This window comes from Cryptomeria japonica, chromosome 3 (assembly GCF_030272615.1).
Source record: "Cryptomeria japonica chromosome 3, Sugi_1.0, whole genome shotgun sequence".
NCBI classification, from domain to species: Eukaryota; Viridiplantae; Streptophyta; class Pinopsida; order Cupressales; family Cupressaceae; genus Cryptomeria; species Cryptomeria japonica.
In genome coordinates, this window is record NC_081407.1 from 236,173,974 (window position 1) to 236,318,152 (window position 144,179).

At 36.4% G+C, this 144,179-nt stretch overlaps 2 protein-coding genes across 3 annotated transcripts in view; both read left to right on the forward strand.

Annotated features, from left to right (window-relative positions):
* Window positions 1-15,166: 15,166 nt before the first annotated feature.
* Window positions 15,167-71,166, forward strand: LOC131074395 (ABC transporter B family member 19). Of its 2 annotated transcripts, XM_059218201.1 has the most exons (12): window positions 15,167-16,192; window positions 16,356-16,410; window positions 16,693-16,868; window positions 18,032-18,232; window positions 18,329-18,588; window positions 18,682-19,007; window positions 19,964-20,187; window positions 20,306-20,685; window positions 20,852-21,261; window positions 48,118-48,359; window positions 49,618-50,372; window positions 70,156-71,166. In XM_059218201.1, exons 1-12 carry the CDS (start codon window positions 15,944-15,946, stop codon window positions 70,604-70,606), a joined length of 3,729 nt encoding a protein of 1,242 aa, XP_059074184.1. In that variant the 5' UTR covers window positions 15,167-15,943; the 3' UTR covers window positions 70,607-71,166. The 2 variants fall into 2 exon arrangements, with proteins under 2 accessions (XP_059074184.1, XP_057867002.2); XM_058011019.2 differs by lacking the exons at window positions 15,167-16,192; window positions 16,356-16,410; window positions 16,693-16,868 and adding an exon at window positions 17,001-17,754.
* A 69,725-nt stretch (window positions 71,167-140,891) lies between these two features.
* Window positions 140,892-144,179, forward strand: part of LOC131074394 (probable E3 ubiquitin-protein ligase BAH1-like 1) — a 3,888-nt gene continuing 600 nt past the window's right edge. The window contains exons 1-5 of the mRNA XM_058011017.2: window positions 140,892-141,208; window positions 142,230-142,474; window positions 142,584-142,841; window positions 142,955-143,092; window positions 143,189-143,247. Coding sequence (XP_057867000.2) covers window positions 141,046-141,208; window positions 142,230-142,474; window positions 142,584-142,841; window positions 142,955-143,092; window positions 143,189-143,247 — 863 coding nt within the window. The 5' untranslated portion in view covers window positions 140,892-141,045. The remainder of the gene's footprint in view (window positions 141,209-142,229; window positions 142,475-142,583; window positions 142,842-142,954; window positions 143,093-143,188; window positions 143,248-144,179) is intronic.

Genomic DNA, 144,179 nt, shown 5'->3' on the forward strand with positions numbered 1-144,179 from the left:
CACATCTATAGAGCATTTGCATCATCAATTTTTTATCTACAATTATAGATCTGAGGTATATTTTCTAGCATTTACTTCAATATTTACATTCAATTCAAGGTTAATTCCTAAACTGAGGTTTTACCTAAGGAAAAACCATATCCACAACCCCTTTTCTCTCTTTTTGTGTGCAAGAAATTGGTTTAGGAACCATTATCAAAGATTCCAACAAAATATACAACAACGAATACGTTTAGATTTTGAAGGAGCAAAAAGCGATAGACCAGGGTGACCTACCACTATGGTCTTGAGAATTTTTCCCAATCTTCCAATAGTGGATCCTGTGCATCTCCTTGATCCAAAAAAGATCCCATTTTATAGTTAGAAATTTATAGGTCCATGGCAACCTACCACTCTGGTCTTGACAATTCAACCCGAATTTCCAACAACAGGTTTTAATATTCTTTTGCTCGGATCTTTGTCTAATAACTGTAGCACTTTGTTATTGTTGTATCACTTCAATTATAAATTTCTTTACCCTAATCCTTACAATTCACATCCAATTTCAACTCAAAAAGGGGATACAAACAAACAAGTGAATCTAATCAGTATTTTAGTCCCTTTTCCTAATTGAATTATGGCTAGATCTATTAGATTCCACCCCTTTTTCTATATATTGGTCTATTAGGTAAGATTAGTGGTTTTATTATCTTAATTTTTTAAACCCTAATTTTACCACCAATACAACTGGTTCCCATTATTTCCTCTTTTCATGCTATGAATCTTCCTATTGTTGCCTCCTTGCTAATTTCTCCCTTGGACCCTCTTGTTTCCAAACTTAGTGTTGTATTCTTGCAAAAAATGTTCACTTTCTAGAGAATATGTTATTTCTTGATAACATTTTCAAAAAATTCCTCCATGGTGAGGGGATTGTGCATGTCTACCTTCGCACCTATTTGGGGTTGCAAACCCAAAATAAACTTCCCAATTCTAAACCGTTCATCATTTTGGTACTGGGGAACATACTTCAATAAGTGCAATAACTTCTCCCAATATTGGGTTATTGACATTCCTCCTTGAGTCAAATTATGAAATTTAGTTATCTTCTTATTGGAGAAATGTTGGGGTAGCCATCGCTTCTTGAATAACTGAAGGAAGAGCTCCCAAGTCACTTCTCTAGGTATCAATCTCCTTTCAAATTTCTCATTGTTCCACTAGGTAGCTACTTCCCCAATGAGTTGATAAGCCCCCCAAATGGCCTTAGTCTCATTTTACAGGTTTCACAATTCAAAGTACTTCTCAATGGCTATTATCCAAGCCTCTATTCCATCTCCAGTGGTTCTCTCATCAAACTTTGAAGGTGCTTTTTAATATCCTTCCCTAACTCTTTAGAGATCCAATTTCTATTATGATCTATGTCCTCCCTATGTTTCTCCCATTCCTCCTTATCCCGTTCTTGTTCTCTTCACAATTCTTGCTCCATATTGTCCATTCTTTCTACATGCCTAGTCAAGAGTCGAAGAATCTGATCCAACTTCTCATTTGATTCATTATTAATTCCATGAGGAGATCCATCATTCATTGTGTTCACCATGTTTTCTAGAGTGAACCTACACCATTGATGCATAGGAAGGACTTATACAATAGACAAAATAAATGACAAGGCTACTTCAACTTCAACATGAGTTTGACACTTTGAGGCTTCCTTATAGACAATTATTTTTAATACACTCTAAGGCATTTGGACCCTATTGTCTTGAGCCTCCCCATATTATGAATAGTTCCTATAATGTGGTATAAAGGCAATGAACAATGACTATGTAAATTTTTTCAATCACCCACCAATCATAGACTTGTATCTATTGGTTTGTTGCAATTAGGAATGACAAGGTTGAAGTATTAGGCCAATTAAGAATAAACGGCTTCCAACACCCAACCAATAGTTTGGGGTCCAAGGTGGTTTCAAGGCTTATAATGTATAACAAAAAAAATTCACACTTGATTGGTCTCAATCTAAGGGTACAACGCCTCATATAGTCCTAATAGGATAGTCATACATATGGGTGTCTTTTTTACTTCAAAGGCCATGAAATCAAGGAAACAACCTGAGACACCATCATACACCATCCTCAATGCTTTTCCAATCTTGATAATCCCAAATCATTCCTCCATGCAATCCAATGCTCTCAAACAATCTTCAATCAACCTGACACATCATATATTAGACCTACTATCATATGAAGGCACATGAAAACTTGATAATCAAGCCCTGCAAGTCGAAAATATTATACAACATATGAAAACATGCTTATCCATAATTTTTTATCAATTTTCACTAGTGGAGGGCTGAGAAATTCATTTTTGTTTGTTACTGTTTACCCTAGGTAGGGTTTCAAGTAGTTTTTAGAAAAATGACAATAAATTTCTTTCTACTCAATGAAATTACACCAAACCAACTTCAAATGAAACATAATCCATCCCTCTATCAATCTAAATAAACCTCAATACTATACCAGACTGTACAGATCCATACAATGTAAGAGAGTAGCAAAAAACCTAGAAAAGTATAAAATATTGTATGTTTTTATTGCTCAAACTTAAAAAAGACACATTAAACACTTGGGTCATGTGTATGAGGCCTATTTGTGCCTATAAAAACCAATTAGATCCCCCAACTAACCCTTAACCAACATTTAACAACTTTTTGAAAAGTTATTACAAAATGAAAAGTTGCCAGACAACATTGACAACAAATGAGCAATTTTTACGTCTTTCAACCAAATGACTCAAAAAATCCACAAATGACACAAAATGACTTATAATGGTCCAAAATGACCTTATTTACATAAATAAACACAAAAAAAGACAAAAAAATCAAAATTTGACTCTTGGAGGCATGCCAGGACCCATGGGTGCTCCTGCACCATACTCCCAAGGAAAAGAAAAACTCAAGTTCCACTTGAGTACAGGTCTGTAACTAAGTATCCATGGTTGAAAACATCTTCTTTAGACATCCATGAAGCATCTTCTATGGGAAGGCCTCACCACTTGACCAAGTATTGCAAATAAGGTTGGTTCCTTATAGTCTTGAGTTCCTTTGTTGCAAATATGTACTTCAAATCCACATGCTTGCTGGGTGGAAGATCCTTCATCCATTCCTCATCTGAGAATGTTGATTAACCCACAACATCATCTACAACAAATTCCTTTTCATCCTAGCAATGAACTTCCTTCATATTCACACCAACTTTGTGCTTGGATTTGCCAATGTTCCTTTGTAGGTTATCCTTGACCTTTTCACCTATTCTTATCATCTTGTCCATCTATTGTTGTACCAATTTAGGTGCTTCTTGATCAGACATACTAAACTTTGGCATGAAATCAATTGAATCTCCAATGTCCACTTTTGAAGGCAAAGAGTTGACAATCTCTCCTACCATCATATCCATATACTCCTTATGCGAATCCTGGATCCTCAAAGTCCAATCAACAACCTTCACTTTTGTCATAACCTTACTAGGATTTGGATTGGCTATAAGGTCGTTGTCTTCATCTTCTCTTGTCTTTATGAAATCCTTCATACCCACCATAATTACATTTGATCCCATAGGTTGTCCTTTGGATTCATCCTTCAATGGTGTCAAGGTATAGGAGATCCCATCTTTCTCTATCTCATAAACTTTCCTCCTTCCACCATACTTGGCATATTTATCAAATTGTCATGGTATACCAAAGAGTACATGACAAATATCCATAAGGATGGCATGACACAATATTCTATCCTTATATCCCCTTACATGGAAAAATTTGTTAATTCACCAAAACTAAGAGATTTTGTATGGAGTGGGATGAGGCAATCTATTCAAATTTAACTTCTCTACCATTTCAACAGAAATCATATTGTCAGTACTACCAGAATCACTAATAACCTCGCAACATTTATCTTGGATTTTGCAAGTAGTCTTGAAGAGTGAATTTCTTTGTGGTGGTTCCTTTTCCATAGGCACTTTGATCAAGGTTCTTCTCATCAGCAAGGATTCTCCACTTTTTGGATCAACATTGTGTGATGGAGAGTTAATAATCTCATTATCCTTACCTTGTGTAATTTGATTTATTGTTTCAATTCCAAATAAAGTAGTAGATTGTCCTTCAGGTCATTGCCATGCTTGATGGCTTGCAAATTTATTGCATTTATATAACATTTCCCAGTGAATCCACTTGATCCTCCTCTATTCGCAAATCTACCTCCCAAATCTGATCTTATTCCTCTAAAACCGCCCCTTGAATCTAAGGTTTGTTATTGTGCATTAGTTGTCTCTCCTTAAAAATTTTGGGACTATCCTCTACCAAAAAAATTATCCTTCTTCTACCTCTACTATGCTTCTCTTGTCTCCTCTTCAACTTTTCCTCAACCTTTATTGCCAACTAATAGCATTATTCCACTATTCTTGGGCTTGTGAGACTCAGTTCATCCTGTAGGTTGTATCTCAGCCCATTAAGGTAACTTGCCACTTTGTCCACATCATCTTCCATGTTTCCTGATCTGATACTTAACTTGCAAAACTCTTCAGTGTCAGTCTTCACATCAATCTCTTTCTGTTTCAAATTTTGCAGCCTTCTATATAACTGAATGACATAGTCACTAGGTAGGAACTTACCCTTCAACTTTGCCACCATCTTGTCCCATGATGTAATCTTTTCCTTGCCTTTCCTCTTCCTTTCTTCTTGTACATAATCCCACCATAGGGATGCATGTCCCTTGAGTTTTGTCCTTTCCAACTCCACTCATGGCCCCTTAGGTATCTCTTCAAAATCAAAGTACTTATTCATTTCTCTTATCTAGTCTATGAGTTCTTCTCCATTCAGACTCCCTGAATACACTAGGAGATCCATCTTGACCTTAGAACCATAATTCTTAACAACCTTAAGAAATCTTTCAATTCTCAACTCCTCAACATCTCTTTTTGCTTCCTATTCTTCTTGCGGTGTGGTTTCTTCACCCACTTCTTCTTCTTCTTCTTGGTCACTCAAATCTCTTGTGACCACTCCTCATCTCTGGTTGGACTCAACTGATGTGCCTTGCATTAAGGATTTCCCTTATGTCTCTTAATTGTGGGCCAAGAGAGTCTTTCACCTCTCTAACTATTCTCTCCATACTCATTCTTGGAGGCATCTTGGGGTTCTAAATTCTCTTCTCTTGTTTCTGATTCTCTTCTCTTCACCAACGCATCTCTTCTATGCTCTGATACCAATTTGATACATAGGAAGGACTTATAGAGTAGACAAAACAAATGATAGGGCTACTTCAACTTCAACATGAGTTTAACTCTTTGAGGCTTCCTTCTAGACCCTTGTTTGGAATACACTCTGAGGCATTTGGACCCTATTGTCCTTGACTCTCCACATATTATGAGTAGTTCCTATAATTTAGTATAAAGGTAATGAATAATGACTATCTAAATTATTTCAGTCACCCACCAATCCTAGACTTGTATCTATTAGTTTGTGACAATTAGGAATGACAAGGTTGAAGTATTAGGCCTATTAAGAACAAATGGCTTCCAACACCCAACCATTTTTTTGGGGTCCTTACACCTTATATTCAAAGTTCTTCCAAGGTGGTTTCAAGGATTATGCATAACAAAACCAATTCACACTTGACAGGTCTCAGTTTGAGGGTACAATGCCTTATGCAGTCCTAATAGGACAATCATACATATGGGTGTCTTTTTTACTCCAAAGGCCACCAAATCAAGGAAACATGCCTGGGACACCATCATACACCATCCTCAATGCTTTTCCCATCATGACAATGCCAAATCATTCCTCCATGCAATCCAATGCTCTCAAACATTCTTCAATCAACCTGATACATCAATATATCAAACCTATTATCATATGAAGGCACGTGCAAACTTTATCTTTAGGCCCTGCAAGTTGGAAATATTGTACAACATATAAAAGCATGCCTCTCCACAAGTTTGTATCATTTTCATTAGTGGAGGGCTGAGAAATTTATTTTTATTTGTCACTGTTTACCATAGGTAGGTTTTAATGAGTTTTTAGAAAAATGACAATAACTTTATTTCTACTCAATGAAATTACACCAAACCAACTTCAAATGAAATTTAATTCATCCCTCTATCAATCCCAATCAACCTTAGGATTGTACCAGGCCGTACAAATATGTACAATGCAATAGAGAAGCAAAAAATGTGGAAAAGTGCAGAAAATTGTAGAAAATTGTGTGTTTTTATTGCTCAAACTTCAAAAACAAAACATTCAACCCTTGGGTCATGTTTATGAGGCCTATTTATGTCTATACAAAATAGTTAGAGCCTCCAGTCGATCCTTAACCAATATTTAACAACTTTTTGAAAATTTGTTATTACAAAATGAAAAGGTGTCATACAACATTGACAACAAATGAGCAATTTTTACATCTTTCAACCAAATGACTCAAAAAATTCACAAATGACACAAAAATGACTTATAATGGTCCAAAATGACCTTATTGACATAAAATAATACAAAAAAAGATAAAAACTCAAATATTGACTCTTGGAGGCATGACGGGACCCGTGGGTGTTCCTACACCAACCATAGAGTGCATTTAGCATGGTGACCAAAGGCCCTAGTGTTTAACCTCGCTCTGATACCAAGATGTAATGTCCTCACTTAATTTACCCATTTAATTAAACTAATATTGAAATAATTACTAATTTAAAATACAGTGAAGGAACAACTTGCTCAAAGATAAACATATTTAGAAAAGAAATAAATTAATGAAGATAATTTCTTTTACAATATATCCACATGTGCTTAATCTAGGATAACACTTATAATTACATTGAGGCTTATCATGTCAAAATTTACATTGTTTAATTTAACAACTGAAAATAAAATACAAGTATGTCTTCACATATCTCCATGATGCCAAGGGAATGAGGGCATGACTGAGGTGCTTTACCATCGAACAATGAAGCAACTTGCTTCCTCAAAGTTCTTCCTAGCTCGAAGAACCACTGACCCTGCACAAAAAGCCTAGCAACCTAGAAATACAACAATAGGGAGGAACACTCAGTGCAACCTGATATGTCATGTGCATACTACCATTAATCCATATAGGATGTGGTAAAGATTTAATAACATTTTGCTAGGCAAATTATGCATCTATTTTAATGTCATGGCTTTGGCCAAAGCACTTATAGTAGGATTTTCCTGTAAAGAGGATCATCCATCTCTATAGGTCCATATTCGACACAATGCTACTTAATACACTTAAAAACATAATGAAAATGTATATGATTATACTTCCTATATGGCTATTCCATTGCAAATTCAAATTCTCTTATTTATTTAATGCGCCTCTTTGCACATGAATGCAACTCTAGGTTCACAATGATTCCCTATATGACTTTTTATATATGCAATTTTATAATTATTTGCTAATGCTATGCATCATTTACACATGAATCTAAAAACTGGATTCTCATTGATTCATTATCTAGCTATAATAAATGTAGGTTTATTTATGAGTTTACACTATGTGTCATTTATATATGTGTAAGCAAATCTAGATTCATATCAATGCACTAGATGACTATTTACACATGCAAATTTGAAACAATGTTAATGCTAAGCTTCATAACATAAAAAAAACTTTTAGATTTCAATTAAATAGATAAGTAAAGAAGGTATATCATAGGATATGCATTGGTATGCTTGCATACTTAGTTTTCTAATATGTGTATACATTCTTTTAAAAAGAAAGAAGATGATTATGTCTTTACAAGAAGGTATGAAACATTATACACATATGTGTGTGTATGTATATGTATGTATATACATACATACATGCATACATACATACATACATACATACATACATATGTATGTATGTATGTATGTATGCATGTATGTATGTATACACACACACATATATACACACACATGTATATATAGATGTATACATATACATATACATATATACATATGTATATGTATATGTATATGTATATGTATATGTATATGTATATATACATGTGTATATATATATACATGTACATTCAATAAATGGAGCCAAAAATGATTATACATGGTTTATTTAATAATTAAAAGTAATGGGATGTTACAAATCCAAACCTCGAACTTAGCTCCTAATAATGCCTTAACCTCCAATCTCTCATAACTTCACTATATTTCATTCAATTTTTGAACCAAATAAAACTACAAGTATCGATTAAGCCCCTTTTCCAAATGATGCCTTGAATTTAACCAACTTCAAATCTAAAATTTCTCTTGAAGCAAATTACCAAAACCAACATAAACACACAAAAATTGAAGTTCTATATTAGAAAGAAAATTAAGATATTTTTTGTTGATAGTAGATCGCTTGTGGACACAAATGCTCCTACATTAGAGATGCTAGGTAGGTAAAAAATTGTGAGGATAGCTCACAAATTATAGTTTGATGGTCAAGCCACCCTTTTAGGTTCATAGAAAACTTGCAATAAACTTCATCATTGAAGCAAGTTATCGAAAACTTTCTTCCTTTACCTCTTCCAGCATTTGGCTAGCACAAATATCCTCCTCCTCCACTAGTCTATTCTTCATTCCTCTTTCTTTGAACTATGTTCACCACAACCCAATCGCCTCCTCCACTCAACACTCCTCATTTTGCACTCTACATTCTTTTCCTTCTTGTGAGATTTAACCCACTATAGCTTGACATCCTCCGAATTTTTTTTCCAACAAGCTCCTTTATGCTATCCTCCACACACTTGCATGCACATTTTTACTATCAACCATATAAATCAATTAATTTCATATTGTCCTTTGCACTCACCTTATTACAATACATTTTTTTTTTATGTCATAGCCAAAGCGGTACTTTTAGCTTTTCATTGGAGCTAAGAACTAGTCAAGTAGACTCAAACACAAGACCTCCCATGTAGAAGGCTCACAACTAACCATTGCATTGTGGGGTCATCCCCACCTTATTGCAACACATACCATCAACTGTAATATTTATTATTTTCTTGTCCTCTACTTCATCTTGTTTCACAACCAATCTCTTTTTTCTCTACTACTTTGCATTTTCCAACACCTTCATGTGTTTTAAAGGAGACTCAAAAAATTATGCTCTATCATTCTCTTCTTCAATTACTAGTGCAAAATTTTCTTCTCCACTTACATCTTCAACCACTAACACTTTCATGCATTCACTAAGACATGGGGCTACAACTCCACCATCTTCTTTATCCTTCTTTGCACACATACCTTCACTATCACACAAATATTTACTAGGAAAATAATAAGACTAATCCTTACCCATATTTTCCTTTGTGTTCCTCTTTTCTACCACCATTTTGATCTCCTTCATACCCTTGAACATCCTCTTCTTCTCATTAGTTCTAGCCTTGTACATTCTCTCTCCTACAAGAATTAAAATCCATAATATCCTTCCCATGGCTAAACTCGCTCTTCCTCTTGTTTGACATCTAACATTTACAACTTCACATTTTACAACGTTTGTAATTGACATGAACACACCTTCAAGCATATATTACTAAAAAAAATCAAATATTACACTCTCTATAGGTATAGGTTCCTCTGACACACAACTACCCTCTTCCCAATAGAAATCCTGGAAGATGAACCTCTCAAAGATTCATCAACCCACTCTCCATAATGGAGCACACATGCAACTTCTGCTTAGCTTCAATCTTTGTTGGACAATAATCAATATGGTCTCATCCCTTAAGATCTCTATAGTTACATGACTCCTTTACACCTAAAACAAAATCACGTGCAACCATAACCCTCACACATGCATTCTTAATGAAAGAATTCGTTCTAATACCATTTGATGTAGTTGTGACCAAGGAGCCTTTTTTTTTTTTTTGATGACACAGCCATAAAACAAATAACTTCAAGCCAAACAAAACTAAAAAATCTATTGGTTTTATTTAATCTACTTTAGGACATTAATACATTCATAATCAAATTCACATTACAAATATGACCTTTCTCTCCATTCCCCCCCCCCTCTCTCTCTATTGCCCATTCTCCATAGAAAACCCCTATAGGAGATTCTTGGAACCACCCCTCCAAATGAATTTGAGATCTACATGCTTAGAAAAATTGGATGGAGTAAACAACCACCCCATGACCCGATAAGAAAGAACATGTGTCAAGATTTCATTATGTCCTTGATCCACTATGTTGGTCATTTTAACTAGTTTTGGAAGGCATTTATCATTTCCTAGCACCTTTTACTGGGAGTCTTGAGCCCATTAAACCTAAAAAAAATCTATTTATTAGAGGTTCCTACCTCATTAAGAAATCTTGAAATGATATTTATCATATACTCTTTTGTGGATTTCGACCATTTATGAACCATGCACATGATCACGGGTTCTGACATCTCCAAGAACTCTTGAAACATATGAATTCTTTGTTTTGGGACTTGAAGGGGGTTCCTAGAGCTCCCAAAACTAATTGAGCATCTTACTCGACATGTTGTTAAAGCTTCCTACCTCATTGGAAACTTCTGAAATGATTAAGAACTTTGCATAATGAAGACTTGTTAGAGAAATCATAAGGAATATGAATGGTTGGGGGAACGAAGGGGAATATGAACTTGTTGATGGTTGTTGCAGTTCCTAGAATGACCCAAACCTCTAGTGTAGTTCCTAAGCACACCTTAACCTCTCATCACTCATAACTTCACCATTTTTTATTCAATTTTCATCAAATTAAAATCACAAGTACCCATCAATCTCCTCTACCAAATGATGCCTTGAATTTGACCAACTTTAAATCTACAATTCCTCCTGAATCAAATCAATGAAACTAATATAAACTTTCAGAAACTTAACCAAAATAGAAAGAAAACATGAGATATCTTTAGTTGATGTTGGATTGCTTGTGGATTCAGATACTCCTGCATCAAGTTGGTCAATAGGTGTAACTTTCTTTTACGACTCAATTATGCACATCTAACAATATTTAATATTTCTTATGCAAACTTTTGAAGGTCATAACATTTGATTCAATGAAAAGTATTTGAAGAGATCTACCCAACATACACCTCCATAGACAATACCAAACAATTAAGAATATTTATTTAAGCCAAAAATAATTTATAGCTTAAAATTGAGCTTTTCTATTTTACATCCAAAAATCACACTTTTTACACTCTTAACACTAAGAGCAAGGTTGAGACACATTTCCTAATAAAAGGGTGATGTACAAATGATAATCCATGGTAAATGAATACACATTGAATACCTTAAACACCAAGACATAACAACTAATCATGCAAAACATGTGCCAAGTCAACTCATGTTAGGAATGAAATAGATACGAATAGTCAAATTTTAAATTTGAACCTCTAAAATTTAAAAGTCAATACTATATAGTCATATCACAAGATTGACTTGAGACATGAAAGTGCTAATATCAAGATAGGGAAAAATGTAGGGATGGGTGTGCATACATGTTTACAATAAATAACTAAACATAGGGATATGTCTTGATATGTGTACAATCCTCTTCTAGGGGTTTGAGGCAGGGGGATCCCTTGTCTCCTTTCTTGTTCATTCTTCTAGCTGAAACGTTCAGTTGGGCTATAAGAGCCGCTAAGCTAGGAGGGCTTTGGAAGGGAATTAGGATTCATAATGTTCCACAAATCATTTCGCATTGCTTGTTTGCAGATGATACCTTGTTATTTGGTCAGGCCTCTTTGGGTGAGGCAAGAGTGATAAAGGGGATAATACAAAATTATGCATCCTTTTCTGGTCAGAGAGTCAATGTTGATAAGTCAAAGATTTTTTTCCTTCATGCTTCACAATTGGTTCAAGATAGATTGAAGATTTTTTGGGGATTTGCATCTGGAAATCTTCCTTGTTCTTATCTTGGTATACCTTTCTTCATTAAGAAGGATAGAGTTGAGTTTTGGGATAAGATCATTTCAGTTATCTCTAGAAGGATCATATCCTGGAATCATAGATGGTTATCTTTGGCTGGTAAGATTGTTCTTATTAAGTCTGTCCTAAATGTTGTTCCTATTTATCTCATGTTAGTATCCGAAAGCGGTTCTTATTAGTTTGCAAGATACTCTTAGGTCCTTCAGTATCCGAAAGTGGTTCTTGTTAGTTTGCAAGATACTCTTAGGTCCTTCCTTTGGAGTAATAATAAAGAACGTAAGAAGAAACTCCTTTTGGTAGCATGGGATAAAGTTTGTTTGCCTAAAAACCTTGGGGGCATAGGCATTAGGAGTCTGTAAAGTCAGAATTTAGCCTTAGGTGCTAAGTTGGTTTGGAAATTGTATGAGAGACCATTCTCCTTTTGGGCACAAATTATGTTTGCTAAATATTTAAATAACAGACCAAGAGAGTATGTTTTTCAAGTTTCTAATTTACCGTTTGGTTCAGCTATTTAGAATTTTCTATGTAAGTGTAGATCAGTGATTTTGCCTCATCTCTCATGGATTGTTCATAATGGTAGAAAGGTTAGGTTTTGGGAGGAAGTTTGGAATGGACATCCCCCTTTGGTGAACTCGAGGGATTGGTCTCCTTTAATTTCCACTCTTTCTTCCCTTTGGGGTGTCTTTGTGGCTGATTATTTTGAAATTGAGTATAGTGGGAATCTTAAGGTGGCAAAATGGAAATCAATTGAGTTTTTAGATATTGATCAAAATGTGAAATTGGAATATGAAAAGATGTTGGGGGAGAGAGTAATAATTCTTTTTGATGCCGATGATGAGCTTATCTGGACAAGGAATATCTCGGGTAAGTACACAGTTAAGGATGGCTATAATTCTCTCTTGGTTGCTAAAGATTTATCTACTTGGCCATACAAGTTGTTTTGGCCTATGGCTTGCCTCCCAAAGGTTGGTGGTTTTGCTTGGTTAGCAGTGCAGGACAGGGTCCTTACAGGAATGAGGTTGGACAGGTTGGGTATTATGACAGTATTTTCTTATGTCTTTTGTAATAAAAATTTAGAATCCTCTGAACACTTGTTTCTTCATTGTGATTTTGCCTATGCTTGCTGGTAGTGGTTGTTTGAAAAGCTTAATCTATCCTTTGTTATTGGTAAGGATCTCCTTTCCCACTTTAGAGCCTGGCCTCTCCTGTTTGCTTCATCTTTCTATGCATGTCTTTGGATTATTTCTCCATCTATTGTGATTTGGAATATTTGGTTAGAGCATAATAATAGGATTTTTAAATAAACAAGTTCTTCCTTGGCTGAGGTTTTATTGAGGATTGAATCTTCCATCTTTGAAGTTGCTTTGTCTTTTATCTATAAGAATTTGGAAACCCTTACCTCTTTTTCTCATTGGCATGGTAGGGTAACTCGAGTTTGGAGAATGTTATCAGTCTTACCTTCTCATGGATCTATTTTAATTAAGACTAATGATATAAGTAAGAGAAATTTTGCTTGCTGGAAACCTCTTCCGCAAGGGCACTTTAAATTGAATTTTGATGGTGCTTCTCGTGGGAACCCTGGCCTGGTAGGGGCAGGTATGGTAATTTATGATCATAAGGTAAGATTTGTTCAGGCTCGTTGTCATGTGATTGGTTTCAAGTCTAACAATTGTGCAGAATTTTTTGCTTTGTCCTTTGGTTTGGATATGACTATATCTTTGGGAATTAAGGACTTGATAATTGAGGGCAATTCTATGGTTATTATTCAAAGTGTCATGAAAAAAAAGTCAAATTGTTGGCAATTACAATATATGCTTGATCATATTTTGCAAAAATTAGATTTTTTTAATTCCTTTTTGATTTTCCACTGTTATAGGGAAGTGAATAAGATTGCAGATTTCTTGGCTAACTTAGCCATTGACAGTGAAGCTAATATGCGAGAGGTAAGTGTGGATGAGATCCCTTCCTCGGTTTTGGAATATTTGAAGTAAAGAAGGGCATAGTTGTAGTCTTCATCAACCTCCTTATTTGGTGTGGCTTTTCTTTGGTGTGGGTTCTGCTATGCTTGATCACAATGTTTATTTTGACAGGGTCTCTGATTATGGTTTCATTTCTGCTATGTGGTATCATTCTAACTAGTGGTTTGGAGAATTGTGTTTCATAGACAGGGGTGGTTCAGACTGGTGTTTTTTGGCAGCAATGGATATGCATCCTTCGGTGATCATACTTTAATCTTCCTTCTATATGCTTCTGTTGGTGGCGTCCTTTACATCTAATGCGGCTTATGTAATTGGGATGGGTTTTTTGATGTACTATGCCAATGGGCATTTGGTATTGGGTAGAATAGGCTTGTGTTACTTAAGCAATACTGAAGGGTTTTCTTACTGGTTCTTTCCTTTCAGTGCTTTTTGAACCAGACACTATAAAAAAACTTTTAAAATTTAATATAGTTCAGTGGTTCTATCCACTTTTATCAAAAAAAAAAAGAAGTTAAAATATACAAAAATGAATACAAATGAAAAGGAGCGGCAAATCAAATAATAGAACCAACTTTACATAAAGTGCATCATCTATAAAAAAATATAATTATATCAAACTATTATTTCTAATAAATCTAAAAGTAAATGAAAATTGACATAAATATATAAATTTCATCATTACGATACAAAATCTAAATTTTATTATTATAGAACTAGATTGATTGTCCTACCTCCTCAGCCTTATCCATACAACAATATAAACTAAGCCTAACAAGACTATTATTTGAATTTATTAATTAAATTAAAAATCAGAATACAATTATATTTTTATTTTTAATTTAATTAATTAATCCAAATAATAATAGTTTAATCAGATTGGTTTGTATTGCATAGGCAATTCTGTTTCCCTCCACAAATATAATTTAACCTATTTATGAATAGAACAAAACGTCACCGTAGCATCGGTAAATTTCAAAAAGTGAATATGTAAATTACGAGAGAACATAATCATACTTGGGTTTGAAGATAGCATGTATGTACAGTCAACTCCATTTTCAGTTTAACTATATTATTTTATTAAATGAAATGCAATGGGGAATCATTCTGTTCTGTACATCAAGCTGTGTTTTAATAATTTTCTTAAAGAAATCTCTCCACTGATTTTGAACGTCATCTTCTTACATCATTAAGCATAATAATAATAATAATACTAAATTAGGAATCTCTTAAAAAACTGAAAATAATTCCAATGTATTTGATAAGAGCAAGTGACCACGCAACAAAAACTCTGAGACAGACAGTGTGGTCAAAATGCAGGCAAAAAAATTAGATCTTTAACTTCGTCTAGGTTGTTACTTGTAGCCACTTTTCTTGTCTGATTCGGTACTGGAATTTGATAGAACGAAAAATCAGAATCTTACAAAAAGGTTTTTACTAAAATTTAATGTTTGGACAGCGAATAATTTGAAATGCCGGGTTACATATAGCTTACTGCTTATCCATTGGCAGTTTGGCTAAGAGAGGCTAGTCATTCATAGCAATTTAAAAGGCTTGTTTGGCTTAAGTTTTGTGGGATTGTTCTTCAATCAGAACTTGGCAAGTTAGTGAAAAGCGGTCTGTTATTAATTCAACCTGAGAGCTTGTGAGTCTATTCTCATACTTGTACGGGTTAGAATTGAACTTTGACATCTTATTCAAAGCAGGTTGCTCGTTTCTGCAATCTGATATTTTATGAATATTTTCTGAACCTTTCAGGAAAGTATTTGATGAGATGGTTAGCCAAACAAGATCATCATTTCTGTAATGAAAAAGTTTGTGAATTCAATCTTTATCTTTCATGAAGGCAAAGTCAAACGTTGGCAGCTTACCCAAAGGACGTGGATCATTGGTGTAACTTGAAAGTTTGTGAATTCAATCTCAACCTGAGTAGAACAGAATCAGAGCTTAGCAGCTTAGCCAAGGGAGGTGGATCATTCAGTGGGGCTGGAAAGCTTGTGGGTTTGTTTTCAACACAAAAATAAATTTGAAGTGCAATAGGAGGGGACAGGGGCAATGGAGAAAAAAGATAGAGAGGTGGTTGAGGAACATGGAACCGAAAGTTCAGAGATTCAAGGAATTTCATTCATAAAGCTTTTCTTTTTTGCAGATGCATATGACTATATGCTCATGATTATTGGAACTGTTGCATCGGTGGTTCATGGTATTGTTTGGCCAGCTTTCTTCGTCTTGTTGGGAGATATAGTCAATGCCTTTGGAACAAATCAGGAGGATTCTTCTGAGATGGCCAAGACGGTTCGCAAGGCAAGAAATGGACTCTCTTGAACGAGAATTTTAATTTAAGAAATTTCATTATTTTTAAATTTCGAAATTTCGTATATGCTCTGCTAGGTAGTCTTAATATCAACTATTCTTCACATTCAGATGAATTATAACGCCTTATGTTCTTTTGTCTGCACTGTTACAGTTCAGTGTATACCTTGTTGGTGTGGGAGCTGTATCTTTTATAACCTCGTGGGCAGGTAAGATTTTTGTTTTGAGGCTTATTAATGAAGACAAATAGATAATGATCAAAATAGGTAAATTGAACTGTAAATGTACAACTATCTTGGAGTAGACAAGAGGAACACTCAATGCAACTACATGAAGTATAAAAGAAAACGTAGAAGGTAGACAAATGTCAAATTGAGAATATGCAGCTAAAAGTATAGAAAGAGAAAGGGAATGACCTTTAATATTATTTAGACCAATTTGGTCTGTAGGATATAACAATGTTCATGTGATGGTAATATTGAAAATGGCAGAAGTAGGATGCTGGATGCATACTGGGGAGCGACAGGCCGCAAGGGCCAGGTACAAGTATTTAGAAGCCATATTGAGACGCGATGTGGCCTTCTATGATATGGATGTTAGATCTGGAAAAATAGTACATAGCATTTCTGAAGATACACTCCTCTTCCAAGAGGCCGTCAGTGAAAAGGTCAGTGTAATGCTCCTTTTCTTTTCCCCTTTTACTTTTATCCTTTCATATTAGGTTGAGAGGCCATCGGTGAGGTGGTCAGTGTTTTCTCTCATTCTACTGTCATTCCAAGGAGTATCTTTTCCACCAAAATCCCTGCAGAGTGTTAGGCTATCTTTATCCTTTTTGCTTAATGTCTACTCCAAAGGTTTCAGTGGTCCCAAGTATAGATCATCTATCCTGCCAAAATCACCTGGTGCACCTAGACCTCATACAGAATGGTGCAAATGTTTCCTAATATTTTAGAATGCAAGGTGCATCTATGCCTCAGCGTAGGTTCCTCCACAGGGTAGTAATTGTCTTGCTAAACTCAATAGTATACCATATGGGAGAAATTTATTCCCACAAGTTTCCAGTATTTCTGTATAACCCTGTTGAGAATTTCTTTTAAGCTCGGCTCTGTACTACTACCAAGTACTATTCTGTAGGACTTCTGCCAAAGTCTCTTTTCTGTCTCATTCTATTGGTGTGGTATCACTACGGATGGGTTTCGTGGGCACAAGCGTATGTGCTCTGCTAAAGTCTCTTCTTATCTCATCCTTCCGGTTTTGCATCATTATAAATGGGTTTTGTGGACATAATATGTATTCTGCTGAAGTTAAACCTTATGTCCTGCCAAAATCAACTGCCTCACCAGGATATTTATTTAGCCAAAGTCGTCTTCATTTGCATCATTCCTATCCCACTTCATCCCCTTTGCCTTAGCTACCTGTCTTGTTCAAGTCACATGATGGATTGGCAAGGCCCAGTTTATTTTCAAGCTTGGCTGAAAACTCAAGGGATTCACAAATACATAGGGTGGAAGTGAAAATCACTTTTGTTCCAGGCATCTCATACACCCGATGAGGTTTGCTGGCTAGGCTGTGAAAAAAAAATGACCTTTGATCTTTACTGTTGTTTTGTCAAGTTTGTAATACAGCACTCTTACTGCCCACATAAACAGACGCATTTATGAAGACTAGGATGCTAACTAGAAACGTGGTCAGGAAATAGTAATGCCCATGTTATTCCTGACCTAACTGTTGCTGAAATTGAGTGAGGCGGTGAAGAGCATGAAACTCTATTGAATTTATAAGTGAATCACCATAATAGCGTGTTCTGATTAGAAGTAGTGTTGCATGCAGGTTAGTGTGTTTATTCAGTTCTTGGCAACTTTTGTTGGAGCTTTTGTGGTTGGATTTTATTCAGTATGGAGAGTGGCTGCTGTGACCATTGCTGTGCTGCCACTCATGGTGCTTGCTGGAATAATGTATTCTTATTCTCTCCAAGGATTAACTTCCAAGAGTCAAAAAGCATATGAAGATGCAGGAGCCATTGCAGAAGAGGTACAAATCTTTAAGAATTTCATTATATAAGTTATTGAATAATATTTGGAGACTGAATTGTTTGAGAATGGTATGTATGCATATTATGTATTACAGGTGGTTGGACAGGTCAGAACGGTGTATTCATTTGTAGGTGAGAGGAGAGCCATTAATTCTTATTCCAAAGCCTTGGAGGCAGGTCTTAAATTTGGCTATAAAAGTGGGCTTGCAAAAGGAGTAGGCATGGGAGTGACCTATGGCGTTATGTTCTGTGCTTGGTCTCTGGTTCTCTGGTATGCAGGGGTACTAGTCAGAAACCACAAAGCCCATGGTGGGAAATGTGTCACTGCAATTTTTGCTGTTATGATGGGTGGAATGTAAGGTTTCTTGACTAGAAAACTGTTTTTTTTCTTTTAAATGCAGTAGTTAAGACACATATTAGCAAGGCTAATATAGTCGTTGATGTACAGTTCGTTGGGAAATTGCTTCTCCAACTTCAATACATTTAGCAAGGGGAAGGTGGCGGTGGCAAAAATTATTGATATGATTAATACCAGCAAAATATCAAAAAATTCCATTAATAGCTGCACTGATGGCTTGAAGCTTGCTGAAGTCAGAGGTGAGATCCAGATTCAGAATGTGGACTTCAGCTATCCTACCAGACCTAATGTAATGGTTCTCAAAAATTTCAGTCTCCAAATTCCTGTGGGTGAGACAGTAGCTCTGGTTGGTAGCAGTGGATCTGGTAAAAGTACCGTTGTCTCCCTCATAGAGCGTTTCTATGACCCTATAGAAGGTATTTCTCCTTTTGCCTTTAATTGGATTACAGTTCATGACTACTCAGAACCAAATGAATTATAAGACTGAAACATTCCATAAACTAAAGTACTAAAGTTTGTTCAACTTGCATAGCCATGAGGTCACTGCTAAACAGGCAGGTGTCATATTAACGACCTCTTCTATAATGCCTGCAAATGAAATTTGTATAGAATAATTAGGATAAGATCTCAAGGATATAAATACTTATACGTATTATTTGTATTATTGATAGTTTAAGGAGGTAAGAAGTTTCCTATAGAGCTTGAGAGCAGAAACAATTCTATAGGTTAAAATTAAGTTGCTTCTGGACAAATCTTATAACCTGTAACTTTTTCTTAGTCCAAAAAGATCCCATATAGTTCTCCAGCCTGTACTGGAGTAACCTTTTCCTCCAACAACTAGAAACAACATTAACAAACACAAATTGATTACACACAGCCTTTTATTCCATCAGCATTTATTATACCTAGTAAAAATAGAGGATTATCTCTCTTGCTTTCTTGCCCTGATAATGGATCATGGTGTTTGATCTAAAACGTTGGCAACTTCAAAATCTACAAGGATTATTATGGACTGTGGAAGTTTCATGAATTTAAATTAACCGTAAGACAGTTACAATCGCAGCTTGGGACCCAATTCTATTTAGAATTTTAGCATATCATTGATCAAGCGATGACAAATCAACCGAAACAATTTATACAATTATGACTCAAAGGCGATGAAGGTTAGTTTTATATAATAGATCTGTTCAACATAGCCAGAGACAGCTGCGGAGTTGCACATTTCTATTTTAAAAGCTTAATTTTATTATACTTTCTTGTAAACCTACTCCTTAAAGCGTTCTCCATAACTGTTATGCTGTTCCATTGAGTCATTTGGTCAGTAGGGAATATTCATTTTTATACCAAATTCAATTTCTTTGTTTGTGCTTAGGGAAAGTGCAACTAGATGGGCATGACTTGAAAACTCTTCACATAAAATGGCTACGAGATCAAATTGGGCTTGTCAGTCAGGAGCCTGTGCTCTTTGCTACAACCATACTTGACAACATTCTATATGGAAACAATTTGGCTACTCTAGAGCAGGTCATGGAGGCCGCCAAGGCTGCAAATGCACACAATTTTATTAGTGACCTGCCGGATGGTTACCATACTCAGGTAAGCTTTCTTAAAATCAGACTGGTAAAATTGACACTGTTTCACTATCTATGATTACTCTTTATTGTTTGATGGAATGGTTCCTATAACAAGAAATGTATGTATTTAAAATTCATAGACTGGTGAGAGAGGTATCCAGCTTTCTGGGGGTCAAAAGCAGAGAGTAGCCATTGCAAGAGCCATGCTGAAGAATCCAAAGATTCTTCTGTTGGATGAAGCCACAAGTGCATTGGACTCGTCTTCTGAGCACGTAGTGCAGGAGGCATTGGATTTTCTTATGCTGGGAAGGTCTACAATTGTAATAGCTCACCGCCTGTCCACTATCAGGAATGTAAATACAATAGCAGTTGTACAGCAAGGGAGGATAGTAGAAATGGGAAGTCATCAAGAATTGATTGCCAAAGGAGAGGCCGGTAACTATGCATCGCTTGTGAGATTGCAAGAAATAGCAATGGTTAAGGGTGGAACGATAGTCAGTCCAAAAGAAGACAAGTCAAGGTATTTCTCTATCCTGCTTTTGTGAATAACATACTAGTGCATACAGGACAGATAATGTATTCACTGTGTTTATTCTTTTATAGGAGTACCTATTGACATGTTTTACGGCGTGACCCTTTGTATAGCAATATGTACTGAACATTTTTCACTGAATAACCCAACGCAGAAGCTCAATATCCGATTCAGTAAAAGGTACTGAAAGGCTCAGCAATGTGTTTTCTAAAGAAAATACAACCAGAGATTTAGCTCCAGATGAGATGGGCCATCAATCTCAGGGATCAAATTTCTACAGGTTGTGGAAAATAAGCTTATCTGAATGGAAATATGCCATTCCTGGTTTTATGGGATCTGTGTTGTCTGGATTCCTTCTTCCAATCTTTTCCATGATGATCAGCCAAATTGCCAGATTATACTACTACTCCGATTATGATTTGATGGGAAGGAGAATCGCAATGTATGCCTTGATCTTTGCTGGCGTAGGGATAGCTTCATTTGGGATCCATATTCTGCAGCATTACTTCTTGGGAGTCATGGGAGAGAATCTAACAAAATGGGTCCGTATCCAAATGTTTCAAGGTTAGAATCTCTATAATTGGCAAGCTTGTATTTTTGTGTACTAATTTTTTTAATCAAGTTTAAACTTAATGATGTTCTCAGATCACCCTCTAGCATCATCAATGGGAAGAAAAATCAAAAGACAGAATCATAGATGCACAGGAAGATGATGCAGATCTATAAATTATTTTCTCTTGCACCTCCTCAAAATATTATCACCTATAGGACGAAGTTACACAATTGAAATTATAAAGACAGATGATGCAGATCTATTTTCTATGCACCTTAACTGCCATTTTCATTAATTAAATTGCTTCCAGGCCCTTATAAGCAATAATAGCTATACATGGGTACATAAGTTGGCTCTTAATTAAGTTGTAATTTCATTTGTATTTCAGAACCATTGACCATAACTGGCAATCACCTTTTGGCTTTGTGGGCCAAAAAAAGGTGGTACACCTTAAAACCCCACCATATTCAGCTCTTACTGGGTGAAAATGGGCCCCATGCCAACATTATAAGATTGGAAAATAAGCACAGAAACTTTGGTAGGACCGGCCAAATACTTGCTTTAAATTTGGTAGGATAGGGCCTGGTGCAGCAGTGACGTACAATACTGTACCCTGTATTGAAATGAGAAGATATATATCAACTTGGTTTTAGTCAACTTCCACATTACATGCAAGCTCATGCACAAGTATGGACACAATCTTCCAGCCAAACACTAAATGAAATGAAGTGTCTAATAGCTTTCAACAAATATTTTAAATAGAAAGTAAATTATGAAAAGTTAAAACTAAAACTCAGACCATAGGTCAGACCCACAAATATTATAGATTTTCTTATCTGTTACAAATATGATTCACACTGAGAGTGCCAAGATTTCCACTCTAAAATAAAGCCCCGATTCATCCAAAATCTCTCTCTCCTAAAGAACTGCCACACTTACAGACACTAGCAATGGACAAAATAAGAGTCCACTCAGTCTTTGGGGAAATGGCAGTTCTGTTAACTGAAGTGGCTGTGCCTGGAATCTCTGAATGACTGCTTACCCATTACTTAAATCTTTCAACAGAAATCTTAGCAAAAATGCAGATAAATGCTACCAGTTGCAGTCTATTGAGCTCTCCTGCATTAACCTTTATATTAGAGTCCTAAATTAGATTTGAAATCAGTATCTTCTCTCCTCCAAGTTTTCTCAAATCTGATTCTGATATCCATGTGCCTTCCTCCAATGTTTTCCCTTCTGCTTTAGCAAATGTTGTTTGTGTCTGGTATACCTGGTCTTAGTAACCTTTTCATCTAAGACTTACTTTATCTCTTCTGGTTTACTTTTGAATATTTGCATCTTCCAGAGCTTAGGTTCTTCACCTACATCTGTGACATCAACCTCGTATCCTTATTTATATTAGCATGCAACACTGAATATAGGAGATATGTCAACTCCTTAGACAAATTCAAGCTGATATAATTGTCCCCAAACTTCCTCAGGATAATACATGGTCCAACCTTCTTGAACTTCAATTTATTTAAAGCCCCTTTAGGAAACATTTTCTAATTCACACGATGACTAGGTCTCCTAATTTAAATTCCTTCTGCCTTTTATATCAATCAGTGTCTGTTTTATGCTTCAGATTACTCTGTTCCCAATGTCTTTTCACATTAACATGTAATTGCTGCATTTGTTATGCATATTCTTCAGCATCAACACTATTTATTCCTTATTTTGGTGGGTTTATCAAATCTGTAATTCCTTTGAAATTGTTTCTTGTATGCTACATGAAATGGTATAGACCATGGTGAATTGTTGCATGCAAACTCCGCCTGACGTAATCCATGGGTCCACTGTTTTGGCTTGTTTTCAGCTAGACATCTCAATAGGTTCTTATGTAACCTATAAATGACTTTTGTCTGTCCATCTGTTTGTGGGTGGCATGCAGAACTGAATGGCAACTATGTATCATAGTTGTATGGGTACTTGTACCCAGCCCCTGGGTACCCGTACCGGAGACTTGGATGCGTATCTTGCACTGGAAACTTTGTTGGAAACGTCTCCATAGAGAGGAGACTTCCTACTAATGTATCCACCCGTCTCCCACCGTCTCCAAGCCAAACAAAAAAAGGAAACCCTAAAATGTAAAAAACAAAACAAAACATAGTGTTGTGACGTATTCACACATTGCCCCATTGCAAATGGGGACCCTTGCTTTTTGCTTTCTAGGGTTTGTCTTTTTAGGTCTTTTAGGGTTTTGTCTGTTAGCCTTTGCATTTTGAGTGTCACCAAGGGGATCACCTGGATAGCAGGTTCTGCTTGAGTTAGGTCAAGTTGGTGAGTGATGAAGTCTGGAATGTCCTGAAATTTGGCTAAGTCTGGAATGTCCCAATCCTGAAATTTGGCTAAGTCTGGAATGTCCTAATCCTGAAATTTGACTAAGTCTGAAAACTGAAAATCCTCCAAAAACTAGATTTTGCAATATAGCTCCTGTAGGTCTGAAACCACTCTCAAACATCCTGAAAGTATATATGGAATATAACTTAAAGTATAAGTGACATTTCTCACTTATACTTAAATGTTAGATTCCATAAAATTATCTTGACAGAGAGTTCAAAAAGTCAAATTTTGCTCCTGACCCTTCCTGAGGGTCCAAAGCGAATTTCGCTCCTGACCCTCTCAGGAGGTCCAAAGCGAATCTCGCTCTTGACCCTTGCTGAGGGTCCAGAGCGAAATTCATTATAAACTTCATTTGCCACCTTGATTGAACTTGAAACCTTTTTCCTAGCCTTGAAAATGATCTTACCTTGCCTTGTGAAGTGATTTGAAACTTGAAGATTGAGCAGTTTAGCCTAGATTGTGAAATTCGCTCCTGACCCTCAGAGAGGGTCCAGAGCGAAAATTTTATTTGAGCCTATTTGTCACTAATTTTGGCTAAATTGTGATGTGCAGGGTACCTTGGAGGGAAGCTTGGACATTCTTATTGCCGTTGAAAGGTTGGAAAGCATTAAAGATGATGAATTTTGGGCAACAAAGGAAAAATCGCTTCTGACCCTCAGAGAGGGCCTAGGGCGAGATTTTGATTTCGTTCATTTTGCAATGGGAAGAGACCAAGCTTTGCGCATGAAGGGGAAATGAATGACTTTCTCCACCTACCTGAAGAAGTTTCAACTTGAAATAATGGAGGACCTTGTTGAAAATTGAAAAAATCGCTCCTGACCCTTAGAGAGGGCCCAGAGCAAAAAAATCTTATAGGGATCATTGCTAGCCTTATTTGGTCGATTTAAGATGTCAAAGGCATGGTGGAGGATGAAGTGAGCATGATAAAGTATCCAGACTTGATTGAAGATGATGGATTGAAGGAGTTTTGCCCAGGAAAGGTAAAATCGCTCCTAACCCTCAGAGAGGGTCCAGAGCAATTTTCTTTGTGTGCACAGTTTTGGACCTTTCTTGGACATGAATTTTTATTCATAGCATGCAACAAGATGAAATCTTCCTTAGCAAAGAAATTTTGAGATGAAAAGTGAAGCATTTTGGTCCAGGTAGCAAAAATCGCTCCTGACCCTCAGAGAGGGTCCAGAGCGAGATTTTCAAATATGCATTATTCTTGCAAGATCAAAGTGATTTTTATGATTGGAAGGGATGAAGGAAAGCATGTTCTATCCGTTGAATATAATTTGGATGATCAACAAAAGAAGAAATCAACCCAAAATGAAAAATCGCTCCTGACCCTCAGAGAGGGCCCAGGGCGAAAAACCTAATATGGGAACTTTTCATCCAAGTTTGAGGAAAGCCAAGGTTAGGCATTGGTTTGAAATAATGTTTAAATTGTCTTGAAGTGAAAAGAGATTGTTGAAAGTCAATATTTTGAAGGTTATTGCAAAAATCACTCCTGACCCTCAGAGAGGGCCCATAGCGATTTTCATGATTCTCTCCTTTGTTTGTGGAATTGAGACAAAATCTTGTGTGGATAGGAAGAGGATGTGATGTTTTGTGCCTTAGAGGAGATTTGGAATCCAAAAGATGAAGGAATATGCCTAGAATGAAAAAGTCACTCCTGACCCTTGCTGAGGGCCTAGGGCGAAAATCACAAAAAATGCATATTTTCTTCAAAATGGTGCTAAGGCAAGGTTAGGATAAAGCAAAGAGACCTCCAAAAGCATGATGAATATTGTTTTGCCTTTGAAACTTGATGATTTTGGTCACAAAATGAAAAATCGTTCCTGATCCTCAGAGAGGGCCCAGAGCGAAAATGTTGGAAATCCTCATTTTACCTTACAACAATGAAGCAAATTTGGATGAAGAGGATAAAGGAAGGACGTTGCTTAATGACGAATGAAGTTTCAATGAGAATGATGAAGAATTAAGCCTAAATTGCAAAAAATCGCTCCTGACCCTTGCTGAGGGTCCAGGGCAAAAAACTTGGAAAGAGGATTTTCTTGCTTAGTTTGGAGGCATAAACATGATCTTGCTTGGTGGAGAAGTTCTTAGATGAGGAAGTGAGGTTTTTTATTCAAAATTGCAAAAATCGCTCCTGACCCTTGCTGAGGGTCCAGGGCGAAAAACCTCAAAATCACACCTTTTCTCCAAAATTTGATAGAGCTAAGTTTGCAAGTCGTTAGTACTAGTCAGTTTCCGGATCTTGAGTCCATTTGGGATATAGAAGTCTCAGACAGTCAGACTAAATCACTGAAGTGAATTAGCAGTTAGTTTATAGGTATTTATAATTATACTACAATTCTTAAGTCATATTACAATTTCAATTTGCAAAATTGCAATACTGTAGTTGTCATTGATGATTTTTGATATTGTATTCCTTGAATTTGTCAATCAGAAGTAGAACGGATACTTATTTCATATTTTTAATTGTGAATTTGAATTATTACTAAACAATTGAATTATTAGTAAATTGGTATTTGCTTCCACATTATGTAACATGTTGAACATGAAATGCAACAAATTTGTGTCACAAGATCCATAAAATTATTCATATTGCATAACTGTTACTGCTAGAACCTTTCTACTGTTCTACATTAAATGCTTAAAATGATGTTCATGGCGATTACGGTTTTGTGTTTGTTTTTTGTCTTAGTTGGCTAGTAAACCAAAGTTGTCGTGTGTTGAAAATCTAAGTTGTCCTCTATTTATTTGTCCATGTCAACGTCAAGTGTGGTCAAACGGTTGGTCAGACATGTTTAATGGTTATCACTAGCTCGCAGGTCCTTTATCATCAAGTCAGTTTAAGTTGCGAGCTTGCGACTACTGGGAGTTTTTAGTTGTCGCTAGCTCGCAAGATGTTTTGCACTTGACCATTTTATGTTGCGAGGTTGCGATTGGGTGTGATTTTATGTTGTCACATGGTTGCGAGGTGTTCATGGTTAAGTCATTTTAATTTGCGATCATGCGATGTAGTTGGTATGAGGTATCGCAGCTTAGTTGGTTTCGTCGCTTGCTCGCAAGTTTTGAAGTTGTTTAGCATTTTAAGTTGTGATCTGGTGACAGGTAAGTTTTGGTCTAATTTTGTGATCATCACATGCTTGCAGGTTTGTAAGTCTTAAGTCAAAAAGTGTTGCGAGCATGCGAGGGCGGTTAAGTGCCTTGTTATTGCGGGATCACAAGGGTTTAAGTCAAGTTAAGTTTTGAGTTGTGAGCTTGCGATGAAATAAGTTATTTTGTTAGATCAATGGCTGTCGCTCACTCGCGAGATTCTATGAAGATTTGTAAAAGGGGTTGCGAGCTTGCGATTAAGCAGATTTGGTAGCATTGTCACTAACTCGCCGGTTCCTTTCCTGATTGTTATAACAGGTTGAGAGTGTGCGATTAAAGATGGGGATTGACACGTGGACTTGTTTGTCGGGTTCTGTAAAAGTTTTGACACGATCGAGCCGAGATTTAGATATTTGTACAATTGCATTAATGCATTCTATCAATTTAATTGAATTAATGCCACACTAGCTAGTTCATGCAAGTGTGGCAGTTAATGAGACTTGGTCACTTGAGAGAAGTGACGGCGCCCAAATACCATTTTATGTTGCGAGGTTGCGACTGGGTGTGATTTTATGTTATCGCAAGGTTGCGAGGTGTTCGCGGTTAAGTCATTTTAATTTGCGATCATGCGATGCGGTTAAGTCACTTGCTCGCAGGTTTTGAAGTTGTTTAGCATTTTAAGTTGCGATCTAGCGACAGGTAAGTTTTGGTCTGATTTTGTGGTCATCGCATGCTTGCGAGTTTGTAAGTCTTAAGTCAAAAAGTGTTGCGAGCATGCGAAGGCGGTTAAGTGTCTTGTTGTCGCGGGATTGCAAGGGTTTAAGTCAAGTTAAGTTTCTAGTTGCAAGCTTGCGATGAAATAAGTTGTTTTGTTAGATCAATAGCTGTCGCTCACTCACGAGATTATTTGAGGATTCGTAAAAGGGGTTGCGAGCTTGTGATTAAGAGGATTTGGTAGCATTGTTGCTAACTCGCTAACACGTGGACTTGTTTGCCGGGTTCTGTAAAAGTTTTGAATGCCAATCACCAATCAAATAGAAGGGCATGAATTCAAATTTCGCTCGAGTACTTCAGTTTGAAGTTTGAATTAATGTATATTATGCCACAGTAGCTACTAGCTAGTTCATGCAAGTGTGGCAATTAATGAGACTTGAGACTTGAGAGAAGTGACGGCACCCAAAATTCAAATAGTAAATACCATAAATTGCATGATCGAGCCAAGGTTTTGTATAATTGCATTAATGCATTCTATCTTCGAGGTAATCCAGTGAATTGAGCTCTGCAACAACGTTGGAGAATTCAAAGTGTTGGGTGTGAGAAAATTTCAGAAAATTGGTTAAGTTTTTCTCCTGCAGCTAAAATGAGCAAGGCGACCAGTGGTGCTAGAGGTTCCAAGCCCAAGCCCAAGCCCAAGCCCACGACAAGTGGAGTAGGTGGACCTGGAGGTTCCAAGGCCAGTGCCACTGAGGAAACGATGGTTAAGAAATACAAAGATGAATTTGTAGATTTGATGCTAGGGACTTCTGTTGCTTTGAATACAAATCATTTGGCATGGAGAGATTTATGGAGCCAATGCAGAAACCCTACCACGCTTAATATGACTGGTTCTGCTCTGTTTCATTATTTCTGGAAAAATAGGGTTAAGGGTGTCCCAATGTCAAACCCTTGGGATTTAAATATGGCAAAGTTAATTGTGCCAGATGTGTATGTTGATGTGGATTTGATCAAAGAGTTGGGCAAACGCTATTGCCCAGTATCTAGGGTAATCAAAAGAAAGAACCAGTTTGCCCTAGTTTCAATTAACAGAGCTAGCTTTGTTGAAGCTTTCCAGATTACTGGTGCTGCATGTACAGATATAGATTTGGAGTGGATTGCAGAGGACTATGACAAATACAAAGGTGTTATCAAGAAGCATGCAATGCCCAGATACATGCCTAGGGTGAATAAGAAGCCGGTTATAATTCCAGAGAGTATCGAACCACCATTTGAAATCACACCTTTCCACCATTATATGCATTGTACAATCTATGGATTATGCAGAGTTGAAATATCCCAGACCAATTTTTTTCAATTTTTCAATTACAAAGAGTAATGCAACACACATCCGTTAGGGTTAGCACTTAAACCAAAACGATGCGGAAAACAACTCTAACCAAGAATGTACACCAGGATCCCGGGTTGGGCAAGGCGTGAGCATATGGTCAGAGGGTCTTAAAGCATTCTGAAAGTAACTCTAACCAAGAATGTGCCCAAGATGGACTAACATATGGTCAGAGGATCTTGGTGCATGCTGAAAGCAACTCTAACCAAGAATGTGCCCAAGATGGACTAACATATGGTCAGAGGATCTTTACAATTACAACCGCTGAAAGGAAAACTCGACACCAAGCATGTGCTTTCAAACCCAGGGTGGGAATGGAGCTACCATATGGCGGAGATGCTAAGAACTTAGAAATGGAATTAAATGTAAATAACAAGCGTGAAATGAAAATGAGAAGAAATGCTGCCAGTACTACTGTTCAGCTTACAATATGATAGTAAATGCTTGCCAAGATCATAGGATTAAGACTATACAATGCTATAACAATATAGAAGGCTCTCCCGGGCTTAACAAAAATGATAAGTCCAAGAAATTCTACGCAAGGATCAATCTTAATATTCTGATTTATGACAGACCTGCATGTGAAATGCTTAATCAGCAACACATGGAATCACTAAAATGCTCATTACTCTCTCAATACTAGTCCGAATGACCCAAAACCAAAAGCAATGGCTTCCTATGAAGGAGGCGACCCAACCAATACCAAGAAATCAGACACTAACCCAATAGATTATTTATCACGAACCCCAAGGCAATTCCCAACAGTGACGCCAGGCAAGAATGGCGATTCTTCTCTATAAAATAAAACACTTCATATTAGAATCTACAAATTTGCACAAAGGAGCGCCCAGCCAAAACAAGAGGAAATATGCAATACCCAGAATGAATATGTTTTTATTTTGAAATATATGAGTGAAACTACAAATCTGCCCTGCTAACCGCGACTCCTGAAAATGAAATGAAATGCAAATAACCGAACTTCAAACACAACTCAAGATACAATGCAATCCCCACTACAACTCTCACAACTACACTAAATCACCACTAGTTGCTATCTTTCAAGCAAGAAGCAATGCCAAGGCTAGGAGGCATTCATTCCTCGAAGCAACTCCAATACCATTCCGGCAGAGTAACATTACAATAATCATAAGATGCCAAATGAAGGGAAGAGGCCTCCATTTATAAGCTTAACAAGGGATCTCTAGAGGCTTCTAGAAAGTGCGCCCTAATTTCACATTTGAATTTTCCTCCAAGAGATGGCTCCACTTTTAAAAGCTTAATTAACCTTTATTTTAATTCACTTCTCTTCATAAAGTTGGCACCCCTTTTCATAAGCAAGATTTTAGACATTAGGAAATATTAAATTCCTTCCATGATGCGTCCACCCTTGAAGACCACCTTTTAAAACAACTTGAAGTGATGAAGCTAGGCCAAGGGGTCAACTTTAAAATATAACATTAAAACATAACATTATTTAAATGAAATGAACTTATCTCTCCAAAAACATCCCAAGGCCAAAAGTGACGAAGCCAACTGAACCAACTGAAGAAGAGAACCAACTGTGTCGAAATAATCAAGACCACTGCCAGAAATAGAATTTACTAAAAATAGTAAATTCCAAAAAGTGCTCGAAACGCAAAGCCGGACATACCACTGCGAAGCCCTTTGAAAACCCAGAAAGAATCCGCGATCCAAACTCTAATTCACGAGCAACAACAACCTCCAAAATTGGAAACCCTAATTTCACCCATTGAGTAGCCTACGGGTCTCCGAAATAGGCCATCGGTCATCTGAAACATTATGCCTAAGAAGGGGACATTACAGTCCGCCCTCCCCAAGATTGCTTGTCCTCAAGCAATTGCAAGTTTGGATGCTGCAAAATCTCCTCATTCTCCCAAGTTGCATCCTCCAAGGGCAAATTCTTCCACCTCACCAAGTATTCCTTGATTGTCCTTCTTCCCAAAGAATGCTCTTTGGAATCAATAATCTCCTTCGAAATCAAAATCAACTGCCCTTGTTCGTCCAAAGGTGGTAATTGTGAAGAAGCAATAACATTATGTCCAAGTGCCTTCTTGAGGCGAGACACGTGGAAGACATTGTGCACTTTACTACTCGAAGGTAGCTCCAACTCGTAAGGTACTGCTCCAACCTTTCTAATGACTTGGAATGGCCCATAGAAACGAGGCTTGAGCTTCTCAGCTCCACTCTTCTTGAGAGTAGACTGTTTGTATGGCTGTAGTCGAAGATAAACCATATCTCCAACCTCAAAAGAGCGCTCAACGCGTCGTTGATCAGTGTACATCTTCTGCTGATTCTGAGCAATCTGCAAGTTGTTCTTCAAAGATTTCAAGATGTCTTGACTTTGCTGCAACAAATCCTTGGCTTGAGGGGCTTTGCTATCACCAAACACCAAATCAGCAAAGCTAGGAGCCTCATAACCATAGAGAGCCATGAAGGGAGACATCCTTATTAACATGTGAAAGGAAGAATTGTAACAATACTCGCCTATGTGGAGCCATTTCACCCATGCTCTTTGCTACTTCAAAACATAGTTTCTCAGATAGCCTTCCAACCAGTTGTTCACTATCTCTGTTTTTCCATCGGTTTGGGGGTGATAACTAGTGCTTGGAGTAAGCACTGTACCACTCATCCTGAAGACTTCTTGCCAAAAGGTGCTTAGGAACTTGCTGTCCCTATCACTCACAATGTTTTTCAGCAACCCATGCAATCTAAACACCTCATGAAAAAACAAATCTGCAACTTGAGCTGCTAAAAAGAGCTCGTGATGGCAAAGAAGTGAGCAAACTTTGTCAATCTGTCTACTACAACATAGATACAATCTTTGCCTTGGGCCTTTGGCAACCCAGTGATGAAGTCCATTGATATGCTTTCCCATTTTTGGTTGGGAATGGGAAGAGGTTGCAGCAGACCAATAGGTAGAGTGTGCTTATTCTTGTTCATCTGACAAGTAGGACATTCCTGGATGTAGCGTTGAACTTCCCCTTTCAGCCCTTTCCAAGGAAATCTTTCCCGAATCTGCCTATATGTCTTGAAGAAACCCTGATGACCAGCAAGTGGAATGTCATCAAAATCTTCTTTCTGAGCTTAGAATCAGCCACCACAAAGATTCTACCCTTGTAGTGTATCAGCCCGTCAACCACCTTGTACCTTTCATCATGAAAAGTACCTTCAATGATGCTGATTGCCAACTAATTTTTGGCATAATCAGCGAGCAACATGTCCTTCCAATCAGCAGTGAGCTCACACAATGAACTCAGATGAGGTCTCCTAGATAGAGCATCAGCCACAATATTGTTTTTCCCTTTGACATACTCAATGTCAAAATCGTAAGCTTCAAGCTTACTCACCCACTTTTGTTGTCTCTCGTTCAAATCCTTCTGATGCATGAAGTGCTTGAGACTATTGTGATCAGTCTTGACCACAATTTGCTCCCCACCAAATACTGTCTGAACTTAGCTAATGCATGCATGATTTCAAGCATTTCCTTGTCATAGATGGAGTAGGTCCTTTCAACACCTCTTAATTTTCTGCTTTCAAACACAATGGGATGCTTGTCTTGCATCAAAACAGCCCCAACACCTTCTCCAGATGCATCACACTGTAGCTCAAAGGGCTTGGAGAATTTTGGAATTGCCAAAACCGGACAAGAGCTCATGATCTTCTTAAACTTATCAAAAGTAGTTTGAGCCTTTTCTGTCCAACAAAAGGCTCCCTTTTTTGTAAGGTCAGTAAGAGGAGCAGGGTTCTGTGAATAGCCCTTCACAAATCTTCTGTAAAAACCACAAAGACCCAAGAACCCTTTCAAATGAGTCAAGTTCTCTGGGGTTGGCCAATCAACTATTGCCTTGATCTTTTTGGCATCAACCTTCACTCCATCAGCACTAATTATGTGGCCAAGGTAAAGTAGCTCCTTCATTCCAAATTCACATTTGGATTCTTTGGCAAACAGACTTTCTAATTCAAGGATGCTAAGTACTTCCTCTACGTGCTTGAGGTGTTCTTCCCATGTCCTGCTATAGATCAGAATGTCATCAAAAAAGATTAACACGAAGCTCCTCAACTGCTTCTGAAAGACTCTGTTCATACAAGACTGGAAGGTAGTAGGAGCATTAGTCAACCCAAATGGCATGACTAAAAACTCGAAGTGACCATAGTGACATCTAAATGCTGTCTTCTCAACATCAGACCCTCTCATCCGAATTTGGTAGTAGCCCGACCTCAGATCAATCTTTGAGAAGAACTTGGCTCCATGTAGCTCATCTATGAGCTCATCTATCCTAGGAATGGGGTATCGATTTTTGATGGTGCTTTGATTCAAAGCACGATAATCCACACACATGCGAATGGTACCATCCTTCTTCTTCACAAGAACAACTGCTGAAGCAAAAGGACTCTTACTTGGATGAATGAAGCCCATCTCCAAGAGTTCCTTAATGTTTTTCTCAATCTCATCCTTTTGCTTCTTAGGGTACTGATATGGAGTTGTGATAACTGGTTTAGCCCCTTCCTTGAGCTCTATGACATGCTCTGAGCCTCGTTCGGGAGGTGGCCCAGGAGGTAAATCAGCAAACACTTTACTCTTCCTGGTGAGTAAGGACTGGATATTAGGAGGGTAGTCTCTCTTTGTTTCAACCGGACTAGCTGGGAGAATCATACATTCCGCAGCCCACTCAACTTGATCATGCCAAATCAACTTTGCCATTTGCTTGAATGACACGATCCGAGGTCCACCGTTAGACATTCCTCTTAACACCACCTTCTTCCCATCGGATTGAAACTTGAGCTCCATGGTTTGCAGATTTAGGGAGATCTCTCCAAGTGAACGCAGCCATTGAATGCCTAGGATGGCATCCGTATCTCCAATGTTGACTACATAGAAGTCATCCTTGACTTCGTAGTTGCCCAATTGCATAGACATATTTGGGATCTTCTTGGTGCAAGAAATGTGAAACCCATCAGCAACCATAACCTTGAAGCCTTCAAAATCTTCTGTTTGCAGCCCTTTCTTTGCCACCACCACTTCATCAATGAAGTTATGCGTTGCTCCAGTATCAATCAAAGCAATTATTCGCTGCCCCTTAATCATCCCTCGAACCTTGAAGGATTCATTTTTTTGAAAGCTCGAAAGTTGAGCCAAGGTACCCCCACTTCCTTTTTCACCTTCAGATTCTTTGAGAACTCTTTCCACTTCGTTGTCATCACAATCTGATTGTTGGTCTAAAGAATCAGAATCGTTTTCTCCAGCTGAATAGTATTCAATTTGATGAATTTTGACTCCCTTTGGACAAATATGATCTTGGGACCATTTTTCTCTACACTGGAAACATAACCCCTTTCTTCGGAGTTCGTTAAGAGTCTTTGGATCCAGCCTTGTGACATGAGTGTTATGATGTTTGAACTCCTTATGGTGAGGTCCCTTTCCTTTATCCCTTTTGTGAAATAATGGCTTGAATTGAATTTTTGCCTTAGGAGCAGCCCACTCCATATTTCTTACTTTTTTCATTGCCTCTTGTAAGGACGGTGGATCGAAAGCTTTAATCCAACCCTTGAGTGGTTCCATAAGCCCTTCACTGAATAGGATCACCAACCGCCTCTCAGTGATTCTTGTGACCATTACTGAAAGCCTCTGAAATTCAGCTATGTAAGCATCGACTGTGCCATGTTGTCTAAGTTGTGCCAATTCTTTGAAATGCACTTTTGGATCCTTTTTCTCAAATCTCTCTATGAGCCTATCGGTGAACTCATCATAGGTAGTGATCGACCAATGCCCCAAGGTGACTAGACCATGGTACCACCATTCGTGTGCTACCCCATCTAAATGAAGCGTAGCAAACTTGATTGCCTCCTCTTCTGTCATGGGTCTAAGAGCTAGATAGTTGTCAACTTCTGTATCCAAGCTCTAGCTGAACTACTGTCACTCCCGTCAAAATGTGGAAGCATAACCTTGTTGATTGCTCGATGCAAATCCCTCTGTACTATTGCTTCCCTATGTTCACAATGTCTCCCATGTCCTTTATTCTTCCTTTTATGGTCCATGAAATCATTGTAAGACATGTCTAACTTGATTTCATCAGGAAGAGACTCATACTCAGCACGATCAAGTCTCAACTGTTCCACAAATGATGCATTCTCTCTCCCAGATCAGGTTGAGGGTTTACTGGTGCCAAGAAGGTGGATTTAAAAGGCCTGGAAGAAATGTTTGTTCTATTTGAGGTATGCGGAGCAGCATGTTCACTATGCTGGTTGGAGCCGCTGTGTTCTTCGGTGTGCCCTTGATTGTTCTGTGAATTAGAACTCTGACCCATTTTCCCCATCATGAGAGATACCATATCCAATAAGGCATCCATCTTCCTCTTGAACCTCCTTCCCGGACTTGGTGTTCTTTCCCTTCCTTTTCCACTTTCATCCTGACTGCTTGTAAACCTCTCAGTACCACCCACTGGCCTTTCACTGTCCCCCATTTCTATTTCTAGAGAAGACTCCCAATGAGCCCTCAAAACCTCTGATGCTGTCTGACCTTCAGGAACCTGATACCATTGAAACTAAAACTGATTTGCAGCCTTCGTATCTTCCCTTGCTAAGTATCTTCTTTCTCTATCACTCATAGAAGGTTTGTTTCACAGGATGGTAGGATGTGAAGCGCTAATACCACTGAAATATCCCAGACCAATTTTTTTCAATTTTTCAATTACAAAGAGTAATGCAACACACATCCGTTAGGGTTAGCACTTAAACCAAAACGATGCGGAAAACAACTCTAACCAAGAATGTACACCAGGATCCCGAGTTGGGCAAGGCGTGAGCATATGGTCAGAGGGTCTTAAAGCATTCTGAAAGTAACTCTAACCAAGAATGTGCCCAAGATGGACTAACATATGGTCAGAGGATCTTGGTGCATGCTGAAAGCAACTCTAACCAAGAATGTGCCCAAGATGGACTAACATATGGTCAGAGGATCTTTACAATTACAACCGCTGAAAGGAAAACTCGACACCAAGCATGTGCTTTCAAACCCAGGGTGGGAATGGAGCTACCATATGGCGGAGATGCTAAGAACTTAGAAATGGAATTAAATGTAAATAACAAGCGTGAAATGAAAATGAGAAGAAATGCTGCCAGTACTACTGTTCAGCTTACAATATGATAGTAAATGCTCGCCAAGATCATAGGATTAAGACTATACAATGCTGTAACAATATAGAAGGCTCTCTCGGGCTTAACAAAAATGATAAGTCCAAGAAATTCTACTCAAGGATCAATCTTAATATTTTGATTTATGACAGACCTGCACGTGAAATGCTTAATTAGCAACACATGGAATCACTAAAATGCTCATTACTCTCTCAATACTAGTCTGAATGACCCAAAACCAAAAGCAATGGCTTCCTATGAAGGAGGCGACCCAACCAATACCAAGAAATGAGACATTAACACAACAGATTATTTATCACGAACCCCAAGGCAATTCCTAGCAGTGATGCCAGGCAAGAATGGCGATTCTTCTCTATAAAATAAAACACTTCATATTAGAATCTACAAATTTGCACAAAGGAGCGCCCAGCCAAAACAAGAGGAAATATGCAATACCCAGAATGAATATGTTTTTATTTTGAAATATATGAGTGAAACTACAAATCTGCCTTGCTAACCGCGACTCCCGAAAATGAAATGAAATGCAAATAACTGAACTTCAAGCACAACTCAAGATACAATGCAATCCCCACTACAACTCTCACAACTACACTAAATCACCACTAGTTGCTATCTTTCAAGCAAGAAGCAATGCCAAGGCTAGGAGGCAATCATTCCTCGAAGCAACTCCAATACCATTCCGACAGAGTAACATTACAATAATCATAAGATGCCAAATGAAGGGAAGAGGCCTCCATTTATAAGCTTAACAAGGGATCTCTAGAGGCTTCTAGAAAGTGCGCCCTAATTTCACATTTGAATTTTCCTCCAAGAGATGGTGCCACTTTTAAAAGCTTAATTAACCTTGATTTTAATTCACTTCTCTTCATAAAGTTGGCACCCCTTTTCATAAGCAAGATTTTAGACATTAGGAAATATTAAATTCCTTCCATGATGCGTCCACCCTTGAAGACCACCTTTTAAAACAACTTGAAGTGATGAAGCTAGGCCAAGGGGTCAACTTTAAAATATAACATTAAAACATAACATTATTTAAATGAAATGAACATATCTCTCCAAAAACATCCCAAGGCCAAAAGTGACGAAGCCAACTAAACCAACTGAAGAAGAGAACCAACTGTGTCGAAATAATCAAGACCACTGCCAGAAATAGAATTTACTAAAAATAGTAAATTCCAAAAAGTGCTCAGAACGCAAAGCCGGACATACCATTGCGAAGCCCTTTGAAAACCCAGAAAAAATCTGCGATCCAAACTCTAATTCACGAGCAACAACAACCTCCAAAATTGAAAACCCTAATTTCACCCATTGAGTAGCCTACGGGTCTCCGAAATAGGCCATCGTTCAACCGAAACATTACGCCTGAGAAGGGGACATTACAAGAGTTTTGGGTTTTGATGGAGATTCAACAGTGTCAGCTGAATTACTGATGATGGCTATGGACATTCAACACCAAGATGTTAACAAAGATTATGATTATGTGGGCTATGTGGTTGAACACATTCATAATGCTCTAGTTAAAATTCAGAGTGGTGCACCTAGCCCTACATTCAAGCATTATTCATTGCTGATGCATTTAATCTTGTTCTATAATGTTGAGTTCGTGGATAAAGAATTGGAGCTTTTCAAAGAAGAATTCGGTGTCTTAGTGCCAATACAAAGATGGACCTAGGTTTGGGACAGTAGTTCTCCCCATTCTTCTTTCCTTTTCTTTGAAAATTGGATTGTTTCGCCAATTATGGAAATGCTAGGAATAAATAGGGAACGCTTGTCAATTAATGTTAGGAGAGTTTTGAGACCTTACTAGTATGTTCCAAACTGGCCTATTTCACATAACGGGGGGGACTTTTATTTTTTTGATAACTTTACTGTGATGAGAGTCTATGGGTGTCCTCAGCCTCCCCATATTTTACCAAAATTTGTTCCAATTAGGATTGCTTTTATGGAGTTTATCTGGCAATTGACCCTAGTTGAAAAAGAATACCTTAATAAACACAGGAAGGGTTCTTTTCTTCCTAGGCTTTGGGTTGCGTCTGATTTTACCATTGGTAGGAGTTCCTTTGATGAAGTAAACAATTTACTTAAACAGTATAGGTTGGTTAATGCTGTGTCTAGATTCTGTGATCCGGAACAATTTATTAAAGTTGCAATGCCAAAAATGACACCTCGGGCCACAATAAAGGACCATGAACCATTGGATGATGAAGACGTGGTTAGAAATTTGCTAAGAAAATATGAAGTACAAGAAAGGAGAAGAAAATGGAAAAATTTGATGAGAGTTGAAGCAGAATTGTTGGCTGCTGACCCTAGTTTCTCAGGTTTTTGCCCTGATAGCCCGTACCTGGAGAGGATTAACAAAATGCTGAGTTTATATGAAACTCTGATGGAACAAATGCCTCAAATTCCAAAAGTGACTGCTCAGCAGCAAGACCCCCAAGATGGACATTCTTCACATGGCAAGAGGCCACTTAGTTTGTCTCTTGATGATGTAGAGAGTGGGGATGAAGTTTAATCTACCCGAGTGCCAGCTGCGAAGAAACGAATAACCACTAAGGTCGGTACAATTGTGAGGAGAGACCCTACTAGAGCAATTGTTACAGAATAAGGACACTACTTTCATCAAATAAGGACACATCTTAGAGAAGCAGGGCAGATTGAAGAACAGGGAGAAACAAACGAAGCCCTTGCTCAAGGCTTTGATGAGCGTGTGATGTTGTCAAATGAGTTCATGAAAGATGATGACTTTATTAAGTCAAATGAATTTAAAAGTTTTTTGACAAGGTTGAAACAAAATCAATTAAAACAAAATCTGATCATAGAGGAAGCAAATGAAGAAAAGAAAGAGGAGATCATCAAGGCACTGCAGGAATATGATCTTGACAGGGAGGAAATATCTGTGGAACAGGCAAGACAATTGATAAAGAGTATTGGTATGATTATGATGCCTGGCTGGGATATCCAGTCTATTTTTATTATTGATCAGATTAGGAAGCAAGAGGACCCAATGTTTAGAACTAAATTTGAAATTGGAGATGTAATAAGAGGATCAGGATTTAATCCTAAGTCAAAGACACTTGCTGCTTGGTCTTTGGCCCCTTCCACTTAAAAGCCCCACCTTCTAAATATCCAAGTAGAAAAGAAAGCTGATAGAATGATTTGGAACTTGCAGAACACAACTGACACGGAGATTGCCTCATTTTTTACTCAAGTTTCTTTCATGAATTTATCAAAAAACAGAGGATTTGTCAAGAAGATACACAGAAACATATACCCAATTGATTGCATTGTCTAAAAAATATGAGGAGACACTGATGAAGAAGGGCGCTCTGGAGGAAGAGTTAGTGGAGTTGAAAGAAAAAATTGCAAATGAGCCCCCTCCAATACAGATTACAGAACAAGTACAAGAAATACCAGTTGATGTGATAGCAAAAATGGAGGGATAAGTAGGGAAAATTGAAAAGCTTGAAAAGGAACAAAATGTCAAGGCTATCTTTGTTGTGTTTGGAATTCTGAAACACAGGATTAGTGTATTGAAAGACAAATTTATGGTTGTGCATGATATGCACATTTCTTTGAAAGAGGCAAGCAAAACATCCTCTGAGGCTGTCGCTTTTCTTGGACCTTTGTTCAATGTTTGGTTATGAAGAAGAAAATTAATGGATAAGCTAGATACTGCAATGATGTATAGTGACGAGTTCCCTCCCAAGATTAGTGACACTAAAGACATGGTGGAGGTAATGAATGCAACTTATGCATTTTTCACAGGGAAGGATGTGCTTATAAATGAAAAATTGTAGACATTTGGGGAAGGTTATAATAAATTGGTGCCTTCAATTTATGGTAGTAATGGAGATTTGAAATCAGTTTCTAATTGGACCAGCGAATTTGATTTGATTCTGGAGCAAGAAGAAATAATCAAGCATGTAAATGAACAGGTTGATGCTGATTTCCTTAATGGTCTGCTTGATTCACTATTCAAGGTTGAGGTTGACCATGCAAAGTTTATTGTTGAGTCCAGGGCAGTTACAGATGCCAGATGGGCAGATTCAGTTGCAAAGTTGGAAGAGGTAAAGGCATTCAGTTGGCCAACAGACAAAGAGGTGGACAGGTGGCAAGCCATGCTAAAGCCAAAGAAGAAATCTCAGGTTGAGGTTGCTACCCAAGATTCCTCATAGTAATCCTAAGCTTGTTGAATCCTCAGGTTGAGGTTGCCACTTTTATTGATCAATGATGTTGAACTTGAAAACTCTTATATTAATATAGTTATAATAGCTCAACTGTTCAAGAATTTGATAAGTGCATAGTTGAATCGCATTGTGAATTTACTTTCTGATATCATTATGAATATAATATCAATATCATTTGCAGTTTGAGCAATGCAATCTTCACATAATTGTCTTTGTGTTGAATTTATGTTTTCACTGTGAATTGAATGGTCAAGGGTTTTTCAGTTTACATATGAATCTGGGTTGTGTAACTGTATGTAATGGCATTATTCATAATTTCATTCCTATTTATCTGCAAATGAATCTTATTGAAGTTTATTATCAGGTTGTCTTGAATTGTAAGTGACTCTATGCCCTAGGATAAGGCACTAGTCTTTTGTCTTCATGTTTTACTAATTATGTTGTATAATTGTATTCCTATCTAATAATCTATTGTGGTGTTTAATACTTTCATTCTTAATACTCTTATGATTTTATATGCTATTGATGTTTATGTAATATATATGGAGGTGTTCTACGACTGTCTATAATCCGCCCACCAATTACAATGAGGTGAATCCTTAATTATTTAATATGATTCCAGACTAACTCAAATTTTGCATTCCTAGGCATAATAGGATTAGGAAGCATTAAATGAAAAATTAAATACACCATAACAATGTAACAAATGAAAAAAAAAAATCTCATGATTCTGATCATTTGAAAGAGATAGAATTATACACAAAATAAATTTATATATAGACAAAGCTTGACACTAAATGCTTTTCATTTGCTTTGTAAATGACTATACAGTATACAACTTGCTCCCTTCACCTAGAGTCTAGAATCACTACTGGAACCAGAAAAGGAACCCCAATGACTATACAACTTGCAAAACTGCTTGAGCCATGCCATTATCACCCTGATGCCTTCATTTCGGATGGAATGTGAGATGTTACGTTCTGTCCAAGTCCAACAGATCGTTTCCAAATTGAGGAGGAAGCCTTCATGCCTAGGAATGGATAAAATGGAAAGAGCAACTTGAGCCTTCATGCCCACGATCAGTGAAAGTGGAAACAGGAGCTTTAGGGTAAATGTAATCTGTTGGAAGGGGGGGGGGTTGCAGCTTCCATGTCATCACAAAGATGATTGGCTGCCACTCCCAACCCAAACAAATCCTTCTTTCATTCCTCTGTGGGATCCTTCTTCAAACCCCTTGCCATCCTATGGCAGAGTAGAAGCAGAGGATGTGCCATGCTTGGCCCTTCTTGACAAAAAAGGCTTTCACACCCCCTCTGGCAATCCTTCTCACTTTCACAACCCCTCTGACAATAAACAAACTCACACAGAAGAAAACAAAAAAACACCCATCCGGTATCACAGAGCACACAACAAGTACAACTCCATGCACAATCCTGCTCAAACATCATCTTCCTTTCTGAGGAAAAAAACCACTCTCAGAAAATGAAAAAGGTTTATTTTCTCTTCTACCAATTAAGTCACCACTCCATTGTATTTATAACATTTTCACACTTCATTTGGTGATGCTCATTCTGCATTCACGTGAAAAATTATCATTTTGGTGGTTTTCAACATGACTGTAGACTCTAGATTCCTAGAAGTCATCACCATGCCTATCAAATCCACTGCATCCTGCTAAGGCTCATCTATTGTGAACGATTTTGTTCTGATTTTATTCCTCCTTGATTGGACAAATTCTGCTTCAAAATCGCTGACAACAACTACAAGCAACCTGAGCTCTTATTTCTCAGAGAAATCTGTGATCTCCCATCTCTAACTCAGAAGCTATCAAATCCTTTTATGCCTCTGAAACCCTCATCCTCGCTTGTCTAATCAACCTCGACTCAAGAGAAACCTTCAAACTAGTCCCTCAGGAACGAGTCAGCATCCAAGCCTTAAAAATTTTAGGTTGCGAGCTAGTGACCAGATAGTTTGTGGTTAAGTTTTATGGTTATCGCTAGCTCGTGAGGTAAAATGTCTGAAGACGTGATCAAGCCACGAGTTGGCGACAAGTTGGTTTGGGTTTACATCGTGAGGTCTCTAGCTTTTTGGGTGTTAGCGTTTTATTTTACCGAGCTGGAGATTGTTAGTGAAATTGCTTTGGTCGCGAGGTCTCGAGTTGGTCTGAGATAAACAATTTAATGTTGGCGAGTACGTGACAAGGGTTAAATTTTTTAAGTTACCACTATCTCCAAGTCACTGCGGTGACGAGGACTTAACATTTGTGGTCGAGAATTGGTGAGTGCTAGTTCAGTTTCCCTTAGTCGCTAGATCTCGAGGTTAAGAAGGCTTAGCATTTTCAGCTTGCAAGTTGGAGATAGAGAGAGTTGACGACTGTGAGAGGCAGAGAGTTGACGACTGTGTGCCACGTGTTTTAATTACTTAAAGTTAAAATCTTAAAATCGCCAAAATTTTATTTTTATGGTTTGAAAACAGCTTGAAATCGCCAATATTTTATTTTTATGGTTTGAAATTAGCATGAAATCGCCAATATTTTATTTTTATGGTTTGAAAATAGGTTGAAATCGCCAATGCAAATATTTTTCTGGTTTTAAAAACATTACCATTCGCCCATGCAATTATTTTTTGGGTTTTAAAAACAGTACAATTCGCCAGGATTTTTCACAAACTTTGAGCGATCACGGCTAATTCGCCAACGAAGATTATTATTTTTATTCGTAAACCACAAAAATTCGCTAGTAAAACTAAAATTTTCCTTGGAATTATACAACTTTCGCCAGGTTTTTACACCTTGTCCAAGGGGGGGATTTCTTAAAGTTTTCCTTGTTCCTGAAGGGTTACAAACGGCCGACACCAAAAGTTTATTATTTTATTAATTTGAGCCCCTTTATTTAATAATTAAATTAATTAATTAAATAAGTCCTTATGATATTATTTAAAATTTAGAACCACTTAATTAATTAACTTAATTAAGTCACTCTATTAAAATTGGGGACATTACATTTCCTTGGTTTCAACCGTTTCACAGGCCTTGCCATACTATCTTTTGTATCACAAAAGGTAGAAAACCTTAACAACCAATTGAAATTACGCAGCGAAATTACTATTGAGAACCCAACACAAAATGTGGCTTAACTAATATGTTTGAGCAAAATCATTAAGGATTAAAGCTATCACACAAATGAATTGAAAATCAATAAGATTTCCAATCCCCAAGGCATACTTCAACAAAACTTGCCATTATTATACAACATGCAAATATGAAAAAAACCATTTAGGAAATGACCACCCTCCCTTTTCGTTTGTGACGTGGCAAATAAACTCATGCTAAGGAGATATTTGATCAAGGCAGACACCCATTGATTAACACCCATATAATTAAAATCCATGGTCAACATTAAATGAATTAAAGGGGTTATCATTATTATGAAAGTTACCTCTATCATTAAACAATAGTTCTTTCACCTTAGTCGAGTAATTAATAAACTCGATATGCCTCCATTCATTAAAATTAATGGCTCAGTTTGAAATTTCATCTGCAAGGTTATTAGCTTCCCTATAAACATGCATGACTTTAGAATGAGTGAAGCTTCTAAGGATACATTTGCTGTCCTCCATGATGCATTTGATATTCCCCAAACTTACAGTAGTCCCATTGAGAATATCTACAATAAGTTTAGAGTCCCCTTCAAGGACAACATTCTGATAATTGAGGTCCTTCAACCTCTTCAATCCTATCCAAGCAGCAATTGCCTCAACACTATTACTAGTTCCAATTCCAAGTTTCTTCCCATAAAATTCAATAAGTCTACCTATATCCTATCTTATAACCCCTCTGGTGCTAGAGATCCCAAGGTTTCCTTTGGAACAGCCATCAAAGTTACATTTGACCCTCCCATCCTCCAAGGGTTGCCATTTGCTTAACCCTCTGAGAAGAAGCTTTTGCCAAATTATCTTAGTAAGGTTCTGGTTTAAACCCCAAACTTGTTTCTGCCTCATCTCAGTGTAGGACAGCATGGATTTAGAAAATCCAAAAGAAACAACATTGATATTTTCTTCGATTTTCTGTTTTATCATCATAAACAACTCATTAGCTGATTCAGATTGCTCATTGATAATACGATTGTTTCTCTTCTTCCATAGCCCCCAACAAACAAAAGAAGGAATCAACTTCCAAAGATCAACAATTATCGGGTGGGAGAAGGGGCAAAGGTTCCAAGAATCCTGAAACTATATCATATTACTGGGGAGAATCCAGTAAACAGCAAGATCAGAGAGAACAACCGACCAAAGATCCTAGGCAAAGGGACAGTGAAAAAAAATGTGCTTGATACTTTCAACATCCTTATAACAAAGAGAGAACCTATTAACAAACATAAACCCGCTCTTATTCAAATTATCAAGGGTGATATTATTGTGAGCATTGATCCACCAAAAGACATTTATCTTAGGGATAAATTTTGGAATCTAGATACTTTGCCAATTAAAATTCTCTTGAGGATAATTAATCAATGAATTAAAAGAAGACTTCATTGAATAATTGCCTAAGGAGTTAGCCTTCTAGATTATTTCATCCTCCCTATAATCTGAGATAAAGGAGCAATCTACCATATGTTGGTAGAGGGATTCAACTACCCTATCTTTGGCATGCTGTTCTGAACTATCAATGGGCTAACGATTGATTTACTAAGCTCCAAAATCTTTCCACCTAGGTGGTACACTGTTTCAGACCACGTACCCATGTAAAAAAATTTCCATTACACCTAGTAAGAGTCGTTTTGATTAGTTGAACCCCATTAATTGAAGATAAAGAAACATTCCCATTCCACTCATCCTCCCAAAACAGAGTACATTTTCAATCCCCAACTAACATTCTATTACCTTGCTTGATCATGTTCCTAATCTTCATTAAATTGTTCCAAATCACTGACCCACGGGGAAGAGCAACATCATGAACAAAGTGATTGTGCTGAACATTACACAAATATTTAGCTCTTATAATCTGGACCCAGTCCTTTCCTCCTTCTAGGATTTGGCACCCAATTTTAGCAACAAGAGCTCTATTGAAGATTTTAATGTGTTTTATACCCAGTCCTCCAAGTCTATTAGGTCTACAGATATCCCATTTGACTAGGGAGAGATGATTTCTTGATTGCCAGTCCATGAAAATTTCCTCTGAATTTGCTCAAGTTGATCCGCTAGGTTGGCTGGAATCTTGAATAGAGAAAGATAATAAACAAGAACATTCTGTAAGGAGGACTTTAGTAGCTTAAGTTTACTAGCCTGACTTAGAAGCTTCCCTTTATAATAAGCCAACTTCTTTTGCACTTTTTCAACAATATAGTTTCAGAAATTAGAGGCAGGATTTTTAGAGATAAGAGGCAGCCCTAGGTAGGAGTCTGGGAGAGTAGCAACATTACATCCTAGAATTTGAAGCATTATTCATTGGAGGTTTGGGGTGGTATGAAAAAAAGAGCTTGCTTTTGTTATAATTAACGTGTTGCCTTGATATCAAGGCATAATGATTTAGAATTTCCTTCCATCGTTTAGCTTCCACTACATAGGATTCACCAAAAGTGATAGTGTCATCCACAAATTCTTGATGAGGAGGCAACGAAGAGGCAGCTTTCACACCTTTTATTTGATCTCTATCCAGGTACGTTTTAATAGTCCTACCAAGGACCTTAGCAGCAATAATAAAAATGTAGATGGAGAGAGGATTCCCTTGTTGTAACCCACACCCACAAGAAAAATAACCCCAGGGAGAGCCATTAACCAGCATAGAACAGGAAGGGGTCGTCATGCACTCAATCAACATTTTCAAAAATTTCTAGAAAAACCATATTTCTTAAGAACTTCAATAAGAATTTTCCAAGAAACTCTATTATAGGCTTTAGATATATCCATCTTAAACAGCATACCCAATTTCTTATTGGACTCCATGGAATGAATCGGCTCATGAGTAGTGAGAGCAACATCCAAAATGTGCCTTCCTTTAACAAATCCTTTTTGATTAGGAGGGATCCTCTTATCCAGAACCAACTTAAGCCTATTAACCAGCACTTTAGAGATAATTTTATAAACTATGTTGCATAGGCTAATAGGCCTAAAGTCTTTCATAGAAGCCACATGCTCAGATTTGGGAATTAAATCTATAAAAGTAGCATTAACCTATTTCAGCAGTTTACCTGTTCCAAAGAAATCAAGAACAACATTAAAGAGATCATCAACAATCACCTCCCAGAAATCTTGAAAAAAGGTTGGTGGGAACCCATCCGGTCTAGGGGCTTTGAAGGCACCAAAAGAAAAGACAACATCTTTGATTTCTTGAATTTTGACAGGCCGAGACAAATTCTTCTGGTCTTGCTCCTCAATAACGTGGGGAATAACATTCAGCATTTCCTCCATATCCTCATTTATATTATGTCTATTGGCTTGAAAATCAGCAAAGAAGGAAACAACAACCTCATCAATCTCTCTTTCCTCAATAGCCATTGAACTGTCATCCTTTTCAAGGCTTCTAATTTTATTCCTGCTTCTATTTTTCATAGTAGATTAGTGGAAGAATTTAACGTTTCTTTCACCTTCCATAAGCCATTGAATCTGTGATTTTTGCTTTTAGAAAATTTCTTCTTCTTTAGATAATTTAAATCATTGGGTTCTCAAGTTCCTTTCCTCCATACTAAGGTTCATAGTATCATTATCATTATTCAATTCCAAACCCGGCTGAATCTGAATAAGCTTATCCTCAAGGACCTTTTTTCTGTGAAAGATATTTCCAAAAGAAATTTTGTTCCATCATTTGACTTTTTCCTTGATGAGTTTTAGTTTTTGGACAAATTTAAACATAGGGGTACCATTTACCAGAGAATTCCACCATTATTCAATAAGATTCCTAAAGTCAAGATGGAGAGTCCACATAATCTCATACCTGAAAGGAAAGGGGCCTTTTTTGGAGTTATCTTCCTAGGTAAGAAGGATAGTGTTGTGATCTATGCCTGCCCTTGGAAGAGCCTTAAGAGAGAGATTGGCATACATATCCCAGCTACTAGAGATCAAAACCTGTCTAACTTCTAACCAATTTTATTAAACTTCCAAACATAAATCTCAACAAAAATGCAAATTAAATGCAACCAGATGAGATATATTGAGCTCCCATACATCAGGATCAATCAATTTTGAGTTGAATATATGTTGTCTGCAAGTCAGATATTGATTTTAATGGTAAGGGTTGGATGAACGCTTCCCTTACAACTGCAAATCAAGGATAAGATCACCCAAGCAATGCCCATCTTGCTAACACCATGACCCCTAATCAATTTCTTCTCGATTTCAATATCAGGAGATTAGTATCTTGACACAACTTCAGGTTGTCAGGTATTGAAGATGTAACTTCATGTTTTTGTTTCTTGAGTTTCTTTTACTGGGGACCATTTCCCTGATACAGTTTTGAGTTTTAATTTCTTTGAATTTTTATTTTTGAGAGTAATTGCTTGACACAACTATGGTTATCACGCATTGCATATAATATATATTGGAATTTCTTGTTTGTCTTGAGCAGTAAGTATTCATTGTATAACTTTTCAGCTGTATAATATTTTCTGTTTCCGTGGCCATTCTTGATCATTTATGGACATTAATATCTAAGTTGAATTAAATTCAATAATACAGGTCCATTGTTGTGTGTACTTCTGAGAGACAGGCCACACTTTGCCATCTTCCTTATATGTTATTGTTGAATTCACTGTTTTATCTTTATTTCTATTTTCTCTAATTTATCTTTATAGACCTCCTTTCTAGTAAAGTCCTGATACGCTTCTCTCTTCTTTTTTTCCAAGTGAGCTTGAAGGCACATCTACAGAGTTTGTGAATATTTCTGAATCCAACTTTGCTTTATATTTTGTTTGGTTTTAAATATTAATATGTTGTTAATGCAGTAATTCTACGAAATGAAATTGGATGGTTTGATCAGGAAGAGAATAACAGCAGCCAAGTGGTCTCACGTTTGGCCTCGGATTCATTTACCGTCAGATCTGCCATTGTTGAACGTGTTTCTATACTCATCCAAAATACTACCACGCTGCTCACCATTTTCACTCTATGCTTTATAATGCAGTGGAGAATCGCTTTCGTTGTACTGGCTACCTTCCCTCTTCTCGTTCTCGCAGCCTTTGCAGAGGTAAATAAATGTTAGTACGTTACAAAGAGATTTTCATGAATGCTTTTTTGGAAAATAATGAATAACTTAGGCTGATTGATTGTGGGCTTCTCCAAATTGACTGTGGACTCCTGCGAATGTACAATGGGCTGCTCTGAACACTTTAATTGCCATTTGTTGCCCAAAGTATAGAAGGTCACTTTTTGTCTTTGTTTTTTGAGGGTTTAGTGGACAACTAAGTCTGACTGGTGGAACTTGCTAGTCCCAGCAAGTCTGGCATACTCAGTGAGTCTGTCAGAAACTCACTGAGACAAGCTAGAAAATCTGCAGGCTTTGTTTACCTGACTTGCATCAGGACTTGCCAAGTTCGTCATGCATCTGGCAGGTTTTCTGGCAGGTTTTGTGACAATAGATTGGGCAGCTTAGATAAATAATAAATTGGTGTTTTATGAACGAACTTTATGCTGAGGACCAGAAGTCATAAATATGTCTGACATTTTACATGGTGCCTGGCTAAAGTGATGAAAATGGACTAAAAAATGTTACTGTGACCAGGTGAAACAGCTAAAATATTAGAGGATTAAAGGAGTTAACAAGAATATAAGTCTTAACTATTTGAAGACCAATCTAAGAAATAAGTTATGGTACCTTCCAAAATGTCTTGGCATATCAATCAAATAAGCTTTAAGGAATAAGGATAAGCTCCCCATCATCTAATCTTATATAAGTTGCAGAATTTTATGGCAATTGTCTTTGCTTATACCAATGATGTAAATGACACATGGAAGTGCAAAAACCTTGTCTAAATTGTATTTCAAGGCATCCTGTACAATAGACAACAGCACAAACTAGCAAGAACATCAAAGACTCAAGTGTATGAATAGCTGGTTAAAGATGAGTAGAGAAGAACTGAATTGAATAATGCACTGTAGTATCCATGTTTCTTCCGATCCTTTGATTCTAAATCTCAATTGAATTTTCAAATTACTATCCTAGCATCTTTTTAATTTGTACATCTTATTTTATTATCATTGACAAGAAGACAATTAACTTACAAAATAAGGCTTTATATAAAATCTGCAATTGCTCTGTTTATAACTTAATTGCAAAGGATACTTAGTGTTCCCTGCAAAGAAACACCATGAAGGAAAAAAAAACTCAAAAGCTTTCAAAACTATTTTTACATACAAATACTAATTTCATTTTTGTTGCTCATTGGTTTCTGATCCCTTTATATGTTTAACATCCACTGGCATTGCCCATGACTGTTCATTGACAGAATCTTGCCATGAAAGGATTTGTGGGAGACATAGCCAAAGCTCACAGCAGAGCCACTATGGTAGCTGGGGAGGCAGTCAGCAACATCAGAACAGTAGCAGCATTCAATGCAGAACAAAAAGTCCTAAACTCATTCCATGATAAGCTCAGAAGCGTGGAGAACCAAATCTTGGCCCGTGCCCAAATTTCTGGTTTTATATATGGCCTCTCCCAAATGTGCATGTATTCTTCCTATGCCCTGGCCCTCTGGTACGGCTCCCAATTGATTAAGGACAACATCACAGACTTTGGGAATGTGATAAGAATATTTGTTGTAGTAATCTTTGGTGCAGTAGCCATTGCAGAGACCCTGAGCCTTGCACCTGATATCATCAAGGGTGGTCAGGCCCTCGATTCGGTTTTTCAGACTTTGGACAGAAAAACCCATATTGATCCAGACAGTCCAGAATACAGTTCGATGCAGATAAAAGGTAACATAGAGTTCAAGTCTGTAGAATTCCACTACCCGACCCGCCCACAAGCAACCATTTTCAAGGACCTGAATTTGTCTATACCAGCTGGCCAGAGCCTGGCCCTGGTTGGACAGAGTGGGTCAGGCAAAAGTTCCATCATTGCTCTCATAATGCGGTTCTACGATCCAGTCTTTGGAAAGGTTGTGATAGATGAGACTGACATCAGGGAGCTGAATCTGCGGGCTTTGAGGCAGCACATTGGCTTGGTACAACAAGAGCCTGCACTGTTTGCCACTTCAATCAGGTTACTATAATGTAGCCTTGCTTCTCTTGTTTAATTCTTTGTGTGTGTTTTCATTCTTACCCTTGCAAACTTGCATGAGTAAAACTTTTCAAATAACATGTATGCCTCCTGTCCAAACAGAATAAAGGAGCAAACTAAAACATTACTACATAGCCTCACGACTCTTCACCAATCCAAGAAAAGAAAAAGACATATATTCTAATACTGATAGCTTCAAGACTCTTGGTTTTGATTCATTCAGATACAAAACTTGAACATAGACACAGTACATACAGATGGATCAAGATCTTCTAATAAGTTCACGTCTATCATGTCCTACAGAAGGGTCATTGTCTCTTCCAAAATTCCTAATCTCTCAACAAATTGTTTTGAGTGATTTCTACTTATAAGTTTATAACCTTACACTTCTAGCTGAACTTGTCATATATTTCCACACATTTCAGCAAACTATTAAGTCCAATCTGAATTCCAAGTTCCAACCACAAGTGCAGCTGCAAGCCCAGCCTCTTCAATGTCCGAGAAAAAACCAGCATATAACAGGGAGTAAGCTCAACTCGAGTTTCAAGTTCCAATGACAAGATCGGTTACAAAATTACAAATCCATCCTCTTCAATATCTGAGACAAATCAAACATATATCTGGGTTCTACAAGGTCTCCCATTGATGTAATCTAATCCATTCTCCAGAAAGTAGTGAAAGTGGGATCAATTGTAGGAGGTTTAGCAAACATAACATGGTTGCTCCAATAATACTGACAATTCACAGTTTCACACTCCTCAGAGAAGAGCAGACCCCATTGTTCTCCAGGCCAGCTTCCTTGGGTATGCAGAAAACTCTACACAGAGACGGAACAAATGAACAAATAACCATATTGCTTCCCCATTTATAATTTTGGTTTTATGTTCACCAATTGCATTTGCGAACAAACTTCCAACGTTATGGCAAATCCGAGCATATCCAACTATGAAAGTAATAATAAGGCTACATCGAGCAGAAGTAATTTGTCAACTAAATAGTGATACCATCAGTAGCTCACCACATTTTCAATACTTGTCAATCAAATTATTATTTTTTAGAATCAGCATTTATTCTATTACTCTTATATTATTAATAAGCCTTTAAATTATTTTTCTTTGCAAATTTATAGTGTTTCCGTTATTTTTGATGATATATTCCATCTGTAAAAATTCATTTCATTATTCAACCACCAATTTGATTTGTAAATATATCAAGTGAATTCTTAGGAGAAGTGAAACACAGTTCAAAAGACACGTGACATAGGGTGTAGACGTCAGAAGCTAGAAAACTTGAGAGAAATGAAGCACCCCAGGTTTTTGAGAGAAGCTGCCAGTTTCACTAGGTGGCAGTTTTGTCATATGTTCTGAAATGGATTTATTGTCCGAGAATACTTTGAATTCCTCTTCTAGTTGCTTTCTTATGACTTCTGAGATCCCTAATGAGACTGTCCAAATATATTTAACAGTTGCGAAATCCCCAAGAGGCATCATAGAAGGATTTGACATTGAATTAAAGTGAATTCTTGGAGAGTTCATACAGTCAACAGACTGTAATAATCAAAAGAGAAGAACTAAGTATGTAAAGGGAGCTTTTGAAGATATCTTAGAGACTGAAATAAACTAATTTCAGCCTTGTTGTGTATCTAAGAGGCCTAAGGTTGTACATACCTGTAATACCCACCCTAGATTTATTTTTATTATTTTATCCTTGCCAAACACTATGTAAGCTTGACATGCAACATAACATAACTCATCACTGCTGTTATATAGATCGACAGATCAACATAAGCATGCCAACAATGTTATTCAGTATTCACTGATATTAAGTGCCAATACAAGAGCAGATACATTTAACACAGATGAGATCACTTTCCCAAAATACCCAAATACATTAGACCAACACCCAACTGAAACAACGATGGTGTACCTTGAACGAAGAGATGTGATAGGCTGCAAAGGAGGTCTGACTGCACTTTAAGACTGCTGTTCAAGGACGGAACAGACTGGAATGCTAACTAGATGGCTCACAAAACACTTGGTATATCTAGCTCACCAGAATTGGTATGGTTCAGTGCCATCAATTCCAACCTTAAGGAACTATGCTCAACATACCTTCAATCATCAAAATATGCAATCACATGTCTGGAAACCAAATCAAAACTACTGTGTGAAATTTAATGGGTCTGAAAATGACTGAATAAATGTTTTGTAGGTCTGATTTATCTTGTTTGCAGGCAAAGTCAATCCATAGTGTGAAACCTTCAAGAGGCCCCTCCAATCTCACAATAAACACCCCGAAAGGTTACTAATAGCCTCACACTCACCAAGGACTATCATTCAGCCTCAATATGCAGGAGACAACAACCTACAAATCTGATATGCTCTAAAGCAGTGCTGATATACATCACACAACTCACTATTCACCTCATATATTACACCAATGCAAGAAACCTTCCTGAAACTGAGATTTAGCTTATAACACTTCAAATCAACCCCAAAACATGAGTCAGTAGATAACAAATCAGACTGATATAGTTTTCAGAATTTCTGGATCTGAAAACAAGTGATAACTTGCTGGTACAGCAACCGAATAAGGGCAATATCTTCACTAAACTCTTTTCTTTATTTTGGCAAAACATTTAACTTTCATTCCACTTATGGGTGACTCCAAACAATTAAAATAAACACCCTAAACAGCAGTGCTTCGACCTCCAACTCCCACATCTAGCTGATATATGGTGCAACCTCAATCACCAACTTTATGTCCTGTCCAAAGCTTATCCATCGGCTCCAAACTCCACAACGAGCATCACTTGCAAACTGAGTGCACCAAAAACACAGAATAGCATCTCATATGCGAGTTACAGGTACAACTGGCAATGCTGGAACCCTTGAATCAACCAACTCAACAAACTTTGCAAAAATCTAGAAGCAATACCTTAGCCAAACCTGAGTAAATCTGAAATATCAAAACACTTCAAAAATCTTCACTCCAAAACCCAAAAATCTTAAACACTATTGAAGCATTGTCTGATTCCTGAATAGAACCACTCCAACTAGCTAGGGATTATCTTTCAAAACTGAAACTAGGAATCCAACAAGGGTTTTCATCCTCAAAGAACCATGGAAAAACATGTCGGTTCAATCCAGCAACATAACAGCACAAGGAATCTTCAACATATGCAAAATGAGAGCCCAAACCTCCTTTTATAGCTTTTTGGAGGGAATTTGTATTGGAAATTATAATAACTCCTTTTTCCCTAAGCAAAGACCATTTTGAAATAATAATAATATTTCATTTACAAAGGCCCCTTCATAGGCATCCAACTTTGAAATTACTTATTTCTCAATATTAGACAACATTAGTGAAATAATAATTAATATTCAATAACTCATACAAGCTGTAGAAAGCACGGAAATTGAATTGGAATTAAAATCTGATGAGACTAGGATGATACTGAAGATGAAGGATGATGATTGAAGCCAATCAGCTGATGTACTAGAGATAGATGTGCTCTCCAAGAAGTTTGGAGAAAACCCAGGAGTTTGGAAACACTACCGAAAGTGTCACAGTGATCCGTAATGCCAATTGAGCTCAATGCCCCACACAAAAGCCCAAAAATACTAAACTACATCCTCCGAGAAGTTTGGAGTTCTCTCTAGCACACTAAGAAGCTTATGAGACAACTCTAAAACTGGCCAAAAGCTCACAAAACAAGATTGCATAAAATGGAGACATTACAGTCCTTCCTCTCTAGAATTTCCTAGCCTCAAGCAATTGCCAAACTCAATCAACCAATCAATCCTATATCATCAATAGGTTTGTAACTCCTACTTGAAGCATTGTATTGCCATGCACTTGCAAATGAAACCTTCTTTGCTTTTCTTACAAATAGAGCAACCAAACCTTGCAAGATTTCATTCACATCCTTGGAAATTTTCCCTTCATTATCATGATCTGATGGCACCATTGGGGTAAATTCGAGAAAGTTAATGTTAGCCTCCTCATTTTTAACCTACTGCACTCTAGCATAATGGCTGTAACTTTATGGTGATCTGCTGTCCAAACCACAATTGCAAGATGGAAACAAGAAGCAATATTCTTTTGGTGCCTTTCCAAGTGCCTAAATGATTTGAAAATGTGTGAACTTTCAACTGCTCAAGTTTGAAAATAACAACTCACAGTCTGATTTTTGAAAAATCAGCACCTTGAAAAAGGAAAAATTGATGCCACTAAAAATCGTCAACCAAAATAAAAGATCTGATAATGACCTCAGTTTAAAACACACCTTTCCAAGAGTCACCAACTTAGTATAATTCCAAATCTTGCTCAAAATCTTCCTCCAATCCACTTCTAAGAACACAAATGGACTCATAAGATAGCTCTATGGCTGTTTGAACCCTAACCTTCCACAGTATACTTCTTCAATAGCAACTTGTTTCCAACAGTCCATGTTGATGATCTTGGGTTAGAAACTTACCCTTGAAATGGCTCCACCATGCTGAGGCTGTGTTGCATTAATCATCATATGAACCTCCTCTCGTGAGAATTCAATAATGCTTGAAGTCTCAACACAAAGTCTCTCCATTCCAACATCTTATAGATCAAAATAGTCCTCCTTTCCTTGTGGTGAACCCACAAGATCAACCATCATGCCATCAAAGATCTTGGGTGGTCCCTTAAGCAAATCAACTGGTACCACCCCATGACTGAACGCTACACCTAGATCCCATATCTTATTATTATCATCACTTGTGTAATCAAAATTAGGAAGTGCCCCATCATCCAACTCAAAGAGTGGATTATCAAAAGATGAGTTTGCATCCATCTCAAACCATGGGTTATCAACAAGCTGAAGATCATATTTATCCTGTAGCTCAAACCAATCCTTCTGCTGATCTAAAATTTCATTTTTTGATTTCTTTGTAAAGTGTTTTAGATCAAAATTATCATACAGTGTATCAAGCTTTTCAATCACTTGTCTGATTTCCTCAGCTCTTTCTTCATTCTTTTGCTTCTCGAACTGTTTGGCAACATAAATATGATTTTTTTGTTTCTAAAAGTGTCTTTTGAGCACTTTTTAATGAGAGATTTGTGGATTTATTCTCAATGGTGAGCTCACTATTTTCTTCTCTTTCTTCCTAATGCATCAAGAGTCTCTTCTACAAAATTGAGATATGATTCCTATTTGATAGTAATTGCAAATAATCTGACTTCAATGTTTGAAAAGCCTTTTTAAATGTTTGCAAGCGTAGCTCCTCCATCCATACCTTCCTGTCTCTTATTAAGATGGACCTTCCAAATGAGGTCTTCGATGAATCTGTGTGTGCCATCAATGTAATAACCTTAGTCCAGTTCAACACACAAATTTCTATACTGTCTCCCAGATCAGAGCTTTGGCATTTTGACAAACATTTTGCTTTAATAATCTGATTATTTTCACTCCAAAGTTCACTTTACACTGCTGAGGTATTATGTCAAACAATTAGCCGCCTTCTGAGATGGAATGTGTGCATATGGTTATCTGACAGTTTTAATGCTTTAATAAACTCAGGAATGATATGCAATGATTATTGTTCAAATGTAAACAGCAGAATTGTAGTGTTCATAGAAAATTCCTTAACCAAATCATTATTGAAAATTTCAGAGTACATAAGTTCTGACCTTCTTACTATTTTGGGGTTATTGGTAACGTTCTTGCATAAATGACAGAACTTGACGTCCATACAGCTACTCAACTTTCAGTAGAAATGGTGAATACACAGCAGTCTCCAAATGCATTGGTTCAGAATCAATACCACATCCAAGAAATATTAGTGTCCAAACAATTTAATTCATTTCTCAAAGCTTTCATACATATTTCATGTTGCTATATGATGATATTTTTAAAGAAGTTAATGGAATATTTGGATTTCATAAAATCTTTGGTAGATGTTTCAAATAGAACCCTTTCTTAATCTTAGAGATGAGATTGAAATAAATCATAATTGTACCTCTCCTAGAGTATCTTTTATCCATGAGGAAATAATTAATGGTCCTATCAATGATCTCTCCAATGGAGATGTAACATTGAAGAGTAATGATGAATCCTCTTTCGACAAAGGTACTTTGGTGCAAGAAGGACAAGGTAAGCATATTAATCTTAGTGCATCTATCACTTTACATGCTCTTTATTCTTCAATATCTTATCATAATCACCAACATATTTGAGACAAGATGATGTTATGCTTTTTATTCATGACCTATCTCCTGACATAACATTGAGTAAAGAGGAAGCTTTAGATGATGAGAATACCTCTCCCCAACCCAGAAAAAGTGGATATGAATAGTGATGATAGGCATAAAAATCTCTAGAGTAAGATCCTCCTTCCTCCATCTATCCATCTCTTTGGTCCTTCAACATGTACTTACAAAACAAATTTCAAAGAAGTCTATATTGAAAGTCCTTCCGCTTCACAATTGAAAACATTTTATGAGGTTGGTTATGACATGATTTCTAAACAAGGCTACAGTGGACAAGGCCTTGGAAACTTAGACCAAGGAATCAAGGTCCCTATAGATCCTCCTACACAATGCACTAGAGAAAGAATAGGATACCCACACTCTTTACCTCAAACATCTATGGATTACTTTCTTAAAGCTCAATTAATCTCCCTTTCTTTAGGAAAGAGAAGAAAAACTCATAAACTAAATCAAGATAATAATCCTTTTTGCACATATCATCAAATTCATGGTCATCTTACCAATGAATGTCCTCATTTCCAAAATGAAATTCAAAGACTTATTGATAATGGCACCATCAAAATAATTGATGATCAACACTCCCTTCACCTATTATGTTGCTCCACACTATGTGACATTAATAGCTTTCATTTTGGGGGCTCTTTGTCATTCATGGTGGTAAAATTTCATGTGCAATCATACTTGGATAGAAACATACTAATCTTTTATATTCTTGTCTACATGCTTGGGGGGGCAAGGATAGTGTTTGAATCTTCAATCTTCTCTCTTTTTAAGGATTCACTTTTCCTATAGTGAGTAGCATCTTTTATACAAATCTCCTTTCTTCTGTTGAATTGTTTGTCCATTATATGGATTTTACTCTTGCTTGGAGGTGCGTATCCTTGGTCTAGGACCTCTTCCTTGCTTGAAAGTGATTTTATACATGATCTCTTCTGGGTGTTGAAAGTGTATCCTTGTCTCTCTTTCTCCTTGGTCAAAGATGTTACTTTTGTCAAAGATCTCCTCTTGGAGGTAGATGTCTTTGAACAAAGATCTCTCCCTCCCTTCATTATGCATCCCTCAATAAGGATCCCTCTACATTTGTTGCAAGATATCTCTTTTACAACTATCCTTTTCTTTGCTTCAAAAGAGTTAGGCCTCTTTAGCTTGGAGTGATGTACGTTGTTTCTTAAAGGATATCTCCTTGGTGATGAAAGTGTTTATCCTTGATCTTTTTCCTTAAGACATCAACATAGGGATATGCTAACATCTTAAGGGGGGGCGGGGGTCATAAATGTGGCCTCCTTGTTGCTTATTTGCAATTCAATGTTGCAATATTTCCTCACGAACAATGGGCTTTGTTTGGTTATCCTTGATGCAAAATTTTCTCACAAACAACAGATTTTGTTTGGTTATCCTTTTTCAATTTGCACTTCTTTATTCAATTTTTGCAAATTTCCTTATGAACAAAGATTTGTTTGGTTATCCTCATTGCAGTGTCCCATTAACACCTCCTTTGAAGTTGTTTGCATTGTAATAAGAAATCTTTGCTTGGCAACATCCTTCCTTTCAATTTGCATTCATCAATGGCCTTGCAATAAGAAAACTTTTCTTGGCAACCTATTGTGAGGTATTCACACATCGCCCCATCGCAAATGGGGACCCCCACTTTTTTCTTGCTTCCTAGGTTGTGTTTGAGTCTTTTGCTATTAGCCTTTGCATTAGAGAAGCATAGGCGCTTAAAATGGCCAGGGGTCAGGTGAATAGCTTTGTGTGAAATGTGAAATAAATGAGTGAGTTTATAAGGTTTGCATACCATGTCAGTTGATTAAAGGTCTAGTTAAGGAGTTCATTGAAGTTGCCCACTTCATGTTGAGTGATAGATGAGTGAATTTTCCTTGAGTCTTTTTCTTGAGAATTGGTGTAAAGTATGAGTTTGAACAATTGAATGAATTATTCCAAGGATTGAAATCTTGTGCAATAAAGTGATTAATAAGCTCATTTGTAATATGCCTCATCCCTAAGTCTTCTCTAGGTTTGAACTTCATGACTCGCACTTTTGAAGCAAACTTCATGTTTAGAGGATATGGAGCGAACTTCATGAGTGAGACTTTTGGAGCGAACTTCATGCTTGGGAGATTTGGAGAGAGCTTCTTCATGTTGGAAGTGGAGGAATGAAGGAAATTGCCTACTTCCTGATTAAACACTCAAGAGCAAGCTTCATGAGTTCACCTTTTGGAGCGAACTTCCAACTTCATGACTTCATGTTTTGGAGAGAACTTCATGACTTAAGCTAGTGGAGCAAAATTCACACTTCATGACTTCACCTTTTGGAGCGAATTCCTAACTTCATGAGTAGATGATCTCAAGCGAACTTCATGAGTTGAGGTATTGAAGCGAATTTCACCTTCAAGACTTCACAAGTGAAATGGAAGATAAGGAGATGAAAGAAATTTAGATTCACTCACTTCAAGTTCAATCATCTTGGAGCGAACTTCATGAGTTGCCATCTTGGAGCGAACTTCATGAGTTGCCTTCTTGGAGCGAACTTCATGACTTGCCTCCTTGGAGTGAATTTCATCAATAAGCATACACAAACAAGCCTACATGAGCGAAGTTGAATGAGAAATGAAGGATGATTGCCTCAAATGGATCCAATACCAAGTGAACTTCATAACTTCATGTTTTGGAGAGAACTTCATGACTTCATGTATTGGAGTGAACTTTAACTTCATAATTTCATGTATTGGAGTGAAGTTGAACTTCATGAGTTGGGCTTTGGGAGTGAAATTCATGAATAAAGAAATTGGGCCGATTTACATCTTCAAATCTTCGTGAGTAAAGTTGGGAAAAAAGGGATGAAGCAAATTAGAGAACATCAACTTCATGAATTCAACCTTTGGAGCGAAATCCTTACTTCATGAGTTGAGCAAGTGGAGCGAAATTCCTACTTCAGGAGTTGATGATTTGGAGTGAATTTCTACATGGGCGAACTTCATGACTTCAAGGTTGGGAGCAAACTTCGTGAATCAAGGAGTAGGAGCGAATTTCACATAAAGAAAACTTCATGAGTTGCAAGTTGCAAGCGAACTTCGTGAATTTACATATTGGAGTGAAAAACAGACTTCATGAGTTGCCTTCCAGGAGCAAAATTCACACTTCATGAGTTGCCATCTTGGAGCGAAATTTTGCAACTTCATGACTTCGCACTTTGGAGCGAAATTCATACTTCATGAGTTGGTTTTTGAAAGCGAATTTCATGATCTCACAAGTTGGAACGAATTACACAACATGAACTTCATGAGTTGAAGTATTGGAGCGAACTTCTGGTTGGAGAGTTTTGGAGTGAAATTTTTTTGCAACTTCATGAGTTGCCAGTTTGGAGCGAATTTCATGTCTGGGACATTTGGAGCGAAGTTCATACAAATCTACTTCATGAGTTGATGGTTGGGAGCTAATTCCATTCAAATGAACTTCATGAATTAATAAAATGGAGCGAATTTCTTATGAGAGTGAACTTCATGAATGAACAAAGGGGAGCGAACTTCATGTTCTGAGCTTCAAAGGTGAATTTCAAGTGTAAAAGTTATGGAAGGAATTCTACTTCATGTGTTCCTAATTGAGGGTGAATTGGCAAGATTAACTACAAGACCACTATACATTGAAAGAGATTTGATGATTGGAAAGAATCATTTTAAGTTGAAAGGATGAAAGATGAGAATTCAAGGATCACTTTATGAGAAGCAAGGCGAATTTCATGAGCAGGGGCTTAGGATTAGACTTCAAGAGCTCCTCTTCATGAGCAAAAGCAACTTCAAGTGTCCCTTTATGAGGGCAAATTCTCTTTATATGCCTTAATTAAATCTATATATCAAGTATATTTGATACTCACTTGTTTGTTTTGCAAAAAATGAAGAAAGAAATAAGGAGATCACACAAGAAACGTTCAATGACATGAAGAGAGTCACAAGAGGAGTTTGGATTTTCAAAGGAGAAAGACAATGGTGACATTAGGAGTACATCAATACTTCAAAACTAAGGTCTACACCTTGCACATCTATGATCAAGGCATTTGAAGAGAAGATAGTTTCAGAAGAGTCAATCAAAATTTGCCTCTCATCATCATCATCCCTTTAAGAAAACTGGATAATGTTGAGTATCAAGAGATATCTCTCAACATCCCTTCATGATGATGAATCAAATCAAGTCCACAAAGTGCAAGCTGGAGGTGGAATCCTAGTCATCATCCCAGTCACTACCACTCACCAATTAGAGGGGTTCCACATCAACATGTCTAGATGCAATGTACCTGACTCACTAGTATGGCACAAACTCTGAGGCAACTACCCCTGATATCTATTGGTCCACACTTTATGAATGTAATTTTCTCATTGGCTAAGGAAAGTTTGTTGTAACAAACCTAATTAGGGTTTCCATTGTAAAATCTTGGCCATTGATGGAGATTCAATCCTGGCCATTCATTGTAAATGATCTCTCTATAAACAGCTCAGACTCTTCATTTGTAAAGGTTAATAGTGAATAGTTAATAGTGAGCAAATAGTTAGCTAATAGTGAATAGAGTAGTGAATAGAGAATAGAACTAAGAAAGAATAGCAATTAGAGTAGAGTAGGAGGAGAAGGCAGAAGTTGTTGCCTAAGTTGTAAATGAACTCTATTTTCATTTAAGTTATGGTGAAGTGTGTTGTTTCTTTACAATGTGCATGGTTTCTTGTTGAATCCTCATGTTAGATGATAAATAAATTAGATTGAATGGAAGAATTTGTTGAATGCATTTGTGTGCAATCCACCTAATCCATACCACTAGCCTCTTGCCACTTGTAAGTGTGCCTTGTGTGGTCAACTGGAATGATATGAGCTTAACTCCGAATCGTCCTACACTTATTCCTTATGCATTAACTTGAATGGTGATCAATGTTTGATGGTATTGATTCGAACATCCTTAGAAGATTGCACTAAGCTTGTGTCAAATTGTTCAGTTTGATGGTGAGACCTCGCTTAGTAGGATTACATCTAATTATTCATCCATCTTCTTACATTCTAGGCCTTAGAATAGACTCTCTCAATCCTTTCCTTTTGCCATTTTTTCAAACTCGAACTAGTTTAGGACCAAAAAGCATCACCATATTGCAACATCAGATGATCGAATTCCAACAAATCAAGCATTCAGGTATTCTAATGTAAGTCCCCTTGTGATTCCAACATAATCACATCAACCAACGGAGCTTATCCACACGTAATGACCCTACATTCATGAACCTTGGAGTCTTCTCACATGATCCTTAAGCTAATCTTCAACATCCGAGAGATTTTGTTCAAGAGAGGATAAGATACCTTTGGGTATTTTATTCTGTGTTCGCATGTGCGTAAAAAACACATCAACACAACCCTTTCCTCTCTCTCTCCCATGGATCACCTAGTGTAACACAGCTTGCTAGCCTATGGAATCCATGTTTCCTTTCTCCTTCCCCCATGAACCCATAGCATAACATACCTTTCTAGTCATTAGATCATGTTTTTTTGTCTCATCACTTGATGTATGCTCTTGCTCATTCCTTATGACTACTTGTGCTCTTGCAATAACATTCCGACAATGATATTGGCAATCAAGACATTTTGATTATCGAGGTCTCTTCAACTAGTTGACTTGGAGCTTTTAGTACTAACCCCTTTTTGTGTGTCTTTTGCCTTTGTTTGTCTTTTTGCCTTTTGTTTGTTTTTGGCTTGTTTTGTGTGTCCTTGTATGTAATTGTGTGAGTTAAGATCTGAAGCTTGGGGGCTTGTTCCCTCAAATTTAGTGATGTGTTATCTCCTTACAATCTTACTCCTACTTGCTCATCTCTCTCTCTCTCTCTCTCTCTCTCTCTCTCTCTCTCTCTCTCTCTCTCTCTCTCTCTCATCTCCTCCTTTATCATGAGTATTAGTGTAGGCTCATACTCTTGCTAAAGTGGAGAATAAATGAAGTTTTGTAATTGTAACCTGTATAATTTTACACTGCTTTTTGTGTCCTTGCCTTAGTATGTTTTCTCCTAGATCTTATCCAAGCATATTTTGGTCCTCTTGTATTGCAAAATTGTTGTCATATGTCTGCATGGTGGTCTAAACTTCTACCTTGGACTAAGTGCATCATATCCACAACTTATTCTCCTTGTTTTGGGCAGACAAAGATGTTTGGGGCACCCTTGAGGGTGCCTAGGGCATCCTTGCCCCTCAAAATTGGGCCCAAATTTAAACATGTCGATGCTCAATTGCCACTAGTTGGTTCTCGATCACAATGTCTCAACATGACTGTTAGAGGCCGGCCTAATTTACAAAATACCTTGAGAACCCTATATAAGAGCATTCTTTCCATTCATTTTCATATCCATATTCAATCCACATTCATTATCATCCACTCACATCCATCAAGAATCAAGGCAACTTTCATCCTACCATATCCTTCAAGCATTCTTCAGATCTAAGCATTATGGAACAGAAAATTACAACAATCATCATGCAAGCATTTTTCCATGATTGATTCCTATTTGTCTTGTCATGTCATGTTATTGCATCAACACTTGTGATCACATTCAAAAAGAATTGCATCATCAACCTTCAATCAACTTCAGCAAGCTTGAGGTATAATATTCAGCATTTTACTTCAAAGCTTTCCTTTTAATTTCAATTCAATTATAGGATTAATTCCAAATCTAGGGCTTGACCTAGGCAAACCCTTATCAACAACACTATTTTCTTCCTTTGTGCAAGTAACAAATCCAGAGATAGTAGATACAGATTCGGAAAGAGAAGACTGAGACATGGAGAACTAACTTTTGCAGAGGTAGAAATTGGAGGACAAGGTCACTTGGGGCGAACTTGTTTCACACTTTTTTGACAAAACTTTAGGGAAACAGCCAGGACAACATCTTGATCTCAAAAAGATATCTATTGTCCACATCCAACACTCTAAGGACAAGGGTGCCCCAAGTGGAATTGTCTGGCATTCTTGACTCCAAATTTCAGACATAGGTTCCTCTTTGTTTTCTCTTTCCAGATGTGTACTTATGTCTACATATCTGATTTGAGATTGTTTATGCTTGTCGATTACTGTCAATTTCACATCATTAGCCCTAGATCTTGCATTCAATTCAAATCATTTCCATAATTTATTTTCAACTCAATCAAAGAGAAGTGAAATCCAATCAGAGTTCACCCCCTAATCAAACATTTGGGATTGAATCTATTGATTTCATCCCTCTTAAATGTAATAGAGTTAGAAGTAGAATTATTCCTTGTTTACATAGCTAAAATAGTGAATACCCTATTTCTCATCATTACACTCGGTAGGACCTAAAGACCTATGTTGTTGTTAGGGAGGCCATTCTTGCTAACATGTGTAACAACCATTGAACTAAACACTAAAGAAATAAATTCATTTTACTTTTCACAAGTTAAAAACCAAAAAAGGTAGCAAATCATAAAAAAAATTCTCTTTTATTTCAAACAACCATTAAACTGAATGCATAAATATATTCACATGAAACTTTATGGAAAGGTAATTATTTCTTTTCATTTTATTGAAAATTTAATACATAACATAAACAACAATTACCAAAATTACCCACTTAGGAAACCTGTAACTGTATCGCCTCAACTAGTCAACTACAGGAGGGAGAGCATCATCTAAGTGCTACTCCTCCAACCATAGACCAACGGTCTCCCGCACACCTTCCTATTGGAAGTGGCCCTACCCTTCATAAAGAGTATAGACAAGGGGACCTATGTCAAGCCATCTGAGTACTAGTGTTGTATGCCACATATCTCATTCTGACCAAACTACTTTAGACTATCTTCTAACTAAGTATGACAATCTGGAAGATCTATGCTCTAGCGACACTTGTGAATTGACTAGTCACATGCAGTGACAAATACGACACTTTGGCTAAAGTTTTATTTTTAAAATAGTCAAAATTTCTTTCACCTCTTACTCGACTTGGAGACTACTCTCATCCTAGGGTTTAGAAAGTTTTGACTCTCTAGTCAAGACACAAAAACAGTTTTAACCAAACATGAATTTCATTAAAGTACACTTATCTAAAATGGGCTCCCTTTTTGCCATCTGCAAACTAGGTTCTAGGTTTACCACCTTAGTCCATGTGAAAGTATACATAAGACTTCTTAATAATGTAAATTACAAACATATAACTCTTTGTCTAGAACCCATTTGACCAAATATTCGTAATTAGACTAATGAGCAACTACTTGCATTATCTTGTAATTACTAATAGACCATATTTTCTTGAGTATATATACGTATCTCAAACACACGAACATGATAATTATCAAGTGTTCATCAGTAAAGCAATAATTTCCTTTCTAAAAAGGAGAAAAACTCTCAAGTTTTATATCTCTCAGAGAATAATATATACAGGTATATAGACATGCATAAGAAATAACAGACATGATTCCACATGCATATCAAGCTACTGTTCATATTGATAACATATTAATATCTAAACTAAAACAAGTTTTTTCATATTATCATACAAGTATTTCAATAAAAAGACGCATTTCCTATGTATATAGTGTGTAACTATATTATCAATCAAAATGAAGAAAAATGGCTTCCAAGCGGATAGAGAACATGCCTGGATAATGCTTCAAAAAACTTGAGATGAGAGAAGATGTGAGCCTTAGAATCCTTTACAAAGTTAGCTCCTCCGATATCCCTCCCAAACTTCTCAAGTTGACAAGACGAATGCAAAAGGCACTCTTTTCTATCCCAACTACGGAAGAGAAAACACAAAACAAGCTACTTTCCCTTGCAAAACAAACTAATTCTCCTTTCCTAAAATTTCCCCAAGCACAAAGCAAGTGTGTAAGTGTGTTCTTTCTCCCAAAACCACCCCTTTTAATATGCGAAGGAGAAGAAATTATTAAGCTAAATAAGCTTATTCATTTCCCATGAAAAGTTCAAGTTTGTTTTTGTAACCATATTATGTGGGTTGGTTTAAACCAAAATGACCATCACATGGTACTAGTAAATAGACTTATCAGTAATTTTTTTAAAGCCCACACCCTATAACCTTCCTCGTGGTGCTATTGAGGGGAGGGTGAGATGCGATTTAACAAGTTTAACTACCCATACTCCATGTGAGTAGGGTGCACATGAAATAGTCCCCACTCCAATGTGAGTAGGGTGCGCCAACTTTCATGGTGGGTGCCTCTCCTCACACCACTACCACTTACGTGTTATTTTCCACCTTCACATTTCCTCACCACTATGAGGTTTCAATGACTTCTCCCTGAGGTATCCCACGATGTGACGTTTGACCAAGTCTCCCACCATATGGTGATAAAAACTTTTAAAGTGCCCATAACAACCGATTCATTGATGTTTTCATCTCCGTATATGTATGTGTTTTAAATAACAAATTTGATATATTCGAAAAGCAATAATTTATATTACTATCTACTTTCACATAAATATACAAACATATACATACATACATTTACGTATTTCTCTTACGTATGCATATATGTATTTATATATACATATATATATATATATATTTGTTTGTAATATAATGTCACATTCATTTAAACATATACATATATCTATAGACGTATTCCTTTACATATATGAATACATGTATAAATGCATTTACACTTGTAACATATTTATGTGGACATATAATAGCTTGTCGAAAAGATGGTATGATCTCTATAATTATACATAATAACCAAAGTGAGATTTAACGCAAAGCAAAAGACTGACACATGGTCAAATACCATGGTTTAACAAAGACAACTTACAAAACGGAATTGACCCATCACAAATTGATTGTGACACTTACTCTTGACCATAGCAACTTAAGTGTGTGTACAAGTCTCAAGACGACATCGACACATTTTCCCTCTGTCTATACTCCTCTCTTGGATGATACTCTCCTTGTTCTTTTGGTAAGATGAACTCGACAAACTCTTTCCTGGATATCACTTGGACAATCAAACATGTGATTAGACCACTTTCATACATAAAGTCATATTCCATAATAAAACATTCTTGTATATCAAATTTATCGCAAAATGAACAATTTAATCTGTCTTTGATTGTGAGTTTCAAAACACATTAGAAACCAAATTGACATCATAACACATCATTAACAACGATTCATCCAAATTCATAGTAATTCTACCTTTATAACATGAAAGTTATAAGTAAAACCATTAAGAATTGGAATGAAATATACTAAACAAAATATGGAGATGTAACACATGATTCATAAAATTTGGTGTCCATTCTTCTAGACCATGGTGGAAAGATTGGAAGTGAAGTCCAAATACTTCTTTTTGGAGCAATAAGCTATGTCTTGGTTATTGTTGGCTTTCTCCACACCTTCCTATGAAGCATAGTTTAAACCAAAGATGGCATTTGCAGTCATCAAGCTTGAATTGGCAACGCTGCTTCCTCAACATTTAGTTAGCTATGGTAGAACCTAGGCTCACCCACCTTACCTTGTGTATTCTTTTCCTAGGCTTGCCTTTGGAGTCAAAGCTCTTGCATTTGGGTATTTGGAACTCTCATTGCTCTTTCTATGTGCAGACAAAATCGTTCAAACACCTCTTGTGCTTTTGTTCTCAAGCTCAACAGCTTTGGAATTGGATTCATGATTTCTTTCAGCCTTTCCAACCAAAACCTTTTTCTTGGCATATGGCTCTTTTGGGGGATTGGCCTTGCATTCCCCACAAGTATTTTTAGATTTGACATGCTTTCAAGGTGGAGATTTTCTTTAGTATTCAAAAAGATAGAAATTCTACCATTTTTTCTCAATGTATTGTTGATAAGCATGTTTTACTTTAAAGTTATCATTTGTTCTAATGCTTAGTTACAAATCCAAGTGCAAGCCAAAAAAGTTGCCCTGGAAGTAGCTCACCTTTTAGAGCTACTCAAGCATTGGGAAATGCCCCTTGCATTGTTGCCAAAGTTCCCAAGTCTCCATCCTCTTCTCATGGCCACTCTCCTTACAGTTGTCAGAGAGGTAGGAGTCTCATAGCTCGTGATAACCACTCTTCAACCTCAAGCTTCTCCCCGCCATGATAGTAGCCGTAGAGGTTCTTTGTGACCTAGTTACCGGTGCTCATCTTTGCCTCCCACTCAAGGTGCTACTTCTAGGTGGCCTTCTGGAGGCATCTCTAGGTCAGCTGGTGGATCTTCTAGATGGCTGATAACTGATTCTTCCAAATGGTTTCTTCAACCCTCGGTGGCCATTTCTCCTGCTTGCAATGAAGATAAAGATAAAGATTAAAAAAAAAATGAAGGGTGGGATATCCTTGATGTCACTTTGAACCCCCATTGATGTATGGGGTAGGTGGAGTGATCAGGACCCACTTCCTCCTCTCAAATCCCCAAAATGAACCAGTACTAGGATCGATAACGTAAAATTTGTATGAAAACTATGTTCAAAAATTAAAGAGATCTATATTGATGATCAGACATTGTACGACCTGAAAATCAGGTCAAATGAAGTTGGATCAGCGGGTTCATGGAGAAACTACTCAGTCGAGAAGGTTACCAGAACTTGGAAACATGGAAATGTAAAAGTGGTTTGTTTTGAAGCATGATAGGCTGTGATGATGTTGGGAGGTTAGCAGAGGTGGTCTATATTAAAAAAATTGGAACAGCTGTAACACTTGCTGCACATTCATTATTCATAAACAGTTACATGTAGTTACAAGATGACTCAACAAATTCTAATAAATTTGTTAAATACTTTGACAGTTAATTATAACAGTTTGACAACTATCAAGAACATATCTACAATTCTTATTTGATTCTTATTGGAACTCTAACTGTTGGAGCATTATATTCCAACAGCCCCTCTTAACGCTACAACATTAAACTGATTGACAATATAAAAAAATAGGAGATACATCATGCATAAACTTTATAGACTTCTTCAAGCTGCTCCCAACTGCTAGTATATTCACCTTGCTATCATCCAAGTTCCCAACATCATTCAACATGTTTGCACATGAAGTGTTTCATCACCTTCGTAAAGGTATTATGTTGAACTTCTAGATTTCTGGATCTCTCCTGAATTATTGGACACTAATCCGCACATGTATGTCTCATAGCCCCAATGAGGTATAGTTTCTCCGATCTGTTAGCACCTCAAACTGTTGAACTACTACATCCTTTCCTGTCTTCAAAAGTGTTGGACTCTTCAAAATAGAAGAAGTGTCTCATCTTTAATGAAGTCATCATCACTATCTAGTGGTTCTTCAACAATCTCACTCTTACTTTGACAGTTTTTTTTACAAAATTCTTCACACGATCTTCTGGCCTTGTTTGATCTCCTCACATCTGAGTTCTAGTGATTTCTTCTAGATCACCCTCTTCAGCATCATGTCTTCTTCTCGTTGATGGCAGGTCTCCTTTAGCACCAAAATCGGGATTTACAGATTTATACTGCAACATAGACTTCAACAACCTTTGCAATTGCCCTCATATCAATTAAAACAATACATGGCCTTGACAATGAATGGGAAATAGCCTCATAACTGCATGCGATGCCACGTTGAATAGAGAGAATCGCAGCTTCAAATACATGTCTCTTGCTTCCGTGGAAATAATGAAGCCTATCTGCAGGATGTGATGCCTTTTATAGGACTTACTGTGCATAAAGGGACGATTTCACTGGAAATGGAGAAATAGAGACAAAAACTGCTATGCAACACTATGGCTCATAGGTACAAGAGTGAATTGCTCTGATACTATATTAAAAAGCTTGGAACAGCTGTAATACTTTATGCACATTCATTATTTATAATTACAAGATGACTCAACAACTTCCTATAAATTTGCTAAATACTTTGACAGCTACCTGGAAAATATCTACAATTCTTATTTGATTCTTATTTGAACTTTAACTGTTGAAGCGTTATATTCCAACAGTGTATAACATTTTAGAGTTTTCTGTTGACAAAGTTACAAATTGTAGCCCCTCGTAGAAAAGCAAGAATGTCGAATTAATTCCTTTGTTTGGACTACTAAAGCACCACTTACAATGCCAAAAGTGCCATTTATCATGTGAATGTAGAGAATACCACTTCATGAACTCATGAATGTAGAGAATGCCACTTAATGAATGTAGAGAATATCACTTCATGAACTTGTAAAAGAAGTTCTGTATCTGTAAATTCTCATCCTAATGATGGGTCCCAAAGGAGATCCGAAATGCCAATGCTTATTCTACTTTTCGCAGTTGTCTCCAAATTCAACTCCTTTTCTGAGTTGCAGTAAAATCAAGCTACAGCCTGTTACATTTTTAGTCTGATAAAAGAGCTTTACATACTCAGTCTAACACTTCAAAAACTCATTTCCTAACATGTAAAAGCCCTAAAAACAAGATATAGATTATCAAATTTCATGTCTGATAAAGGAGTTTTCTAAACTCAGTCAGGCATTTTATTTGCAATTATACAGCCTCATAGATTATTTTGGTCTCACAGACTTATAAATTCTTTCCTTATTTCTTTGCAGAGAAAACATCTTATATGGCCAGGAGGTGGGTGAAGCTTCAGAGGAAGATATGATCCACGCGGCCAAAGCCGCCAATGCAGACGAATTCATCAGTTCCTTACCAAACGGTTATGATACCCTAGTAGGGGAACGGGGCACACAGTTGTCAGGGGGACAGAAGCAGCGGGTGGCCATTGCTAGAGCAGTGTTGAAGAATCCACGCATTCTTTTGCTAGATGAGGCCACCAGTGCCTTGGACATGGATTCTGAGAAGGTAGTTCAAGATGCCTTGGATAAGCTTATGGTGGGAAGAACTACAGTTATGATTGCACATAGACTTTCTACCATAAGGAATGCGTCAACCATTGCCGTCGTCGAGGAGGGAAAGATTGTGGAGGAAGGGTCACATTCTCAGTTAGTCTCTAAACCCAGCGGCTCTTACTCGCGCTTGCTCAGCAGTCAGAAGTTTTAATATCGAAAATAATCAAGCAAGTTGAATTGCATAATTCCAAAGCAACAATAGAGCCTATCTGTCTTCTTTCAGAGGAGAAGTGATCCTGTAAAGGATACCTGAATATATCAATAGAGTCTATGTGTCTTCTTTCAGAGGAGAAGTGGTTGTGTTAAGAAAAATCTGAATATACCAATAGAGTCTACGTGTCTTTTTTCGGAGTAGAAGTGGGTGTGTTAACAATATCTGAATAGACCGGCAGAGTCTATATGTCTTCTTTCAGAGAGGTGGTCGAATGCAGAATATCTGAATCTACCTGCACATCCAAGCAACAAGCAGCTCTAAGTTACATTACATATTATGCCTCTTCTGTAGGTGTACTTTGGGTCAATGACTATCAAAATTACAAATATGCTTATTCCCTTATGCTTCCATCTACATTTTGTGTTGTGATTTTGAATAGCTACATTTTTTTTCTCTTATAAGTATATTTTGTTCAGGGGAATTTTGTAGTCTTACTTTTCTGCTGTTAGGACTTATGTTCAAATAAATTTTAAATTCTTATTCCTTGTAAAAAGACAGTTCCAGACTATAAATTTGTACAAGAGATTGCAGGGGAAACTATGAGAGCTCCTACTCCTGGTAATAGAGCTCCTACTACTGGTAATACATAAATTTCTACTATGAAAAAATCTGTGTTCATGAAATCCATTTATGTTCAAGTTTAAAAATCTGTGTATCATAATATCCATTAATGTACAATTTTATTTGGATGTATAAGATAAAAGAACTTTTCTTATACTTTAAGCCAAACTGGTATATAAGATAAATCATTTTTTATCATCTTTCTCAAGCAAAGTCTTGAAGTTGATATATTCATTTTTTATTTTTCGAAGACAGCTGGAAGAGATTGCTGCACAAGTTTCCCAAGATCTTCTGCATTATAACATAGCTTTTTATTTAAATAAAAAATATGTGTACTCGTTCAATATTAGAAAGTTTTTGATGCAGCAATTTTATGAAACAAAATTGGTTGGTTTGATGCAAATAAGATAACAGTAGCTGAGTGGCTTCAGATTCAATTCCTGTCAGATCTGCCATTAAAAAATGTGTTTATCCTCCTCTGAAATACACTGACGCTGGTCACCATTTTCTCTCTGTGCTTTATATACAATAGAGAATAGCTTTTGTTATCCTGGTTGCACTCCTTATTTTTGTGGCCTTTTGGGGAGGTGAACTACAAGCTAGTCCCTTAAAAGATAAATTTTCATGGATGCTTTGTAGGGAAATAATCAATAATGTAGAGTTGATATGCATAGACAGCTTATTTGAGAACTAATGAGTCAAACATTTTGCAGAGTAAAACTTACAAAAACTTGTCTGAATAGAATATGGTTTTTTACATGACATCTGGCCAAATTGAAGAATATGGGTGCACACAGCATTGTGAGAAGAAAAGATGTTACCATGACCAGCTGAGAAGAATTCAAGGGGATAGTTGACCTTCACAACCATGGTTGAGTTCATATATAGGGAGTTTACTAGATTTTAGGAAAAAAAAACCAACGAAAATGAGTGCTAATCAATTAAAAAATTAGTAGTAAGTACTAATAACTATAATCCTTGTTGGTGTGTTAGAAGCTAAAAGTGCCTATCATGAGAAAGCATGTTGGACTAAACTGCCTAGAGGGTTCTTGAAGCTCAACTTTGATGGAATCTTAAAAGAGTGATCTTCGCTTGGTTGATGCTGGAGCTGTCCTTATGAAGGATCGAGGTGGTTGTGTTATAGGGGTGTCACTCTATTTGGATGTTCATTCCAATAAGAAGGCAGAATGATCAGTTGTGGAAGGTCTTAACATGCTTATGAGATTTGGTATCAAAAAAATTATTATGGAAGGGGATTCTTTAGTAGTTATCGAGGGTTTTATTATAAGGGAGTGTCTTTGTGGAAGTGAAATTGTTGTTAATTGAGGTTCTTATTATCTTGCTATTTGTGATGGTTACTAGGATTTTTTTATTCTCTCATTATTTTTAGAATTCAACAAGGTGGTGGATCATTTTTTTGAGTTTGGTTGCAAATCATATGTAGAAGTGTGGGAGGGCTTTGAGAAGGTATTTTATTGGATTTAAAGCCTTGTAATTTTTTTTTTGTATTTAGGGGATTGGAAGTTATGGAAGGCCCCACTTGTCATTTCCTTCTATGATGTCTTGACTTAGCTCATATTCGACAAGTTGTTATTTCAATTCTTTCATCTTAATGATGCATTTTTAAGTGTGAGGTTGCCTTGTGTGCCAAATGATGCATGATGTCATTTTATTGATATGATGGTGACACAACAATTGTTTTAAAGCCAACCCTTTTCTCCATTTTCCATTGTGTAAGGTTGGGATAGTTATGCCTCGTTTTGTTTAGCACCATTTGCTAATTCTTATTTTTGGCTTTCTATGTTTTTATGTTTGTCTTCTATGGGCCCTAGCCCTTAAGGCCCATGAAAGGAAAGACTCAAAAATTTGTGATCCCTTCTTCCACAATATTGCTTTAGATTGATGGTTTAATGCCATTTTTCATTACTTGACTTTAGGTTCTTTGAGCTTGGTAAGATGTATTTTGGTGCCAATGGGTTTGCAATTTTGACAGGATGCACAATAAGTCATCTATCTAGGAGGAGTTTGTTTTAGCATTTAGATGATAAGGTGGTGGACAATTATATTAACAAATAAGTTCATTGCTTCCTTCTCTAGGAGTCTATGCTTTCTTTTGTGGCAAAAATGTTGTTCTCTTTGGCAAGTGCAACCTTGCAAGAGTTGGTTTCCAAGTGAATATTCAAGGTTGAACATGGAGGTGCTAGCGAATCACTATTACCTTATGGACTCGTAGTCATTGATTTAGGAGGATCTACTAGTAGTGGTTCTTGTAATAATGCTAAGGCCATTTTCATCATTTGTGGCAATTATGGTAACACTTCCATGACTTGTAGTGCACGAGAGCACATTCGAGATACTTATGGCAATGTTAAGATCATCCATCTATCTTCTGCAAATGCCCCACATACTTGAGTAGTGGCATAGGGAACTCTACAAAAAAAATGGACTTAGTGGTACCTATACCAGATATTTTGTGGTATCGACCATCACTTTATTAGGGTTCAACACACCTCTAGGCTAAATTGTAAAGGTTAATTCATACCACTCATTATTGCACTATTATGTGTTACACTTTTAATATCAAACAATGCAACCACTATGATAGTGCAAGTGGCAACCTTGAGGCGCATGTTATGCTAGAACATCTACTCACACATTGTGTAAGTACTAGCCATCGTGCCTTACTACATAACCATTGGGAGACGCTGAATCACAAATGGAAATGGTTTAACTTCCATAATGACTCAACATCATGACATCTATAACATTAGCTTAGGAGATAGGTAAATAGTAACAATAAAGTTAGAAGATAGTAGTCAAATGTCATTCTCAAGAGCATGTCATGTATAAGATGAACAAATAAATAAAAATTTATTATTTCAATTCAGTCTCTCTTTGCCCCATCCTTCTCAAAAAACTTTTGCACACACATAATATCATCCAAATTCTCATCTAAAGAAGTTTCCACAATTTTCCCTCCTATGCCTTACATCAATGGTATCAAAGTAACTCATTGTGTCAATCCTATGTTTGAACGTAAAGTTGATGCAAATACAATAGATAATTGTTTAGATTAGTTAGAATCCTATGTTTGCATAAATAACTTTTTTGATAAAAAGAGGATTGACATTACACTTCTAAAGTGTTTTCACCTATCAAGAAGCAATGAACAAACATATTCTTTGTGTGAGAATGATGATATACAATAAACTTGACCTATTATAGGATAAGTTTTATTAGAAGTTATCAAGGATGAATAGTATCTTGAAGATGTTATGATTGCTACATGTAGCAATCACGATTGTGGTAAGGAAATGACTAGTTAGATCAAGACTACATTTATGCCTTCCATCATATGTATGTAAGATTGAGCTCATTCGAGTCAAAGAAACATCAAGTATTCAAGTATTATAGTGGCCTATGATACCATTCAATTCGTACCAAAGTTGGTTGTAGTTAGCATGATAGGAGAAGAATATTGTTACATGGCAATCATTGAAGAGTTCAAGTAGAAGGAAAAGTAGGAAATAATCTCCATGCCACTACATACAATTTCTTTGGACAATTCCAAACAATTTAAGTTAAGTAAGTGGCAATGTTAACTACCTTATTAAGAGAATTTGCTTGTGTGGATTAAAAAAAAGAATGATGGAGTCAAGATCTCAATTGGAACAACTAGGATAGATCCTGACATTCTATTTGACATTATTAATTTGGGCCTTATAGTTAGAATCCTATTGTATGACTTTCTATATGTGAATCTAGATAAGTTCTCTCATGTGCAGAAGCATAATAGACAATTAAACTGAACAATGATCTAGAGATATAGAATAAAATAGAGAGTGTGTTTTATTCAACTATATATTTTGTACATGGAAGACCCTTGAGAAAGATGTTTGGTTGTTTATCTTCTACATATTTTTCATTTCTACATGTCATGTTAAACATCTTTATACAATTACAAGACTCATGCCATGTAAATCAATTACCATTGGGAAGTTGAATTATCTCCTTGAGAAGTGGAGCCATTTTATTTATTGGTTTCTCATCCCCTAGTAGTTGTGGAGTGTAACCAATTATTGGCATGTCCTTGATGAGATAGCATGTGACTTGATGTACAATTATTCTCATGGGTTCCAATTTAGTTTTTGCATTGAATGTTCAACTTAAAGATTATAAAATCATGCTTAGGATGATGCAATGAGAAGATCTATGGGTTGGTTATTGTAGTCTTGCCAAAAGATGTGTTGGGACCCATTAGAGCTTTGGCAGTAACTACAAATTGATTGGTTGAAGCATGTTTGTTGTATAAATGTTTGTCTTTTTGCAAATTGTGTTACATTGTTATATAAGTGTTTACTGTAGATAAGATATGGATATTTGTGTGAACCCTATAGCATCTAATCTTAGTGCTTTGGTGTACTATAGATTCAATAAGTAATTCCTTTATCATTGCAAGAAAAGAGGATAGCCTAGGTACTACTATAGGTACTTGGTTTGGTGAATCCTCCTAGATTATTTGTCCCTCTTTGTGAAAAAAATATCCTCGTTGTTTTGAATCTAAGAAGTAAGTGTGAAGCCTTGAGTTCTAGTTGCTACTTTGTAACCCACTTAGCTTTCAATGAGAGTTGATCATCTTTTCTAACAATACCATATGAAAGCATATAAGAGTTATTGATGCACATGATTTTATAGGTTAGATCTATCTTTTCCACTAAAAAATATTTTTCAATTGGAGGTGAGAAGTACAATTTAGAGAATGCATAGATAGCTAGATAGTACAATAATCTTTGGTATAGGTTTAGTAGGTGTTGAGCATGAATTTATATTTGGAATCCAATATATTGTACTGCCCCATTTGAAGGACGAAGGCAAAAACTAGACTGTTAATTATTCTTTTGAAATACTAACATTATATACCACGTCATAGAAGATAAAAGGGTAATTAATCTCACTTCTAGGGGAATGTGCACAACAATTCACATAGGGATATAGTGCCATCATGATTGATTTAAGGGGGAAGTCCCCACCATTGCATAAGCAAGGTAGTACCAATATAATACTAATCTTTTTCAAAGCAAGCTCAACCATAAGGGAGCATTAAAAGAGTGCATAAGGAAACCCTTGGACACTTGGGGTCATCCTCAGAAAGGTTCCTCATCAAGGAGATATAGATTATCAGGGTTTAATTTTTTATCACTGGACAAGAAGTTAGGACCTTTCAAAGATAAGGTAAAATATAACACTAGATAAGATCACATTAGATTTCCTATCAAGGTTCGGGGATCAAAACTTCTTTACCTTGTTCACAAAATAAAGGAAACTCCAATAGAAGAATCTCAAAGTCTGATGATTGAAGAACAAATTGAGGATCAGGGGTTTAAATATTTGTCTCACCCAATAAGGACCATAGGTGAACACAATAAGTTGGAAGTTTGCTGTCCAAAGTCTGATGAACATGGAACCTTCGAAGTTTGACATTTGAAAGGTCTTCATTAGAGATCGAGGGATCGGGTGTTGGAGTGACCAAGTTCACTCTCTAGTTGAAGTTGAATAGTGAAGGACCGATGCCCAATGCCTGAAAATTGTAAGGGGTGCAAGCCCAAAAGTTTTCTTTTGAGGTTCGGGAATCAAGGATATGACTTCCCACTTTCCACAAGAAACTTAAAGTTTAAGGTGAGAATCCAACATCGAATGCCTAACACCCTTAGAAAAATTTAGTGATAGAGAAAGAGCTTTTGAGGTTCGGGGATCAAGGTTCCTCCTTACATTTTCACATACTTAGTGAACTCCAAAAGATGAATGTCTAGTCCTTGAAGTTCAAAATACTTAGAGATTTTTTAGAGATGGAGAGGATTTTAGGGTTCAGGGGTGGAGGTTGTACTATACCTTGTTCGTATATTTAACAAATATCACAAGGCATATGCTAAATTCTCAAAGCTCAAAACACTTAAAATAATTCCTATCTTTTAGACTATTAAAACAATGTTTAAGTAGATTTGTTGCAACAATTAAGATATTCATTCTAAATCCCAAAGAAATATTCATGTATTCATTGTATCTAATTTGCATCATATATAATGTAAAGTAAAGCATAAAAGTAATTCATGCTTGACACCAACACCAAGACACATTAACTACTATAATTATTCTTGTTACTATGAGATTATAATCCCTTCATAACGAGGGTCCAATATGAATATTACAAATTACATAGCATAGGACATGAGGTCATTGAATTATACATTTGTCATAAATTGAAAGAGCTAGAATCATGAAAGGTAAGGAGAGAAGAGAGTGAGTTTGATGTCGACTCCAATGTCAAAGCCTCTAATCCCCAATGGTGGTTACCACACCACTTGACCATGTGGAACCCATAGGTCCACCCCACCATGCTATGAGATGATCACATGGCCCAAACACAACAAACACATATTATACACTTGGGAAGAAAGACTTACACACACTAGTCACGAAGTATACCCATCATGCAATCATCAAGGAGTGAATACCAAAATTGAAAGGAATGTTACATCTCTTAGGTGATACTCATGCTACAAAGGGGTTAGGTATTAGAGTCATGGAAGGGGAGTGTCATCACGTAGAATGAAGGTAAGTGCATGCATAACTAAGTGGTCCTCTTAAGGAGATGAGGAGACTTGCTCATGCTAACTCAACAACCCAAGGATAGTCACATCTTTCCCAACTTATCCTAGGTTTATACGAGCACTCTATGTATGAGGGGGAACCATACTATCACTTAAATTAATGTATTTTTCATGTTGTCTCATTTTCACTTGTTTTTCAACATAAATTCCAATCCGTTACCCAAAAAACCACATGTGACTTGGGCTAAATTGGGAGCCACTCCCTTAATTGACACTAATATCTACACCATAGAATCGTCGTGTCCTCCATGAACATGAAAATAAAATTTAAAATGCTCAATTTACACCACTACTCACAACATAGGCCTAAAGTTTCAATTCTCAATAACTACTTGTAATGGGGTCCAAATTGATCCTAATTAAAATTTCACACACTAAATCCATTGTTCTACATTAAAATCTATCAATATTTGACACAATTTTTACCTTTTTCAACTTTTTTTTATTTTAGTAAAAAAACTAGTGAATAGTGAAACTTCCATTATATGAGCTCAAAATTTCATAAAAAAACAAAAAACAAAAAATTGAAAATATAACAACACACTTTTGGATCTTAGGTGCTCAACACCTCTCTTTTAACATAAAAACATCAATTCATCCATTCTATAAATTTTTTTGGCATGATAACATTTCAAAATGCAATTTTCCAGAATTTTTCCATAACTAATCATCTACTTAATCAAATGATCTCAATTTAAAATTTCATACAATAATTTTATCCTTACACATAATAATCTAACATGATTCGACACAAATTCAACATTTTTTTTTATAATCATTTTCCCATTTTCACTCGAAACTAGTGAATGGTGAATTCCTCCATCAAAGGAGCACAAAATTTCATAAAATTCAAACTCACAAAATTCATAAAATCTAACAATACCCTTTTGGATCTTAGGTGTCCAACAATCATCTTTTAACATCAAAAAATTAATTCACCCATTCTATAATTATTTTGGCATGATAACATTTAATAATGACATTTTCTCATTTTTTTCTTAACTAATTATTTACTCAATCAAATGGAATGATTTAAATTAAAAAAAAGAAAATTATTTTCATCACACAATTTATTTCCAACAAGAAAGAAAGAGAAATAAGGATAAGAGAAGGAGAAATACGATTCATACCTTTAATTTGCTCCAAAACCCAAACTTGAAAATCTCCACGCATACCAAATGAAGAGGAAATCCATGGACCAGCATAACATTTCCCCATTCCTAATCCAATGCAAAAAAAATCATCTAAATCTCCCAAAAATTGAATTCACAATTCATATTCCAAATTTCATGCATAGGGAGGGTTTTCTCCACTTTAAATTTCCCAAAATTAGCTAGGTATAAAATGAGTTATTTTCTATTTTATAAAGTTAAATTGATAATTTTCCTTTTTCAATATAATAACTATAAATAAATGAATAACATTTTTAATTCCCAATCACAAGTAATTTGCCCTAATTATGAAATGCATATAAAATGAATACAAATAAGCTCTATTTGCCTTTTCAAATATAAAAATTTTCAATAAAAAATATAAAACACATTTTAATATCAAATTTGCAAGAAATAATAATGTACTTTTTTTCACCCAAATTCTAACGTTTGAACCCAAGACATACATTTAAAACTTACTTTTGCATACAACATACAATATTTCATTAAAAGCCAAATGAAACTATTTAAACATCAAATTACTGAAAAAACACCATTTGAAGCATAAACTTATTTTTGCAACTAAACTCTTATAGAGTATAAATTAACACCAAGAACTCCTTACCGAGCATTCACATAAGAGTTAGGGTTTCTAGACACTACCAATCATGGTATTTGGGGGTATAACACAGTCATCACATAAGAAATCATACTCATCTAAGTATGACATGTAAGACTTAGTGGGATTTGGCCAGTGTGATATCTCCAATTAGCTATTGTTAGGTTACACTAAGACTTGTGGAACCAGGTGGAATCGATACCCTATACCTATAGCCACTTAAACATACACATGTCAAGCCTAGGTGCTCAATATACATATAAATAGCCAAATAATTGAATGATCATCATAAGGGATTCTAACATCATATCTAATCTAATGATAATTAAATGATATGAAATCATTATCTACTTATCTAATAACAAATTAAATCATAATACTCATAATTCAAGCACGCCCACAATCACACACATGTTGCATGATACATAATAATAATAATAGACCTCATTTAACAGTTGCCATCAAAATATAATCATTACATTACTCATCCATATAGCATCTAAACACGCAATCAATATCAATGTATTAACTCACTGAAGCTAGTGTTAGGGAGGCATTACACATCTCTTGTCCACCTATTATCACAACTATATTGTGATAGTTTGTGTTCTATATATACATATGACTATTCATATATGGATTCCTAAGGAGTATTTTATGGAATTGCATTTTCACTACATGACAAGTCATTTCTTCTTGAAATGGATGAATATAATATGTGAAGGAACACTAGAGGGTGACTTTATAACTTGGGTGTTTGGATGAGACACAATTGACAGCTTCAATTTATCAACAATTTCTAAAGAGATTATATTTTTTATACTATTGCCATTGATCATAAAGTCCATAGGTTGCCCTTTGACCTACATATATGATTGGAATAGCCACTTTGATTCATCTTCCTTAAGTAAGAGCTCATTTAATGTGTATTGTTGACTCAAACATTAGGTTTTGCACCTATTTCACTTGATTTTGTGCATAATACTCCTCATTAGAATGAATACAACTCTTATTTGAAGGCAATGTCTTTGGGTATAGTGGCTAATTCATACTTGTCTTTCTACCTGAACTCTTCAATTGTCTTTGCATAATGGTAAACTTCACCCATTGTTTTGATCTTGATCAACTTTTTTCAGGATTAGATTGTTGGATAAAGGCTCTTGTGATACTTGATAAGTATTTGCTTCTCTAACGCAAATGAGCATAGAGCTTTTAGAAGGTGTCTATATAGGCATAGACAACTTGGTCATGCCCCTACTACAACTGTGACGATTGCATGTGGTGGTCAACATAAACATCTATAGGATATAACTTATCCTTGAAGGATCGAAGGAATTACTATTTTATTTTATATCTTCCATTTAAATGTTCTTCTTCTCAGAGTGCATGAGCTTGTTACCACTTCTTGATAAGTGAGGAAACCTTTAGGAGGGTAATGCATTTGCATTAGTCTTACTTTTGAATATTGGCATGTCTAGGTTTACTTGAAACCTAGGTAAACTAGAGAACTAAAGGTTCTACTTGATGACAAGGCCAATGGAACCACCCTTTCAAAAATATATGTAAAATTGTTCAATAAGAATGTTCACTAATACATGAGTGCTTCTTCAATTTGGCTCTTGATCATTATTAGTATCTCCTCCTTGTTACCTCACTTATTGGTTTAGCTATCTTGGAATGAGTTGATAAGTAGTTTAATGGAACCTGATATTTTATGTTGAGGATTGTTAGCAACAAATATTGGGAGACACATATTGAAGTGCTAAGCCCTAATGAATTTCTTAGTTTTGTACTTTATATCTCGAACTCAGTCCTATTAAGGGAACAATGAATTAGGTCTAGACAAGAGACTAACTACTTAATGGACATACAAATGGTTGAGGAGGGGCAAAAATTCTCTATAATGGCCTAGGTCACCTGCTTCAATTCTGACTAATTGACAATCAATCTTGGGGTTCTTAGGCCTTCTAAGTATGATGAAAGGGTTAATTTTGACCCAAAATATGCACCTCCCAGGTCTAGTAACCACCTCTTAGCTTCAAGCCCTCATAGATTAGACTCCAATGTTTGATTCGGATGGAAAAAATAATATAAAAAATGACTTTCTCTAACCCTCTAAATCTAAGGGTGAACTCAGATTTGCACCAGCAATACAAAGCCACAAAATGAAAAACCCCCAAATCCACTAAGATTTGCAGCCTATATCTCTCAAAAAGACTACCAAGAAGCAATTCCACAAGATATGACTATTTAAGAGTTGGTATAGAGTACTCTACACCATGCAAGATTAGCTGAAGATTATAGTCACTCAAGATCTAGGCACCCTATGAAATCACAAGAGAGATCAATAGTGAAAGAATAATTCTATTATCAAAGGATGAAAATTATAGATTACAATAGATTGAATTACATGATATGAGATCACAAAGGGGACACCTTGGTCATGTAGGCCATAGTGAACATAGGATGGCATAAGATTATGGCACATGTCTTAATATTATGACTTGAGACATAAAGTGATAAATTATCTTCCACTTAAGGTTGAAAAGTGATAAATATCCATTAAAAGTGGGATGTATTGTATGTGTTCTATATGTAAACTAAAGTAACATGTGTTATTAGGACCTAGCTATTAAAATTTATAGGTACAACACTAGGTACAATATCCCTTTCACACCAACAAAAAGAGCCTTATCTATATTAATATCAAAGACTTACTAATGTATGCACTTATTAAGGTCAAAGGGGAGATTATACACAGGGGCTTCACTTAGTGAACTCGGGTTATAGCACCTCCATTTATGGCATACTAAAGAATCCCCCTATTTTCAAAAAATATTGCCCTAAACTCCTTTGTTGTCACCCCCTCCCAATACACAAGCTGAATTAAAAGCCCCCCTATTTTCACCAAATGTTTTTTTTCATAGCCCGAATTAAAAACCCCCCTATTTTCACCAATAGGCAATATATTGCACCCTCATTTTTGGGATATTAAACCCCTCAATATGAATGCATGTGATATAATATTGCCTAGCCAGTGAAGCCCTCATGAGATTATATTGACATATGATTCTCTTATAGAATCTATCTACTTATTGAAAATAATAGAAGTGGGATCAAAATTGTTGCACCCCAAAATTCTATATAATGGGATTTTCACTTTATATCTTGACTATTACTTCCTCCATATAAAAAAGAAAATGAGAACCATGTAGATACACATTCCAATCCATTCTTTCTCTGCTCTTGCATGCAACCGTAGCTAACAAATCAAAAATTACACAAGCCAACCTTAACAACTACTCACATGATTGATTTTATATGTAAGCTTTAAAAAAAAATACTAAATAGTATAATATAAACCATGTGTCACAAAACCATAATCTTACTAAATAAGAACCCCAAAATTAAATATTTGATTTTGTGTTTCCTCAATATTAAATATTTTTCAATGTAATACTCACATTAAATATTTATTTAAATATCTCATAAAACATACTAATATCTTCAAATATGCTTAATCCATGTGATGCATCAAAACTAGTTAAGTTGTGCTATATTTTTATAAATGATAATATTGCTAAGTACATTATGATGAATATGTAGTAGCATATGATGTGCCACTTCTATTTCTTTAAAATCAATCCATCCCTCTAGAATTCTCTCCTAGATTTTATAACAAGATTTAAATTTAATCTCTTTGGAATTTTCTATAATGAATCTATCAAATTATATAGTCTCCACTATCTTGTTTTCTTGGGAAACTATAAGAAGTGAAAACATAATGGGAATCATTCATACTAAAAACATAATGAATCTTATAAACAAAAGCAAGAAAAATATCAATTTTTAGCATTTTATCGATTGAAAATTTGTTAAAAATTTTTAGCAGTCTATTCATGAAAAATTGTATTTGAGGGTTGTTTAAAGGGTCTTTTTCAATTCAATCAGAAAAGTCTAAGGTTTACAAGCATTGAAAATTTTGGTAAAAATATGTGGCACTTATTCTATAATTGAGAGTCATTTGAATGTATAATAATTTAAAAAAAATAAAAAAACGATGTATGTACTATTGCTTAGGTGTAAGTTGGCCATGACCATCAATCCAACAAACTTACCAGTGGATGTCATTATCAAGTTCAAAGGGGTAAACACATATATGGACACATGAGTCTCCTCTATAGTTAGTATATTAATTGAAAAGACTAGAAGTGGGATCAAATCTATCCCCATAGTAACCATTTAATTGGATTCATAATTTTGAAGCCCCACAATTGTCTAAATATTAAGTGTATTAAATCTCTCAATTAGGTCCCACTTTCCCTCATCAAGGGGTGTTTAGCGGAACAAATAGAATGAACATGCCTTAAAACCATCTTTGTGTCTCCAAGGATAAACAACTATTTGATTACTCATCTCTTAGCCATATACAAATCTTAAAGAAATGATTTATATTCAACTACGTTATTGGTGTTGTAAAACTAAAGTCAACATGAGTGAAAGGGATTACACCAAAGGGGGGTTATAGATACCACCCTATGCCTATTCTATTTGTACATTCCAACATAAACATACATCTAATGAATTTTATTTGATTGATTTTCCTCTTTATTGAGGAGCTAGGGAGACATGACAACTTCTTATTCATTAATATAGTAATTTCTTTGACCCGTCTTAAAACAAACTAAAACTTTCAAAATTTTGCTCAAGAATGATATAAAACTTGCAAAAATAATATATTATTTCCACATAATTGTTATGACAAACAAATGTAAAATAAATATTCAAAATCTCCAATGTAAAAAAATTACAAACATATTGCAAGATAACACTAGATACACCTTAAGACAAAATTTTCAAGGAAAAACCTAACCTCCAAAAGCACCCACATAACTCAAGGTGTGAACTCAATGAAACAAAATTGCAACACAATTGTAGAATTTATCTGCGAGATCTTTGAAATAGCAAGAACCCTAGTTATATCCTTCCATGCAAACAAGCAAATGAGAATCATATAGTAACACATGCGAACTCATGCTTCCTCTACTCACATATGCAATCTACAAGAGATGCTCAATCTAACCTTGTTCAACAAACCAAAAGTTATACAAGTTAACCTCAACAACAATTCATATGTTTGATTTTATAAGATAAGCTTTGAACAAAATCACTAAGTGGTATAACATAAAGAACGTGCCTCAAAACTATGAGTTTGCTAAATAATGATCCTAAAGTTGAATATTTGGTAATAAGTTTTCTCGCAGCTTTTTTAAAATCTGATACCCACATTGAATATCTATCCCAATGACTTATACAACATGAAAGTGTGCTGAATAATGCTTAACCCATATGATACATGCATCCTTAAAATCTATCAAAATCAATTAAATTATACTATATTTTTTAAGAAACATCATTACTTATTATGCATGAATGTATAATAATTTAACAGCCCCAACCTGCCAAAGGATATTTCCTTGAAAAAAAAAGATATTCTAACCACCACAAAAGAATATATCAAATATGAATAAAAACACCCAATTTTGTTCCTCCTTATCCTCTATGACAAGGCTTTCGTATCCATGGGTGCCCCTACTAATATGTGTATATTTTATCTCTGTTTATGATAATGGCCCTGTTGTTTGCAACAAAGAAAAACTAAGTTTAAAATACTTTTTGCAAATTCTCTTTTATAACTTTAGTGAATTCTTTATGCTCCTTTACATTTATTATATTGTTATATTTTGGTAAGGTAAGATGTTTGGTATATATCATAATATGGATTATTTGATTATAAGATAAAGTGAGATATTTTCATAATATATTTTATTCATATAATAATATGAAGATATTATTAATGTAATGTAATAAAAGTTATGTTCTTTTATTAATCATCAAATAATATTCAAATATTTAAAATATAAGATTAGATCATGTTTAACTCCTTACAACAATAAAAAGATTACGATTCTAATTGTAACTATATGTTATAAAGAATAGTATTATATATGATATCCATCATATATGTGAATATATATGTCATATATAAATATAAATTAATATAATATTCTACATCTACATTTATATTACTAATTTATATAACACAACATATTATGTGTGTGTGTGTAACGGGATTAAAGTTATTTAATATATTATGTAATGTTAGATATTATGCATACTACTAATACAAAATTGTTATAATATATAATTAAATATAGCTCACGACCTTTCATATAAGGCTTGATATATTTTATGAACATTTTCTCGTTTAGGATATTGTAAAAGAGGAGTATACATATTATTATGTCCACCATATAATTTATATCTCTAGAAAATTAAAAGCATATCTTGCATGGTATGATATTTGTTAACATTTCAAAATGAATGCATTGATAGATATAAGTTGACAGAGCTTTCAATACACACATATGAACAAGTACATTAGGCTTAGTTTTAATCTCGAGCATATTTGATAAATGTTTTAGATTTAAGACCCAAAATCTTGTCCTTGGTAGGTGAAACGTATATAGGGACACTTGTGATTGTAACACCTTGTTTCCAATTGCACCTTTCCTTACCACTTTCTACTTTGAGTCCTATTTCATTCACCTCATGTCACTATTACATACTCAATTTAGCATGCACTAGGAAACTCCACTTGTATTAATCTTTTTTTTCATCTACATATTCTTTTAGAAGTTGAATCTTAAAACAATTACCACCATATTTAGTGTGTTTTGTTGAACCCAAGGCAAGACTGAGGGGGGGGGGGTTGAATCAATCTAAATAAAAATTTATGTAGCATATGAACAATTAATCAACAACACATATCTAACACATGAACACCAAGATTTTCTATGTGGAAAACCCAAACAGGGAAAAACCACGGTGAGCACTTGCCCACAAAATATATCCAGTATGTATATCAAATTACAATGAAGTGGCTCACTACTCCGGACTTGTAGACCAACGCTAACTACTCTTGGGGCAAGATACAAAAGATGACTTGTGAACCTGATGCTTACTACAACAGGGCAAGATACAAAAGTGATTTAAATATAAGGATCTCCTGATCATTAAGCTATCCTTGAACTCTGCATCAAGCAATAGACATCAACACACAACCTAGACCACATCTATCAAAACTTTGTCTCATACCTTTGCCACAGTCTCAATTAGATCACATATCATTCAAACACAACTCTTCTTTTTTGGTTTGAATTTTGTTGATATTATCTTCACATCACATACTTCCTCCCATCCTCTTACATTCATCCATACAACTTAATCACATACATTCTTTATATACAAGATATATCATCAAAGCTTGAACCAAGTCATCCTAAAACAAAATATGCCTTTCGGACCAAAAATACATGCATTGATCCACTCTAGGAGAAAGAGGGGACCAAAACACATCTTCCTAAGCTCAATCCATCGATCTACAATCACTAGAACAAAAATCTCAACATCCCAACATGCATCACATCCATATAGACAATTAACGGGCGAAAACATATTCTCCAATGCAAATAACTCTTATCCGGATCTCCACACCCTACAATGAGACCCACAACATATCAAATAATCTTCCACAAATCATATCCGAACCCAAAGATAGTTTTAACATAGAATATCACAACCTGCTATGAAATATACCTCAACTTTCGGAGAACACAAATATTTTCGGACCACAAAACTATTACATCCATAACACCAAAAACATAACCAAAGAAGATAACAACATCAACAACACTTTTTGGAACAACCAATAGAATAATTGCAACATCAACACATCAAGATATCTTTGCACAACAGACATTCCAGACCAACAACTATCTAGAATAACAAGTTTGACATCAATGACAACCACAACAACACATACTTCCAACAATCTCCCCCTTTTTCATTGATGGCAACACTTGAATAAACTCAACACTCAACTAATACTTGATCAATTTGCATTGCTTTATAAGAAAAAATGCAAACTACAAAAATTGCATTCTCTTCTTGAAATTTTTTTTTATCTCTTCCCCAAATGCTCTTTTTATGAAAACCACTCTTTCTCTCTCTCCTCCTTTGCCATCAAGGACAAAGGCCACAACAATACTAGACACCCCACTACTCCCCATGAGAGTAACCACAACATCAATCCAGGAAAAGAAATAGGTGTGAAAGATCCCCTTGGAAAGATGCACCTCCATAATGCACCTAGCTAGAAGAAGGAGGGGCAATAATCCCAAGCTTCTCATGAAGAAACTCAAATGTATCCTTTGCTAATGTCTTAGTGAAAATATCTACTACCTGTTCCTTTGTAGAAATGTATTCCAATCAAACTTCCTTCTCGACAACCTTCTCCCTTAAGTAGTAACATATGATTGAAATGTGTTTTTTCTTGAATGGATAACTATATTCTTTGAAATGTTTATTGCACTTGTGTTGACACACATAATAGGAATTTCTTCATCATACATTACCTTGATATCTCTAAGAGTCTATCTCATCCACATTACCTGAGAACAACAAGATGCTACTGCAATATACTCTGCCTTAGCGGTAGATAGGGAAACTGAATCCTATTTCTTACTGAACCAGGAGACCAACCTGTCTCCTAAAAATAAAGAACCACCACTAGTACTCTTTTGGTCATCAACACTTCCAGACCAATCTACATCAGTGCAAGTTTTTAACATAAAATCTCCACCCTTTTTGTACTAGAGTCCAAAATCCACAATACCTTTCAAATATCTGAAAATTCTTTTCATAGCTTGCATATGTGCCTCCTTTGGATTAGCCTAAAATCTAGCCACCAAACAAACAACCTACATGACATTTGGTCTAGATGTAGTCAAATATAGTAATCCACCAATCATTGATCTGTACTTCTTCTAATCAACCTCCTGAGATTCATTATCCTTGCTCAACTTGCAACTAATAGTTAAAGGAGTTGTAACAAGTTTACAATCATCAAAACCAAATTTATTTCTCATGTTTTCTTTGTGAGATAAAAAATCCACTTTTAGATTGAATAACTTGTAACCAAGAAAGAAATATAACTCACCAATCATTGACATTTCAAACTCTTTTTGCATCCCTTTAGCAAACTCTTTACTTAAGTTATCATTCCCTCCAAATATTATGTCATCAACATAAACTATAACAATCAATAACTTATCTCCATCAATCTTGAAATAAAGATTATTGTTTGTTGTACCTTTTCTGAGATTCAGTCATAGCAAATACTTGTCTAATCTTGCATACCAAGCACTGGGTGTCTGTTTGAGTCCATACAATGCTTTCTTCAGTCTACAAACCATATCCAAATTTTTTGTTAGTCTATACCCATCTAGTTGTTCAATGTATACCTCTTCTTATAGCTTTCCATTTAAAAATGCTAACTTGACATCCATTTGATAAACTCTAAAGTTCTCGTAAGCATAAAATGCAAGAAACATACATATAGATTCCATCCTTGCTACCATAGCATAAGTTTCTTCAAAGTCTATGCCTCCACCTAACAATATCCTTTACATACTAGTATTGCTTTATTCCTTGTAACTTGTCCTTGCTCATTTAGCTTGTTCCTAAACACCCATTTAGTTCCTATCACATTCTTGACCACGGGTCTAGTTACCACCTCCCAAGTCTTGTTCTTATGTATTTGATTTTTGTTCTTCTTCCATTTCTTTTATCCAACTCTCATTTTTACTTTCTTCTTCATAAGTCTTCGACTTAGTCATTGATAGAAAATAGTAATTGGCTTGTTCTTGAGCTTCTACAATCTTCCTTCCCATTTGAACACCTTTTGTCTTGTCTCCAATTATCTGATTTTCTGAATGATGCTTATGAACATACTTAGCAAGAATTCTTGTTGTGCCTTCCTCTTCTTCTTCACCATTTGATTCTTTCTCCTTGTAATCTTATGGATCACTCTTCTCTATAATTGTTGAAACAATCTCCACCTTGGTTTCAATATTACTATGTGCTAGAAAACATTTGCTTTCCCTCTTATCGTTGATGTAGTATATGTAGACGTCTAAAAATGGTCAACGCTTGCGGAGTCATACTTTAACATTCGCGCATTGCCTTATTTTAGGGTTCTTGCATCGCATTAACATTTCTTCTATGTTGCGCACTTGGTCTTTATCATTTGCGAGCATTGAGTCTTTCTTCTGCATTCTTCATTTTTCTCGCTTTTGAAATAGGTCTTGTTGATAGCAATCTTCAGTCATGATTTTGGTCGATCTTATCCTGTTGCATCATGATGCGTGCTCATTTATCATCATTTTGGACATCGTCAATCCTAATTGATGATGGAATTAGGGTTTTGTCCTCTCGTCAATCTTGTCATTTTGCGATCGATTTGTCATCGATCCTCGTCATCGTCAATCTTGTCATTTTGCGATCGATTTGTCATCGATCCTCGTCATCGTCAATCTTGTCATTTTGCGATCGATTCGTCATCGATCCTCGTCATCATCAATTTTGTCATTTTGCGATCGATTCGTCATCGATCCTCGTCCTCGCCAATCTTGTCATTTTGCGATCGATTTGTCATCGATCCTCATCCTCGTTAATCTTGTCATTTTGCGATCAATTCGTCATCGATCCTCGTCCTCACCAATCTTGTCATTTTGCGATCGATTCATCATCGATCCTTGTCCTCATCAATCTTGTCATTTTGCGATTGATTCGTCATCGATCCTTGTTCTGGTCAATCTTGTCATTTTGCAATCAATTCGTCATCGGTCCTTGTCCTTTTCAATCATGCCAATTTGGATCAATCAGTCATTGTTCCTCGTCAATTGACGCCTTTCAATTTGATCTCTTTGTCAATCTTAGTCAATTTGTCAACCAATCTCAATCGTTTATCAGCATTGGTCCTTTGTCAATCAAAATCATGATCGAATCGACATCAATTATCTTTTGTCAAGACCTAATTGTCGTCCTTGCATTTCTAATTCATCTTCTAGGGTTTTATGATTTATTCATTTAATCTTGATTGTCATTTTCCCTCTAGGTTAAATAATTTATTTATTTATCCTAAGTCTTCTTGTCACAATTAAATATTTATTTAATTGGCTAATTAATTTCCCCCCTTTTTGTGAATTAATTAATGAATGAAAAATTATTAATTAATTCACCTAATTTTCTAATTTCATCAATTTATAATTCACCTAATTTCTATTTCATCATTTTTAATCTTATTTACTAATTGTTCCTAATTCCTAATTTTCTATTTCTCCTATTTTCTTCAATTTTTCTAATATTTCCCCTAATTTCATGGGAATGGCATTTCAATTTTGTCAATTTTGTCATAATTTGTCAATCAATCAAATCTTGCATGTCAATTTGTCATAATTTGTCAATCAATCAATCTTGCATAGAAATGTCAATTTTGTCATAATTTGTCATATTTGTCATTCTTGATTTGAAATTTCCTTTCAAATCTCTTCATGCTAATCTTGTCATCTCTCCAATTTGTCTATAAATTGGATAATTTTCTTCAATCGAATCGATGAATCACATTTTTGAGTAACCTTATGCTACAAATTTCATCAAACAACTTGCTTTCCACTTGCAAATGCACTTTGTAGGTGAGAACAACATCAAATTGGAAGGTGAAAGAAGAACAATGGAGCCACATGAAGGAGACATCTGCATTTGGTTTGCTTTAATTTCATTTTGAATGTCTTGTCTTCATATCTCTATTGATTGTAATTAGGATTTATTTCATTGCAATATAGTTTTTGTGGTTGAGCTAGTTTAAAGTTGCTTTTGATGGTTTCCAAATTCCTGATCTACATTTTCTGGTGAACCCGACGTGAACTAACCATTTAACCATGTTTTTGAGCTGATTTGCAGGTGAAAAACTCAAGAAACAGGGCGACTCAGAGCTTTCTAGACACTTCTACGCTTGTGTCAAAGCATTCTGTGCCTGTGTTAAGGAATCTTGCGCCTGTGTCAAAGAGATCTGCACCTGTGTCAAAGGGATCTGCACCTGTGTCAAGACATTCTGCGCATGTGTCAAGACATCCTGCGCCTGTGTTGAGACATTCTGTGCCTGTGTAAGGCCAGAAACAGAGGTGAAACTAGTGTTTTTACTTGCAAATTACTTTTGTTTTCATTCTGTTCTTATATTCTGGTTTTCTTTGGTACTGATTCTCTGTGCAGCACCTTGGCGTTACGAGTGACGAAGACTAAAAAAAAAAACAACTACAAACAAATCGTATGTAGGACGCGGTCAAAGACTTTCACTAAAACATCGTGCTTGCATTTTTTAAAGTAGTTGCATATTTAATTTCTTAAAGGTTAATGAACACCATGCATGCTTTGTTTGCTTTTAGTTTGATTGCATGTTTTAACCCTTAGAATTGGGTCTGCCTCCTGATCTGCCTGGCACTTCGTACAGGCATTGGTGAGAGGGAACGACCCTAAGTGGTGACAGGATAAAACCAAGCTCTTCCGAACCACTCTAAATAACTATGGATGCAACAAAAGTTGTAGACAATGGGTGCTGGAATGGTATTGTGATGATTTATTCGCCGGATCAATACCCACTCGAACGGATGCCCTTACTAGAATCTCTTGTTTTTAGAGGCCAAAATCCTTCTATCTGTTGGCTCAGGTGTTGTGATACGTGCATGCTGAAGACACCTCTCATGTACTCCTCAGTTAGAGATAGAAAGTTCTTGGGAAGTGATGCCCCTTGAACTCGAAGCTTGGTATGCCCGAGAAGTGAGCGCACTGTAAGGGGGAGCCAGTGCTACCAAGCGTCTAGCTATCCAGCTGAGTGTTGTATTTCGGGTAGAGGATTCAATAGATATTGCCCTTTCCAGCCATAGGATTTGTTGTGAATGTGCTTGATTGTCTTGAATCAAAGTCAAACAAACATTTTGTCTTCCATGATTGTCAAAGGTAAAATTAAAAAAACAAACTTTCAAAAGTGCTCATAATCAACTTGGATTTTCAAAATAAAAAAACTTCAATTCAAAACAAAATCTAAACAAAAGTCCAAATTTGTCCAAGTATTCATCCAACATTTGAACATGGCTTGTCAAAATATTGAATACCTTTGTTTCAAAATTCATGTCACTTTAGGCTAAGTTTTGCATAGTCCAACTTAGGTCCTAGGGCATATTGTCATCTCCCTTCATTTTAGTCCTTTTTCAAAGCGTCCTCATTTTGCACTTAGGTTCAAAATCATTTCCATAAGTTTGCATTTCATTGTCATATCTAGGTTAGATTTCCATTTAGGTGACATTCTTGCATTGTCCTTGTCATGCTAAGATTAGGTCTTGCCTAGGTTGCATTTTGCATATTCCAAGTCATTGGTCTTCGCATGTCCTTGTCATTGTATTGTCATTTTGTCTTGACTTCATCTTGTCATATCATATCCTTAGATAATTTTCATGTCCTAAGTCATTGTCATGATCATTGCCTTCTTGCATTTAGTCTCAAAAAGTTGATTTGTCAAACTTGAAAGATCAAAACTTTGGATGATACCCTAGGTTGTTGTTAGGAAGTCTTGACCTTGTCTAAAAAGTTGTCCTTTCATTAGTATCATTTCTGTCAAACCTATCTTAGTATCCAAGCATATAGGTGAGACATTGTCAATTTGTCCTATTGTAATTTGGTCCTTTGTCCTTTAAGGTCTTGACTTCATTCCAAGTTCCCAAGGTTGAGTCTTTAGGTTTGCATTCCAAAAAGTTTGTCCAAATCTTGAAAAACAACAAAAACATTGGTTGCATTCTTGCCATACATTGCATTTTCATTTATTTAGGTTGCATTTAGTTGCATATCATACATCATCCTTTTAAAATCAAAAAAATTCCAAAAATATTGCATTTGCATAGTGACATGCCTGTTGAAACAAGGTCAAAGTCTAAGAAGATGGGTGAACCAATATATCAACCCATGGACAATGTATCAAACTCATAGTTTCAACCCAGTCAAACATTACACATTGAAGGTTTGTCAAACACATCATTACCACAATATGGAATGGTTCAACTTGGACCACCTCCACTATATGAGCCAGTGTTTGTACCCATGAAACCAGGATATGGATGTGTTCCACCAACACCAAGGGAAAATGCACCTTTTGACTAGAATCAACCAAACATACAACATGAAATTCAACTCAAACATTACATGAAGAACAAACTCTTTCACAAGGATTTGGTTCAGATCAAGGCATTCAACAAGAAACAAATCCAAATATTTTACCAGATTCTTCATCAAATTCCGATGCTTCTGATGATGTTGATATGCTTCTTAAAGATCCGAAGTTGATAAAAAAGATGGATAAATTTTTGAACAAGGTCTTTAAGATGTTTCCACAAAAATATCTTGATATGATGAGTAATGTGACCTCCTCCAATGACCAAACTAATGTGCAAAAACAACAAGGTGGTGACCTGTTAAGTTTCTCTCCACATCCAAATGAAGAAAATGTACAACAAGAACCTCAACACACATTGTTGAGTAAGTGTGTTTCACAAACTTTGACAATGACTATTCCACAAAAATCAACATTTGAAACAATAAACAATCCATTGTTTAATGCAACACCTTTAACACAAGATCAAATGATGGCCACACAAATGTCGACGGGTGTACCTCAACAAGAAGTGATTCCTCACATGCCTAAAATTGGATCCAAATCTAAGATGCAAGAAAGCTTTACGACTGGAATGCCTGATCTTTCGAATGTTCAAAACAATTTTACAATGCAACAAAGTTCATATGTCCCATCAAGCTCAATACGTTTGGCAAATACTCAAGTACCCGTTATGCAAAATATTGTCACAAATCCTTCGATAGTGGCAACACAAAAGGCCACAAATAGTGATGTTCACCAACAACAAATGTTGCAACAATTGAGAAATACACAAAAGGCACAATCGAATGCGCAAACACACAATGCACAACAACAACAATATCGCATTCAACAACAAGTCGCAATGTCTTCTGCACCATTACAAGTCAATTCAAACTTGCAACCACCACAATGGATTGGACAAACAACACAACAAGTCAATGCAAGTGCCATACCCCATCTAAAGGAGAAACAACAAAAACCTCCCAAACAAAGTTTTTTGCAAATGATGGGATTTACATCAAGACAACAACAATTGGCACAAAGTCACCAAATTCTAATTCGTCAGCATCAACAACAATAGGTGCCTCAATATGTGCCAAGACAAACAAGTTATCATACTTCACAACCACAACTGATGTCCATGCAATATCAACAACACCATCAATTTCAATATCAACCAAGGCTACCAATGATGATCCCATCACAAGAAACACCGCAATAGGGTCAATGTCAAGGCATGGCACAACCACAGCAACAAGAGCTGTATCAAGAACTTTATATGCCAGAGACACCGAAGACAACAATTTTAGAACATCAATAGCCAATGGAGAAGATGATGTATTGACAAAGAGTATACCCAAGAATGAATGATAAACTTCCAAAATCTTCGATATCTGACGCAGTTGCACAATAGCTTGAGTAGTTACAATGACAAATCAAAGCATTGCAAACCAAAGAGGCAAAGAAATTATACACCGATCAAGATTTGTGTCCTAATCCATTTGAAAAGAGCTTGTACATGCCTCCCTTTCCTAAGCATTTTGAGGCACCTCATTTTGAGAAATATAAAGGGACAGGCAACCCAAAAGACCATATACGAGCATTTTTCATAGCATGTACTGAAGTGAGCTATGAGGAAATATATTTGATGCGCTTATTCGTGCATAGTCTCACTGGACAAGCCATGGATTGGTATTCACATTTGCCAGGGACCATAAAGACATGGCTGGAATTGGCTCAAAAGTTTATATCCCACTTTGCATTCAACATTGACACCGAAGTGACCATGTCAGATTTATGCAACACAAAGCAAAAGCAACGTGAACCATTAGTGACTTTCTTACAAAGATGGCAAAGCTTATATAGTCGTTCTTCCCTAGATATACCTGAAGAACAACAAGTGAACTTGTTTATTCAAAATTTGGTCCCGGAAATGATCTACGAACTTAAACTGAAAAGTCCTAGTACCATTGAGAAGCTCATTAAGAAAGGGATGAACATTGAAAATTTTCTCGTGGCTAAGGGACTCATTAAGCTCAACAAAGACAGTGACAACACAAACAACTCAGGGGAGAAAAATAAATTTTGGTACAAAAACAAGAATGTCACTAATGATGGAGTTGTCGACACAAGAGCAGTGAATGCAAATCAACCCAAGTTCATGATAAAGAAATTGAGTGCTCCTAATATGTCGGCTATGCAACAAAATTAGACACAAGTAAGCAATGCTATTCAATAGCTGCAACACCAACAGTATAATCAACAATAAGGTCAACAACAAAACCAGTAGCGAAAACCTTTTAGATCAAGGGATGGGCCTCCTCGACAATTTACGCCATTGGGAGAGCCTATTGAGTCAGTAATGAAACAATTAATACAAGCAAATTTTATCAAGTTACCAGATATCAAGGAAGAACCATTGGTAAATCCGCATTGGTGGAATGATAATGCATATTGTGAATACCATCGGTCAAAAGGACATAAAACTACATCGTGTTTTCAATTGAAACATATGATTCAAGACTTGTTAGATCAAGGAGTAATTGAGGTAGACCCGCCCAATGCAACTTCTAACACTGATCATACAATTTTCAAAACTCCTTTGCTTGATCATGACAAGGGTAAAGCATCTTCTTCAAACTCTACCCAAACAACGAATCTTAATTATGCCCATAATGGTTATAACAATGTCATCAATTGTTTTCAAGCATCAAATGAGTATGTTTCCACCATAAGAATAAAGGGACAAGATCCTTCTTGCACAGTCACCACTCGTCGATCCAAAATAGTCCTAAAAGGAGCTCCTACAACTCCTCCTAAATCCACTCCTACGAGTCAGTATAATCTCCTAGATCATTTGGGGGCGACACCTGCACAAATATCAATTCTTGAGTTGTTGAAAATGTCCGCTATGCATCGCGCAGTCCTAGATAAAGCTTTAATTGAGTCCACCATCCCAATAGACATTGATGTTGACCAGTTTCAAGCCCGAATTGGACATCTAGCTATTTCCCAACATGTTGCCTTTTCTAATAATGATATTTCTCCTAATAAGCTCCCTCATAATGATCCTTTACATCTTGAAGTCTTTGTCCATAATTGCAAGATCCGACAAGTCTTGATAGATGGCAGCACAGGTCTTAACATCTGTACCTTGAGAGTGGTCATTGGTCTTGGTTATACAGAAAATGACATTGATTCTTCCAGAAGAATAACAATCAAAGCATATGATGATGCTAAGTGCCCATCTAAAGGGGTAATTTCATTGCCTCTCAAAGTTGGTCCAGTGACAGAAAACAATTTCCTTCAGGTCTTAGACCTTGATCTCCCTTACAATATGATTCTTGGCTGTCCGTGGATCCACACAATGAAAGTAGTTCCATCTACTTATCATCAGTGTTTAAAATACCCTTACAATGGGACTGAGATAACAATTCCAGGAGATCGTAATCCATTTCAATTTTGTGCTAATCTAAAGGATTCCCCACAACAACAAGTCCCAGTCAATAGAGAGGCCCACTCACATAATTATGTGGATCCTAATGAATTGTTAGATGTTGTCATAGGAAAATTGAAGATACAGGACCAAGGATGCGAAGAGTATTCAATGGCTTAAACGTTCCTAATTGGGAATTTACCAATATCTCCAAAATCACATGCCCGCCACTACATTTACAAGATGGGATGAACTTGATAAGGAAAATTTGGATGATGATGTCATAGATTGGCTTTATAAGGATCCAACTGAGACACCACCTATCAGGTTGCTAGTGGAGCGGTATGGCAAAGGGTTTACTATGCTACAAAAAAAGGGATATGATGGCTGCAGTGGTTTGGGCCCTGACAAGAAAGGAAGACTAGAACCTACTATACGTAAGATGCGACATCCAACTTTAGGGTTAGGTTTTGTACCATTACGAATCGGAACCTCATCTACCAAAGTGACCATATGTAGAAAGGGGCATGACTCTGATGATGAAACGACACCTGAGGATACCCAACCTAAAACTGATTCTAATGAATGGGAGTGGAGTTCTTTTTCTTCTAGCTCCTATGCCCTTGAAAATGTTTTCCTTGACCCTAATGATTTGCCCATCGAAGACAAACATGAAATAACTCCACCTCCTAAAACATGTCCTAATGCTTGGATAGAGTCATTCTGGGACCCAAGCTCCAAATCAGATATGAGCAGTTTAGACAGTGATACCACAGATGTTTACATCTTTACCATCTCGGCCCTCTCTCTCCTTAAAACCGATGATGACATGCCCCTTGTCTATCCTCAGCTTATCCAACATGACCAACAAGAACCACTCACATTAGATTGTTTTCAAAATGACGAGGCAATTGGCGAATTTCTTGGACTACGGGAAGGCATACCACAAGGTGATCATAAAATAGGATTTACTATTGATCTAGATTCCACAAAATATTTTGGGGAGTCAACTCCATCTTCTAGTCATAAAAATAAAAAAGAAAAAGAAAAAGTAAAAAATCAAAAGAATGAGTCTGAGTGAAAACCGTAAGGTGCTCTCTAACCATGGAAAAGTAAAAATAAAAGACGTACCTATGGGTGAAAACCTCTCTAAGGCGCCCAAAGGTGGAAGATTGGACATACCCCTATCAAGTCAGGATAAATCAACATCGCTTGTGGAAATGACCAAAGAGATAAATTTGGGTACACTTGACAACCCTAAGGTCATTCATTTTGCTGCTTCTCTATCAAAACAAGAAAGAATAGATTTTGTCAATTTCTTTCTGGAAAAGAAGATCAATTTTGCATGGTCCTATGTAGATATGCTCGGCCTTGATCTAGAATTAGTCCTTCATCACTTACCATTAAAATCAGATGCCAAGCCTGTCAAACAAAAAATCAGAAAGATGCATCCCGAGGTGGCTCTCTTGGTCAAGGTAGAACTAAAAAAAATATTAGATGTGGGCTTTATCAGACCAATTGATTATGTAGATTGGATTTCAAACTTGGCACCAGTTAGCAAAGTAACTGGGGGCATCAGAATCTGTACGGATTTTAGGGATCTCAATAAAGCATGCCCTAAGGATGACTTTCCACTATCGAATATAGACATTATAGTTGACATGACTGTCGGATATGAGATACTATCATTGATGGATGGTTTTTTTGGATATAATCAAATTCGCATTGCTCCTAAAGATCAACATAAGACTGCATTCACATGTGCTTGGGGTACCTACTACTGGAATGTTATGCCCTTTGGCCTTAAAAATGTTGGAGCAACATATCAAAGAGCTATGACAACAATTTTCCATGATTTTATGCATACTCTGATGGAAGACTATGTTGATGACCTATTATGCAAGTCCGTCACAAGAGATAGGCATCTAGCCATCCTTGGCCCAATCTTTGATCTAATGGAAACCTACAAGCTCAGACTCAACCCAAAGAAATGTGTCTTTGGTGTCACAGCCGACAAATTATTAGGGTACATTGTTTCTCACAAAGGCATCGAAGTAGACCCCGAAAAAGTTAAAGCAATAATGGATATGCCTCCTCCTTCCAATCTCTGTCAATTAAGAAGTCTGCAAGGGAAGCTATAGTCAATCCACTGGTTTATAGCTCAATTAGCAGACAAATGTCATCCCTTCCAACATTCACTGCATAAAGGTGTTACTTTTCAATGGACTGAGCAATGTCAATCAACGTTTCAAACTCTCAAGGATTATCTGATGTCGCCACCTATTCTAATGCCTCCTATAGAAGGGAAGCCATTCATATTGTATATCTTTGCAACTGAAATGGCATTGGGAGTTCTCTTGGCCCAACAGGATGAGAAAGGCAAAGAGCAGGCTATTTATTATATCAGTCGGACACTAGTAGGCTATGAGCTGAATTATTCAACTATTGAATGGGCATGTTTAGCAGTGGTATTTGCAACACAGAAGCTTCGACACTATATGTTAAATCATCAGACATTGCTAGTTGCAAAAATTGATCCCTTGAAATACTTGCTCAGCAGGGTAGCTTTGACAGGTCACCTAGAAAAGTGGGTTATGATCCTCAGTGAGTTTGATATTGAGTACATTGAGAGAAAGGCAATAAAAGGACAAATCATAGCGGATCAACTTGTAGAAGCACCTATTCATGATGATCATCCAATGTTGACGAATTTTCTAGATGAATCAGTCTTTGTTGTCACATCTTCTAATGAATGGAAATTATATTTTGATGGATCCCATACCAAATTCGGGTCTGGAGTAGGTATATTGTTTGTAACCCCTCAAGGTGATGCTATTCCCAAATCCTACAGAATAACTTTCCATTACACCAATAATATTGCAGAATACGAAGCTTTGGTTGCAAGACTCCGAGTAGCAATCCACTGGAATATCACACATTTGTAAGTCTATGGAGATTCCCAGTTAGTCATCCGTCAAGTGAATGATGATTATGAAACAAAAGATGAAAAGCTTATTCCCTACAAGCATATGGTTGATTTATTCAAGACAAAATTTATGGCTATCCATTTCAGTCAAGTTCCAAGAATTCAAAACAAGTCAGTAGATGCGATGGCAACTATTGCTTCCATGTTAAATATGCCCCATAATATGGACAAATGCAAATTTTTGGTCGAATAGTTGCTGGTCCCTTCTTTTGAAATTCCAATAGCTAATGTGATGTGTGTTCTTGTTGGTCCTAATTCCCCGTGGTACAATGACATCTATCAATATTTGAAATCCCAAACCTTACCACCTAACCTTTCCTCTAACCAACACCGAGCCTTCATACGCCAAACTTCCAAATATGTCATCATCATAGACACCCTTTACCGTCGTTCCTTTGACCACACCCTCCTCAGGTGTTTGGATTTTGACGAGGCACAAACAACTTTACACGAGGTTCATTATGGTATATGTGGGGGCCATTTCAATGGTTTGAGTCTAGCTAAAAAGTTGATTCGTGCTAGATATTATTGGCCCACTATGGAAAAGGGTGCTCATGATTTTGTCAAGAAATGCTCCAAATGCCAAATCCACCGAAATTAAATTCATGCGCTAGCTCAAGAACTTCACTCCGTCATATCTTCGTGGCCCTTTTCTCAATGGGGATTGGATCTCATTGGCAAGATTCACCCGACATCTGCAAATGGACACAAATTCATCATCACGACCACATAATACTTTACAAAATGGATCGAGGCTATCCCCATGACCCATATCATTGGCGTTCAAATTTCAAAATTTCTACTGAATTATATCATATGCAGATATGGGGTTCCTCTTGCAATTGTCACAGATAATGGCCATCCATTTAAAAATAAAGATGTCAAGGAACTCTGTGAAAATTTTTGCATCCAACACCGTTTCTCCAGTCCTTATTATCCACAAAGTAATGGTCAAGCCGAAGCATCAAATAAAACCATTATTGAGATCTTGAAAAAGGTTGTCAATGACGCTGGTTGAGATTGGTATGTACAGTTGAATCCAGCACTATGGGCTTATCGCACTTCCATCTGCACACCTACTGGCGCAACACCTTATTCCTTGGTGTATGGTGCGGAAGCCATTTTACCCTTGGAAGTGGAAATTCCCTCTTTGCATGTTTCCCTGCAACATTTGATTAATGATGAAATGCACAGAGTCTCTCGGTTGCATCAGCTTGAGATGTTAGATGAGAAATGTCAGACAACCCTGACACATTTGCAAGCATATCAAAACCGTCTCCGTCGCTCTTATAATAAGAAGGTCAAAGGGTGACACTTCAAAGTGGGAGATTTGGTTCTCACGGTGAACCTGAAGAATGCACAATCTATTGACATCATCAAAGGAAAGTTTGAGCCTAATTGGGTTGGGCCTTTCATAGTTACTGCAGCCTATGGCTCGGGGGCATATCAACTTACAACCCCAGAAGGTGAACCTTTGTCAGATCCTGTAAATAGCATGAACCTTCAAAAGTACTGGACATAGTCTTCTGTCAACAGTTCTTCAAATATGATCCTAAAAAAATACCAAAAAAATAAAAAAGCTCAAAAAAAAAAAAGAAAAAATACAAAAAAATCAAAAATCAAATAAAAAAGTGAAAAATTGAAAAGAACAAAAGTAAAGAAAAAACATTCGCCCTCTAGTGAAAACCTGGCAAATAGGCACTTTGGGCAAGTACCATGGTGAAAACCTGGCAAATAGGCACCGTGTGTAAAAGATTACTGCTCCGTCATCTATCATGACCCCTAGCTATACTTTCCCTCTATAGGTTTATCATGCTTATCCTTGCCTTGACCCAATGTTCTGTTCTAGGCCTGTGATTGGTCAACATCATTGTCTTGCATACTCAGGTTTCCAGTCCTTGTGCATATGTTTCGGTCCTGGTCACTGTATATATCTTTCAAATGTTCATTGGGTGCGTGCCCCTTGTCATGATCATTTATTGGAGCTTTCAAAAATCATATAATGTCCTGAAATAATCCAAAAAAAATCATATAATGTCTTGAAATAATCCAAAAAAATCATATAATCTCCTGAAATAAATCCAAAAAAATCAAAAAATGTCCTAAAATAATTCAAAAAAAATTGTATAATGTCCTGAAAAAATCATAAAAATCAAATAATGTCTTGAAAAAATCCCTAAAAAGTCAAATAAAGTCCTGAAAAAACAAACAATTGTTTTTTCAAAAACATCAAAATCCAAAAACAATTCCTTTAGCATTTTGCATTTTGTCAATAAATTGTACCCTCTGTGCATAGACAGATCGTTGAGCATACATCCAGCGACAATCAATCAAACACTGTGCTTTAATGAAACCACGTATTAATAGATGAACTTTTCAATCAAACTAGACTTTCAACTTGATCACCATTGTCACATCAATCAAAGCAACATCAATATCATTTGTCCTTGTCACTATTATCATGGGTCTTATATAGGGTGTGGTATACTCTAACCAGACTATGTCCTATCTTAGATGGGGTACCGCATTCCCTGAAACCAGACAGCATGATCATTCTTGTTTTCCACTTTTGACAATGACGATCAAATTGTTTGTTTGACTTGGTCGAATTTGTGCATCTTATCTTTTTTTACTGATTTATCTTTGGCTTCGATCATGTTCCTATGTTGCTCGATGATGTCACTAAGTAATTTAGAGTGACTAGGATGGTTCATGGTCCCTTTCCTTTTTTGTTGTCTTTGTTGTTTGTGGAATGTTTGCCACAAACTGGGGCAACTATATCATTGGGTGTCTATGATAAGTACGTTTGCTTTGTGAACGCCGCACATACCTCAACCCTTGATGTATGCACCCTAGGATGCTTCACTCATTCCTTGTGTGCGATGTGTCTGTCTTTTGAAAAAGGGGTTGCATTTCAGCTTTGGCCTTCAATGCCATGATGCTCTGCATCCGCTTTGCTACATTAAATAAAGGTTCTCACCTACTTCTGTGCATTGGTGAAAGCAAGTTTTTCTTCATCTCTAACTGTCCTCTGTCTAATTTCTTCTTATTAACTTTTCTTCTGTCAATTGGGACAGTCAATTCGATCTAGTTCTTCGATCTCCAACCAAAAACATAAGTTGCATCCTGCATTCATTGGTTAGTACATTTACATTATATCAAGTCCATACAAAAACATTTTATCCATTTCATATTATAAATGCATAAAAAAAACACATAAAAATATATTCATACATGTTCCACAATGGTACATAAACAATGCATAAGCCATCCATACATGAAAAGTACACATCAGCCATAACACATTGCATCCCATCATATCGCTGCATATCATCTCATATATCAAAACAATATCAGAGTACAAAATCGGACTGTCTGTCCTAAGTATGGCTTGTAGGCTGAATATATAATGTCAAACTATATATGTCTCTGTCATAAGGAGTACGTGCCTCTGTCACTGGGTGCTCCCTTTGTCCTCCTCATCCCTGCCATATCTCAAAGATGATGTCCCTCCTATCCCCAGTCCTGGTTGTGGTGGTCTCATAGGTCCACTCACCCCCATGCTGCTCACTGACCTCTGAGAGTGTGGCCTGCTCTCTGTCCTCGATCGTGACCGATATGACACTGCTCTCTACTCTAGTGGAACTGCACTCTCATATAGTGTCCTCTAATGGCGAATCTCATCTCTGGTCTCTACCAACATCTGTGCCATCTCACGTGCATTGGCCTCCCTAATAGACCCAATATACTCGGTCACTCTCTACTTCGCTTGCTGTGCCTGGGCTATTGCTATATCTCGAGCCATTGTCAGTCTGGCTATCTCTATTCTGAATTGATCTTGCTCTGTCATCAAGATAGCATTCTGTCTCTCTAATGTGGCAATATAATCATGCTGACTCGCTATGGTGGCCCTACATGTCTGCATCTCCTCTATGCTTGCTGTCTCCTGCCCTATGGGTATATCCTACAATGCCTCATGATCTGTCAGATCTGACTCATCTCGCTACATGCACCTAGGACTCTCCTCATCCCCCTCATCCTCATCATCTCCTATCTCATCCTCATCCTCATCCTCATCATCTTCATCCTCCTCATCTTCATCCTCATCTTTGTCCTCATCATCTCTCTCCTCCTCTCCAGTGACTGGGAAGTCCTCCTGCCTCCTAGGTACCGGAATATCAGGATCTGTCAATGGCACTGGCTATCGTCGTGCAAACCATCGCTCATACTCCGCTGTCATCCTGAAATCCACAATATCTAAACTCCAATTCCACTGTCTCTGTTGTAGCTGTGTGAAGTCGATATATGCTATGTGTCACTGAATCATCCTCCCCCACTGACTTGTCTCTCTGTGAGATCGAGCAAAGTGTGCAATCCCTCTGGGTACATCCTGCCTCTCTCCAAACTGTTGTCTGACTCTCTCTGGCAAGTACATCTTGATCACTCTCTGGTGATTCACTGGTTGCCCAATCAGGTATCTCTCCTGTCTGTAATACGGTAGCTCATCACTATCATCTGACCATCCAGGGCAATCAAGATATGGCGTCCATGTGAAATCTCTCAATCTATCTAGCTCATGTCACCAATACAATATGTATTTGAATGGACCCTGTCTCAGCGTACCCCCTTAACAATACACATATGGTTGGTGTGGTACTACCTATCTCTCTGCAATCGGTCGACATATGGCTATGTGCTCAAATGCCCATACCTGTAACAGTGTGACCCCACAGCTCAAAGTCTGAACCCTCTGATATGCTATCTGATGCAACTGAAAATATAGCATGGCAAGCATGCATGGTCCCCATGCATAAATAGTCCCCTCTGTCGCCATCTGCTCTAGCACTCTTCCCCATCCAATAGGGAATCCATGTCCTCGTCTGTCCCCTGCTAATAGGCATGCTATAACCACTGCTATCACCACATATTGCTGATCGTACTCTGCTGCCATGGTCTCCCAGCGAATCTCCCTCTCTATGATATCAAGGTCATCTACATCGCGCTCAAATAATCTGCACAATAAGTCTCTCCCTATCACTAGGTCATACACTACCATCTCCCCATGAATTGGAATGTAGAGGATACGCCACACATCCTCTAGTGTCATAGTCGCCTCTCCAATCGACAGATGGAAAGAGGAAGTCTCTGAATGCCATCGCTCTGCCAATGCGGTAAGTAGTCTTGTGTTTGCCCTAATCTTGGGCATGAATGTAATATAGTATAATCCAAGTCCTGCTAATGTATCTCTATCCGTGCTCCTGAGTCTATGTCACAGCATGAAGCAGCCAGGTCTGTTCTCCCGTGTAATCAATGGATACTGTCGACTCTGCATCACAATTGGGGCACAAATTTGTCAATTTTAGGGTTTTTTCCTACGGGCTGCATTTCCTTGTTTCATGCACCAATTAGGGTTTTTCTTATCTATTTTGACCTATCCTACCCTTATCCCTCTTTTCGGGATCATCCGCGCACTGTTTTCGGTCAAATCTGGGTCATAAGTGCACAAATGTGCCTGTGTACCCTATCCTACGCCTGTGCAGCATCAAGTTGCACCTATGTACCATACACAGGCATAGAACATCCTCACACAGGAACAAAATGCACCCACACAGGCACATATGTCCATTTTTCCATTCCTTATGGGCCTCGCAATGTCCCGCAAGCAAGCAAAATTCATGAAATTTGACATATGGGTTTTTGAGCTACATACCACTGCTCCCACATCGTTTGGTCGTCTATAGGTGTGTACACGTTCCTCGAGGTGATCTGCCATTGGAATGTTCGCCATCTCTCTGCAAGGGTCCTTTTCCAGAGCAACAATTCCTCCACTTTGGCCAGTGCAAATGAGTTCTTTTCCTTCTCCTTGTCTCATTTATATCTCTTTGTCAGTCCCTAGATGGACGTGCATCCTCTCCATCTTATGCTAGTCGCGGTCTTTTGCACCTTCCACTACTTGTCATTTGTGTATCCGACCTCCGATCTTTCATCCGTTCGATCCTATCATTTTCTGTCATTCTTATCGATCAATTGGCCTCTTTTCTGAATTTTTCCGGCCAATTCCTCGAGGGGGCATGCATATGTCATTGTTATTGTTTGGGGCATTTTCATGGTTGTTATTTGAAACAACGCTTAAAATCGCATTGTCTCAAAGAGGGGCAAAATGTAGACATCTAAAAATGGTCAACGCTTGTGGAGTCATACTTTAGCATTCGCGCATTACCTTATTTTAGGGTTCTTGCATCACATTAACATTTCTTCTATGTTGCGCACTTGGTCTTTATCATTTGCGAGCATTGAGTCCTTCTTCTGTATTCTTCATTTTTCTCACTTTTGAATTAGGTCTTGTTGATAGCAATCTTCAGTCATGATTTTGGTCGATCTTATCCTGTTGCATCATGATGCGTGCTCATTTATCATCATTTTGGACATTGTCAATCCTAATTGATGATGGAATTAGGGTTTTGTCCTCTCGTCAATCTTGTCATTTTGTGATCGATTTGTCATCGATCCTCGTCATCATCAATCTTGTCATTTTATGATCGATTCATCATCGATCCTCATCATCATCAATTTTGTCATTTTGCGATCGATTCATCATCGATCCTCATCCTCGCCAATCTTGTCATTTTGTGATCGATTCGTCATCGATCCTCATCCTCGTTAATCTTGTCATTTTGTGATCAATTCATCATCGATCCTCATCCTCACCAATCTTGCCATTTTGCGATCGATTCGTCATCGATCCTTGTCCTCGTCAATCTTGTCATTTTGCGATCGATTCATCATCGATCCTTGTTCTGGTCAATCTTGTCATTTTGTGATCGATTCGTCATCGATCCTTGACCTTTTCAATCATGTCAATTTGGATCAATCAGTCATTGTTCCTCGTCAATTGACGCCTTTCAATTTGATCTCTTTGTCAAGCTTAGTCAATTTGTCAACCAATCTCAATCGTTTATCAGCATTGGTCCTTTGTCAATCAAAATCATGATCGAATCGACATCAATTATCTTTTGTCAAGACCTAATTGTCGTCCTTGCATTTCTAATTTATCTTCTAGGGTTTTATGATTTATTCATTTAATCTTGATTGTCATTTTCCCTCTAGGTTAAATAATTTATTTATTTATCCTAAGTCTTCTTGTCACAATTAAATATTTATTTAACTGGCTAATTAATTTCCCCCCTTTTTGTGAATTAATTAATGAATGAAAATTATTAATTAATTCACCTAATTTTCTAATTTCATCAATTTATAATTCACCTAATTTCTATTTCATCATTTTTAATCTTATTTACTAATTGTTCCTAATTCCTAATTTTCTATTTCTCCTATTTTCTTCAATTTTTCTAATATTTCCTATAATTTCATGGGAATGGCATTTCAATTTTGTCAATTTTGTCATAATTTGTCAATCAATCAATCTTGCATGTCAATTTGTCATAATTTGTCAATCAATCAATCTTGCATAGAAATGTCAATTTTGTCATAATTTGTCATATTTGTCATTCTTGATTTGAAATTTCCTTTCAAATCTCTTCATGCTAATCTTGTCATCTCTCCAATTTGTCTATAAATTGGATGATTTTCTTCAATCGAATCGATGAATCACATTTTCGAGTAACCTTATGCTACAAATTTCATCGAACAACTTGCTTTCCACTTGCAAATGCACTTTGTAGGTGAGAACAACATCAAATTGGAAGGTGAAAGAAGAACAATGGAGCCACATGAAGGAGACATCTGCATTTGGTTTGCTTTAATTTCATTTTGAATGTCTTGTCTTCATATCTCTATTGATTGTAATTAGGATTTATTTCATTGCAATCTAGTTTTTGTGGTTAAGCTAGTTTAAAGTTTTTTTTTATGGTTTCCAAATTCCTATCTTACAGTATACATTTTCACTTGTTCTAATAACTTCTACAATTATTTTACCATTCTTCTCTTTTCTAATCACACATCCGATGCTACTAGACGAAACTTCATAACCTTTTCTACACATCTGATTAACACTTAATAGACTATGTCTTAATCCTTCAACATAATAAACTTCTTTAGTTTTATGCTTACCATCAATAGAAACACTTCCAATACCTCGAATAGATGCTCCATCTTCTCCAACAAATTTCACTAATCCACCATCATATCAAGATTAATAAACTTGAATCTTTATCACTGGTAATATGATTTGAACATCCAGAGTCAATGATCCATGAATTTGGTTCTATCTTAGCATGCAATGCATAGTCTTGAAAATCTTCTCCTCTTCTAGTTTCTCTGATGCATCCTTCTTTTATTTAAAGCTAAAAACAAGGATTCTTCATTTGAGTCATCATCAAGTTCATCTTCATATGTATGCCCCTTTGTAGAACATAAGACCTTTTTCTCTCTTCTATTAAAGTTGTGCTTCCTAATTTTATTTCTCTTCTCATCATCATCTTCTCTCTTATTATCTTCCCTGTAAGTGAAATGAGAAGCATAATGTCCAATTCTATCATAAGAAAAAAATTTCAGAGGTAACTTACCTTTATATTTTCCAATGCCTCGCTGCAATCTTCTCACAAAGTTTGCTTTAGTTTCATCCAACTCTCCACTACATTCTGGATCATCATGTCTTGAAACATTAAATGCTACTTCTTTCTTTTCTCTTTTCTCTTCCTTCATTTCTAAAATTTTGAATGTTGCTAAGGTACCGGTAAGCTGATCAATGGTATACTTCCTCAAACTATTTCTTTCTTGAATCTCACCCCTCATTGCTTTGTAGGATTTCGACAAGGTCGGCAAGATCTTCTGAACAACATCACTTTCATCTAAATGTCCACCGACAGTTCTAATACCATTAGCAAGTTTAGTCACTCTATGAATATAGTTCTCAACACCTTCATCTTCAATCATTCTTGGATATTCATACTTCTACTTTAGATTCATCAACCTATCATGTTTTGTCTTCGAATCTCCTTCAAATGCCAAACACAACTTGTTCCACATAGATTTAGCTTCTTTCAATCCTTTTACTCTTCCAAACATTAAAACACCAACTAAAAATTATAGCTCTAGCCTTCACATTAGTCTCCTTCAACTTTATCTCATCCGAAGTCTAAGGAACACCTAGAGGGGGTGTATATCCGGTCTAAATGGTTTCTCATATTTCATTCTATAATGTCTCCAAATGTGATTTCATTCTCTTTTTCCAATATGGAAAGTTTGTACCATCAAATATCAAAACTTTTCAATGCATGTCCTATGCCATACTGAATCTCCCTCAAGCGGTTAAGCTTACTCAAGAGTAACCTTGCTTTGATACCGATTGTTCAACCCAGGGAAGGACTAAGAGGGGGGATGAATCAGTCTAAATAAAAATCAATGTAGCATATGAACAATTAATCAACAACACATATCCAACACATAAACACCAAAATTTTCTATGTGGAAAACCCAAACAGGGAAAAGCCATGGTGAGCTCTTGCCCACAAAATATATCTACTGTGTATATCAGATTACAATAAAGGAGCTCACTATTTCAGAGTTGCAGACCAATGCTAACTATTCTAGGGGCAAGATACAAAAGAGGACTTGCAAACCTGATGCTAACTACATCAAGGCAAGATACAAAAATGATTTGAAAAGAAGGATCTCTTGATCATGAAACTATCCTTGAACTCTTCATCAAGCGACCAACATCAACACACACAAGTCAAACCACATCCGTAAAAAATCTATCTCATACCTCTACCACAATCTCAAACAACTCAAGTATCATTTGAACACAACTCTTCTTCTCTGCTTTGAATTTTGTTGATTACCTTCACATCACATACTTCCTCTCATCCTCTTACATTCATCTATACAACTTAATGACATACATCTTTTATATATAAGATAGATCATCTAATCTTAAACCAAGTCAACTTGAAACAAAATATACCTTCTGAACCAAAAATACACACACTGATCCACTCTAGGAGAAAGAGGGGACCAAAACACATCTTCCTAAGCTCAATTCACCAATCTGCAATCACTAGAACAAAAACCTCAACATCCCAACACATAAAACATCCATATAGACAATTAATGGGCCAAAACATATTCTCCAATGCAAATAAATCTTATCTAGATCTCCACATGCTATGGTGAGACCCATAACATATCAAATAATCTTTTACAAATCATATCCAGACCCAAATATAGGTTTAACATAGAATATCACAACCTGCTATGAAATATACCACCCTTTCTGAAGAGCACAAAGATGTTTCCGGACCAGAAAACTATTACATCCATGACACCAAAAACATAACCAAAGAAGATAACAACATCAAACAATATCAACAACACTTTCTAGACCTGAACACTTCCAAAACAACCAATAGAATAACTGCAACATCAACACAACAAGATATCTCTACACTACAGACATTTTGAACCAACTATCTGGAACAATAAGTTTGTCATCAATGGAAACCACAACAACACATACTTCCAACATGTTTTTCCCATTTTGAATTGGGAGAATTATATCCTTGTTAAAATCCTTGAGAAATTTTTTGTGTCTCCTATATTTTTTTTCCACTTTTCTCACTTATTTCACTACACTTTTGGAAGAAAAGTGTAGTGAGACCATTTGGGCCTCAAATCTTACACATCTACATTGCAAAAGCTTTCTTGATTACTTCCATAGAGAAGGAATCAATCAATGTGTTGTTGAATTAATATGATATCAACACTAGAATATTTTTAAGGAGGGAAAGATAAGCTTCCTCATCCTCCTCCTATATGCCTTGAAGAATAAGACCACCTCCCTTCTTATATCTATTTCATTGTCCACCCATTTAACTAGTACATGTGATTACTAATGAGATGTGGTTGAGCGATCTTCTAACCCTGATTGAGGCATAAAAGGAGATCATATTTTTGTCACCTTATTCAATCTACATTTCCTTGGGCTTCCATTTCACAAGACCCCTTCTCTCTTTTGGATCTCCTACAATTATTCCAATAATGCTTGAACTATTTTTTTTTTTTTCTTGAACCATATAATTAGATATATAAAAGCATTAAGGTAATCTTCAAAAAGAAGAATCATTGCTCCTCTTAAAATGGATAATTAAATTGCATTTAACTAATTTTTGATGACCTATTTGGGAGATGTGGTCTATTTAGCATTATCTTATAGCTAATTATACACATCCTTTGTGTTCATTCTTTGAATTTCTATTTATAATTTTTTAAAGTGTGTAAATTAATCAACCAATATTAATTAAATATATATTTAATTAATTAAATCATTCCACGTAAATCATTTTTAAACAATTATCTTATTTATTTTAATTAAATATCTTTTGTATATTTAATTAAATAAATCAATTTGCCATCAAATCAAGAAAGATGAATTAATTTAATTTAATCATTCAATTGAGCACAAATCTTCAAAAAAGGAAATAAATTAGAAAAAGGAATTAATTGACCAAGAAAGAATTGAAAAATTGAAAAAAGAAATCAATTGGAAACAATCTTGAAAAACAAATTAAAAATTGATAATAATCTCAAAGAAAACAATTAAATCTCAAAATTGAATGAAATAAAAGAATAAATCAGTTTTTTTTTTTTTTCTGATTTAATCTTATTTTTAGTTCAATTTCCTTTAAAACTGAGAAAATCATCCAATCACATCAATTCATCTGGATTGTGCTTCCTCTTGGAAAATCTTGACTACTCATCATTATTTGATCTTAGCCGCTGGTTTCTTTCTAAATTTTCTATAAATTCAGGCTCTCATCTCTCATTCAAAGATCCTGGAGGCTGGAGAATATATTGTTATTATACTATTTTAGTTCTAGATTCATTGATATATTGCATGTTAATTATTTCACATTGATTAAATCATTTAGCTTAATATTGCAAAAATCTTGTTAGATTAATGTTGCATCCATCTAGCATTCATCATGCTCATATAGATTAAATCCTTCGTCTTGATGTTGTCTAGTCACTGGTATTGCTAAATAATCTGAGAGCAATCTTATACTTGCATCTTTTAGAAGGCAATGGGTCGATTTGTTATGGTTTATTATTCATTGATTATATCTGATTAACCATGCATGTAATGACTTGATTGAAGTGTTATGTCTTGCAGATACAGGTCCACTTTTCACACACACATTTCTGGCACCCACCGTGGGGCAGAAAACTACTTCTTTGGCCTCAAAATCATTTTTTTTATCCTGCAGGTTTCATCCGTACAGCCTCTGCGAAATATCGTACGAGCAGTTTCACTGCATCGTATGACATTATATTGACGCCTGCAGTTTATTGTACGAAACAAGATCATATCCTTTAAATGGACATACGAATCAGAATGTGGACTCGTACGATATTATACGAATTTTCTTATAGTTTGTCGTTCTATGCTGATTCCTAACTCGTACGACATACTGCTTATGGTATCTTTTTGTCATTCTATGCCGGTTTCTAACTCGTACGATAAAACTATTATGTCGTTCTATTTTATGAATATTGTCCTACGATTCTGTTTTCTAGATAGACTAAAAATAGATTACCTTTTCAGATTTTTGCTTAAATTTTGATGATGCTAACACTGACCTTGGATTGTCTTCTGTCTGCCTGAGATTTTTACAGCCTGACCAATTTCTTGCAGGATGCTTGTCAAAGAATCTATCAAATCAAACATACGTCTGTCAAAGAATAAAAACAACATGACTACTGATGCATTGTTTTTGTAGGTTGCCTAAAGAGAATCAACCAAACATCGTGTATTCTTTAAATTCATTTTTAGGCACTTAAATTGCTATCTGGTCAATGAACAAATCTATCTTTCATTATTTTAGAAAAATCTAAGAGGTAGGAGAGTATGCTCTTGTCTTTTATAGACAATAAGAAATCTAGACCCTCGAAGCTTTTTTCTAAATTTTGAGATTTGTGTAGCTTTAGCGAGCCTGTCACAGTGGGAAAAAGTGATCACCCTGTGAGAATGACCCAAGTGAGTACAACTAGACCTGAGCATTCCAAATCACTATAATAAATAGGTCTCTGATGATTAAAGTCTCAGAGGATGGGATTATTTGAGTTTTCTCTTTCAGATCTCTCATAGCGGGCATTTTGTAGGACCTCATGGTCTCAATCGTGTTTACGTGACTATAGCTTGTTTCGGTACGTTGTCGGGCTATAGGCCTCAATCATGCTTGCGTGACTTCAAGGGGTAATTTCAAATGGAATTCCTGATTAAGAACTATAAAATAGAAGCTACCCGATTCACCTCTGAAAGGTTGATAATCTTTGTGCAAGAGAGATAGTAACTCTCCCAAGACACTTGCCATATCGTGCCCCCATTAGCGTTTGGAGTCGGCTAATATGGTGTTGAGAATCCATTGCTTGAGACTCAGCGACCGTATTTTGATTAGCTATTGGGTGTGTACCTAAGTCAGCAAGCAAAGGTTTTCTTCTCTAAGCCAACTTCCATAGGGTTAGCATGTTGTGCTTGAAATATTACATATCTCGCGTGTTTTTTGTGTTTTCATCCCTGGAATTAAAAAAATGAAATATTGAAACTAGAGAAAACAAATTAAATAGATCAAACAACTCAATGATAAACTCTGTCTATGTCAAAACTGGCCTATCCCTATAAAAAATAAGTCCATCTCAGAAATTGGTTATACTCAGTTATCATACTTAGCCATTGAAAAAATTAGAATTTTTAGTCTCTGCTCTATGAACAGTCATATGAGTCTGTTGAATTGTCGTCCTGCACCATATCATGTGTCGTACGAGTATACTAAATTGTCATCCTGAGTCCAATCTTGTGTCATATGAAACCAAATAGTCTGTCGTTTAAATTAAATCCCGTGTCATATGAAACATAACCAAACATAATCATTTGTTGTCCGGGACTTACCTATTTGTCGTACGGTACTAGGCAGCAACTCGTACGAAACATAATTGTTGTCATCCTGAACTTGTTGAACTGTCGTACGGTCTCAAAAATTATGTCGTACGAGTCTCTGATTTTGCCAATCCAGAATAGCTAAACCTGTCCAAAACAGTCTACAGCGAGCCTAAAACTAGTTATCATCCTCATAAGCATAAACAACCTTGATAGTGTACCTCTGCAATTGCGTTGCATGATTTTGTCGATAATTTCTCAACTAGTTCAAACAAACATTTTATCAAGCCTTAGTCAACTTAGATAACGTCTTACATAGGATAGATCATTCCTGAAACTAGACCAGATCTTAAGTTACTTCTCTTAATCACTACGTTAAACGAACTACTAGCTACAATTTGATCTTGACTTCTGCAACACATCTCGCTCTTGGTCCTGTTGATTACAAGATGCCTGTTCAAACTAGAAATTCTTGCAGCAAAAAGGACAACGAAAAAGAAATGCCATTTGTGTCAAAAGACAATCCATACTTTGTGGAAAACCCCTTTTACAATAAACCGTCCTCGTCACAAATACCAGTTTACGACATACCAATCTTTGGTCAGCCCCTATCTCTCACCATGTCTGGGGAAAGACAAGAAAGAGAAGCTAATAAACGAAACACTCATGATGAAATCAACAATCATGCTACTGATAGCGATTCATCAACTGAATCTAAGCTTCCTGAACCTCCTGAAGATGAAGTACATAGATGTCAGAATAATAAAAAAATCCAGAAAATGATGAAGGTCATCATGGCTAGGGAAAAAGAAGACTATTTCCTAGAATTAGCAAAACAAGGTGCCAAACTCCCTACTGGTTATAATGTGGAGGCCCTTGTTGCTAAAGAGGAAGAGACACCATGGGAAAAATTGAGCAAGCAAATGCAAGCATTACAAACTATAGTCACAAGAATAGAAAACAAAGATAAAACGCCAAAACAATATTCTCTAGACACAATATGCCCATTCCCATTTGACAAAAACCTTTACATGTCTCCATTTCCTTCACGAGTTGAGATCCCAAAATTTGATAAATACGATGGTACCTCAAATCCTCAAGATCATGTCAGAGAGTTTTGTGCCACTTGTATGGAGTTTATGCATGATCAAACATACCTCATGCACCTTTTCCCAATGAGTTTAGGGGGTCAAACAATGGAATGGTTCGCAAGCCTACCCAAAGGAATAAAAATGTTTGAAGAACTAATCCAACTATTTTTACAACAATACTCATACAACATTCGTCACCCAGTCACTATGATAGAGCTTTGCAATACCAGACAAAAGATAGGAGAACCCTTTCTCACTTTCCTCCAACGATGGAGAAAGATGTTCTCTAGATATTCATGGACTATCCCAGATCTTGAGAAAATGGATATCTTCATCAACAACTTAGTCCCTAAATTGAAATATAGTGTCCAGATGCAAGTACACCCTTCATTCAACAAAATGGTAGATAATGACCTTAGAATGGAAGATGTGCTTATCAAAAAGGGAGATATATCACTTTGGAAAGAAACATCACAAGGTTCTAGCTCTAAAGAAAAGGGTAAATATTGGAAATATGGCAAAGATAGCAATAAGAATATCGTTAGTGATGGAGTGGTAGATACTGTCCAAGAAAAAACAAAATCCACAATATTTAACTTGGCCAGTGGCACACAAGCACTCAAGGCAGCTGAAACTACAACGGAGAATCCCCCAAAGAAAACAAGAGAGTGGTTTAAAGATAAACCTTGGGTCTCAAAGCCTAAGCGTGAGTTTACTCCTCTAGATGAGTCATATGAATCGACTTTTAAAACTTTATTGGCAAATAATTTGATAACATTACCAAACAATTCCAGACCATATGACCCAGAAATTAGACCCAAATGGTGGAGAGAAAACGAATACTGTGACTACCATCGGAACAAGGGACATAACATAAACCATTGCATGAAACTCCGATATGAAATCCAAGATCTCATTGACGCAGGCAAGACCGTTGTTGGAAATCATGCTACTAATGCTGATCATAAGGCCTTTAAATATCCCTTACCCACTTATAAACAAGGAGATTCCTCAAAATCCAAGGGAGGAGCTAGAGTCAATTATACTTACACTAACAACGATAATGTGATCAACATGATTGAATCTGCTCAAGCTGAATATTGCAATGTGATCATAGTCCCAGACCACCAAAATCAAGCACAAGCTGCTAATGTCGTGACTCGCGCTCAAAGGATGATTTCTCTCCCAAGAGCTAGTCCCCCAACTTTCGATCAAACAACATCAAAACTGCCAAATAGACAAACAGACACAATCATGGCTAAATTGAAACAACCAGCTTCATCGTCTTCTCCTGGTTATAGTATTGTTGAACAATTGAAGAGAACCAATGCTCAAATCTCCATTTTAGAACTGCTTAAGATCTCTTCTGCTCATAAAGAGGTCTTGGACAAGGCTCTACTTACCACTAATGTCCCTAAAGATTTGGACGTAGATCTATTTCAGTCTATGGTAGGTCACCTGACCTCACCCCATTATCTCACATTCTCTGAAGAAGATGATAATTCACTGAGTCACCCACATAACCGGCCATTACACATTGAAGCCATGATTCATAAACACCGTGTTAAATGTGTTTTGATAGACAGAGGTGCTGGGTTGAATATTTGTACCTACAATCTATTAACACAGCTGGGATTTTCTAAGAATGTCATTGATCCAACAAAGATGATAACAATAAAGGCTTATGATGAAGAGGAAAGAACTTCTAAGGGACTATTATCATTACCAATCAGAGTAGGACCTGTGGAAAGAAATGTCATTTTTCAAGTCCTGGACCTTCATCTTTCATACAACATCTTACTGGGTAGGCCATGGATTCATGAAATGAAAGCAGTACCATCTACGTATCATCAATGCCTGAAATTTCCCTATAATGGAATAGAAGTTAGTATTTCATTCGATACAAGCTATACCTGCAATGCATTAACACGAGGTGTTGATGCTTTTGTTCTTAATAATAGAGCAGCTTCTACAACTAAAAGTTCAGAATCTTTGCTGAAAGATTTGGAAAAGAAACTGAGAATCACAAACACTGGCATGGATGGTTACAAGATAGAGCCTATACTCTCACTAACATCTCTTCCTCCATCACCAAGATAGTCGAGAAAACCATCAGAGGGTATGAGGCCACAAACTTCAACTCCAAAAGTCATTTATGATGGCACCTTTATAAAGCCCTCTACTTCTCTTGCAGGTGAAATAGAAGGGGATGATGTCCTTAAATCGCTCTTCAAAGAAGACAGTGCAGATAAAGAAATATGACATTGTGAGATTTCTCCAACACAATATGGTCCAGGCTATAAGATGCTTCAATGCATGGGATATTCAGGTATTGGTCCTCTTGGCAAATGTCAAAAAGGTATTGTTGAACCTATTCAGTTAAAACTAAGTCTACCAATGATAAAGCTGGACTGGGATATGATCCAAGAAAGTCATCAGATTAGAAGCACACATCTCACCATCAACGTAAATGGAAGAAAAAGGTACTACCTTTAACAACACAAGAAATTGATATTCAACAAACTCAGGAGAAATGTGACGGTGCACAAAAAGAATTGCCCACCCAGAGAGAGGAAACAGATGGTAATCAAGTTCCAATTATATCAGCTATAATACCACAGGAAGTAGAAGTCCCAAAGGATATGAGAGATGGAGTATACAAAATCAAAGAATTGTTTGCACCGTTGAACATTCCGGTCACATATATTGGCAGACAACAAGTAGATGATTCAGAAACTGATTCAAATGAGTATGAATGGGGTCCTGACCATCTCTTAGATACATCTACTATAGACACCCCTAAAGAATCTAGAGTTATTATAGATGACGCACAAGAACTGATACGCCTAAGAATGCAAAAGGAAATAGAAGAAATAATACTAAAAAGACAAGAAGACTATGAACGACAGCTGAAGAAAGAAAAGACACAAGAAATTCCTTCACCTACCAAACCTCCTAATGAGATAGGAAAAATCAAGTACAAAACTACACAAGAAGAACTAGAAGCTATAGAAAAAGAACCAGTGATCAGTCCAGAAGAAGCTGAATGGAATAGACGACGGGGATTAACAGAACCATCAAAGTCATGTCCACAAGTGTGTCAAATGCAAGCAATCAATGAACCAAATCATGAAGGAACTTGCAACATCAAGGATGTGGGTGTTGATACTATATATGCCTTCACTAAACCACTTGAAGATGAGTCAACAACTCCATCCTATGACTCTAATGACTCAGACAGGAGCTCTGTCTATGACAACAACTATTCAACAACGCATTATGACTACTCTGTCATGAATGATGAGATACTGTCTACTGTTATACCACGATATGTAGCCTATTTTGAAGTAGGTAATGACGCTAGAACTAGGTTGGTTGAATTAGGTCCAATACATACTAACATGAATGATGATAATCGTGTCGTAACTCTTCCTGGTCTCGAGACACATACGCAAGGTAGTCTTCTAGAACTTGACTGGATAGTACCGTGAACTCCCTTGAGCCTATCCCAACCTTATCCTTAATGCATCCAAAACTAATTGATTGCACCCTTTATAACCAACCCTTGAATGTACCTACTTTTGCCAATGATTATACACTAGCCTACTATCTCAATGTAGTTGAACCCATGTACTCTTCCACCAGCGAACAAAATGAAAACATGACTGAAGCAAATATCAAGTATCTTAGTCGCAAAAACAAGAAAAATAAGAATAAAAGATCTGATGGCGAAAACCACATTGTGGCGGTGTCAGACTCTAAAAAAGAGAAAATAAAGGATGAACCTAAAGGTGAAAACCTCTCTGAGGTGCCTGAAGGTGAGATACTTGATATACTGCCAAGTCACTTCTAGGAGAGATCTTCCATATTGATCGAGCCAACTCAGCCAGTGAACATTGGGAGTCAAGAGATACCGTATATCATTCATTTAGCTCAATCACTGTCAAGAGAAGAGTTAAAAGATTTTAGCAATCTATTTTTAGAAAAGAAGATCAACTTTGCATGGACATACTCAGATATGCCAGGACTAGATCTTGATATCATCATGCATCATATCTCTATCATGCCAGGAGTTAAACCAGTCAAATAAAAACTCCGAAAGATGCATCCTCATGTGGCACTACTAGTTAAGGCTGAACTAGAGAAATTGCTAAAAGCTGGATTTATCAGAGCTATAGACTACACAGAATGGATATCCAACATAGTATCTGTATCAAAAGCAGACAAATCTATTAGAGTTTGCACAGATTTCAGGGATCTCAACAAGGCATGTCCAAAAGATGATTTTCCATTGCCCAACATTGACATGATAGTAGATATGACTACTAGATATGAGATGTATTCATTAATGGATGGATTCTCTGGTTACAATCATATCAAGATAGCCCCTAAAGATCAAGAGAAGACAACTTTCACATGTGCATGGGGAACCTTCTGCTAGAATTTTATTCCGTTTGGTCTAAAGAATGCAGAAGCAACTTACCAAAGAGCAGTAACCACTATTTTCCATGATATGGTGCATAAAAACATGGAAGATTATGTTGATGACACCCTAGTAAAGACTATGAAGAGATCTACACACATTCAAGAGCTATGCCTCATATTAGATTGAATGGAAAGATTCAAGCTCTGCTTAAATCCAAAGAAATGTGCATTTGGGGTAACATCAAGAAAATTGCTTGGGTACATAATATCTAGAAAAGGAATTGAGGTTGACCCTGAAAAGGTCCAAGCGATAATGGAAATGCCACCACCAAAGAATATCAGTCAGATGAGAAGTCTACAAGGCCGTCTTCAGTCCATAAGGCATTTTATATCTCAGCTAGCTGACAAAGCTCAACCCTTCACGAAGATATTAAGGAAAGGGATTCAATATAGCTGGGATGAATATTGTGAATGATATTTACAATAAATCAAAGAATATCTTTCTAATCCACCCATATTAATTCCACCAATTCAAGGTAAGCCATTGATCTTGTACATATCAGCTATGGATACTTCACTGGGGGTAGTTCTGGCACAATAGGATGACAATAAAAAGGAACGAGCTATCTATTACATGAGCAAAACATTGGTGTCATATGAAATGAATTATACTATAATAGAGAAAGCATGCTTAGCTTTGGTCTTTGCATCACAAAAATTAAGGCATCATATGTTGGCACACTCTATTAAGCTAGTAGCCAAGATTGATCCACTCAAGTATCTTCTTAGTAAAGTAACGCTTACAGGAAGACTGGCCAAATGGGTCATGGTCCTTACAAAATTTGACATTGAATATGTGGAACGTACAACCTTCAAAGGATAGGTTATTGCAGACCAACTTGCCGAAGCTCCACTGGAAGACAATCAACCTCTGCATATAGAATTCCCAGATGAATCAATCATGCACCTTACTGAACAATCATAGAAGATGTTCTTTGATGAGTCTTTCACTCAACATGGTTCTAGTGCCGGGATACTATTTATTACTCCCCAGAAATACTCAATTCCAAATGCTTACAAACTTCTCTTCCCTTGCACAAACAACATTGCAGAATATGAAGCTTTGGTAAATGGGATCAAGCTGGCCATCGAGTGGAAGATCGTGGAATTACACATCTATGGAGATTCTCAACTCATTATCAACAAGATTAATGACCTATATCAGATGAGAGATGAGAAACTGATGCTTTACAAGAGGATGGTGGATGACCTCAAGAAATATTTTACCTTTGTATCATTTCAGCAGATCCCCAGAACAACAAATAGAGCAGTAGATGCAATGGCCACTTTGGCATCTATACCATAGCTACAGGAGTCTAATTTTCACTTTGAATTTCTGGTGGAAGAGTTACATTACCCTGCCTATGATTCTCCTGAGTCCCAGGTAGTCTGTTCTATTATTGGACATGACTCATCTCGTTATAGCCATTTTTTTCTTACCTACGTGACCAAGTCATCCCTGCTAATCTTTCCTGAAATGAAAAAAGGAACCTAATCCGAAATGCGTCATGGTACGTCATCATTACTAATGACCTATTCAGGAGAGGTTTAGATAATACTTTGCTTAGATGTCTAGAAACTGAGGAGTCCCAACATGCATTATCCAAAGTTCATGAAGGTGTTTGAGATCTCATTCAAATGGTCTGACTTTAGCACGCAAACTACTAAGAGCTGGCTACTACTAGCCAGACATGGAGAAGGAAGCTATAAAATTTGCTAAAACCTATGAAAAGTGTCAGTTGCATGGGCACCTTATACACACTCCTGTAAAGCAAAAAATCAAACCCTAGGTGTTCCCCCCACTCCAAGGAGAAAGGAGGTCACTAGGATTGATGGTTTTCACTTAGGAGAGACTTTACATTCAAAAGAGGGGTTGAAACCCATGAGATCCAATCCCACACAATGCAAGATTGAATGCTGAATGAGTTTCAAGGGTTAAGACAGCAAGGCTACCCTCTTTTGTAAAGAATGTAGATAGAAGGATTGAACTAGGAATGCATGTAAAGTAAGAAAGATTCGCTTATAAATGGAGATAGGGATACGGGATGAAGCTACGGACCTAGAATTAGTAGTAAAATGTCGAGACGATGCTGTCCTGCAAGTTTGAGCGAAAGTTGACAGGACGATGGCACCCGGAGTGCACACGGTCCTTTGAAAAATCCGCAAAACGAAGGGGGATCTGTTCGTCTCTACACAAGGATTCCAAATCTTCAATTACAGTTGCGTACCTACAACCTACACACAGAAAAGAGAGGACGATTGGGGGGTTAGCGATTAGGGGTTTGCCTTCAGGTCAAACCCTGGTTTTGGAATTAACCAAGAAATGAGAATGCTGTAAATGTAAATGTCTGTAATGTAATCAAGTACTGATACCTTGTTGTAAGAATGTTTGTATTCTTACATGTGAAGGTGTAATGATGTTGTATGTTGTAAGTGATCTCCTCTTCAATGGTTGAATCCTTGTCTTGAATGTAACACTTAGCCTTGAATGGAGACTTAGAATGAAGGAATGCTTGAATGTTTGAATATCGCTTCTGCCTCTTGTATGCATATATTTTTCCTCTTTTTTCTCTACCATCTCTGAGAGTGGAAATGTAGTTTATATAATTGTCAATTAGGGTTAGGAGACTGATTTTTCCGACCTTAGGCTGACCTAGAAACATTATTTTCCAAATTGCAAACTTGAAGACCCGATGCCCAAAAAGAGACCAGGCCCAAAATAGGGCCAGGGACTAGGGCGTTGGGCGCCATGGTCCTGAGGGACCAGGGCGCTGGGCGCTATGCAACTGAAGGACCAGGGCGCTGGGTGCCATGGTCCCACCTCCTGGGACAGCAGGGTGTAAGGAGGATTAGGCCAAGGTGCAGAAAGATGCAGTTTTTGATGTCGCAAACAGGTTTTAGGGTCTCCATTCAGGTTCAGTGTTGCGCCGCCATCGTGAAGACCCAAATGCAGTCAAAATTGCAAGTGTTACAATTTTAGGACGCTACATTTAGCCCCCACTTTAGTGGGAGTATAAGTGTACGCCCATACTTCTGGTAAAGTACAAGGAAACAACATTGAAAGACTTTCACCAGGTCAAGGAGGCAAGATACACCAAGCCCCCAAAGGACTAAGGATCTTACGACTTCGATTGACAAAGTAAAAGCGAAGATCACGAGGGAGAACCATGACTGTCAGTAGTAAGGTTCCCTCACTATGAGTCATGCAAGAAAAATACCAAAAATTTTCAAGGCAAAGCTAAGTTCGCCAAGAAATTTTTTTTAAGAATCTTGAAGAGATATGGATGGAGTGTATGCCCCCTACGTTAAAGCGATCGCACATGCCTCGTCGGGGGTGATTGCTTTAAGGTAGTGATACACATAAGAAATGAGAAGGGAAAGGAGCATGTTATCACAAAGATTTAGCCCCCAAGTGTGAGATAAACCCAAGGATAATAGACACAAAACACAAATCACGAGGTGACTTCACTTTCCTTGGGGTCAGTATGTTGTATGATAATTCATGTATATAATATGTATGTATGCATAATTGTTCTTCATTCCCCAATCAAGGAAGGTCACCTAGAAGAAGGGAACACATTTGTCTTTTGAGTCAACATGAGAGAGACCAAAAGAGATCTCAATGCTTTGCATCGTCCTCAAGTAGACAACACTAAGGACAACAAATAGAAGAATGAGAATAACACATAGAAGAAGTAACAAAAGAGAGGAGGAGAGAGTCTGCTATGCTAATGAAACTAGTCTAGCACGTCATCCACCCCCCGATCTTGCTGATCAATATTTCAGGAAGGCAGGAAACACGCTAGAGGAGGAACATCCAACATAGCAGATGGAGCTATCGCAAGATCCAAACAAGGGCCATGTTCATGTTCCAGGCCACGTTGTTCTTGTCTAGGAGCTAGGATAAGTGCTTTAGAAAAATCAATATCAACATATTCATATTCACTATCAGAAGCAAGAGAAGTAACATTTTCATCATGAATAACATTTTCATCTATATCATCATCAAGATTTTTAAAAATAGGATCTTTAACTCGCATAGGATCAAAACCATCATGCATCTTATGCTTAGGAGACTTTGGCTCAATTTTCGGCTGAGGAGAAAATGGAATAATACTAGCTGAAGGTGTTTTTGGGGATTGCAAAGTTTGAGAAGCACCTGCACGAGCTCTAAGACGACGCTTTCGTCGGCATTCATGCGCAGAATGATTTCGTCTAGTCTTAGTAGGAAGTTGAGAAGATTGAGGAGGAGGAATGTTCTCATCCTTATCACTTGGGTGTTTAGGTTGTGGTTTCTTAGGTTGGACAATAGGAGAAGAGGAAGGTCTCTTCTCTTTATAAGAGAAAGGAGGAGGAACTGCTCCATATAAAGGAGGAAAATTTGGTTTAGGAAGGAGACCAAGTCCATCATGACGAGGAGGTATAGGTCTACTTTTAGAAAGTTTATTAGACATAGACAAAGTCACATCCATAGGTTGGGGATCTTCTTGAGGAAAGACATTAGTTTTATCTTTCAAAGGAAGAACTTCCTTCTCAAGAACGATAGGAATATCAAGTTTGGGTGTTCTAGGTTCACTTAGAGATAAGATCATATCTTTTTTCCACTTTTGATAAGATTTGAAAAGATGATCACTTCGCGGTGGAAGAGATAAGAATTGTTTAGACCAAAAATAATCAATAGGAACGCTAGAAGTTCTTTCAGCTAGTTTAAAGAGACTATGATTGACAGTAACAACTTCACCATTATGGGGAAATTTCAAACACTTGTGAATAGGAGAAGCAATAGCTTTCATGGAAGATAGCCAAGGATAGCCTAGCTTCACACGAAATTGTTCGGATGATGGAATAATAGCAAAGCTCACATCAAGGGATTTATTATGGACCTCAATAGGTAATGTAATAGAACCAATTGCAGGAGAAGAAAATGCATCAAATAATTTCACAACCACATTTGTTTTGTCATAGATCACTTGATTCAATTGCAAAGTAAAAAGAAATTCTTCAGTAATGGCATTAACCATGCAAGAAGGATAAATAAGCACTCCATGGCAAGGTGTATTCTTGACTTTTGCAACTATATATAAAGGACCATCAGGTGCCCTGATAGTTTCACTAGAATCAAATGTGATAGAAGGTTCTTTAGGGATTTTTTGCTGCTCTACAAAGTTAATCACATTCGAAGTCATAGACACAAGACCATCAGGTGAGAAAGAGGAATCATTAGTCTCAATCACATTAGAGGTATGAGAAGGAAATGGATCAGTAAAAATCTTAATATTTTGGTTAGGAAGAGCTACAGATGTGTTACCTTTCTCATTCACACCTGAAACAGAGATAGTATTATTATCAATCAAATCCTAAATTTTACCCTTTAAAGAAAAACATTTTTCAGTATCATGCCCAGGTTGATGATGAAATTGACAAAAAGATTTGTTATCAAAATAGGGTGAATTAATCTTTGCAGGATCTATTTGCTTTATAGGAGGGAGAGTAAGCACATTTTGTTCCAATAACTTATTCATAATGCTATGCAATGGTTCATTCAAAGGAGTAAACTTTCTTTCTTTCTTGAAAAACTTAGAAATAGGAGGCACACCTGATGCTGCATTCACATTGTTGCTGATGATGTTTTCATTGAACTTAACGAACCCTCTATTCGGTTTAAACTTCCCAAATGGTTGTTGACTACTATCACCCTTATCACTCGGAGCCATAGGATTTGCTTGTTCCATTTGACTCACAGTCAGTTGATAATTGTGAAGAGTTGCACACAACTGTTGGAAAGAAGTAAACTCATAAAACAAAAGTTTTTCTCTAATATCTTTTTGTAAATTAGAAATAAAGATTCTTTGAATATCATTGTTAGGTACTGGAAAAGAAATTTGAGCACACAAATGCTTATATCTACTAATGAAATCAGTCACTTTTTCTTTAACACCTTGTTTACAATGCATTAAATCAATTAAAGTAACTTTAGGACTTATATTGTTTTGAAATTGTTGAATAAAAGCATTTGCAAGTTGTTGGAAAGAAGTAATAGAATAGGAAGGCAACGAGCAATACCATTGTAGAGCCTTATCTCTTAATGTTCTAGTAAACAGTTTTGCAAGCAACCTTTGGTCATGAGCAAAATCGGTACATACTGTTTGAAAGGTCTTAACATGCGTTACAGGATCACCTTTACCATTATAAAGCTCCAACTATGGGATTTCAACATGCTTAGGTGGGATAGCTTGAACAATGTCAAGAGAAAGTGGGCTCGCAACATCAAATGTGGGCACACTAAACTTAGATTGATTCATAGAGGCAATTTGTTGCTATAAAGAAGAGATAGTTTGTGCAAGATTGTTAATGGTCACTTCAGTCGAAGAGTTCATATTAGACATGTTAGATTGTGATGGAGGTATTATGTTATTGAAAGAAGGCATTGATTGAGAGTAAGGTGGTGGGACACTATGATGGTTAGTCATAGGAGATGATTGAAAAGAAGGAACACTACAAGGAGGAATGGAATGGTTAAATGAATTGCCCCCTTGCGTCATGTTCATTTGTGGAGATGTAGTAGGGACACCCATTGAAGGAATGAATGAAGAAGTCGGATTGAATGAAGGAAGAGGGTTGATTGAAGAGGAAGGATTGCCCCCATGACTGGTGATCATAGGTGGAATGTTTTGTATTGAAGTAGTCATTATATTTGATGTAAAAGTAGGTATACTAGCAATAGAAGTTGTCAAAGGAATAGAATGATTGACTTGAGTAGGAGGTTGTGTATAACCTAAAGTTTTGGCACAACTCTTCATAGGCATCACATTCGAATCCACAATGTGTGCCATACCACGCAAAATATCAATTCCATTCTTATCACTTTGAACCATGCGTTTTAGACCCTCAATTAATGAAAGAGCTTGACTATCGGGATACTCTTGAGACATCCATTGCTGAAAATCATCAAATTGGTTATCCAATTTCAAAAGTTGCTCTACAGAAACCTCATGGAGAGTTTCTTCATCATTAAGAGGATTAGAGGAATTACCTGTGTCCTCGTTAAAGAGGCCATTCAAATTAGGTTCCATCTCCTCGGTAATTAAACCTTGGAAAGACTTAATTCTAAGGCTTCGTCTAACGGGAATAGTGTAAGTAGGGCTTATTGTTGTAAAACTCATGCACTAGAGAGGGAGAGAAGAGTTTGAATTTAGAGGTAGTAAATTTCAATAAAATCAACCGATCTCCTAGATTTAGGCTGTTAAATGCAATCACGACAATCTCCCGAAATCTCAGAAAAAATGTTAGGGACCATGGCGAACGGAGTGCACACGGTCCTTGCAACTTTTTTCGAAATTTTTAGCGATGAAAGTTATGATGATTTTAAAGCTAATTTGAAAAAATTGAGTGATTTTACGATCTGTAGATAGGCCAAATTAAAGTTGCAATCTCAAAATTGAACCCTACCAAGATTGTTGAAAAATGCAAGATTTGAATTTTGAAAAAGAGAGGGAAACTGAAATTTTGAATTTTGTGATTTTAGAGGGAATACTAAAAGCAATGCAAGCTTTGAAATTTAAAAGTTGACTCAATTTCATGCAAAATTCAATTTTGAAAGCGGAAATCAAAGTTGTTGCAATTAAACACTTAATTTCAAAAGTCACAAATTGCAAAAATTTGAATAAAGCACTGAAACTTTGAATGAATGCCAACACACTTTTCAGATTTAGGACAGTAAGAAACACAATTTTAACACAAAATTTCAATTTCAACAATTTTTGAATGATTATAAGCCTTAATCCAAGCAATCACTAGACCAACTTTGACATTAATTATGAAAGTGTTAGAATTGATGAAATCAGCCAAGATTCTGGATTTTAGCAGAAAAATACAGTAAGATCTAGCTCCCGAAATTTCAAAAAAAATGTCGGGGACAGTGGCGCTCGGGGTGCACACTATCCTCGCAACTTTTTTCAAAATTTTCAGGGATGAAAGATATTATGATTTTGTTGCGGAATCCAAAGTTACAACCGATTTGGAGATGTTTTGATCAGTGAAATCATTGGTCAAAGGTTGAATCAAGAGGGTTTTAAAAATTAGGGTTTTGACACTTAACCACTTAATTTCCAGAATTAAAGCACAAATATGAATTGACAATTTGCAATAGAAGGGTAGATCTGAAACAAGCATTAACCATTAAACATTTCACAAGCTCAATTACTAAAAAGAAAATTAACCTCTAAATTTTGCAAAAGATCAAACATGGAAATGTAATTAAGGAAGCAAATTTTTCAGATCTAACCATGAATAATCAGAATTAGGATGTTCACATCGGGTTCACCAAAAATGTAAAGCGGAAAATCGAACCCTAGGTGTTCCCCCCACTCCAAGGAGAAAGGAGGTCACTAGGATTGACAGTTTTCACTTAGGAGAGACTTTACATTCAAAAGAGGGGTTGAAACCCACAAGATCCAATCCCACACAATGCAAGATTGAATGCTGAATGAGTTTCAAGGGTTAAGACAGCAAGGCTACCCTCTTTTGTAAAGAATGTAGATAGAAGGATTGAACTAGGAATGCATGTAAAGTAAGAAAGATTTGCTTATAAATGGAGATAGGGATACAGGATGAAGCTACGGACCTAGAATTAGTAGTAAAATGTCAAGACGATGCTGTCCTGCAAGTTTGAGCGAAAGTTGACGCGAAGATGGTGCCCGGAGTGCACACGGTCCTCCGAAAAATCCGCGAAACGAAGGGGGATCTATTCGTCTCTGCACAAGGATTCCAGATCTTCAATTACAGTTGCGTACTTGCAACCTACACACAGAAAAGAGAGGACGATTGGGGGGTTAGGGATTAGGGGTTTGCCTTCAGGTCAAACCCCGGTTTTGGAATTAACCAAGAAATGAGAATGCTGTAAATGTAAATGTCTGTAATGTAATCAAGTACTGATACCTTGTTGTAAGAATGTTTGTATTCTTACATGCGAAGGTGTAATGATGTTGTATGTTGTCAGTGATCTCCTCTTCAATGGTTGAATCCTTGTCTTGAATGCAACACTTAGCCTTGAATGGAGACTTAGAATGAAGGAATGCTTGAATGTTTGAATATCGCTTCTGCCTCTTGTATGCATATATTTTTCCTCTTTTTTCTCTACCATCTCTGAGAGGGGAAATGTAGTTTATATACTTGTCAATTAGGGTTAGGAGACTAATTTTTCCAACCTTAGGCCGACCTAGAAACATTATTTTCCAAATTGCAAACTTGAAGACCCGATGCCCAAAAAGAGACCGGGCCCAAAATAGGGCCAGGGACCAGGGTGCTGGGCGCCATGGTCCCACCTCCCGAGACAGCAGGGTGCAAGGAGGATCAGGCCAAGGTGCAGAAAGATGCAGTTTTTGATGTTGCAAACAGGTTTCAGGGTCTCCATTCAGGTTCAGTGTTGTGCCGCCATTGTGAAGACCCAAATGCAGTCGAAATTGCAAGTGTTGCAATTTTAGGATGCTATAGCTCTGACAAGGGATCTCATACCCTTTGTGACACACTAGCCCTTCCAACAGTGGGCGTTCGATCTAATAGGTCAAATATATCCTGCATCATCTAATGGACATAAATTTATTATCACTGCCATTGAGTACTTCACTAAGTGGGTAGAAGCGGTTCCACTCATCAAGGCAACCGGAAAACAAGTAGCTCTATTTATTCTTAACTATATCATCTACAGATATGGTATACCTTCATCAATTATAACAGACAATGGAGGATAGTTTAAGAAGAAAAATCTAGATGAACTCTATGAGAAGTTTAAAATCAAACAACATTGGTCCTTAGTATATTACCCTCAAGGTAATGGACAAGTAGAGGCATCTAACAAAAACCTACTAACTATCTTGCATAGAACAGTGAACAAATCCGGGAAGGATTGGCATCTGTAGCTCAATCTTGCATTGTGGGCTTATAGAACAAGTATCAGAACACCTACTAGGGCTACACCTTTTTCTTTGGTGTATGGGTCCAAAGCAGTATTACCTACTGAAGTAGAAATACCATCTCTAAGAGTTTCCTTGCAAGGTCTTGTTACTGATGAAGACTATAGAATATCTAGATTGCAAGAGCTCGAATTGCTAGATGAGCGTCGACAAGTGGCGTTTGATCATCTTAGAGTGTATCAAAAGAGAATGTCCAGATGATATAACAAGAAAGTTCGACATCGAGAATTTTAGGTTGGTGACTTAGTTCTAAGAGAGAATCCTAAAAATCAATAGTTTCGAGATAACAAAGGGAAGTTGGAACCCAACTAGCTGGGTCCCTATATCGTTACTGCAACTTTTGGCTCTGGTGCTTATCAACTTTCAACATCGGAAGGAGAATAGCTCCGTGAACCGATTAACACCATCCATCTGAAGAAATTCTTCACCTAAATATTCTTTGCTCCAGGAACTTTTACAGTGGAAAATGTCTTGAATAAATCATACAAATAAGAAAATGTCCTGAAAAAATCATAAAAAAGCAGAAAATGTTCTGAAGAAATCATAAAAATCAGAAAATGTCCTGAAGAAATCATAAAAATCAGAAAATGTCTTGAAGAAATCCTAAAAATCAGAAAAAGTCCTGAAGAAATTCAAAAAAAGAAAAAAAGAAAAAGAAAAAAAAGAAAAAGAAAAAAAAACAAAAAAGAAAAAAAGAAGAGAAAATGCCTTGGTGAAAACCTGGTAAACAGGCACCTTGGTAGAAAAAAATAAAATGAATCTCTGCCAAGCAGGTGAAAACCTGGTAAACAGGTGCCTCTTGTACTCGAGCGCTCCATCTATCAACGCAACGTTGGCATTCCCACTTTCATGCATCTTTGCTTTCGCTTGTACATTATTTAGTCACTCTTGTGACATCCTAGTTCGTTGGAACCTTCATGGCTTGAAACCGATCAATGTCCTAGTCTTAGGTAATCAACAGAGCACATTACATGTCCTAAGCAGTATCAACCAAGTCAACCTTACATCAGTGAAACCTAGTCATCCACTCCGAGTCAGTTACCTATTTCCTGACTACTAAAGAGTTTTATCACTGAGTTAACAAGCAAAACAACATAATGGAAAACAAACACTAAACAGTTTGAGCTATGAATGAAAATTTTCTTTGTGTGTTGTCTTTTATATTGGTTTTCGATTATTATCCCTCTGAGTAACTCAAGGAAGTCTATTGTGACTAAGAGGAGCAAGGATTGGGGGCATAATATTTTCTTGTTTGCTGCTTGTAGGAATGATCTCAATGATCTGGAAACATCTAAATTAGCTAGGTGTCTGTGATAAGAGCCTTCACATCAAGGTGGAATCGCCTCACATACCTCAACTCTGCTTATTTGAATGCTACAAGGAGGTTCCCATCATTTCTTTGTCTATTTTGAGGGCATTTCTTTATTGTGCAATTCGGGTCCATGCATAATTTATCCAAGGATATGAACGAAAAAAGGGTCATTGCAGACAAGATCATTAATATTGCATATACAAAGAAAGGAACTCTACTCTGTCTGCTATAATTGTCAAACACTCAATGATAAAAATGAATCTTTTCAAGGTCCAGTGACTAGGTTTAGGTTGCATTTCATTTTGCATCTCATTTTGCATTTCATTTTGTATCTTGTGAATTTAGAGTGATTTCTACATAATAACACTGATTTCTTTATCTTTTGAATGAGAGTTGGAGCATTCATCATTTCTCAGCTAAGTGGTCTCTTTTTCATCATCGTTTCTCCGATCGAGTACTTGTGTTTTGAGATGTTAGTTGCATACATCAGCATCTTATATAGATTCATACATTTCACTATCACTCATCTGCATTCATCTTATTGCATAAGAAAATGACAAATTTGCATTATTCATTACTTAGTTGCACATTCATCTATTTGCATACGAAAAGAAACAAAGATAGACATCCATGATCATTTGCATTACATACATTCCTACTGGAAATATATGCATACATATAGAATAAAGCATATAAAGGACATCTCATAAGCGAATCAATACAAGTATGATGAAGTCAAATCGGATCTCGTATATATATCATGTCAAGTATAAGAGTACAAAATGATGTCAAAAGACATATACAAACTCCCATCGGAGTCAGAATCGTATAGGCTACAAAAAAATGGGTGTGTCTACAAAAAATATCTGAGCTACAAAAATAAATCATCTAGCTCGCTCCCTCTCCCTCATCGCCTGGTGGTGGAGGAGGATCCTGATGTCCGGGATCTTGACGAGGCGCCCGTGCTCCCTCTAATTGTGCCATATACTATGAGTAGGGTATCACCTACTGTGCAACAAGAATTGCAACACTATACACTGCAACATAGTAAGATGCCCTACTAGACTGGTGAAGGACCTCCTGTCGCAGGGGATCTATCTCTGCTCTCATCTCCGCTCTCAGCACTACAATCTAATGATCATGCTCAATCCTCACCTCGGTGATTTGGCGATCACACTCAGTCCTCATCTCAGCTAGCTGCCAGTCTCTCTCCGCTAGCTGAGTCTGAGCAACTAGCAACTATGACTGCAGCTCTACAAGACGTGCCCTCATTGACCTACCAACGTCTATCCCCTGCTCTCTCATAGGCTCTCCACCCCCATCTCCACCTCCACCTCCAGCTCCACCCTGCTCCTCCCACCGCTGCCGAACTTGCCTAGGTGCTGCTCGTGCCTCCTCCATCCCACCCAATCTCACACCCACTCCTCCTAAGGATCCACCCTCACCCCTCTACTATCCTCCCTTAGCTGGCACCCTGCTACTATAGCACCTAGATCACCACTACCCCGTCGTGGAGCCTCAGCTCTCTGTGCCTGACCCTGCCTTTGGCCCTGTCCCTGTGCTGGTGCGGGGGGATCATCCTCAACATCCTCAATATGAGGAGCATGCTCACCTAGATCTGTAAAACACGAGAATGGATGCTGCTGAAAATGATCTCTATACTGGGGCAATACCCCCACATCTGCTACATCGTTCAAGTAATCCCACCTCAGGCGGTGTAACCCTGTCAACTCCTACATCACCAAAGCATATGACAACCGTGGAGACCATCCCTGTCTCTCCTTGTCAGCATACCAAGCATAAGCTATATACTCCTGTGAGATCCCCTGAGGTCGGCCATACTGCCTCATCACCCGAGACACAACGAATCACTCCACAATGGTCTGTGACCTCCCAATCAGTGGGCGTGTAACAAACAAGTCCCTGCGAACTAGCAACCAGTCATCCCACGGCTCCAAACCTTTGTATGGTCTCCATATGACGACTATCAGGTCATCGAGCTACCGTCTCCAGAAATCTGTCTTACCCAGATGGGGTTGTGTAATATATCTGGCATACCTATAAATGATCGGCTGCCCAAGCTCTCTGCTATCAGCTACTATTGGCCGACACACGGGAAGGTGCTCCCAAGCCCACACCTACAGAATATACACACCAGCGGCCATGCTCCGCCCATCTCTATATACGATCTCATGCATCTCTCGATACATGTGGGCCAATAAACAAGAGCCCCAACCAAGTCTCTAAGGGGTCTCTATCAACCTCTCTAACATCCGACCCCATTTGCACTGGAAGCCCTGCTGCCCTCTGTCTGGCATCAGAAAACAACCTATCAATCCTACTAGGATGCATGCCAAAGGATACTCCTCATTGTACCTGCTCATAAGAATATCCCAACTCATAGATCGAGTCAAAATGTCAGGATCACCAAAGACATACCTCACGGCCTACAATCCTGGAAGGTGCCCTAAATCATAATCCACCTTATCCCCAACAAAAGGGATACAAAGGATCTTGTATACATCCTCAGGAGTGATAGTCAACTCCCCCACCAACAGATGAAATGTGTTATGCTCCGAATGAAAAGGCTCTACCAATGCCGTGAGCATTTCGTGATTCACACGGATATCAGGTAATCCCAACAAATGAGTCAAGCCGCACAAATCAACATGAGCTTGCTCAACCTTAGATAAATATCGCACTAATGCCATGGTAGGAGGGTACACACATCTGAATAACATAGGAGGTAATCGAACCTGCAAAAACCCAACAACGAAGCATCATAAAACATTCCAAATGAGCCTACATGAGAAGTAAAATATCACGCAAATCCAACTAAGTCAAATGCAAAATCAAATTTTCACGTTTACACCTTAAAAAATGTTCACTGTTTCCCGAATGACAAAGCACAGAGAAGTAGAATCTCGTACGAGTTAAGAATAGGTGACGTACGACAAAACAACCCCAAACAAAAAAATTTTAGACCCCGCATGACAAAATGGTCTTTTTACAGACCTGACGTACGACACATGGGTGGCCCTAGAATGACAAATCTAATGGTCTGGAATGACAAAACAAAATTTGCCAGTTTCTCGTACGAAACAGGATCCTGTCTCGCACGATAAAACGTGACGCCCGACTTCAAACATACGGAAAACGTGAAAAATGCACAAAAAAATTCAAAATTGGAAACACAAACAAGCTTAAGATCGATCACTTACCGCTGGCTCATAGTTTCGAGGTCGATTATGTCTTCTCTAGTGCTCGAATCGATGCTGATGAAAAGGGACCACTATTTTTTTTGCAAGAGGCTTTTTGAGTTTTCAAACTTGGAGGGTTAAAATGAATTGAAAATGACACTTTGTCCCATATATAGCCAAAAACCTAATTTTTCAACTTGCTCCGATGGACACGAAAATTGTACCCTTAGCTAATTTGACAGTTTTGATTCCATTTTCGGGATCGAAATTGAAATTTGAGATTATTTTGCTAGTCAATTTCAGAATTTGGACCACTTAGCGCTTTTCATCAAGTGCTCTTTCTTTAACTTTGCGCTCAATTTCTCGTTAATCAATGCTAAATTTTTAAAAATTCCTTTGAATCAATTTATGCTCAAAACAACTTATCATCGCTAAAGAAATTGCCTATCATCATGTACCCTCACTATCTTTCGATTTCTCTCTCGAGGGGGCATACTCGTGACCTTATGACCTCACATTCTTCAATGTCGAGAAATTTTAAAAATCTTCATTGAAAGTCGAGCAAAAAAATCTATTTCAACTAAAGAAAATCAATCAAATCCTCATCGCTAGGGGCATCTCAACTTCATCACTTTATATCAAGTTGAGATTTCTCGATCATCTGAATCAAATCAATCTCTAGGGGCATATTAGTTTCATCGCTTCATATCAAGCTAATATTGTCTTTATCTGAATCAATCTCTTAAGGTTAATCAGTTTCATCGCTTTTCATCAAGCTGATTATTCGTTTAAACTCAATCAAGTGTTTAAAGAGTTTCTTTAATCACACTAAATCTAAGCAAGTGTTCAGTATTCGTTTCTTGATCAAGCTGAGTAGTTTATCTTTATCATATCTTGATCAATCAGGTTGAAGATCGATTTTTATCATCACTCACTGTGTCTAGATCAATCAAGTTCTAGATCAGTAAGATCCGCTTCTTGATCAATCAAGTTCAAGTTTGGCATCTTTTCTTTTCTATCATTCCTAGTTCAATCAAGTTCATGAACGGTATCGCTTTAATCAGACTTCATTTAGCTTTGTCGCTTCGAATCAAGCTAAACACCTTGCTTTTCATCTAGTTCGTGATCAATCAAGTTCAGAACTGGTATCTCCTAGACATCAAATTTTCTTTGAACCAATGCGCTGCTCGCACATTAATTCAAAGAGGGGCAAATGTAATATCCTAAAAATGGTCATCTAAACCATGAGCCGCTAATCTCGACAACATCACTAAGGTCTCAACCAAAGGCAATTAAATAAATCTTGAACACACAATTAACTCTTTAAACATCAAAGGTCACATGGCAAAATTAATCAACCAATATTAATTAAATATATATTTAATTAATTAAATCATTCCAAGTAAATCATTTTTAAACAATTATCTTATTTATTTTAATTAAATATCTTTTGCATATTTAATTAAATAAATCAATTTGCCATCAAATCAAGAAAGAGGAATTAATCTTATTTAATAAATCAATTGAGCACAAATCTTCAAAAAAGGAAATAAATTAGAAAAAGGAATTAATTGACCAAGAAAGAATTAAAAAATTGAGAAAAGAAATCAATTGGAAACAATCTTGAAAAACAAATTAAAAATTGATAAATAATCTCAAAGAAAGCAATTAAATCTCAAAATTGAATGAAATAGAGAATAAATCAGTTTTTTTCTGATTTAATCTTATTTTTAGTTCAATTTCCTTTAAAACTGAGAAAAGCATCCAATCACATCAATTCACCTGGATTGTGCTTCCTCTTGGAAAATCTTGACCGCTCATCATCATTTGATCTTTGCCGTTGGTTTTTTTTTCTGAATTTTCTATAAATTCAAGCTCTCATCTCTCATTCAAAGATCCTGGAGGCTGGAGAATATATTGTTATTATACTATTTTTGCTCTAGACTCATTGATATATTGCATGTTAATTATTTCACATTGATTAAATCATTTAGCTTAATATTGCAAAAATCTTGTTAGATTAATGTTGCATCCATCTAGCATTCATCATGCTAATATAGATTAAATCCTTCATCTTGATGTTGTCTAGTCATTGGTATTGCTAAATAATCTGAGAGCAATCTTATACTTGCATCTTTTAGAAGGCAATGGGTCGATTTGTTATGGTTTATTATTCATTGATTATATTTGATTAACCATACATGTAATGACTTGATTGAAGTGTTGTGTCTTGCAGATACAGGTCCACTTTTCACACACATTCAATTTTTGGTCAAATAATCATAATGATATTTTATGTAAATAATTTTCTTATTATAAATAAAGATTTTTTTAATGGTGAAATTTCTTTCAAAGAGTTTTTTTAATAGTGAAATTCCCTTTTTAATACTTAGAAAAAATATTCTACAATATGTCGTATGGATTATGGATGGTGCTAGCCTTTTTCACAAATGATAAGATGGAAAATTGGATCCAACTAGCTTATGGATTATAAAATCCCCCATCTAGCTTAAGGTTGTATCATCTTCCAAAGGAATAATTGGACTTCCTAAAAAAAAATTCATAAACTAAGGAAATAAATGAATCTTTTAATGCATAAACATAAATAAAATTGAAATCTTAGTTTATGAATGTACCATTGTAAACGTCAAAATAAAATTACTCATGTGTTGATTTTCCTCGAAAGTATGTGGATGAATATCATATAACACATGTGAATGACTATGAATGACTGACTTGCCATAGTAGAATTTCTTAAGATTGATTGTATCCCAAAATGATGAGTAAAATAATACGTTTATATAATTTTAACTCACCTAAAAATAAAAGTTTCCAATTTGAGGACATAAGAAGATTATAATGGATCATTTAATTAAATGATGGATAAATGTGCGCATAAAGTTTCTATTTTTAAGTTGAATTGAATAAAGAAAAAAGAATAAGTTTTTAATTTTAAGAAGAGTTAATCTAGGAAGAAGATTAAGTTTCTAATTTGAGAATTATAAAGATGGAAATATAAATTATGAATGGATAATTAGCTCACATTCAATTAAATAATAAAATATTATTTAATTAAAGGGATAAATAAAAATAGATAATTAGAAAATAGAAATGATTTGAAATTGGGATTTAGCTTATATTTAAATAAATAATAATTTATAAATTATTTAATTAAATATATAAAGTGGGTTGATAAATTATAAATGTAGTCCAAGCGGTTGAGCTTAGTTGGTTAAAGCATTGAGTTCTCAATGTGGAGACCCAAGTTCAAATCCCATGAGAGACACCTTTGTGTAGAATTCTAAGTTGTGATTAATTTTAGGAGAACAATTAAAAAAATAGTTTAGTGTCTAAATTTTCCCCCTCTTTAAAGCAATGTTTGAATATGATATTTATATTAAAAAATTTATATCTAATCAATAAAATTGATCTATTCAAATTTAATGGACGCCACTAAATATCAATATTAACCTATTATCAAGTGTTGACACAAATATTATCTAGATCAAATGTAGGAGGTTTGTATGGATGGTAATAAATAAAAAGATTATAGTAGTTGAAATATTAACAAACAAATATATTTCAAGTTTTATTTCGATGTATCTTACGCAAATAGGTAGAAGAAACCAATCACGGTTTAGTTCTTAGTTGTCTGTTTGCTTCCAAGTGTTGGAATTAGATATGTGTCAAGTTGAAGAGAATTAATATCAAATTGAAGTCTCTATTAAAAGTGTTCAAATATTGCTCTATCCCTAAGATAAATGCCCTTTTTAAGCTTATGTATAGCAATTTATTCACTACTAAATTATTGTATATTAAAATATATATATATATATATATTTTTTTTTCCAAGAGGTGTCACTAGGATGGAAGTCTTTCCTTTCTAAGCTATAAATAACTACCTCTAAAGTAGTTGTGAATTGAGAAACACTCAAAGCATATCATGGGATAAATATATGCTTTGAAAATATGGTAAGTTATATTTCCCTCTCATTGATGGGACTATTGAGTTAAATTATTCTATAGATAGTATGAAATAAACCCTACCTCTAGAGAGGGTATTCAATATAAAATTAAGTAGTTCTTTGAGGGACATTGTAGTCTTTCAAGTGTAGGTTGTGTCACTCCCATGGTAGAATTGATAAAATAAGATGTTTGTATTGATACTATGGATGGTTGTGTGGAATATTAACCATTACAATATTGGTTTAATGGATCTTATCTAATCTTTTAGATTTGAGAGGATAGATTGTAGCTTACCATGGTCTATATACATGTATTTTAATTTTTTCCTCTAACCTTGATTATCTTTTGATCTCTTTTGTTGCTTGATAATCTAGGATAATTTTAGATCCAAGTTACATTCAAGTACATCTTAGAAGTAGTTTATTTTGATTAAAATAATATATTAAATTAGTTTAGGACTTGAGCCTTGCTTTAATAAACCTGTTTTAGTAAATCTAAAAAATTTAATTATTTATCTTTGTCCAATTTGATTTATGCTAACAAAGATCCCTTGTAAGAAAATTACATACACCACTTAGGTTTTCCAACATAGTCAAGACTTGACTAAAAAGGAACCTTGGAGATGGATCTTCATCTTTTCAAGAGAAGTGGAGATATTTAGTACCATTCTAATTGATGTTGATTGTGCTAAAACCACCAATTATAAGTCTCTTCAACTAAATTTCCAACATATTGCATCTCATGTCAAACCTTTGCAACTAGTCTATATACATATTTTCTTTCACCAAGTACTCTCGTTTATTTATAAATTTTAGTTTGATTTCATTTCCTAGTTGTAGTTTTTCTAGTTTTATTATACTTGGATATTAAAAACAAATGTTGTTTATTACCTTCAAGTAATTTTGTATTTGATAGTAGACTAAACAACACAAGTAAATGAAGTAATCTCATCTTAAACGTATACAAGGTAGATTGTTTTCATTTAAAAAATGTGAAAATTTTATCCTTACACTTTTCCCTCTTAGTTTATACCACTTTTCTACTTTGCATGAACCTAACACATAATTTCAATCAGTTTGGTGATCTCACTGACCCACACTCAATTTTATACTTATAAGCATCATCTTACCTGTACTCAAACTTTCATTAATCTTAAAATAACATTTATTTTTCTTGTTTCAAGATCACACACACATGTGGTCTTGAACAAATTTAGGGCCACAACTACAAATTTGAACCACTTTGTCCACTTTTAAATTAATTACATTCCTAGATTAACATAGTTCCAACTCTCGTATCAAAATTTTAAAATAATGTTCTTAGGACATGTTATAGAAGTACATTACTTTTAGGTCATTTCAAATTAGAAAAGAAGAACAAATCAATCTATCACCATGGGAAAATCATCCTTTGTCTCGTCGAGTGTCTTCTTGGTTAGTTATAACAACCTATAGGCATGGGATGTAGCTTGTGGGAGTGGAACGACCTAGACATAGTCCTTTCATATAGTGGTTGTTTAGTTCATGCTCCACTGGATGTTTGGTGCATGGCCAAAATTTTGAATGCACTACCATCCACGTCCTTGCCCTTGGATTTAAGGCTTAGCCCTTAGTGTAGTTAGTACTAAAATAATCAAAATCACTCATATTTTTGCTATAGTAGCTCTATTGCATCAAACATTCTAATTACATAGATACATAACAAACATGTAGTCTTCCAGTAGGTCATTATAGTTGATGTCTAATTTCCATAACCCATAATCTAGATCATTATTGTTTTTTGCTTATATTGCATGCAAGCTTTTGGTATTGATGTTTCAAGTCATACTCTATGATGCATCATTGTAGTTGGTTAATTGCATCTAGTCCCAAACTCTCATTGTCAATTTAATACATCATTGACACCTTTATAGGTATCCGTTGCATAAGTTGCTTGTGTCTTCTAATCCCTTTCAAAATTATTGAATAGATCAACGTGGTTGGGCCAAGGTGCAAGAGGGGTTTTAATTCACTTCCACACCATAACAAGTAGCAAGCTCTTACAATGTTTTTAGTGCCACTGGCTTTTCTATTTGCAATTGCATGTACTAGCAAATATTTTTTGTAAGTATCAAAATTCTAATGATTTAGGATTTGATACCATACAAGAAGATTCACGACCACACTTTTTAGGTCAGGTTTATGGATGTGGGGCTTACAATCACAAAACGGGTTTGATCTAGGTTCAGACAAAATTTCAGATTTCAAAATACATAATCATCACCATTGTTTATTCCAAACCTAACTTTAAATTCTAGTTATCAAATCTCTTATCACAAAAAAAAAATCTTCTTTCCAACATGAAACTATACATTTTCATTTTAATATTTCATTTATATTTCAAATCCAATCTAAATAAACATATATCTAAATTAATTGCTCAATTATCAGACTAGATATTTGGGGTGAGTTGCTTTATTTCTTTTCACATCCTGAGCGTCTTTTCAACCATAAGAATAAAATGATAATGAAAACCCAAAACGTAATGAAGACACCACAATGTAATCATTACTACAATGAAACATCCTACTGTCCTATGTATGGAAGCAAACCTGCTTGACCATAAGTAAATTAATAATAAAAATACAAGTGGTGCCTAATTTGACTTTGTCTGTTTCAATACGGCAAACAAACACACTGCCACTAATATTTTAATTGTGGACAGACAAGCGTATCAGTCCCCTCTCAGAACGCACTAAACATATACCATATTATTCCAAGGATCTTTTAACCCCTTTTCACCATTACTTGTTTCACATTCAAAGGCTATATAACCAAAAACAAGTTCCACCAGCATAAAATTATGGTGAAGGCTTTCAAGAAGCAAGGAAGCATGTATGATTACAGTAATTTAGAGAATTCCTAGACCTAAGTTTTCTCAGCACTACGTCAACATGAAAAGTGGGCGTCTATTGAAAGGATACTTTTACATTGATTATAAGAGACTGAAAGCTCTTATGAAAGAATGTATTCACAGAAAGAGAGAGTTAGAGACACTGCCAAATGTAGAGGCTGCTACTACAATAGCTAACTCTGAATCAGCTCAACATTGTATAGGTAATTCTCTTTCTTGTTCAATCATCTATCTGGAAATGCCTGGTGCTTGATCATCCATAGTTTATACTAGTTTAGTGGCTAGAATTTTGACCTTTGCCCATAAATGCTTTGGATCATAAGATAATGATAGTTTGTTGATTACCGTGCTTGTTTCTGGATTCAACTGTGTAGATATTATTTGTATCTATGTTTGAGATCACACTCCATGATCTATCATTAGGATGAGAGAGCTGTAGAGTGAACAGGCAAATGAATTTCATGGAGTGTGATCTAATTGATGCAAATAAATTCTACGCAGTTGAATCCAGAAGCAAGCATGATAATCATTATGGCTGTGGAAATCTACTGACTCTGAAGTTTGCTGATGTTTAAGATTGTAGACGTTGGCATAAATTGTTTCTGGATTTAAGTTTGCTGATACATAAGGTTGCAGACGTTGGCATGACTTATTTCTAGATGTGAGGTTTTCTTTGATGTTTTTGGATCAAACTCTATGATCCATCATCAGAAATCAGAAAGCAAGAGAAGAGATCATAAAGTTTGATCCAACGCATCATTCATATCTAAAATCAATTCATGCCAATATCATGAACTCTGACTGCAAGATTGTAGACATGATTATTAAAATCTGCTTCCTTATTAAAGTTTTTAAGGTTTCCACAGATCAAACATTATTAGTCTAGATTTTGATGTAATTGCATGTGTATTGTTCAAAGAGAGGACAATTTGTGTTGCAACTTCTTAACCCATCATCAGTCATCAGTGAAGTTGAGATTTTGCAACTAGCTGGTAATTCCAAAGTTCATGCTACTAATATTTTTCATTCTCCTTATATTGTTTATCACTTCATCATGACCATGGGTTTCAGGAGGAGATTATATTTTGGAGAATGGTTTCATTATACACTGTTTTTCCCAAAGCATTTACTCAAGCAAGTTTTATCTTTGTGGTGTTTAAAGAAAAAAGGAAAAAATCTATTATGTTTTTCTGATGGATTGTCTTTTCAAAAATGTTTCTGCAGAGTGTGAAAGATTTTTTGTGAAAGAAGTGAACAGGCAAATATCTGCTGTAATTGGCTGCTTCAATCTCCATGCTAAGAACCTGCTCCATCATCAGATTTCCTCCGATCTAAGGAGATACTTATGGAGGGCTAGATATCTGTTTGCAGATTATCAACAAAGAAGAATAGCACAGGCCCAAAAGCTTATATCATATGCAGCTACCAATGCCAAGGCAATCAATAAGCTGCTGGTGAAATACAGTAAAGTTAGTACATCTGTAAATCTGTTATTTTGTTTTATCTTTTCTTTTATTTCTTCAACATTAATTTGTACTGCAATTTTACTTGATTCTATGAACTCATGTTTCCATGTAGGTCCACTGTTCAACCCACACTCCACACTTTAAGTCCAGATTGCATACTGAACAACTAGAGCTGCTGAAATCCCCATGGTTAATAGAACTCTGTGCCTTCCAAATCAACTGCTCACAAGGCAAGAAGTATACAAGTGAAGCATGGGAGGCCTGTACATATAGTATTGAATTTACCATTGCTGTTGCTGGACCTAGTATTAATTGTAAACTGTTGGAATCAGCAAATCTGGATTTTAATCTCAACTGTCCCATTTGCCTAGTAAGTCTCAGAAATTTTCTGTTTTGGGTTTTCATCTCTTGTTAAATTCATGCCCCTTTTCTTCCTTTTATAATTATGACTAAATGCAGACTTATACTAAAATTATCTTGCAGGACACTGCATTTGAGCCAATTGCTCTGGGATGTGGACATATTTTCTGCAACAGTTGTGCCTGTACCAGTGCCTCTGTACCAACCATAGCAGGAGTAAAGGCTGCAAAGCAGAAGTCAATGTGTCCTATTTGTAGACAGGTGAAGTAAAAACCCACGATCAAGCTCCAATATCTATTCAATATGATCAAAGTTCTATGCCATGTTCTTAATTCTTAATGGTGTCCTTTATTGCAGATGGGAGTGTATGCCAATTCTGTTTATTTAGTGCAATCAGGATTGCTTCTCAAGAAAAGGTTTGTCAACTAGCAATAAGTTTTAGAAAAATAATAATATAAACTGTAAACTGGGTATGCTTCCATTATTTGGTTCAGGTGTACTATTTTACTACTGAGTACTAAGCTGTTTCCCAAAATTATTAGTATTGCTATTGTGTGAAGATATGATATTTTTACAGTTGGTCAAATTATAATAGAATATTTTAGAAGTAAAAACAACATAAATTTTCCAAAAAAAATATTTTTAATCATATTCATTTAAAAAAATAAATAAATTAGTATTATTCTTTCTGATTTCAATTATGTGTTTACTTTTCAATATCAAAGTTTCTGATCATACTACATGATCTATCATCAGGATGAAAGAAATAGTTAGAGAACAGGTAATGTAGTATGATCCCAAACTATTTCTTTCATCTGGATGATAGATCATGTAGCATGATTGAAAAAGTTGATGATAAAAAGTATCTCATAAAGTTGCAAGCAGAAAGGGAAAAACTTACATGACTTTAATTGATAAATATGGTAATTAAGGAATTATAGAAAATCATAGAAAATCTTTTAAATAGCAACAGTTGTCACTAAAGATTTTTAAGGTAAAAATTTAAGGAGGTTTATCACAACCGTTCCCAAATTTAGGTCAAACCTTTCATTTAGAAGATCAAAAGAAACAATGAAACCAACAGTATCTAGAAAAAACAAATCAGACAGATCAAACCAAACCATTATGAAAAAGCCTAATACACTGACATTACTGCTTTTCAAATTGTTACTGTTATTTGTATTTTCTTAAACTTAAACAAATACTTTTTATAATTTAACAATGTGAATGGATAATCACTTCAAATATCATCACACTAGAAAAATAATTGTCACAGATTAACGCTGTCTTACCAACAAAGCAATTGTTTTCTATGGCTGCAATTTAGTATTCTTTTAAAGTAGGCCAT

Bases quoted from the DNA above. Each gene is read 5' to 3' on its own strand.
- LOC131074395 (XM_059218201.1), top strand. From the start codon at position 15,944: ATGGAGAAAAAAGATAGAGAGGTGGTTGAGGAACATGGAACCGAAAGT. The intron at 16,411-16,692 runs GTAAGATTTTTG...TGAAAATGGCAG, and splicing joins TTTTATAACCTCGTGGGCAG to AAGTAGGATGCTGGATGCAT. The intron at 20,188-20,305 runs GTAAGCTTTCTT...TAAAATTCATAG, and splicing joins CGGATGGTTACCATACTCAG to ACTGGTGAGAGAGGTATCCA.